General features: G+C 48.4%; 1 protein-coding gene across 7 annotated transcripts; it reads left to right on the forward strand.

Annotated features, from left to right (window-relative positions):
* Window positions 1-2,650: 2,650 nt before the first annotated feature.
* On the forward strand, window positions 2,651-64,940 carry LOC122380396 (multiple C2 and transmembrane domain-containing protein-like). 7 transcript variants are annotated; one of them, XM_043363546.1, is made up of 23 exons: window positions 2,651-3,146; window positions 6,632-6,737; window positions 10,930-11,062; window positions 11,451-11,547; window positions 13,625-13,714; window positions 20,459-20,493; window positions 46,215-46,311; window positions 50,704-50,846; window positions 51,148-51,227; window positions 52,665-52,773; window positions 55,031-55,176; window positions 55,516-55,674; window positions 56,116-56,302; window positions 57,238-57,434; window positions 57,730-57,832; window positions 58,160-58,270; window positions 59,716-59,861; window positions 60,237-60,366; window positions 60,677-60,763; window positions 61,154-61,180; window positions 62,161-62,267; window positions 62,820-63,027; window positions 64,008-64,067. In XM_043363546.1, exons 1-23 carry the CDS (start codon window positions 3,086-3,088, stop codon window positions 64,050-64,052), a joined length of 2,604 nt encoding a protein of 867 aa, XP_043219481.1. In that variant the 5' UTR covers window positions 2,651-3,085; the 3' UTR covers window positions 64,053-64,067. The 7 variants fall into 7 exon arrangements, with proteins under 7 accessions (XP_043219481.1, XP_043219479.1, XP_043219480.1 ...); XM_043363544.1 differs by lacking the exon at window positions 64,008-64,067 and adding an exon at window positions 64,121-64,940 and having other exon boundaries at window positions 2,658-3,146; XM_043363545.1 differs by lacking the exons at window positions 61,154-61,180; window positions 64,008-64,067 and adding an exon at window positions 64,121-64,940 and having other exon boundaries at window positions 2,661-3,146.
* The last annotated feature ends 55,421 nt before the right edge of the window (window positions 64,941-120,361 follow it).

Genomic DNA, 120,361 nt, shown 5'->3' on the forward strand with positions numbered 1-120,361 from the left:
GATGTTGCATCATCCTCTGGGATAATTGTTCACAAATATCTTGTAATGTGCGAGTATGCTGGTGACGGACATGGAAGTTGTCTGCGGTGCGATTTCAGTCTCATGACCGGCCCGTATCGATCGCGGCACTCGACAGGTGTGCCCTGTCGTCTCTAACTAACAGCGGCTCTCCGACCAGTTTGCACTTTCACAAGGAAGCGGCGAAACTAGAAAATAGACATTAAATGGCTAGAAGGTGTGAATTTCACACCTTCTACTGTGAATAGGGCTGCGGAAGAACTGTGGGTTTCATTAACCCTCGCCCCGTTGGGGGGGGGCATTTTGGCCCCCCCTGTGGTTTTTCCTGAATAGCAAGAAAACGGCGGCGCGCAGCGCCGCCAAATTTTCAGTACCTTCCCGGGCATCAATTTGACACCTTCACACCAAATTTCAAGTCTTAGGTCACCTTAGGTCAGGAGTTATTGAGGTCAATCTGAGGTCATGTTCGAGCAAAAATGAGCAAAAAACATGCAATCTTGAAACGCTCACCAAATCTAGAGTTATCAAGCAATTTCAAAGTTCTTTATATGGTCTAGTAGACAAAAAGCGGTGCTACAAAACTGCTATCTCGGATTTTCAAAATTTTCGGTTTTTGACCAAAAAAAAATTCATAAAATTAATTTTTTTAGAAAAACTTTGAAAAAATCCAAATTTTTTCCGAATTTAAAAAAAAAACGGAATATATGTGATAGTCCCAGCGCTCTTCTATATACATACCAAATTTTCAGATCGATATCTCGTTTTTTGGCCAAGTTATAGCGAAAAAACTGTTCAAAAATGATGACGTCAATTTTTTTAACTCAATTTTTAGCGATTCTAGACCACGTACGGCAAAACAAAGACCACCATTGAACTCCCTGTGACGAGCTGCATCGATTCAATACCCATTTTATGCAAAAATATTAACTTTGAAATTTGACCTAATTTGACCTGACCTTGACCTGACCTTGACCTGACCTTGACCAAAACGTGATCTAAGCTGGCCCCAAAGGCTGCCTGACCCATATAATCGCATTTGTCATGTAAAATGGACCATAAAACATGTATCACACGACACTTTCATATTGTGACCCCCCCGTGACCTGACCTCTGTGACCTGACCTGGTATCAGTGACCTCAAATAGCAAAATATGTGTTTGAAGAACATTTCCCCATCGATGATTTTCAATGAAATGCATTTTACTCGATTTTACAACGCATTTCTTGAAGTGCCTGTAAACGGTGAAAATTGGACCTTTGACCTGACCTGTGACGTCATCGGTTTGACCTAGGTCAATAAAATTGGGTCACAAGGTAGTTCCCCGTTGGGGCTATCCAACGCCGTTTACCGCTTGTCGCTATGTTGCGTGGTTCTCGAGATCTTAGGGGGGGGGGGCCAAAATGCCCCCCCCCCAACCGGGCGCGTTGCTCGGCAGAGCCCAACGGGGCGCGGGTTAAAGATCACCAACTGCCATTTCGCCAACCAAGTGCCATTTCGATGCCCATTTATGTTTTGACATTATCTCGTTTTGAAGCCACCATATCCACTTTTCGAACCGAAATGAAGATGTGCTCAGGTAGATCACGCGCCAAACATGTTATATTGATGCGAGAATATGATTGATTTGACTCTTATGACTCTTATGATTTTCTGTTCACGTAGCCTCTCTTGTTTTTCGCGGTTCGTGCTATACATACAAGTCACAGCCTGCCTGCATGATATATTTCCCTACCGTTTCTCATTAGCGGCATGGCTGCGCTAATGCTCACAATTATGTTTCGTTATTAATCAAACGTCGGCTTGCGGACAGCTCGCCTGCTCCACACGCAGGCAAAACACGGAACAGTGAATACGAGCTTCATATGGCCCCCATGGGCGGGGCAGACGGGGAAAGACGAACCCCGGCGTTGTTGTTAGTGATGGGGAAACAAATGTATCGGGCGATCCTGTTGTTTGCTACATTGTCACCTCTGTCGGGATGAGGAACGTATTGTCGTTGAACGCCATGACCGCGGTCGGGTCACGTCCGCGGCTCGCTGCCGCCGTGACACTGTGACACAGCGGCGTCGCGTCGGCGTCGGCGGCCCGTCGACGGGCCCCGCCCCCGCCCCCGCCCCCGCCCCCGCCCCCGCCCGACAGCGCGCCCCGGGCCCGGGCGGCAGTGCAGTGTTGGTTGGCGCCCTGCAGTGGCCGGCCGTGGGTCTCAGTAGCAGCCGGCTGCAGTTGCCACAGTGCCGAACCGCTGAGCCGCTGAGTTAGTGTCACGTGCTGTCGTCAAAAGTAACCGAGCGGACTCAGTGGCCGGTGTGTCGTGAAAACGAGGGGCGCATTTGTCAGTGTCGGGTCGCTGCGCTTCTCTCTCCGCTCACGCCTGTAGCCCACTCGCTCTCGCTCTCTCTCTCTCTCTCTCTCTCTCTCTCTCTCTCTCTCTCTCTCTCTCTCTCTCTCTCTCTCTCTCTCTCTCTCTCTCTCTCTCCTCCTCTCCCCGGCGACGGCCGTGACGAAGTGACGATGTGGCCGACTCACCTGGCGTGATAGCACGTGCCCGAGGTCCGCACGAGGCCGTCACGAGCTTTACGCCCCAGCCGGCGGCCCGGCTCGGGGCGGAACCTTTCCGTCGGAACAGGAAGGGGAGGCGTGACACGCACCTGTGCACCGGCCCGTGCAAAACTGCCGCCGTGCGCGCGGTGACCCTGGCCGGCCCCGTCAGATCTGCGCTGAGAGCTCCCGATCTGTGCTGAGAGGTCCCGTCGGTCGGTCGGGTCTTTGAAGAGGACTGGACATTACGCATTAGACGGCCACTGACTGATAGCGGTGCGGTTTCTGCGATAGTGACCTAGGACGGGAGGCGCCCGCACTGCGAGCCCCGACTCTCTGACGTGAGATTAGCACACCGCTCGTGACTTTTGAGAGTCGCCCATTGTTTTGAGATTTGGTGTGTGGGCGCATTAGTTCATGATTGTGCGTTGAGTGGAGAGGATCAAGTGCCAGTGAGAGACGGAGAAGGAGAGACATGTGATCGATCATGGTGTCAGAGCGTGCCGGGAGCGAGAGACCGAGCCGGAAATGAAGAGGAAGTGGAGAAGAACGAAAAACAGCCCGTCCCTTATACATTTAGCTGGAAAAGGTACGAATGAATGTCAGAAGCTACGCATTGTATGTTCTCTGTCTCATCGAAGCACGTATCGCGGTTTTGCTTTGTGATAATCACCTCAAGGCCAGAGCTCATATAAGCAAATATAAGCAAATCCGGAAGCTCCGTTGTGCGGGTCATATACTAGTAAATGTGAGCCATATGGTGGACAAATTTGTATTTTATTTGGTCGCACAGATGTGTTATAGGCGTCCAATATTAACCCGCGCCCCGCTGGGCTATTCAGCCATACGCGCCCTGCTGGGGGGGGGGGGGGGGGGCAGATTCTGCCCCCCCCCCTGTCTAACTTCCGAACCGATGGTCGTAGAAAGACGGGGAAAACGGCAATTGAAAGCTCTCAACAAGGCGGATCTTAAGAGCCCAAATTTTTTTGCTTAAGTAGGTCAGAGGTCAGGTCAAGGTCAGGTCAAGGGCACAAAATGCAAGTTTCTACAGTATCGGCCTTGCACCGTAGTTGCCGAAGAATGGACTGAGACTGATTGCCCAAAAAGTGTTCTTAGACTACCAAGACAATATTCGTTGCATACAATGTCATTCAAAGGCCAAGGTCAAGGTCAGGTCAGGTCACCAAAAACAAAATATAGAAAAGGGCATGTGCGACACATGTTTTATGGGTGATTTTACTCATAGAATGCAATAGGCACACTCAATAAGTGATATGGACCACCTCTGGATGAATTTCAGGTCGAGGTCAGGTCAAGGTCAGGTCAAGTGAGGTCAAATTTTGAAGTTGGTTGTTAAGGCCTAAAAAGGTGTCCATCTGATGCAGTTTTTCACGGCGAATCGAATGGTGCTATTTTTGTTTCAGTACGAGGTCTAGAACTTCCAAAAAAATCATTTTAAAATTTTTTGTGTGTCATGACGTCATAAAATTTTGAATAACTCCCACATTTTTGAACCGATTCTTCTAAAAATTGGTATTTAGGTGCTCATAGACCAGTTCTCTGACATATATTCCGGTTTTTTCGATACACTCAAAATTTTGGATTTTATAATTATTTTCCCAAAAGTCAGTTTTTTGAAAAAAAATTGGGCCAAAATCCAAAATTTTCAAAAAACCGAGATAGCCATTTGATAGACAACGTAGAATCACGTATAACCTTTTTTGTTACGTCTTGATTCCTTTAAAAATGAAGATGTTAGCGGCGTTTGAAATTTTGCCGTTTTTGAGGCGAAAATTGCGAACATGACGTCACTAAAACGTCAATTTCTCAAAAAATTTCCGACGGATTTCGCTCAAATTTTCAGGGAACGTGTCAAATTGATGTATGATAAGGTACTGAAAGTTTAACGTCGCTGGCGTAACGCGTTTAGAAGTTATTGGCGAAAAACGGGAGGGGGGTAGATTCTGCCCCCCCCCCGCAGCGGGGCGCGGGTTAATTTTCACGCATGAACATCGCATCGATGCGCTGCCATATTACATGACATTACTCGAACTTCATCGAGTTATTGGCAAACAACGTCCATGAAAACGAATTTTAATTTGGTCGTTCAGATCTTTTCCAACAATACAGACTCAACGGCTCAACGCTCAACGTAGATAAGTTTCGTCCCATCTGTTGAGTCTCGCAACATATTGAAACACAGCTCCACTGTGTTGTGCTCTGTAACAAAAAGGTCGATTATTATGCATTGGGCCCGTCCTTTCGCCTTTCAACTGCTCTCCATCAGCCGCTACATCTGTCATCGATGGCCGGTTACCGCGAACGAGCTAACCAACTATAAAATATGAAATCACGAGCAGCCAAGTATGTCTGGACGAGGAAATCAAATTAGGAGTTAGAAATGAAAAGTAAAACTGTTGTTTTGGAAAGCGAAAGGCATGTTAGACGTGATTGTTTATCCAAACAACTGCTGACGCCTGCATGGTCCGCGAGTTATTGGTGTCCATCCATTCTGGTCATGCATTTTAGTGGAGTCGAAATCGTATTCACTGCGGGCTATCTGAACTAATCGTATAGTAATGCGATCCGAGTGCACTTGGTCAGTGGTCAGCCACCACGCCGCCCCCACCACGCGGACCCAGGGGTATTGACCAACAGGTCTGTCTTCATGACCATCAGCCACCATCCACGTTATGTCACTCTTCCATCAGGCGCCGGGGGGCGGCGGCGGCTGACGCTCGCGGCAGCCGTCCATTCAGCTGGACGATTCTCACATCGTTAGCGGCTGGTGGGGCTCAGCGACGCAGCCACGCCCATTCATCGGCCTGGGTCGTTTGGGCGCGCGCTCCAGCGGCGCCGAGACAATTCTGTCTCACCCTGGAGGCAATTCTGCCTCACCAGGGAAACAACTCTGCCTCACCCCGGGAGACAACTCTATCTCTCTCTGGCCCGCCGGTTGGGGCCGGTCGATTATGAAAACGGATGTGTCAGAGCGCGAGCCCGACAGTTGGCCACTCGGAAAGGTCGCCGAGAAGCCTGCGGGCGGTGAGCCGGGGACCTGCGGGACGCTATCCGCCTGGGACGCAGGTGGCCGACGCCGAGTTTTTCGTTACCGACACTGTGTCGCCGTGTCCTAATGCTGGCGCAGCGTTACTCAGTTATGGGTGAAGGTCTTTGGTTCACTTACGTTTGATATGAGTACGTATCGGACTCGATATTGCGTCGTAACTTTATCCTTAAGCAATATTGGTCGATCTCTACGAAAACCTGGGTACTGCGTTATTGCAAGTTATTGCAACGAGGAAAGTTGTTTCATTAGTTGAGGTCTGATGAAGGCTGGGCGCCTCGCCTCACCGCTCGAGTATATATGTGCGGATAGAACATGTGGCATCGCTTGTATTGCTAACAAGTCCCATGACATTCCTGAAAATCGTGTAGGATGACAGTTAATTAGCCGTCATAGCTACAGAGTATTGTGCGCCACGCTATAGCATTACTTTTCTGTGTGGTGTTTTGAGCAGAACAAAATCCATTGACTTTTGACTGCCACAAAAAAACGTATTCACAATTGAAACGACTGATGAATATAAAGACGGGCCAAATTGACACAAATTTTTATTTATGTGACCTGACAATATTGTAAGTTACTACAGACATCGATGTTACAAACCAGTAGCGGCGGAACACCTTCAATTAAGGGGGGCCGGGGGGGGGGGGGCACTGCCGACTTTTGATCCCATTCTTTCCATGCAACGCCCATAGGGCTAATGTTAAAATGCCGAAATCAAAGGGGGGCACGGTGCCCCGGTGCCCTCCCCGTTCCTCCGCCTATGTTACAAACAACAGAAAGCATGATCAAGCACAATATTGAAATGAGCTCTATAAACGTGTGACCGTGTCTCAGAGGGTGAAGCTACATGCCCGCTCCTGGAATGTCCTACGGTACGCTATTGTCCAAAGGTAGTTGTGACATCCCAGCGGTGTCGGAGGGGATCACGCGGCTCCATTTCGCCAACGAGCGGCCGGAGTCTGCGGACAGCAATAACAACGGGACGTGCTGTGACTCTGTTCCAGATTCAGAGAAGACGCCAGAGCACCGGTCCCTGCATGGAACCCTGTTGCGACACTTCTCCAAGTCGGCCATTGACCTCACCAGGTCACGGGACAGGTCAAATGACAGGTGAGAACATCACAGGGATTTTACCAGACAAAGTCCCAGGAAAACTTGGGACTTTTGTTGTGTCACAAAATTTTGTTGATTAAGTTCAGTGGGAAAAAAAGTGTTCTTTTTACTGTATTCAGAAAAAAAAATTCGACACCAGTAAAATGTATATGAATCGGTAGCTTTCGGGGGCTGCTGACTCCTTCATCAGCCTGCCTTTTAAAATATCCCACTCTGAAAGGCAGGCTGATGAAGGAGACAGCATTCATCTAATTTTAAAAGGCAGGCTGATGAAGGACGCAGCAGCCCCCACAGCTACCGATTCATATACATTTTACTGGTGTCGAAAATTTTTTTCTGAATATTTATCATGTCCCAGTACAACAATTCCATATTTAAAAGTTGTTTTTACTGTTTCATTTATGCCATGCTCAAAAAAGCATTTGCCATTTGCTCAAAACCTGTGTAGCTATGTGGATGTTCGAGGGATTTATATTCCACAGGGTACGCCAAGTCTCATTAGGACAATTGCCATAAATTACAGTTGCTTTACTATACTGTAGTGCTGACGCTGTCCGGAATACAAATCACATCATCACATAATTTCGTGTCGGTGTGCGGTCGAGTTCATTGGTGGCTAAATGTAGTGGGCGGTCCCTGATGAGCATTAGAATATTTATGTATTCAGAATTGGACTTTGTCGGACATTTCCTGATTTTGCTGGCACACTTTGGAGAGCGTTGTTCATGGCAGTTAGACTGCCAGGCGAGAAATAAGTTTGTTGACTATTGCTGGCGTTATTGTGCCAGGAATGAACTTGACGACAGTCGTCTTTTGGTTGGTATTATCAAATGTGCTTACTTAGATACTTCGATTATTATGGTAAAGGTTCTTGCCTTTAGCAAGTTCCTCAAAAAATAAATAAATAACCATGTAAATAAATACATATGCAACGTGCTCGGCTCGTTAATTATTTAGAAATGATTAAACTTTGGCTTTTCGAAAAGCCGAAAAGCTAAGTTGTTTTGATAAATGAATAAATAAATAAGTAAATAAATACATAAATAAATGCATAAATAAATGAAAAATACAAAAATAAAGAAAAATTAATCATATACCTGTTGTTTACGCTTAATGTACGAATGTATGATCCTTTAGGTGTTTTTGCATTATGTGTAGACTTCTTAAACATCTAGGCTTCATTTCTTGTGTTTTATGTGAAGTGAAACTGTGAAATTCGCATCTTTCATCTTATTTCAAAAATGATAATCCTTATCTTGATGTTCGGCAGTCGCCGGCTCAGTTTAAAGTGGAAAGTATTGCATAGTTCTTTTGAAGTGAATCCTGTCTAAAGATGCCTCTTTTTGTTCTTGTGAATAGTGCCTTTGATGTTTAGAACAGCGTCATATAGGCCATAGGGGTGTCGACTGTCGAAAGTTGTACTTGTCACTCAGCTCCTGTTCTCCCAGCAGCGTCCCGATGTTTTTTACTTTCACTGGAGGAATTATAATTTATAATGCAGCTACTCCTTCGCTGGCTGAAGGGGATGCTACCACCTGACGGTTTTCTCCTGATTGCTCGCAACGCGTTAACGATAGAGAGGTGAAATGGAATAACTGTAAAAATACTATGTATATCTACCCACAGCCAGAGATACCTAACATAAATCTAGATTCATACTCTCTATGCTACGACAAAAGTGATTGGTGAAGTTCTGTTATTTCTGTAACTCCTTTTGAGTTATATTTATATGTCCACGACCGCAGTGCTTGCTGTATTTATTTGAGCAGCTTGTGCTGTTGCAAAGGCGGTTCAGGCCAGGGGCTGTAAACTGACAATCGTTTATCTCCATGCAACGTAGACTATAGCCCACGCCTCTTTTTGTACAGCTGAACACTGAGCAGGATGAATGATCTCCGCTGTGCTTACAGTTGCTGCCATCTATCACCGATCAACGACAAACCCATATAGCCTCGTTGCTGGTGCGCCCTAAAACACCAAATCATCACCATCGTCCAAATTCAAAAGATAATGTGCATTCACCCTATGGTGTTGGCATCAAGTTCTGTAAATACAATCTACTCTGAGCTTGTTTATCCCATTTTTGGGTTCGACTTTTTCTATCTGTTCAAATCTTTTCGTTATCGTGCCACAGCTCAGCCGCCCCAGTTGAGCAGACGGCCACATATGGTTATGCGCAATGCGGCGCAGCATGCTCGCAGGCGGGAACGCTAGAGACATCTAGTGTCAGGTTTTGAAGTCTGTGTTAGCGAGGGGCGGACGGAAAGTTAGGGATGGAGGGTGATCCCTGACTGTTCAGCCCGAAAACGAAATTAAGATTACTTATGCATGGGCAGGTGCCCCTCCTTTCACAAGTTTTGGCTTTGGGGAATCATTCGAGCCTGCCCTCAGCTTGCGATGACGGCAAGCATTACCTATCCTCACATCTGCTACGTAGTACGTTCTCAGTGCATTTGATTCAAATCACCTACTAAGATCGATAAAGAATGTTCGTAGGAGAACACTTTGTTGGATCGAATCACCGAGCGCATGGATAATATGGCATTTTATGGTCAAAACGATATTGCTCACCGGAGGCCTGCCCTGTGAAATATATCGGTGCTGCCACCTACAGTACCACGATGGAACTAGACTTACCGTACCTCGCCGCCGCACCACTGTATGTCTTCCTGAGCATAGCTCTACTCAGCTTATAAGCCTACAAAAGGCTTAGCCTAGCCTGCTTTATGTAGGCCGAACAGCTATACATACGTACCTGTATGCTAATTTTGGTGCTTTGTGAGATGCCTTCTTCTAAATAGCCACATTCGTCATCACGTAAGCCCATTCTCTGAGACTTTCGGCTTTCAGTTCGTGAAAAGCGCCATATCAATTTTCAGTTTCTTTGGCACACGGGGTCCGAGACCAAACCGGCATAAATCATCTATGATATAATTTGAACGTACAAACTAGTATGCCTGCACACACACACTACTGACTACACAGTGACTGCAAATAGGATCAGCCACATCGGACTTCTCTCTTGCCAAGAAAGTTGGGACCAGGCTGAGAAGAACGTCTTGTCAAAGCACCGCATATCCCTGATTTAAATCAAGTGTCTTCCGGCAAAAATGATTTAAACCAGCGCGTAAAACTGGCGGTAGCCGACAGCGTCTGACCTAATCACCCGACATCAGATTTTGACACTGACAGGTTGAGTGACAGACACAAAACTGCCGCAGGTAAACAGCCACACTCGCCACCACTTGGCTGGTTTTTCGGTCCGAGAACGAAGGCCAGTTCGGCATGTGCCGGGTCTGAAGCCACCTGTGAGCGCCAGCGGCCATTTCTGTGGAGCCACATGTTCGGCCGTCTGTGTTTAGAAAGGTCCGGAATCTTTTCAGTAGTCGATGCGGCTGCGGTATCGCGCCGGCTGAAAATCTGTGACCTGGTTAGAGTGTAAGCAGCCGCAAGCGACCATGGATGCGTCGGGTGGCAAAAACTGGAAACTACCATCTGTGTTTGACTCATTCTTCAGTGGTGCGACGGACAAAAGTGGTGACAAGTCGGACCAGCCAGAGGAGAGGTCGCCCGATCCGACACCCTTTCAACGAACCGACGAGCTCAGCGGGATTCAGACGTGTAAGCCAGATGATGGAACGGCGAATGAAGTGACTGGGGCTTCGTTACCTGGAAGAGGAATGGAGACCAACGCGGAGGAATTGGCGACAGCGACGGCAGAAGACGTGGATGTGTCGGAAATGAAGTTCTCGGGGATGCCTCCAGAGGCAAGTCATGTACCGCAGTCAGCTGAAGCGAACGAAAATGAAATTTCTGAGAAGGATGGCGCAAAGGAAATAGCCATCATGGGCAAAATAGAAGAAGCTGAGAGACGAAAGAGGAGCTCAGATATAAGCCTATCCGAAAGAAGAGCCCGATGTGTTTCCGCCCCATCAGGGTGGGTGTCATATGGCACGGTTCTATGCACTTTGTCGTGATTGTCCGTATTGCGTGTTTTCGAATGTAACCTTTGCATTGCGTTAGCCGCTAGCTACATGTATCTTCTGCTAGCTGTATGTTAGCTAGCTGAATTTTCTGTAAAACGTTAAAGTCTTTCAGTTGAAGTCTTCATTATTCCGTGGTCGTCTCTTGCTTCATCGCTGGAGGGTCAGCGCGGTCCTTGACACCTGTTGACCGTCTGTTTCAGCAGAGCCGGCACCGGTGAGGACGAGGCTCGAGCCGAGAGCTCCGACAGGAGCGAGGCGTCCGTGCACACCCACAGCCACCTGGCCGAGAAGGTGGCTCTCGCGCAGAAGACGCACGGCTTCCTCAATACACTGCGGGTGAGGCGAACGACGTGGTGGTTTAGTGCTGTTCGAGAACGGGTGATATGATTCCAGGATTGCTGTTATAATAACACTCGAGAAAAAAAGACGACTTGAATTTAACTTTAGGCAATGTAAACAAAACTTGTACCGGCCCTCGGCAATCTGTTATTAACGGCTTTTCACGCACCATTTAGTGCCTTTTGGTGGATTATTCGTAATCTGTTTTCTCAGACTCAGCGTTTTCTCAGCGGTTTTTAGTCATTGCGGTCAGTTTGTGTTGGGCTTATAGCAGTAAATGGTTAGTAACGTCACTCCGATCGCTCTCATAGTCTGAATCATGTTGTTTGCGACTGAAACGTATCCCACCGTTTCCGCTGACCCTCTGCCCCTCCCCGTTCCCCAGCACCGTTTTCAGAAGTCGCACAGCCGTGACCGTGAGCGTGAGCCGTCCTCTCCCCGTGACCCGGTGAACGGATCGTCGCGCACCGGCTCCGTGCCCGGTAAGGTCAAAGTCGGGGTCGGGGCTAAGCTGCGCCAGGTTCTGAAAATCGCTGTCTTTATGGCTCGTTTTATAACTAAATATAACTAGTAAATAAAAATGGAGTTTATAATACTGAAAATGTGGCGTGTTTCTGGACTTACCTTTGGATGCATTCATCTGAGGAGATAGGCTGTGTTGAGATAGGCTGTGTCGAGTAACTGTTTAAATGGTGTAAGTCAAAGCAAATATTAAAAAGTTCGCGAACATTTATGGACACGCATTGCTATGTTACAAAGTTTTGAATCACCATTACGCTTGCACAGTGTACAGTCAAGGCGGGGGAGATTGTTGTGCAATGACAACAGTTGATGCGACTTGAATTGCACCCAATTTGAAATTGAATTCCAACCTATTATTCATGCCACATGGTTCAAATCTTATAGGACTGGCAGTCGTGTTGGATGTTTCAGGTCACCCAATACACGTTGTGGTAAGATTACGGCTTATTTCAAAGTTCCCAAACAGCTATACCTCCATGTAACAACAAGCCATACCAAAAAGCCTTCCTGAAAGACATCCATTTATCAGGCTTTCTTCACCATATAGGTCATCACATCATCCATCCAAACTATCGGACTTGTTTCCACTGGGATAAGTCCCATTCCGGCACCATCTGGGTCCCTGGCATTTGCGGCCGACCGGAGGCGGAACGACGCGCGGCTCAGCGGATTTCAGGCTAGAAAGGTCGTTTGTACGACCCACGACAGAGCTAAACAAACGATCGCTTTGATCGGCCGGTCAGGTCAGCCGACGAGGGACGGGGTGTGTGGGTAACGGCAGAGGCGCTATCGCCTTTAGATGCGCCAGAGCGGAGGGCCCTCGACCCGCATCGGGTGAGGATAAATTGGCTGCTGGGGAGATCGCTGCGTAGTGCGTGACAAGTGACATATACGGGCATTGGATATCGAAACTTCAGCAATCCAACTAACATCGCAGTCTTTCGCATGATCAGTGACGATTCCACATTGCACAGGTGCAAGGTTACTGACCTGTATTGCCACGTGATATTTCTGCTTCTTTTTAAAGAATCAAATTGATATCACCTCCGAAATTACGGAAAAGTAAGGTAGATCCCATAAGTCGCCATACGTCTATTTTCTTGTTACATATGCTTGAGTTGTGCAACATTTTGCTATTTATCCAGAACTTTATCAACATCAACCATGTTTCTTTTCGGTAAGTGAATGCTAGTTCGTGTATTTTTATGTAAATCGTTTCTAACGTTAATTTTCCCAATCTAATATTTCTGGCGCATCATCGTGTTCAAATTGGCGGGTTCCAGCAGCAAATCGGATCTCACTTCGCCCGATAAATATGGCGACGCGGGCTGACCTTCTCCGTGGCCAGCCCACCATCGCTATGCGTCTATAATCAGCGCCCGGTGCACTTGTTTAGCGCGGCGCACACTTGGTTAGGTAACGAGCACCACCTGGGTGCGCCAGACGCCGGCGCCGCCGCCGCGCGTGCCCGCCGCGCCCCACTGTGTCTTTGTGCGCCGGGGCCCCGGTGGCGGTCAGGGGGTCATTCGGCGACTCGGAGTGACTGTGAACACCACCATGGCCGGCACACTGAAAGCCAGAGCCGAGAAGAGCAAGAAGAAATTGGTCAAAAAGTGGCGCAATTCGACAGGGAAAGATTCGGATTACGGTTAGCGTGCAGCTCGGTTGGGGTCCCTGAGCTGAAGATTGGTTTTCAAATGATGTTTGTGGGGAGATTTGTGAAGGAACGTTTGAAGGAGGAGAGTGTGGTGCTCATGTCACCCAAAGTGCGCTGGAAAGCGCTCAACAACATATGAGAAAGTGCACATTACGTCTCTCCCGTAGCAGTGGATGGTTCAATTCAAGCATCATTATTTTTTAGTAATGAGTATGTGTTTGACAAACAAATGTTAACAAAAGACATGATTACCAAGTAATGTATCGTCACTTTATTGGTGGTGTCTGCATAGCCATTTTCACCAGCGAAAATACCTTCTTCCAAGCGTCTCCCAGCAGGGTAACTTGCAACCACTGGTGACAGGTGCTCCCTTGTTGCAGATGTCTCTCAGAAGGACCACTCGGACCACGGAGGGGAGTCGTCGGACCCGAGCGGCTCCACCACGCCCAGCACAAAGTCGCCGCGCAAGGGTGAGTGGTGTAGCCGACCCGACCCCTAATGGTGTCACGGGGGTCTTGGTCCGTTCATTACGTGTCGGCAGTGTTTAACCCTCGCCCATGTAGGGGGGGGGGGTTGGTGCAACCCCCCCCTGAGGCTTTTCGGAAATAGTGCAAAAATTTTGGGTACCTTATGGGGCAAACCTTGCGCATCTTTTGATAAAAAAATTTGACCGGGTCATGTCAGGTCACGGAGTTATGACGTCACAAAGGGAACAGCCTCCGGCCGGATTTTCACAAACTGAGTGCCAACGCCCGAGGTTTCCTGCCGGTGGTACGGACATCGGTTGATGGATCGTGATGAAACTTCCCATGCATGTTGGGGCAAGTATTGGCTATCATATGGTATAAGAAACTTGACCGGGTCAGGTCAGGTCACGGAGCTATGACGTCACAAGAGGAACAGCGTCCGGTACTATTTTTGAAAAGCGCCCGAACCACTATTTTGCTAATTCTTGTCACCTCAATGGGAATATGCAGCAATATTAGCTTCTATAGGGAGCAAATGGACCTCCCAAATCCAAAAATACAATCAGATTTCAAAAATTTAAATTTTGATTTTTCGAATTTCTGCCGCCGACTGTGACCTTGCCGACTTCCGGCGCTCCCAACGCGCCATTTTTAGAGCTAGGGAAACGAAATACATACCAAACGATAGAGAATTGATCAAGGAACACGATAGTGAAGGTTTCAAGTCGATATCTCCCACCGTCTTGCCGCAATCGCCGCGGAAAGTTGAAAAAGTCTATTTTTCCGAAAATTTGACCTTTGACCGGTCAAAAGTAGGTCAAATGTTGACCTAGGACCAAAAAATATACCACCAATCGCGAGATCTCGGCGAGAGCAATCCGTTGGTCTTTTCCGCTAAGCTCTACGACGCTCCGTTTTCAAACGCCAAGGGGGGGGGGTCTCACCAACCCCCCCCCCTGCATGGGCGAAGGTGGCAGATCGCCGTTTACGGGCGAGGGTTAAATTGTGTTTATATCACTGGATTGCTTTTTTCCTGTAATGGATGCAATGTCCAATGGCGCCGTGAAATCACTGCATTGTAAGAAATGTGTGCATCCCCAATATTTTAGCTGGCCGTTGACCACCCAACCGAGTCCCACTGGAAAAAGTCGGCAACTACATACTAACAACATGATCATTATTTTTAGTGAATCACCCAACTTTTGAAACGATTAGAAACCTGCAATCAAGATGACTGCTAACATGCTGGTTTTAACTCTTACCGGCTTCTGCTTTTTACACTTGATTTGACTTGGCGTCAAAAGTCCTTGGTCCCTTAGACGAAGGCCTTATTGTTGATTCAAAACGTCTTTTTTTTTAGCTTCTCTATATATTTACGGAGTGATGGAGGCGTGGGGGGGGGGGGGGGTAGAACAAGGTCCACACCCCCGGGTCCCAAAATCCACTTGCCTTACCGAGGTGGAGGAACATTAAAATGCAGAGTTGCCATTCTTATTCTGATTAAGCGGCATAACAATGAAAGATAACTATTGTTTCGGTTTGGAGGTCACAGTTGCGCAAGTGCGTCCCTGTGAGCACTTGTGTAACACAGCTGTGCGTCACTCTGCGCTCCCCATTCTCAATCGTGGCGTAATTATGAAGTTTACAACTTGCCGATGTCTGAAGGATATTAAAGGGACCATCCCACCTTAACCCGCGCACCGACGGGGGGGGGGCGGATATCCGCCCCCCCCTGAGGTTTTTCGCGGATAGCGGGAAAACCGCGGCGCGTAGCGCCGCGAAATTTAGTATGACTATTCACTCATCAATTTTACACATGGTGTGCAAGTTTGAACCTCCTAACTTTAAAGGTCAGGTCACCAGGTCACTTTGAATGACCCAACCTCAAGTCACTTTTTTGCAACTTTGTCACCGTGCCAGAGCTACAGTAGATGTCGGAGGCCTTTGAAAGTCGCAGGATGTTATTAGGTCATTAGTAGCTACAATTTGTATATCTCGGAATTTTGATGTCGGTGACCTAAGGTCAGGTCAATTTCGCGACCTCCCCATTATAAGTCAATGGGGGAAAAATCAACTCCCTGTTTTTACCACTAAAACGGGTCGGAATGGCCCCATATACCATACATGACTTCACATACGATCAACCTTCACTACCTTGAGGTCTGTTTTGCTGTTGGGCAGCTGTAAGGTCATGTGACGTCATCAAAGGTCACCAAAGGTTTTTTGCCAATAACTCCTTACAGGAACAAGATACAGCCGCGCGGATGGTCTCATTGTGTTCAGCTCGTCAAGACGCATCGAATGATATACATGATGACCTCGAGGTCACGTGACCTGAGGTCAACCTTTGACCTTGACCTTTCGAGGTCAACATATATATCATTCGATGCGGATTGACGAGAGGATCACGATGATGCCCTTAGTTTGTTCCTATCTTGACTACTTCGAAAGTTATTCGAGAAAAAACCCTCTCCATATCTAGCGCCGCCATTTTGACTTTTTCGACCCCTGTGACGTCATCTTTGACCTGACCTGAAAATGACCTTTGTAAAAATTGTAGACCTTGTCCGTGCGTATCCGATGCCGTTTACCGCTTGTCGCTATCTTGCTTCGTTCTCGAGATCTCAGGGGGGGGCGGTCATCCGCCCCCCCCCCCGTCGGTACTAAGTTGGCGCAGACCCCCGTCGGTGCGCGGGTTAACATTAGTTTTGAGTTGAGATAGCCAAGTTTGCGGCCAGGCTCAGAAACCACCATTTATCCTGGTCGCAACCCCCGCAGCTTTATGGTGTTCAAGAAATTTCTTCCCTTTACTTGCAGGGTGGGACCAGCTTAGTCCCTATCTCTTAACCATTAGCGGTTTTTTGATGACGTCAGCAGTCATTTCAACGCCCGCCATTCCTTGAACCCGAGTTTTGCTGACCTTGAGCTCCCTTTTTTATCAACGTGAAATCCGTCGTCGGCGCTGAGAAAGCCTATTGCTTTTCATTTTAATTTGAATATTAGAAGATACCCACCACTGGAACTTGGACTGATATTATACCAAGGCCGAAGATGATCAAGCTGCCTGCTATATCTGGAGCTTGGTGTTCAACTTCAACATGGAATACAAAACAAAATATCAAAGCAAACTGGATATGGTACTGCAAGTTAAAGTCCAAAGAAATTTGAAGAGCTGACAATTGACATTAATTCTTTTCCTTCAAGGTTTCCATATGGAGATCACAGTCACACCATGAAGAAATATTTTTGATGTTAACAGTTGAAAGGGGATTTATCTTCCAGTTTTGACGAAAGACGCTGCTGACTGTCTTTGGAAAAGGATGTCGGCATGAGGTGCAATTGTGCTTGTGAAGTGGTTATAACTGGTCTTTTCACAGTATTAAATTAAATGTGCCATTGCAGCCAAGTGTGTTATCATGTAAGGTAAAATCAAAACTACAATGTTGGTTTTACGAGCATTGAGAAGGCTGGTAGGTAACACCTGCCTGTGCTCGTAAATCATGCTGCCAGAGTATTCTAAATTAATTTTATCATACACTATTGTTGTCCAGAATGGTTGCACTATTGTTTGGTATCATATTATTCCATGTAAATATGGTAGTGTAAAGTCCGACCAACATGTTACCAGATTTGAAGCTGTTACGTTACCTAAGTACCTGTTTTTTACTGGCGTGATGAATGTCACCTGGATTTTGTTTTGAGGTGCAGACCTAGTAACTCTGACTACATGGGTTTGAAGCTATTATCTATTCTGTTTTTACTGGCCTGGTGAATGGCGACTGATGTTGTCCGTGGATGGCACTGAAACAAATTTTGAGTGTTTTGTACAGTGTTTTAATACAATGCTGAGGGCTGAAAGTTGTCTTGTTTAGAGTGGTGAAAGTTCAGGATATGCCAGCCACCATGGTGGGTCAGAGTTAAATGTGTTGCAGTCAGTTCGGCTTCGGCAAGCACACGGATGGGCATACGCATCAAGACCTGCTCTGCCATACTTTCAGCCAATTTTACCTAGGTAAGTCTTTTCTTTTTTCTGCCAAAAGCTATGACATTGTGAATTTCAGCACTGTGGCCTGTGTGTAGCTTTCAGGAAAGCAATTCTAAATAAAGCTCTGATAAAGTGCATAATCAGCAATGCAGCCCTTTATTACATGTTCTACAACATCTTACTTGTTCCTTGCATGGAGAGAAAAATGCAATGTTATGAATTCGTTTATTCACATAATTTGACAAGCATGCAGTTACCTGCTACTATCACTGCACAAAACAGAGCAGAAAACATCAGTTGATTAAACACAAGACATAACAGAACCAGAAGTTTACAACATAGGGCTGCCGAACCTGCTTCCTCCCACCACAGTTGATGCCATTTCCTAGCCTGGCTTGATGTGAGCACTGAATAGCTGCTTTGTCTAATTACAGCTCACTACCATTCAACTTAAACTACTCTCTTTAAAGTAAGAGTGAGAGCGTTCAGTGTTCATAGCAGCTCGACAGACGACAGACAACAAACATCTTGACAAACCAACCAGTATTTGATTTGGCTAATGATTTATGTGCTTGTTGTATCATGGCCAAACTACTTTAACAGCAATAATCCCTGTTTCATCTTGATCTTGCTTTTATTTCCATTTGAACTCAGATCTTGAAACAATCATCTGAAGTGATATCAGATACTGGCTTCTGTTTCTCTTGAAAGCAAGTTAAAACAACAATGATAAACTAAGGCAGGAGATGTGAGTTGTGGCAGTAGATTTTTGATTCAACATATGTCAACCTTATATTGCTTGAGACCTCTGTGACAGACAAACAAATATTTATAGTTTTTTGATAGTTTGGATTCTTGGCTTGATTTAGCAGATCAGCTGTGAACCCTGACTTTGAAATCACATAAATGTCATGGTACCCGAACGAATCCTCGCATGACATTTCTTCGTAGCACAATTTTTCGTCCGCATTTCTTCGTCTACAAATCTTCGTCGGTGCATTTATTTGTCCATCAATGCTTACTCTTGCATATATTTGCGTTGAAGAAGAAATGCGAGCCGATTTTCATATACCCTGGTGCGAGACAAAGTAATGCGATAGGTACGAATAAATGCCCTGACGAAGATTTGCAGACGAAGAATTGCGATACGAAGAAATGCCATAAGAATTGTCCTGGAATCCTTTATTGGCCATCATATATTGACCTTGATAAGATAAACGCATCATTCGCGCAATATTTGTCGCACTTTGATACCAAACTATTGCTTCCAAATGCCGACGTAAAGAAAACCTTTATGTGACGTCATAGAAACAGCGGATTTCCCAAAAAGTAAACAAAAATAAAAGTCTTATATCTCGAAAACGGGTGAATATTTTCCGGTAAAATTTGGTAGATGTTCATTTTCGCTCTTTGTGATTCACGCTACATCACTTTTATGCCAATTCATTAACCCGCGCCCTGCTGGGGGGGGGGGGGTGTTTGAACACCCCCCCCCTTATGGTTTTTCGCGAATATCTCAAAAACGGCGGCGCGGAGCGCCGCCGTTTTTGGCATACCTTATCACACATCAATTCTACACATGTTGTGAAAATTTCAGACCAAGGTCATGCAAGGTCAGGTCACCAGGTCACTTGAAGTGAACTCACCTCATAAAAACTTTCAATGTCTGTCATAGCTACACCGAGTGACCGATCGCTTTGAAACTTTCAGCGATTGCTAAGAGCAATAGCATGTAGAAAATGTATATCTCAGAATTTTGATATCGATGACCTAAGGTCAGGTCAATTTTGCGACCTCCCCATTATAAGTCAATGGGAGAAAATTGAAATGCGCCTCTTTTGGATGAAAGACATTATAAACACTCCCAAACACCGAATTACAAGTGGTTTAGACACAATGAACTTGAAAATGGTGTCCGTGACCCTTGTTTATGCCCTGAGGTCATCTTAGGTCACGAATGGTATCTATCAGTTTTTCGCAAATAACTTTTGATAGAGGCATGCTAGAGCGATGAAAACGCCTTAGATGTGTTCAGCTCGACGATACGGATCGACTGATATGCAACATGACCCTTTCCGGTCAGGTCATGACCTTGACCTGAGGTCAAATTTTCAAGTTGACCTTTCAAGGTCAAGTTATAGTTCATTCGATGCGTCTTGACGAGAGGAACACGATGCCGGTAAAAGTAAGCTCGTACAAGGCTTGGGTCAAAAGTTATTGCAGAAAAACTGTTTTCGAAAAAATCGGCTATTTTTGCAGTTTTTGCCCCCTGCAGGCAAAACCGTTGACGTTAGGTCAAATCTGAGATAATTACTCAGAAAGGGCGTTAATAGGGCTATCGAATGCGCTTTTCCGCGGCGCTGTAGCTCTATTGGTTCCCGAGTTATGCGTTGGCTTCTTGGAAATTTTCGACATTCGACCTGGAAATCGGCGAAATTTTGCCTTCAATGACCTCTGGTGACCTGACCTTTGACCTGACCAAAAAATTGACCGAAGTGATTTCGTCATTATTTTTTACGCTCTTTCGAACGCCGCCTTCCGCGTATCGCTACGTGGCCCAGGAGCCGAGTTACAAGGGGGGGTGTTCAAACACCCCCCCCCCCCCAGCAGGGCGTGGAAATCCAGGACCCCCAGCAGGGCGCGGGTTAACTTTTTTGAAGGTGGGAGGGTCCCTTTAAGACCAAATGAACGCAGCAACTGTTCACGGGACTTATGCCTTTTTAAATGTGTACCAACAACTGAATGTATTTCCGCTCTCACAGGGTCCGAAGGAAGGCTGAATGGAGAAGCAGGACAGGTGAGGAATACATAATCACGTTACTCTGCACGCGCATGCTCTAAGACCTGGCTTGCTGGCAAATGGTTCAAAAATATGATCATGCACGATTTCCAGTGGGAGATGAAAAAAAAAACTTAAGTAACCAACGCTCCATGATAGTTGCAACAACTCAAGTCACAACCATATGCGTGCATGGATCCGGAATGAATCGATCCGGGATCTGACCCCATGGATCTCGATCTAGGATCCGCTCAGATCATAGCTCCGACTCCTCCATTTTGTCGAGAGATCCACTGAGATCACAGATTCGACCCCTACATTTTGTGGAGAGATCCACAGAAATCATAGATCCGCCTCTCGGATCCATGCACATGTCTGATCACAACCCACAGTTGCCTTCTACTCGTGTTCGAACTTGCAGTTTCAGACACTCGATTTTAGCAAATCGCCTCTTTCACCATCCCATAGATACTACACTAGTTACACTTACATGTTGCCTTCACTGTTGGTATCATATCATATCATATCTTTTATGGGATCTTTTTTTTAGTTTTTCCCCCGCCATATGCGCCCGGCTCAGCTGTTGTCACCGGCAGCAAAGGGTGGCAGAGGCGTTCACCAGATTTGTGATGAGCTGACAATACCATGCCCAAACCGTTAGTTAAACGACACTTGGTAACATCTACCACGCTACCAACAAAGTCGCTCCCAGTTTTACCCTTTTTCCCCCAAAATAAGAAGTGTCAGATTTGCATTTGTGCAATATAATGAAGCGCTTGGATGCTTACTCCTACCATCTGCGCTCACAAACCCCACTCAGTGAGTGCCGACCTGGCCGTGCCTCTGCCAACGCCGCGGTGCACAAGTGTGCAGAACGGTTCACCGAAACTAAACGATCGGCGACAGGAACCCCACCGGCAGCGACCACAGTTGGTAGACAGAGGAGGAGAGTGTGGTGTAAATTATCGGCTCATCTTGCAGTGTTTTTATTTTACCTTACAAACATGCTAGTGGCTGAAAAGCTTGGTGGCTTGGGTGTTTTTGTTTCCGTTTTGTCATTGCGTTATGACAGTTCCCGGTGAACAAGGCTCATTGCTACGGTTCACTGTCATTGCTATGCGTGTCGGTCTTTTAATTGATCTCACACAGAGGATTGGATAGGTAGAAGAACACATCTCGAATTAAATTTGCGACACGGGTAGAAGAACACATCTTGAATTTAAAGACAAAACTGTTTCCTTCCGATCTAAGCTCGGAAATGCCATGGATGATGCACTTTCTGTTGGAAAAGAAGCGCTGAAGTCGTTGTCCCAGTTTGCCAAGACGTCTCTCAAAGTAAGTATTATGTGCACTGTGCAATCACTACTCGAAAATAGAGGCTTCGACCTAATTGCATGCAGCCTGTTCGATTATTGCAGCCAAAGCGATGGCTTTTAACATTTGTTATCCAGCTATATCTGCTTTTCGTTTTCCATGAATTGCGGTATAACAGTAATTCTATGAGAACGCGTCCTAGGGGCGAGTGGTCTTTTCTATGCCGGTGGCGTTCATGAAAAAGTCATATTTTGAGCCAGCAGACAAAATGTGAGTTTCTACTTAAGCGTGGAAGTTATCTTTGGATATCGATGGATAACTTATCTCTTTATGACTTATGAGTATGAATATCGACAAGGACAGAACGTATAATACATCTGTTTGGATTATATTTTTGGCTGAATCGAAAGGAGATGCTGTCGTAACTAGGTACCCCTACAGCTCTGCCCCATCCCCCTAATTGAATTCATCTCCGCGAGTCCGCTTTCTCTTCATCCGTGTGAGTCTTGCAATTTTGTTCGTTTCAGCTCCAAATGGTAAATATTTCAGTCATTCGTTTCGCAGTCTTATCTCACCGTCACCTTCGACCTAAATCATCTTGATCTAAATCTTGATATGAGTCATAACTTCAACCAACTGAAACGTGCTTCGGCTTCCGCGTTAAATTAAAAACCGCAAGTTAAAAATATTTTTCTCGGAAATGAAAGCATGATGCAACATGTTTTACTTCAATTTAAAACACTTCTCATGTATTCTTCTCCGAATTGGTGCATACAATGTTTCAACAATGGTATCCACAATACTTTTCCGGAAATTATTTCACTTTGAGGGCATGTATCTTTCGGAGCGGCATGTGTCGTCATTTATCTTTGTTTCCAGGAGATCACGAGAAAAGTTTGTTATTGACGAGGCCGCCCGGGCTGAGGCCTGCTGAACGTTATATTTGCATTCGATTTGTTCATCCAGGCGAGCGGTATAGCTCGCAGCTTCTGACTTACCGAAAAGTTTAGCCACCAAGAGGGGTGCTGTTTCTGGCCATGTTCCAGCCGTCGATCCTATAGCAGCTAGAGCCGACTGTTCTAGCTGAATTATATTGCAGGAGAGGGTTTGATGTGATTATGCTCGCAGGTCAGGCAGTATTTCCTGACCTGATGTCTCCATCACTGGCTGATGGCTCACTACATTATCTCGTACGGGAGTTGCGGACCCCATCAGCGACCCGGCATTCCTCACTCGATATTCCACACGTGCCATTCGACTCTGCAGTAGTTTACTGGCACTTCATGCTTGGCGTCCCGTATTGCCGATCAACCTGACCCAGGTTCGCCGTGAATGGAATGTTCACAAACGAGTTACCCGAACAACCCGAAAAACACAGGTACTTTGAGCCTCGCTCGACTATCCGAGTGCTGCGTTCTGTTGGCATACGGCGAGTAGCGACGGTCGACCTGAACCGAACTGTAGGCATGTACCCGACGAGTCGGCCCATTAGCCTGATGAGTGTGGCACGTGTGTTCGCAGTGGTGCCATCTACCGTCGATCCTGGCGATGGTCGGGCCGGCCGAGGGGTCGCTGTGGGTACTGGGTGTCTGTGCCGTGAATCGGCTGCGCTCCATGGCTTTGCTCCTCGTCGCACGATAGGTCAATGGTCGTGACACCTGTGCCTCCCATGCAGCGCGTCTTTATAGTGTTGCTCAATGCATATTCACTGCTGGCCTTTTGGGTATTGATCGACCCGAGCGTGATCGATAAGTCGATGTGACGCGGTCGATACTTTGACCTTGACAATGACGCGCCTTTGCAGTCATTGCTTTTGAGCAACCGGCGTTCCGTTGCGTTCGTTTGATGCAACTGGCCGGCTCAGTCCAGGTGCCAATTAAGTGTTGTTCTCTTGCTTGCTCGTTGACTACACCGAGAGGACAGTTTTGGAACTACAGCTGTGGTGTTCTTTCCGCCAGGACTTCCTACCTATTGCTATAGGTGACGTTCAGTTTGGCACGTCACGGCCGGCCATTAGCAAACAGCGGGGTGTCGGTTGTAGTGCGTAGTGGGAGGGCAGGCACGCCACTCCGTGCCTCTACCCAGCGCCACTCCGGGCGCCACCCAAGGCCACGTCCGCTGCTGAGCCCTCGCACAATGGGCACGGGTGGCCCGGACCGTCTCGGAGGTCACGCTGTATAGAAGAGGTCATGCCATGCCATAGAGGAGGTATGACGCTATATATGGAACTGTGGTTCCGTGTCACATGGATGGCCGGGACCCGTCAATACGGTTTTATTACCTTAGGGTAAACAAACGGTTGCGTCTACCTCACTTACATAATTATTGCATTGATAAGACGATAAGACTGAGACGCATCCGTTTTCTGGATCAATTGGTGAATGGGACTGTGGAGCTGGCGAATGTCTCATACCAGACTGTCACAGAGTCGCTCAGCTCTGAGCCAGCTGTCATATCTACTATTATAAATCTTAAAAAGTCCGCCGCCGTCGGGGTTACGCAGCCGGCGTTACTCCCAAAAACGCCTATTGCGGCGCCGTCGATTGACGCAGGAGGGTGAAATTTTCACGACTCGTGGGTCACGTAATTCAACAGGTCGTATTAAATTTTGGGCACGATGTGGCCGGGGGTGCGCCCGTGGCGCGTGTTCATGTGCGCCATGGGGTAAGCATTAGAATCGCGACCGGCGCCGAGCAGAGGGCACGTGCTTTAGGCTCAGTTGTTCGCTTAAAAAACTGAGTGAAAAGCATCAGAGCCGGGAGGTCGTTGACCTTTGACAACGAAGGCCGACACAAGGCACCGCTCGCCAAGAGGATTCGCCATAAATACAATTAATTTGTTTCTGCAATATCTCAGCCGTTTCTGGGCCGATTTAGCTGAAACTTGGACTGTCGGTGGTAGTGTAGGGTAGGGTAGGGTAGGGTAGGGTAGGGTAGGGTAGGGTAGGGTAGGGGTAGGGGTAGGGGTAGGGGTAGGGTAGGGTATGGTAGGGTAGGGTAGGGTAGGGGATTGTAGGGTAGGGTAGGGTAGGGGTAGGGGTAGGGGTAGGGGTAGGGTAGGGTATGGTAGGGTAGGGTAGGGTAGGGGATTGTAGGGTAGGGTAGGGTAGGGTAGGGTAGGGTAGGGTAGGGGATTGTAGGGTAGGGTAGGCGATTGTAGGGTAGGGTAGGGTAGGGTAGGGTAGGGTAGGGTAGGGTAGGGTATGGTAGGGTAGGGTAGGGTAGGGTATGGTAGTGTAAGGGTAGGGTAGGGTAGGGTAGGGTAGGGTAGGGGATTGTAGGGTAGGGTAGGGTAGAGTAGGGTAGGGTAGGGTAGGGTAGGGGATTGTAGGGTAGGGTAGGGTAGGGTATAGGGTAGGGTAGGGGATTGTAGGGTAGGGTAGGGTAGGGTAGGGTAGGGTAGGGTAGGGTAGGGGATTGTAGGGTAGGGTAGGGTAGGGTAGGGTAGGGTAGGGTAGGGGATTGTAGGGTAGGGTAGGGTAGGGTAGGGTAGGGTAGAGTAGGGTAGGGTAGGGTAGGGGTAGGGTAGGGTAGGGTAGTGTAGGGGTAGGGTAGGGTAGGGTAGTGTAGGGGTAAGGTAGGGTAGGGTAGGGGTAGGGTAGGGTAGGGTAGGGTATGGTAGTGTAGGAGTAGGGTAGGGTAGGGTAGGGTATGGTAGGGTAGGGTAGGGTAGGGTAGGGTTGCATTGAGTAACATCCTAACTTACAAAGGGCTCGAACAACTCGCATGCATCACCATCATACTTTATAGTTCAATTAAAAGCAGTTACCCAGTTCTACACAAATAATACCAATAAAAATGCAAGTTTCTACACCCAAACTAATGCATCCGTTAATCATACATATCAAAACATACAGTTATCGCGTAAATCTGTACCTCTAGTTGTTATAAATTGCTTATTGCACCCATGGCCAACTGTCAGAGTTTGACTAATTTCAGACGGACATTGGACGTTTCGGAGCTCGGACACAATCTGTAAGGTCAACTCCGTCCCCCCCCCCCCGCCGACCAAAACCGCACCCAGAGGCATTGTTCGGCGTTTTGTTCAAATTAAATGGAGTGCCAAGTACGCACTGCGTAATGCGTATGTTGGATAGCTCAATCGTGTCCAACGTTATTGGTCTCTGGAATCAACTCTGAGCGCCGTATCTACCAGTCATATAGGTATGCATAGCCGACGTTTCATGTGCCTCTCAGCGTTTCAGCTGCGCCATGCGATCACGCTCGGAGACTAATCTGCCGTAGATCCCACCTGGGCGACCCACGGGCTGTCCCGTATTACCGCCGGCCATACGGGAATTGACCCACCGTGCCACGTCCCTATTGGTGGTCACCGGCCTCGGTATGACGTCACTGAGTGACGCAGTCGGCGGACCATCGGCAGCCTATCGGCGGCTCCGATAGAGGTCGCTGACTGCACGCTGCCCAGCTGGCAGTGTTTGGGCCTGTAGTGTGGGCCGGGCCGGCGCTGGCGGGGCTGGGCGAGGTATCCGGTGAGGTGGATACGCGCAGCGCGTGGAGTGCGACGCGTGTGCGGTGTGGTGCTCTCTGTGTGCCGGTCTTTGTGACGTCGTCTTGCAATCCGAATCCGGATCGGACGGACGTCTGAGACGAGCGAGTCGCGCCTGGCTGGTGGTGGGAATTTCCTAAACCAGCGCTCCCGTGCCGGCCGGTGACGCGTGTGTCTGCGGGGAAATTCGGCCGTTGCCCTGTGATCTGGGCTAGCGCCGGGCGGGCCGGCAGCCGCCGGCAGCCGCCGCAGCTGCGCCGGCTCCGCCATGCGGCTGGGGGAGCGGCTGCGGGCCTCGCTGTCGGGAGCCCTGGAGCGCGCGCCGCGACGGACCCGTTCGGTCCGCAGCCGGCGGCAGACACTCCCGAGGCCCGTCAGTCGCCTCAGTGACGACGTGCTCTTCCTCTGTGAGGGAGACGACGAGCTCAACTCGCTGACGGCCAGCGGCAGCAGCGACAGCTCGCTGGCAGAGGTCAGCGCGGGCGGCGGACGGATTTGTGCCCGCCACCCCAGCGCCGAACCAGATGGGGTAGGTAACTGTCACCTCATGGCACCGACCCAGACCGAGTGGGTAACCCAATGTCTCACCACCGACCCAGATGGGGTAGGTAACTGTCACCTCATGGCACCGACCCAGACCGAGTGGGTAGCCCAATACCTCACCACCGACCCAGACCGTGTAGGTAACTGTCACCTCATGACACCGACCCAAGGTCGGGTCGGAATGTAATACGAGTATAATGCGATTATGCGTGTAAGATAAGAGTACCTGCTACCTTGAGTAGGGCTATAATAGCATGTAGATTGTAAACCCGATCCCACGTGAGGGGGGTGGTGCTGGGTCAAGTTCAGAAATTTTAGAGGAGGGTACAGGCTACTCAGAGTACCTACTTAGTACTTACCGTTAGGCTTGATCGTATCTTATATCCATGAAGTAGCAAGTGGTGAGTTCTGATAAGTAACGTTAAACGTTGGCAAATCAATATCGCATTGAAGCAAAAGTGTTTTTATATTTTCATGGCTTATACGCAGCCACTGTCCCCGCTCGCATGCCACGGATTGACTTTTGGTCCCATGATTTACTATCGCCAGATAATGATACTAGCGAATGTGGTCTACACTACGATACGATAATGGCGTTACGAGCTTGTTTATCATATCATCAGCCGTCCACGATCACGGTGTATCGGGTGACCGATGCAACCGTACTCGTACGAAGAAACCATGTGCCACGATTTGTCGCGCGGTTATCTCCCCTAAGCCGATTATCGGTTGTGCTTGCATAGCCGGCCGTACGCGTCATTCCCCGTGCTAGAGTGGGATTTACACACGATTCGTGCCGGTTTCGCGTCATAAGCTGTCTTGAGTGTCTATGATAATCAACTGTCTGGCTGGTTGCATATTCCACGGCTAGCAGGGGTGTAGCCAAGATATCCTCAAGGAGGGGCCCAAGGTAACCCCCTCAAAATCCAAAAAGTCATCGGATTTCATCCACTTTTTTTGGAGGGGGCCCAAATAAAAAGAAAAATGTTTATTAAAAAAATAAAAATGTTAGTACTGAGAGGACAAACAAGGCCCACGAATAGCTTCATAGATTCGCTCAGCCGGTTCTGAGGGCGTTTTGAGGGCCTCGTAGGTCGGATGAGGGTCATCATTCAGACTGTCAAAGGCCCCTACAGCCGATGGGAGTCTCGTAAGCCGTCTGAGGGTCATGTAAGCCGTCTAAGGGCCACTCAGACCGACAAAAGGCCTCTTGCACTCGCAGAGGGCCCTGTCAGACCGATGGAGGGCCCTCTCAGACAAACTAACGGCCCGTTCAGGTCATTTGAGGTCCTCCTTAAACCGATAGGGGCCCCTCAGATCGACAGTGGATCCCATCTGAGATCCCTCAAACCGACATAGGGTCAGACCAACAGTCGGAAACCAAAAGATCAACAGAGGGCAGGTGAACAGATTCGATCGAGGTCGATCGAAGGACCCATAGACCGGCAGGGGCCCCTCAGAACAGTGGAGGGCCTCTCCCAAGTCGGGAGAGGGTCCCTGAGATTGACAGAGGCCCCTCATGTCGGTAGAGGACCTCCTCAGGTGGGAAAAAAGCTTCTCCAGTTGATAGAGGTCCCCTCGGACGAACAACGGGCCCCTCAGGCCGATCGGGAGCCCCTCAGACCGACAGAAGGCCATCACGGTCCAAAAAGGGCCCATAATGCAAATTGCGACTACTTTAGACTAACTCGAGGGCAGCGCTTTTCGAGGAGCGCTGTGGCCCGAAGGTTTGGACTTTGAATTGTGAAAAACGCCCGCCCGCCGGAAAACGCAAACACCGCAAAACGCGCAAAACGCACGCCCGAAACGCCAACGCAAACGTCGCAAAAAATAAACAAACGCCCGCCCGCCGCAAACCGCAAATAAAAAACGCAAAAACGCCGCAAAACAATAAAACCGCCCGCCAACCGCAAACAAATTTAACACCGCAAACGACGCAAAAAAAAGAAGAAAACCGCCCGCATCGCCCGCCCGCCCGCCCGCCCGCCGCCAAAGACAAACACCGCAAAAAACACAAAACGCCCGCCCGCCGCAAAACGTAAACACCGCAAAACGTGTAAAACGCACGCCCGAAAAGCCAACGCAAACGGCAAAAAATCACCCGACCGCCGCAAACCACACAGAAAAAAACGCCGAAACGCCGAAAAAAATAAAACCGCCCGCACCGCACCGACGCTAACTGCTAACCGAAAACGACTAAAAGTCGCCCGCCAGCCGCCAAACGCAAACACCGCAAATAAGCGCCCGGCCGCAGCAAGATAATAATTTATCAGCGGCTGGCATACCGCTAGGCTGGTCATTTTCACAAATCAAAAAGATATCTGCAAAAATCTCCTAGATGAAAGCGCCCGATTAAAAAACGGATGGCACGTGCGTGTTCCTCGCCCCCAACTTCCTTCAGGTCAATCGTCATTTGGGTCATCTAACGCATTGACGTATCTGCAAAAATCTCCTAGATGAAAGCGCCCGAGTAAAAAACGGATGGCACGTGCGTGTTCCTCGCCCCCAACTTCCTTCAGGTCAATCGTCATTTGGGTCATCTAACGCATTGACGACCGGCTGGGTGGAATGAACATTGCGCCAAGAAACGTAAGTATATTGTCAAAAAGAATCCCCAGAGTGGTGGATCCCAAAAGTTTGAAACTACCACTTTGGCCCACTGGACGACACCTTAAACAGTTGCCGACCGGATGACACCCATTGTTTGGTCTCCCACGCCATAGTATGCATCATGGGTGCGCCGAAATGACCAAAAGTCCCAATTTCCGGTGTGCAGGGTCATTTTCAACGGCACGTGGCACGTGGTTCTGGACTTTTCCGGCCACTTTGCGACATACCCATGGGTAGTGCACCGAATGGTGGTTGATCTGCATGTAAGAAAATGGGGGGTCGTTTGGATCGTTTTCGAGCAATCTGCCGTGGAACGCATTTTTTCATTTTCCCCATTGGCTTAACACGGAAATTTTTAAAGTCACGTGGCACGTGCACCAGATGGTCCGCGGAGGGGAGACCCATACCAGAACGTAGATCACCTGGCCCACTAGAAATCCTGAAAAAATCAGAATATTTGGACCAGCCGTTTTCAAGAGCATCAAGTTGTACTGATCTCAGGCAGCTTTTGCCAAATTGTCAGGGAACTCAGATTTGTTTTTCAATAGAAAAACACAATTCTAAAGAATAGTGTTTTAACTATTGACAACAAACCTTCGGTTACAGAGGGCCCTTTAGATGTTCCACAATACCAGCATCTGCGATGCTGGGCTCCGCATCGCGGGACCGCAGGTTGTTTGAGCAAGCACCTTTGTAAACGCAGCAAAAACGCCCGCCGCCAAACGAGAGGATGAGCCTTGCACGTGCAGACCGGAGTCGGTGTGCTATCTTGAAGCGACCCCTACACGTGCGCACGTGCAGCTGCACCCCAACCGTGGCACATGAAAATAACGTCCGTTAAACGTAAACACTGACGCATTAAGACAAATATGGCGCCTTGCGGCAAGTGTGGTGTATTCATATCTGCCGTTTAGGCAGCCATCCCTCAATCAAAGCGCATCCTAATCGTCCCATGTTCGATAAAGTTACGCACATTCTGTGATTTGCGGCAAAAATGGCGCTTTGAGACAAACGTGGCGCACTGCGACAAACGTGGCGCATTCGTTCCTGTCACTTAACAATTTTATCCACCCACCAAAGTCCAGCCCAATTGGACTTAAACTGACAAAGTTATGTTCATTTGAATATTTCACAATAAAATATCTCCGCAACGGAGGTGCCCAAATCTGCACTTGTGCCACGTGACCGCCGGTGGTGTAAGCAGGACTTGTCCCCTCACTGATTGCACCATTGCAGTGTTCCTGGCTTGTGCTGTTTTCGTGCTATAAGGCCACAAATCGGCAAATACACGATAATCTGGGAGGTACGCGACTCAAACACGTGGCCACGTGGCACGTGCCGGACCTCTGATAGCTTCACCGTTCACGCCACGTGATGACCCATCGACGTGGCCATCAGCATGTAAAAGATGACCCCGGCCGGTGTCACCGTCTCTGAACAGTGGACGGCTAAACTCAAAAAACGGGAAAATTTAGGGAAATTTCACCTTCCGAATATATAATTTCCCCAGAATTTTAAATTTTTCATTTTACAAAAATCCGAGATAGCAGTTTTGTAGCCCCCTTCATTCTGTGCCTAAACCCATTTTCAGATCGACCCTATCATAAAAACTGACGGCCTGACGGCTATTTCCCCCACTCCTTGCATTTCACAATGCTAGTATGTTTAAGCACCAAAATTGACCCCGTGCCACGGCACGTGCAATAGCACGTGCGACACGTGACCACTAGTGCGACAAGCTGGACTCATCTGCTCACCGGCTGCACTGATTTGGTGTCGCTAGTTGAAGTCGTTTTCACGCCATAGGACCCCGAGTAGGCCAATGTCGGATTTTCCCGGAGGTTACCCCATCAAACACGTTTGCACGTGGCACGTGCTTTTCAATCGCCCCATATCTGACCCATACCATGTGGTAGCCGACACCCCGGGGCACAACATATTGGAACATTTTCAAAATCTAACGTGGAAATTTTTGACAAAATCGATTTGAAAATAATATTTCGAAATCGCCATAGGCTCAACATGGGGTAACTGTTCGTGACGATTACCCGAAATTTTGTCAATTATATTTTAAATAATTACCACCGTCAGTCGGGGTGCCAGCCCGAGATCCGACCCTAAAAATATCAGCAAATATAATTGACGAAATTTTTCGCAAATCGCATTTTAAATTTTCCCATGTTAACCCTATGGGAAAATGCACGTGCCGATTACCCCAAAACAGGCCCATTATACCCATTATGTTTCATAATGAAGCATAACAACATGTTCTATGGTCGTTTCTCAACAGGTCCTGAAAGTTTAAACAAAATCGTATCATATAATTTTGTGCAATGAACGAATGAAAATGTCTCTGCAAAAACGTCCATTGACTTAACATGGGGAGCGAAAAAAGTTCAACTTTGACCTCGTGCAAAGGCACGTTACGAAATTCTGAGGGGTATACGGCGCACACTAGCGTGTACCGGAAAGTGTTTCCCATAAAATGCTGGGAAGAAAACCACCCCTTTCTTGGCTCGTTTTTCCGCCATTCCCGATGGCGCAAAAAGTGTCCAAAACCCCATTGACTTAACATGGGCGAAAATTGAAACGCACGTGCCACGTGCCACGAGGTTTTAAGCGAGTAGCGACCGGTGCCATCAGGTAGATCGCCTGCGGGAGCCCATACACTGAACTTTTTACGAAGATTGATCGATTCGTCTAGGCCCCAATCAAGTTGTACTGATTCGCGGCCAGACTTGCAAAACATAGCCCGGACAACGACCGCTCCGGTTGTTTTTCAATAGAAAAACACAATTCTAACGAATAGTGTTTGTCTTTTCAAACAACCTGCGGTTAAAATATGCAAAATTTGGGTGCAATCGGCCCGGCCGTTTTCGAGATCTTGAAGCGGCACCCTGCACGTGCGCACGTGCAAGCTGGGTCCCAACTGACTTGTGCACGGCACTCTATTCGCCGGTCTCTAGCGGTGTACCAAATTTGAGCTCAATCGGCCCAGCCAATTTCAAGATCTGGAAGCGACCCCTACACGTGCGCACGTGCAGCTGCACCCCAACCGCGGCACATGAAAATACATACTTACTGACTTCTGCACGGCACCCTACTAACCAATCTCTAGTGGTATGCCAAATTTGAGCACAGTCGGTCCAGCCGTTCTTGAGATATGGAAGCGTCAGCCTGCACGTGCGCACGTGCAAACTGGGTCCCATCTGACTTGTGCACGGCACCCTACTCGCCGAGCCCTAACGGTGTGCCAACTTTGATCACAATCGGCCCAACCGTTCTCGAGATCTGGAAGCGTCACCCTGCCCGTGCGCACGTGCAGCGGCACCCCAACCGTGACACACAGAAATGTATTACCCGGCGGGTGCCTACCCCCATGCCATGTATCAGCGCAATCGGCAAAATAACTACAGAGTTATTAGACTTGCTACCGAACTGACACCTCTTCGCTTTGCACGTGGCACGTGCATTAGGGGTCACACATACGCATCGAGAGTAGCACACTACGTGTGAGAAAGGAAGAAGCTATCTCACTCAAAAGACCGCGAGTGAAGTGGTCAAGCGGTTGTGGAGATATAACCTTTGCAAAGGCGCCCCCACAACGGCCGACTGCTAATATTCAGCAATAATCAGTGTCGCGTCCGCACATGGGAGGTGTCCCCTTCACCTGTTCGTATATTCTAATGTGGTTGGGTTCAAGTCACAGCCGAGCCCTGCTTTTTTACAACTTTTCTTGAAAACTGCACACCGTGCAGTGACGTTCTATACATCAGTGGAAAGAGCATCAAAAGTTGTATATTATATTAACTTTTCACCTATATATATTACTAACGATAAAAGTTATAGAGGAATAAAGACGCACCCATTGACTTTCCATGTTAAAAATTTTCATTTTCAAACGAACTTTATTAGAAAAAACGATTTCTGCCAGCTTAACGAAGCATACCAGCATGTACTATGCTCCTTTCTCTACAAGATATAAGAGTTTGGGCGAAATCTATCTCTAAAATTTTGTACAAAGATCGAATGAAAATGTCTCTGCAAAGTCTCGACATCGCCGTCCATTGACTTAACATGGGACACAGCAAAATTCCAACTTTGATCTCGTGCAAAGACACGTTCCGAGATTCTGAGGGGTATACAGCGCACACTGGCGTGTACCTAAACGTGTTTGCCATAAAATGCCGGGAAGAAAACCACCTCTTCCTTGGCTCGTTTTCCCGCCATTGGCGATCGCGCAAAAAGTGTCCAAAACCCCGTTCACTTAACATGGGGAAAATGGAATCGCACGTGCCACGTGCCACGAGATTCTGGCGGGTATACAGCGCACACTAGCGTGTACCCAAACGTGTTTGCCATAAAATGCTGGGAAGAAAACCACCCCCTTCTTGGCTCGTTTTCCCGCTATTGGGGATCGCGCAAAAAGTGTCCAAAACCCCATTGACTTAACATGGGGAAAATGGAATCGCACGTGCCACGCGCAAAAGACTTCTTAGCGAGTAACGACCGGTGCCATCAGGTAGATCGCCTCCGGGAGCCCATACACTGAACTTTTTACGAAGATTGAGCGATTCGTCTAGGCTGCGACCAAGTTGCCCCAATTCGCTGCCAGACTTGCAAAACATAGCCCGGAGAACGACCGCTCCGGTTGTTTTTCAATAGAAAAACACAATTCTAACGAATAGTGTTTGTCTTTTCAAACAACCTGCGGTTACGTGCAGACCGGAGTGGGTGTGCTAAAAACTGACGTGCACGGCACCCTATTCGCCCGTCTAGAGCGGTGTGCAAAATTTGGGTGCAATCGGCCCGGCCGTTTTCGAGATCTTGAAGCGGCACCCTGCACGTGCGCACGTGCAAGCTGGGTCCCAACTGACTTGTGCACGGCACTCTATTCGCCGGTCTCTAGCGGTGTACCAAATTTAATCGCATTCGGCCCAGCCGTTTCCAAGATCTGGAAACGACCCCTACACGTGCGCACGTGCAGTTGTACCCCAACCGTGGCACATGAAAATACATACTTACTGACTTGTGCACGGCACCCTACTAACCAGTCTCTAGTGGTATGCCAAATTTGAGCACAGTCGGTCCAGCCGTTCTTGAGATATGGAAGCGTCAGCCTGCACGTGCGCACGTGCAAACTGGGCCCCATCTGACTTGTGCACGGCACCCTACTCGCCGATCCCTAACGGTGTGCCAAGTTTGATCACAATCGGCCCAGCCGTTCTCGAGATCTGGAAGCGTCACCCTGCCCGTGCGCACGTGCAGCGGCACCCCAACCGTGACACATTTAAATGCATTGCACGGCGGGTGCCTACATCCATGCCAAGTATCAGTGCAATCGGCAAACTAACTACAGAGTTATTAGACTTGTTACCGAACTGACACCTCTTCGTTTTGCACGTGGCACGTGCATTAGGGGTCACCCATACGCATCGAGAATAGCACAGTACGTGTAAGAAAGGGAGGAGCTGTCCCACACAAAAGACCGCGAGTGATTTGGTCAAACAGTTGTGGAGATATAAGCTTTGCAAAGGCGCCCCCACGACGGCCGACTGCTAATATTTAGCAATAATCAGTGTCGCATCCGCACACGGGAGGTATCCCCGTCACCTGTTCGTATACTCTAATGTGGTTGGGTTCAAGTCACAGTCGAGCCTTGATTTTTTACAGCTTTTCTTAAAAACGGCACATCGTGCAGTGACGTTCTATGCACCAGTGGAAAGAGCATCAAAAATTGTATATTATATCAACTGTTCACCTATATATCTTACTAATGATAAAAGTTATAGAGGAATAAAGATGCTCCCATTGACTTTCCATGTTAACAATTTTCATTTTCAAACGAACTTTATTAGAAAAAACGATTTCTGCCAGCTTAACGAAGCATACCAGCATGTACTACGCTCTTTCCTCTACAAGATATCAGAGTTTGGGCAAATTCTATCTCTAAAATTTTGTACAATGAACGAATCAAAATGTCTCTGCAAAGGCTCGGCATCGCCGTCCATTGACTTAACATGGGACACAGCAAAAATCCAACTTTGACCTTGTGCATAGAGGTGTTGCGAGATTCTGGCGGGTATACGGCGCACACGAGCGTGTACCTGAACGTGTTTGCCATAAAATGCTGGGAAGAAAACCACCGCTTCCTTGGCTCGTTTTCCCGCCATTCGCAATCGCGCAAAAAGTGTCCGAAACCCCGTTGACTTAACATGGGGAAAATGGAATCGCACGTGCCACGTGCCACGAGATTCTGGCGGGTATACAGCGCACACTAGCGTGTACCGGAACGTGTTTGCCATAAAATGCTGGGAAGAAAACCACCTCTTCCTTGGCCCGTTTTCCCACCATTGGCGATCGCGCAAAAAGTGTCCAAAACCCCGTTCACTTAACATGGGGAAAATGGAATCGCACGTGCCACGTGCAAAAGACTTTTTAGCGAGTAGCGACCGGTGCCATCAGGTAGATCGCCTCCGGGAGCCCATACACTGAACTTTTTACGAAGATTGTACATTTCGTCTAGGCCCCACCCAAGTTGCCCCAATTCGCGGCCAGACTTGCAAAACATAGCCCGGACAACGACCGCTCCGGTTGTTTTTCAATAGAAAAACACAATTCTAACGAATAGTGTTTGTCTTTTCAAACAACCTGCGGTTACCGGCATCTGCGATGCCGGGCTCCGCATCGCGGGACCGCAGGTTGTTTGAGCAAGCACCTTTGTAAACGCAGCAAAAACGCCCGCCACCAAACGAGAGGATGAGCCTTGCACGTGCAGACCGCAGTCGGTGTGCTACGGACTGACGTGCACGGCACCCTATTCGTCGGTCTATAGCGGTGTGCCAAATTTGAGTGCAATCGACCCGGCCGTTTTCGAGATCTGGAAGCGACACCCTGCACGTGCGCACGTGCAGCCTAGGCCCCAATTGACTTGTGCACGGCACTCTATTCGCCGGTTTCTAGCGGTGTACCAAATTGGAGCTCAATCAGCCCCGTCAATTTCAAGATCTGGAAGCGACCCCTACACGTGCGCTGGTGCAACTGCACCCCAACCGTGGCACATGAAAATACATACTAACTGACTTGTGCACGGCACCCTACTAACCAGTCTCTAGCGGTATGCCAAATTTCAGCAGAGTCGGCCCAGCCGTTCTTGAGATCTGGAAGCGTCAGCCTGCACGTGCGCACGTGCATAGCGGGTCCCATCTGACTTGTGCACGGCACCCTACTTACCAGCCTCTAGCGGTGTGCCAAGTTTGATCACAATCGGCCCAGCCGTTCTCGACATCTGGAAGCGTCACCCTGCCCGTGCGCACGTGCAGTTGCACCCCTACCAAGACACGTGGAAATGCATCGCCTGGAATGTGTCTACCTCCATGCCAAGTTTTAGCGCAATCGGCCCAGTAATTACCGCGAGCTATTGCACTTATTACAAAACAGGCACCTCTTGGCTTTGCACGTGGAACGTGCGTTAGGGGTCACCCATATGCATCGAGAGTAGCACACTATGTGAAAGAAGGAAAAAAGCTACCCAACACAAAAAACCGCACGTGTATCAGCCCAGTGGTTGCCGAGATATAAGTCGTACAAAAACGTCCCCACGGCGGCCGGCCGCTATTTAGCAGTAAAATCGTGTCGCATCCTTCTATGGGAGGTATCCCCGTCACCTGTTCGTATACTGTCTGAGCAAAGACCATACGTTACGGTCCAAACTCCATAGTGAGGCGGACATACGAATTTACGAGAGTTTAGCGACGAAATGATTCACTTAATTGTTAAGTAATGGGTACCATTAGGTAGACCATAAATTTTATCTAGCATCTCACCGTAGATGCAGTAAAAAGTGCTTTACTTTTCAATGTATATAAAGACTTGCTCAGCTCAATCAGTTCACTCTGTATTGGCTCAAGCCGTATCATGCGAACGCAATGCAAACTAGAGCACCGACAGCGCAGCGCTCCCCAACTCACTGCTCGCCCAGTCCACCCGGGCCGCCGCCACGACGGCCCCCCGCAAGTAGGCATCCCGCACTGCACCGACAGCCGCGGGCGACCAGCTGACCGGCCAGCTGACCGGCCAGCAGCCGGCGGGCGGCAGGGCGCGGATGGCCGACCCGCCGGCGCGGCGAGGGAGGGGAGGAACGCAGCTGAAAGACCCGACTACATATATATCAAAGAAACATTATATGTAATCATCGATGACGCGACATAAATCTGCTTTATTGGGGTTAGCGGTGTAGTCTGTGATGCCATCACAATGAAAATAGGCGCCTAGTTTTGTACAGCATCAAATTCTGATTCCATAACGACTCTCGCTAGTCCATTTTCAATTGTAAATAAGCCTTTTATTGCGATGCAAAGTCCCGAAATGGTGCCGACGGCGGCCGGTCCCCCGATGGTACCATACCATAGATGGTAAACAGGTTAGTTCACATTCCCGCCGCTATGCGGGCGGCGGCGGCGCCACCTGTCCTCGTGTCCGCCTGACACCGTAACGATATAGGTCTGAGCTCAAATCTCGGTAATGTCGTGCTTTTTTACTATATTTCTCAAAAACGGCACCACGTGCAATAAAGTTGTATATATCATTGGAAAGAGCATCAAAAGTTGTATAAAATATCAACTTTTCACTTGAATATGTCTTCAAGGTACAAAGTTATTAAGCACCAAAGACGCTCCCATTGACTTTCCATGTTAAAATTTTTCATTTTTAAAGAAGCCTAAAGACAACAAACGAATTTGCACAGCTTAAAGAAGCATAACAACATGTTCTATGGTCTTTTCTCAACAAGTCCTGAAAGTTTAAACAAAATCGTATCATATAATTTTGTACAATGAGCGAATGAAAAAGTCTCTGCAAAAACGCCCATTGACTTAACATGGGGAGCGAAAAAAGTTCAACTTTGACCTCGTGCAAAGACACGTTACGAAGTTCTGAGGGGTATACGGAGCACACTAGCGTGTACCTGAACGTGTTTGCCATAAAATGCTGGGAAGAAAACCACCTCCTTCTTGGCTCGTTTTCCCGCTATTCGCGATCGCGCAAAAAGTGTCCCAAACCCCCATTGACTTACTATGGGAAAAATGGAATCGCACGTGCCACGTGCCACGAGGTTTTAAGCGAGTAGCGACCGGTGCCATCAGGTAGATCGCCTCCGGGAGCCCATACACTGAAATTTTTAAGAAAATCGAGCCACAAGTTTAGGCCTGACCCAAGTTGCCCCAATTCGCGGCCAGACTTGCAAAACATAGCCCGGAGAAGGACCGCTCCGGTTGTTTTTCAATAGAAAAACACAATTCTAACGAATAGTGTTTGTCTTTTCAAACAACCTGCGGTTAATCGCGGGACCGCAGGTTGTTTGAGCAAGCACCTTTGTAAACGCAGCAAAAACGCCCGCCGCCAAACGAGAGGATGAGCCTTGCACGTGCAGACCGGAGTCGGTGTGCTACGGACTGACGTGCACGGCACCCTATTCGCCGGTCTATAGCGGTGTGCCAAATTTGAGTGCAATCGACCCGGCCGTTTTCGAGATCTGGAAGCGACACCCTGCACGTGCGCACGTGCAGCCTGGGCCCCAATTGACTTGTGCACGGCACTCTATTCGCCGGTTTCTAGCGATGTACCAAATTTAATCTGAATCGGCCCAGCCGTTTCCAAGATCTGGAAGCGACCCCTACAGGTGCGCACGTGCAGCTGCACCCCAACCGCGGCACATGAAAATAGGTACTTACTGACTTGTGCACGGCACCCTACTAACCAGTCTCTAGTGGTATGCCAAATTTGAGCACAGTCGGTCCAGCCGTTCTTGAAATATGGAAGCGTCAGCCTGCACGTGCGCACGTGCAAACTGGGTCCCATCTGACTTGTGCACGGCACCCTACTCGCCGAGCCCTAACGGTGTGCCAACTTTGATCACAATCGGCCCAGCCGTTCTCGAGATCTGGAATCGTCACCCTGCCCGTGCGCACGTGCAGCGGGACCCCAACCGTGACACATGGAAATGCATCGCCTGGAAAGTGTCTACCTCCATGCCAAGTTTTAGCGCAATCGGCCCAGTAATTACCGAGCTATTGCGCTTATTACAAAACAGGCACCTCTTGGCTTTGCACGTGGAACGTGCGTTAGGGGTCACCCATATGCATCGAGAGTAGCACACTATATGAAAGAAGGGAAAAAGCTACCCCACACAAAAAACCGTAAGTGTATCAGCCCAGTGGTTGCCGAGATATAAGTCGTACAAAAACGTCCCCAGACTCCCCACGGCGGCCGGCCGCTATTTAGCAGTAAAATCGTGTCGCATCCTTCTATGGGAGGTATCCCCGTCACCTGTTCGTATACTGTCTGAGCAAAGGCCATACGTTACGGTCCAAACTCCATAGTGAGGCGGACATACGAATTTACGAGAGTTTAGCGACGAAATGATTCACTTAATTGTTAAGTAATGGGTACCATTAGGTAGGCCATAAATTTTCTCTAGCATCTCACCGTAAATGCAGTAAAAAGTGCTTTACTTTTCAATGTATATAAAGACTTGCTCAGCTCAATCAGTTCACTCTGTATTGGCTCAAGCCGTATCATGCGAGCGCAATACAAACTAGAGCACCAGACAGCGCAGCGCTCCCCAACTCACTGCTCGCCCAGTCCACCCGGGCCGCCGCCACGACGGCCCCCCGCAAGTAGGCATCCCGCACTGCACCGACAGCCGCGGGCGACCAGCTGACCGGCCAGCTGACCGGCCAGCAGCCGGCGGGCGGCAAGCCGCGGATGGCCGACCCGCCGGCGCGGCGAGGGAGGAGAGGGAGGCAGCTGAAAGACCCGACTACAAACATATATACCAAAGAAACAATACATGTAATCATCGATGACGCGACATAAATCTGCTTTATTGGGGTTAGCGGTGTAGTCTGTGATGCCATCACAATGAAAATAGCCTAGTTTTGTAGAGCATCAAATTCTGATTCCATAACGACTCTCGCTAGTCCATTTTCAATTGTAAATAAGCCTTTTATTGCGATGCAAAGTCAAAACTAAGCCCGAAATGGTGCCGACGGCGGCCGGTCCCCCGATGGTCCCCCATACCATAGATGGTTAACAGGTTAGTTCACATTCCCGCCGCTATGCTGGCGGCGGCGGCGCCACCTGTCCTCGTGTCCGCCTGGCACCGTAACGATATAGGTCTGAGCTCAAATCTCGGTAATGTCGTGCTTTTTTACGAAATTTCTCAAAAACGGCAGCACGTGCAATAACGTTGTATATATCATTGGAAAGAGCATCAAAAGTTGTATAAAATATCAACTTTTGACTTAAACATATCTTAAACGTAAAAAGTTATTAAGCAGCAAAGACGCTCCCATTGACTTTCCATGTTAAAATTTTTCATTTTTAAACGAGCTTCAAAAGAGCAAACGAATTCTGACAGCTTAACGAAGCATAACAACATATTCTATGGTCTTTTCTCAACAAGTCCTGAAAGTTTAAACAAAATCGTATCATATAATTTTGTACAATGAGCGAATGAAAATGCCTCTGCAAAAACGCCCATTGACTTAACATGGGGAGCGAAAAAAGTTCAACTTCAAACTCGTGCAACTCAAGTTAACGAATTCTGACGGGTATACGGCGCACACTGGCGTGTACCAGAACGTGTTTGCCATAAAATGCTGGGAAGAAAACCACCTCCTTCTTGGCTCGTTTTCCCGCCATTGGCGATCGCGCAAAAAGTGTCCAAAACCCCGTTGACTTAACATGGGGAAAATGCAATTGCACGTGGCACGCGCAATGATTTTTGTTGCGAGTAGCGACCGGTACCATCAGGTAGATCACCTGCAAAAGTCTATACCCTGAAATTTTTACGATCCTAAACGCAAAACTCTAGGCTGCGACCAAGTTGCCCCAATCTCAGGCCAACTTTGCAAACATAGCCCGGAGAAGGACCGCTCCGGTTGTTTTTCAATAGAAAAACACAATTCTAACGAATAGTGTTTGTCTTTTCAAACAACCTGCGGTTATGCATGATAGTTACACCTTGACTTTGCGCACACACCGCTGGACCCCCTGGTCTCAAAAGAGCCCCGAGGCTCTAAAATTGGGGCTCCCTTGGCCAAATTGTGGCTACGCAGCTGCATTAAATCTTTTCAAACAACCTGCGGTTAAAATATGCATGATAGTTACACCTTGACTTTGCGCACACACCGCTGGACCCCCTGGTCTCAAAAGAGCCCCGAGGCTCTAAAATTGGGGCTCCCTTGGCCAAATTGTGGCTACGCAGCTGCATTAAAAGATCTGTCGCAGGGGCATTTGCGTCGCCAATGGCCCACTGTGTCAGCCAGGGGTCCCTATGGAATAGGGCCCCTGGCCTGGCACGATGGGGGCCCCTTTGAGCTCCAAAGGGGGGGGGGTCATGGCCCCTTGGCTACGCCCCTGACGGCAGTGCCCTAGTTGACCAGCTTTTCTGACGTTTAAGTTATCTCTCCAATTGTCCGTTGCAGTGATGGCGATTAATGCACTTGAAAAGGTGTTTTAGTACAGCGCCGAACGATGGCGTAGAATGACGCATCACTAATATGCCAATTGAGACATACTGCACCAAGCAAAATTGTCAACTTTGGAAACGACTAGATATAGGGTTTAATCGATGTTGCCAAGCGGTGCAGGAAGGTAACTATCTCTCGTCAGGCAGGCTTCTGATTAAAAGGCGTTTTCACTTAGCGTACTTGGCGGCCGCATGTGAAAATAAGCCGATAAACCTCAGTTGAGAGCTGCCTGGTGTATGATGTGAATTGAGCTGCCGCCGATGGTCCTTATTCAGTGATGTTAGAAACGGTCATATTCTTGGCCTTGCGGACGTTTTCCAAAGCGGACATTTTCTTACAAAATAGTTACTTTTCTTACTGGACATATTTTCCCCACACACCTTGCCGACAAATCGCCATTCTTACGGCAATTTCCTATCGGAGGCAAATTCTTACACAGTTTTAAAGTTTCTTACAATGATTAAAGGTTTCAATATTTCAAACATTAGGATCAATAAAATGTAGCCTAAGACGACTAGCATCCACTGGAATGGTTGTTTGAGACGTGGCAGATCAACTTCTTCACATTTCGTCCTACTCCTTCTTTGGGAAATGATGCCTGTCTTTGACCTTGTGTTTGACCTTGAAGGTCAAGGGCTAGAGCCAAAGTCAGGGTAGCGGAGGCTAGCCAACGAGGCTTTTGGGACCGTTTTAGCCGCTCTTTCCATGCATTCGAGACGTCATCGGGTACCCCGTCGTTTGACCTCAAATATGACCTTGAAGTTCAAAGGTCAAGGTTAAGGTCATGGTCACGGAGGCTGCCCATGGTGACGAGCTATCATGTATGACCACTTACGGTCCTCTTGGGGTAATAATTCGGGACGTTTTTGGGTATCCCGTCTTTTGACCTGGAGTTTGACCTCTAAGGTCAAACATTAGGGTCAAGGTCAAGAGAATAGAATGTAGCCCAAGCGGACAAGCATCCGCTGGAATGGTTGTTTGAAACGTGGCAGATCAACTTCTTCACATTTTGCCCGACTCCTTCTTTGGAAAATGATGCCTATCTTTGACCTTGTGTTTGACCTTGAAGTTCAAGGGCTAGAGCCAAGGTCAGGGTGGCGGAGGCTAGCCAATGAGGCTGGCCGTCGTTTGTGACCGTTTTTAGCCCGCTCCTTCCATAAATTCGAGACGTTATCCGGTACCCCGTCATTTGACCTTAAATTTGACCTTGAAAATCATACTCACGGAGGCTGCCCACGGTGACGAGCTATCATGTACATCACTTTCGCTATCATGTATGATCACTTTCGGTCCTCTCCTCTTGGGGCAATAATTCGGGATGTTTTTGGGCACCTCGTCCTTTGACCTCAAATTTGACATTGAAGATGACCTTGAAAATATGTTTTATGTCAGTTTTTGGGATCAGCATGTCCTACTTGACCTGATTACAAGTTTTCAGGGACTTCTAAATCCGTCGCTGAATACGTTGCTATCTTCACACACGTCTCTTTGACGGCTGGGATCGGCAAATGGACCTCACTCGTGCCTGTTTCGTGCCCCGGCACAGAGCCGTCTCTCACCCCTGTAGTCCGTTTGTCTTTCATTCTGTCACCATCCGTCTGCCCTCAACCTCTTTTGTCACAGGGTCTGACAGTCCACCGTTTGTTAGCCAGTGGAGATGGACTGCGCCCATGGTATTTGAGTTTGGTCCGTGTGGTCTCGGAGGTGGTCTCATTTCACGGTTCGTTTTGGTTCGTTCACGGTCCCGGCATTGACCCGTTCAATGTCCATACCGTCCATTCCACGGCCGCTGTTGGCCAGGCTGTCATCAGTTCCCGGCACGTATTTGCTATGCTGGGTCCGCTCTCGACCGTCTGTTTGATCCTTCAGAACTAACCAAGGTCTGTCAGAATGGACGCCTGTTATCGTGGCGTGAGTCAGGTCACCAGCGCCGAACTGATGCCTGCAGATTCCGATGTAGCTATTGAGTCCACTGTTTGTATTATCACAGGCTCCCAACAGCTAAGACTCGCAGGTCGGAACTCAACTCGCTGCTATCCCGTTTCATTGCTTTCGTCAGACGCTTTGACGCGTATTATCTCCAATTCACCTGAAGCTCAACATGTCCATTGCCTAATCCAATTTCCTTTTCGCGCAAATGCACGCGCATAGCGATCCGATACAGGCTTCGGTCCTCTCTCGACTCTTACATCTCAACACTTGGTAGGTCAAAGCGCACCTAACAGCACAATATGTAAATTCCATGAATGTTTCTCTGCTCTCAGCATTCATGCCTCGCTGCTCGTGGCGGCGTGATTGACGTTGCGTGCTCGGCCCCAAAGAACGTCTGGTGGCGTTCTGTCATCACTGACCCCTCCCCTCCACCAGAAATAGACCGCCGCCCCTCGTACCGACTTCCTGTGATGGCTAGCCCTGGGCGAGGGGGAACTGGGAGCAGGGGTAGGCTGCCGTGCGACCCAGCTCACCTACCCGGGGTAACGCCCCACCCCTACCCCCACCCGACCATCGCGGCGGTCCGTATATCTAAACAGACCAGCCATTCTGAAACTGCACAGTCCTGCAGCAGACTGGAGAGCAGCCCAAAGGAGCAGGCGATGGCAACAGTTGATGGAAACTGACAATAGCAGCGGTCGGTGGAAACGGACAATTATAGCCGGGATTAAACGGACAAATGCAGTGACCATAAATGCGGACATTGTCTGGATAATAAATCTTGGCGTCGCTGAATTATTGTTTAGCGGGCGTGGCTACCATCGTTTAGCTTGGCCCAACCTTGCCAACCTCTCCATGACCGGACCATGTGGCTGGGCGTGGCTGTGCCATCGGCTGGGCGTGGCTGTGCCATCGGCTGGGCGTGGCTGTGCCATCGGCTGGGCGTGGCTGTGGCATCGGTTGGGCGTGGCTGTGCCATCGGCTGGGCGTGGCTGTGCCATCGGCTGGGCGTGGCTGTGCCATCGGCTGGGCGTGGCTGTGGCATCGGTTGGGCGTGGCTGTGCCATCGGCTGGGCGTGGCTGTGCCATCGGCTGGGCGTGGCTGTGCCATCGGCTGGGCGTGGCTGTGGCATCGGTTGGGCGTGGCTGTGGCATCGGTTGGGCGTGGCTGTGGCATCGGTTGGGCGTGGCTGTGGCATCGGTTGGGCGTGGTTCTGGCATTGTTTTGGTGTGGCTGAACCAGTTACCGGTTGGAAATCATCGGTGTTCGTGCCGCACCTAGCAAACAGACATAAAGCTATGTTCTCAGTTTTACCCTTCGCATGGTGGTGGCTGACCGCAGCATATCACATACAGTGACTGCATTTGCCGTGGCGGCTCGCCACTCCGCCCTTGGCCTTGGGCTGGACTGTGGCTCTCATCAACCTTGCACTCACCTCGCAACGACCCTGCACGCCAGGCTGCACATCTGACACAGTGCGAGGAGAGGTCCTAAGGGGACACACGCGAAGGAGAGCGAATGAGACACATAGCGTTAGTGGCCTTGACAGCGTGGCCCCCGAATTCGCTATGCGGCAGGGATCGATATCTACTCTAAACTGCCCGACGAAGGCCTGGCGTGTTGATTTGATTAGACATTTGTGTACGGCTTAAAAATCTTATCCTAGCCACTAGAGGAAAACTGGTTTTTGTTGTCACTGCCTGTTGGCTGGGCATTATTGATTTTGGGTGCGGAATGATACATGATTTTTACGAGAGGTCCCAGAAAGCAATGCGAGATTTGCACTGATGATCTTGATCTGTCGTCTTTTTTGTGTGTTCCTACTTCCTATAGTGTGTGACTTTTCTTGTGCAGTAAATGCTGTTGTTGAATGTGATATATCCGTGCTAGGCAAGCCACTAATTGCTGTGTTGAGCCTGTGTTGTTGACTTTGATCATCATTATTGGCAATTCGTTTGAAACATAGAAACTATAATAGCAAGTACGTATTAACACGGAATATATAGTCTACGACAGACTATATGTCGTAGACTATATATTCCGTGATATTAAGCTACCTGTGCTATCGTGTTTCCTGAACCACTTGTTGGTCTTTCTCCCTTGGATAACCGTATCGAGCTCCTCGACTTTATCTCCCAACTGATTCCTGCGCCGTACGGCTTAACGCCGCAGTCGCGTTCTCTGCCACATGCCGTGTGTTGTTTGCTTACACCACCGTTAAAATACCGTCCCGTGTCGGGTCGTAGTTGGAACGACGGAGACCGCTGACCTGACCGTTGTGTTTGCGTTCGCCGCAGGACTCTGCCCAGCATGCAGCGCTGCGGCAGCACGAGTTCTTCGTGGTGGACGTCTACCTCAAACACGGCCGAAACCTGCCCGCCATGGACAATAGCGGTGAGAGTCTGTGAGAGCGAGTTTGTGATTGTGTGTGTCGGTCTGTCGGTCGGTCGGTTGGTCTGTCGGTCGATCGGTCGGTCGGTCGGTCTACGGCCGGCCAGTTGGTCTGTCGGTCTTCGGTCGGTCTGTCTGGTTGTCCGTCGATTGGGAGGTCGGTCTATCGGTTGGTCTGTCTTTTTATACTCCGAAGGCCTGTAATCTATATCCCACTCCCGTTCTCTTGCTTGCTCTCTCCTCTCACTTTTCTAGTAGCTCTCTCACTCATTCCTTTTCGTACTCACTCATTTTAATTACACTACAAATATTTTACTTTAAAATATTTATATCACATTGCATTTTATCGCCGCCTGCATTTGCCGATAAGGCCTCCAATTAAGGTTTCAAGTTCAGATATAATCGGATTACAGCTAATGCCTTCAAACAACTGGACTGGTAAAAACGGAAAGGTCAGCCCTGGCGGCCGTGCACGGCGTGCCATTTTCCCCCACGACCCTTTGGACATTGGGCCGTGGGTCATTAGTTCCCCGTCCACCGACGTGGACCAAACGACCGACGTGAGAAAGGACCCCCCCCCCCCCCTTCCCCCTCCGGTGGACGAACAGACGCTGCCAGCGACAGCGCCCACCGACTGGCCGACCCATCGGTCAGGGGTCAACAAAGGAACCAAATCAGCCCAACAGCCCTCTGCCGAAATGGTAGCTCAATCACAGTGGCAGCGGGGACGTTGGGAGTGACGTATCACCTCGTGCCCACCCCGTCCCCTCCCTGGGGCGGGAAGGAGGTCAGGGCCGAGGTCAGGACGAGCGGTGGTCCATTGGTACACCCGTTCGTCTCTGATCCGATGTCCACCCGTTCCTCTCTGGTATGGTCTAGTGGTATGTTCGTTCCTCTCTTGTCTCCCGTTAATAGGTCCACCATTTCCTTTCCGGTCCGATAGTCCACCCGTTCCTTCCCATGGCCTGTTGCTCCGTCCGCTCGTCCCATGGTCCGTTGGTCTGTCTGTTCCTCCTCATGGTCTGTCGGTCTGTCCGTTCCTCTCTGGTTCGTTGGTCCACCAGTTTCTCTCTGGTCTTGTTCGTCCGTGCGATCCGGCGTCTGCCGTAAAGCACCCATCGTCTCCAGCAAGCCGTGAAGCTGCAACATAGGCTGATGTGTCAATGGACCCATGATTAGACCGCATTCAGCGCCCGAGGGCACGGCCGACCTTCCTTCACTGAATTCCCATGGGAGCTGCCGCTCGTCTGTGGAATTTATAGGCATGGTTAGCTGACATGTGAATGCTCACACAACAGCTGGTAACGATTTCCTGACTATGGCGAGCATTGCTTGTGAACTTATTGTTCATGATCATCCTCAGTGATCATCCAAGCTGGCCGTCTTGCAGTGACCACTGTCCAGTAGTAGCTGTTGACTTAGCCAATGAGCCATTGATCAGTGACCGCTGACTGCTGACTACTGACCAATGAGTCACTGACTACTAATCACTGACCAGTGACTGCTGACCGTTGGCTGACCAGTGATCATTGTCCTTTGACCACTGAGTCATGGTTCACTGGCCAGCATTCGCCACCGACCACCGACCGTTTTATACTGACCAATATCCATTGAACCCTGGCTGCTGTCCAGTGTCCAGTGACCACTGTCCATTGAGCCCTGACTACTGTCCAGTGACCACTGTCCATTGCCTTGCCGGCCTGCAAAGGCTGCAGCGTGGCTCGTGGCCGGTCAGTGGCGGTGCCAATCGATCCCCGTCTACTACACTGTAAAAAATGTTAACTAACTTCCGTGTTATCATGGCAAATCTCACTAACCTAATGCGTGTAAAGTTTACACGCATCTACTGGCCAAACGTGTTTTATATAACACGCTTTTAAGAAAAAACGTGTTATGAAACTAAGACATTAGTTTTCGACGTGGTGTTGACCTACACGCCTTTTGCGTGTGACCGTGTTACGTAACTAATATCTACCTGTCAATGTACTAATATTATGCGTGTAAAGTAACTAAAAAGTTAGTTATCCTGGCAAATCTCACTAGGCAAAAGCGTGTGAAGCTTACTAGCATTTTGCGTGTAAGTGTGTTTCCTTTTGTGCGTGTTATGTAACACCGAAGTTAGTTATCATGCAACTATGGCATCGCCTAGTTGCAGGATAACTAACTTCGGTGTTACATAACACACACAGAAGAAAACACGCTTACACGCAAAATGTGAGTAAGCTTCACAAGCTTCTGCCGAGACTTGCACAACGTGCACATGTTATCCAGGCAAATATCATTAGCCAAATGCGTTAATAAACTTCGGGATGCAGTGTGTAAATACAAAGTTTACACGCATTTGGTTAGTGAGATTTGCCAGGATGACTCGAAACGAGCAAATATGTTTTACAGTATATATACATGTTGTGCGTTTTTCACACACCGTGTTGCGACACGTGTCGAAATTTTTATCTTAAAAAAGTATCATACAGACGAGTATTTAAACACAAAGATGTTTATTCAAACCAACGAATAAAGCAACGCAACCAACCTCATGCCAACCAACGTCATAAATCAATCGGTAATCTGCACCGGTCGTGGTGACAAATCTGCACTGATTCACACCTGCAACATAGCCTGCAGGAATCCGCACCAGCCATGACACCATAGAGGCTCCAAATACCTATTACGAAAACATTGAGAATGCTTCATTTCTGTCGCTATGGGTAAACTAAATTGAACAAAAGGGCAAAAATTCCCTGACCGAACAATGGTGGCTCATGTGTCTACAAAAATTTTATTTGACAACATGGGTGCAGTGACAGGAATTACATAAAACATCACCTCACCGCGTTCACTGGTTGAGTGCCCAACCAAAAATTAGGTACATTTAGGTAATTTCTTGTTCAAAGCATAATGCGGTTTTAGTGTGCAAATGCTCATTGTTCAGTCCGTCTATATGTACATACTTATAGACGTCAATTGACAGTCAACAAATGAACAGTGTCTCCAACCTGAGACCCTCTAAAGCCTGGTTGGAGGTTCAATTGAAAAGAAAATGAGTGACATAGGTACATAAACCACACTAAAACGCCAGCAATATCTGCACTGATCTTTCCCATAATCACTCACCATACCAGTAAGGATGAAAGCCATGTCCAACAATCCATATCATTTCACTGTTTGACTTCTTATTATTCGTATTTAACACCACAGCAGCTCATTATATACTGCACACGCAACACTTATACGCCACAGCTCAGCTCCTTCACAACGCACACGTCCTCTCCCTTCTCTGACTTGGCACAGACTGAACATGGCGGACGCAGAGGGGCGCACAAAATGGCGAATTTTTTCAATTAACTAAGGTCTTTGTAATGCTACAACAAAAAGGGCAGTAAGAAAACTAAGATTGTGAGTTACAACATGCGTTTGATGTGTTAGTTAACACGTTATCCCAGAAAAAAGGCAAAGGAAGCATAAACAAAGAGGTTTGTCAAATAACACGGCATGGTTTGCACGGATAATATTTGTCGGCTTACAATGATGTTAGCTTTTCTGCTTCGATGAAATGGATGTGGTGTTAGGTTGCAAACATATGTGTTATCTGACCCGTTTTTTGCAACAACGTGTGTTTTAATACTAGATTTTGCTTGAAGAATTAACTAACTGGTTTGTTAGCATTTTTTACAGTGTAGTGTCGAGTTGCTGTCCGACCGGGCGGACCAGTCCGGGGTGGGTTGGCAAGGCCGTCTGAACTAGTGCAGTGGTCAGACTCGCCGGCCCACGCGCCCAGTCCGCCTTCACCAGAATACAGCGCAAAGCTCACCACGTGCGTTGACCGGGTTGGGTTGGCCTGTAATACTCGTACAACACAATATAGCTCGGTCAGACCGCCTGCAACACAACAACACAAGACAACACACAACACAACAACTCAGCAAGTCCGCGCATAGCAACGCAACATAACACAGTTCTGCCAGTCAGCCCGCGGCAAAACGCACTCACGACGGCTTTAACGGTTTCACAGAAGTCCCGTGCCCCTCTTTGATTTACATCACTGAATGGACTGGTGTGTTATTTGGGGTTTTAGACACGTTTTCTATTTTTCGCGACAATGGCCAGACTCAAAACATGGGAGCAACACCGCCACGAGCCTGGTGAGGTGATCGAGTCCATTGGCACACAGCATCGTTAGCTGTTCACTGACGTCAACATCTCTTCTCACTGGTGGCAGCTCTCCCGGTCACTGACGCCGGTCACCCATACGACAAAAATCATATTCAGAAGCATAATAGTCTTATTGTACTACAGCTTTGAAGTTTTTTTAATGAGCTATTTTTGCTGCACTAATTGCATGACTTTTTATGATCCGTGACAAAGCATTTTATTGTTTTGGACGTTTTTTTTCAGGGACCAGCGACCCGTATGTCAAATTTAAGCTCGGTGGCAAGGTGGTCTGCAAGTCGAAGATCGTCTACAAGACGCTGAACCCTCTCTGGGACGAGTGGTTTCAGATTCCGATCGACGACCCCTACGTGCCGCTGCAGATCAAGGTCGGTGCCCGGAGGTGACAAGGATAGGTCGCAGTTCGTGACTCGTTTTTAACGTTTGATTGTTGATGTTGAAACTTGTACAGATGTTTGGAGCACAGTTTGGAGCAAGGTGACGGCCAGGATTGTGCCGTCACCTTGGCTGAGTTGTGTCTCGGTAAAATTGAAAATGTACCGTAGTTTTATTAGTATTTTCAAAACTTTTTGACACCAAGATGCACTAGGATTGTACAGCCTAATTTCTTACGAAGTCAGCCGTTATCGTTTGACTATACATGACCTGATGTTCCCAATAATTCGCCAGGTGTACGACCATGACTGGGGCATGAACGACGACTTTATGGGCGAGGCGGAGCTAGACCTCAGTACCCTGGAACCCAACAGGTGAGCAGCCTCCATCGATAACGTCGATTCGATGAGGCGGAGCGGGACCTCAGTACCTTTGAACCTAGCAGTAGCGTTCGCCGATAATTATCCCTAAGTTAGCCGATTAGTGTTTACATTTGCATGTTCCGATTACGTTTACATGGGATCTAGATGTTTTATAACAGCTATCCCTAAACCTCGATTTCGTAATAATATTTTAGGAAATATTCCTATAACATGAGACGATTTTTCTGCAGAGAAAAGTATTATGATTTATAGATTGTTATTATTTGAAATCTACATATTACTACCTGCGCTGCCTGATGGACCAATCCAATATGTTTGCTGCAAACAATTAAACTACTATAATCGCTCTTAACCCTCGCCGGCCGGGGGGGGGGGCGGGTGCCGCCCCCCCATAGGGTTTTTTCGCGATAGCTCCGAACACGCTGGCGATAGAGAGCTGAAACTTGGCATACCTGACCTTTGATCCAAGCCGGATCTTTTGACACCAACCGCATTTTTGGGTCAGGTCAGGTCACTGACCTATGACGTCATAAGTGAACCTCTGCACGGTCTTCAGATGTCGCAACTTCGCAACGCCCTCACTGCCAGAGGAGATGTCACAGGGAAATGAAACTTGCAGGATCTAATATCCATTATGCGTCCCACAACTTGTATATCTCGGATTTTTCCTAAAGGTCATATGAGGTCAGGTCATTTTCGTGACCTCACCATTATAAGTCAATGGGGAAAAATTCAAACTGCTATTCTGGCGCCGGGAACGATCTCCAACTATCTCAAGCACACAGAATCGTGATTTGATGCACTCCTTGCAAGGTTAGATGCGTCACTTTTGCAATGTTGACCTTGCGTGACGTCATTTATGACGTCATCAAGGTCAAATTAGTTTTTCGTCAAAAACTCTTGTTCAAATTGAGCTAGCGAGTCGGGAAAGGCACCAATGGACTCAGGAAGGCCTGCCGAATCGAATGATATGCGACATGACCTCTTTCGACCAACTTCGTGACCTGGGGGTGCTGACCTGACCTTGACCTGAGGTCAACACCCCAAGTTGACCTGACCCGGACAAAAAGTATATCATTCGACGCGCCTGAGCGAGGCGAACACGATGCTGCCAAAATCGGCGCTCTGCGGCCGTTTTTTGGCGAAGTTATTCACCAAAAACTGAACCGTACCCTGGGGCACTTGACCTGACCTCAGAGGTCACCGGTTGACCTAGGACCTTAAAATCGGGTACCAATCTCTGCGTCTCGTAACGGCGCACACGCTCGTTTTTTCCGCGACGCGCTAGCTCCACCAGGGGCGAAACGGCGAGGGGGGGTCGTACCCGCCCCCCCCCCCCTCGGCCGGCGCGTATGTAGAAAACCAATAGGTCCGGCGAGGGTTAAGAAGTATATTATTTTACCAGCGCTGTTCTCCTCCTGTTTTCAGAGAGCAGGAGATGACATTGAACCTGTCCGACTCTGCCAAGTCGGGCGAGCAGGGAAGCATCACACTGGCTGCCAACCTGGTGCCAAAATCCAAAGAGGAACGGGAGCAGGTCAGTTATGCTTTGACGTAAAACCGGGACAGGGAGGCTCACACAAGGCGTGGTCGTGTAACGGTTCGCAGTTGATTGTATTCGGAGGATAAGCCTGATTTGGACTAATTATGACATTTGGACATTCTAACTATGCCGTGACATGAGCTATGACATGCCTCTGTTCTTCAGTTACTGTCTGTTTTCTGTCAACTCTGGTTTTGCTAATGTTACTGAATGATTGTGGACCTCTGCATACCGCGGTATGCAGATGTCTATGGTGTTATGTAAATGCATTGAAATATGCGTAGGAAGAAGGTACAATACCGAACTATCAATGCCAGGAAGGAAGGGTGGACAGATAATGGTGCCAACCTTACTTTTAATACTCCTGTGGGCAGGAAGAGGTCGTTGCCTTGTTCCGGGAAGGGCATGGATAGATAGCCAGTTCATGGTCAGTTCTCACAAAAAAAGGATGTGGACGTTACTGTGGTAAAAGGATGTGGACGCTATATTCACTGTAGTGTTTTTTATATGGAACGTTCAGAGCTATTATATGAATTTATTATCACGCATCTAATTGTACCAGCTACGCAATAGTTGATGCTCAGCAACCATCCAGATGTGTGTGGAAATCGCAGTTGATAATATTTTTATATAAGCAAAAGCTACAAAGTTATTCACACCAAGCAATCCGACTACAGCTAAATGCCTTCTTGGAGGATGTGTGCAGTGGAACACCCTTAAGTGACCACCTCTGACTCTGGCGTGTATTCAGACAATTAGTATCTTGAACATCGAAATTACACTCATTAGACATCGTTGGGGATAATACCGCAGGTGTCACAGACAAATGATTGATCCGGTTTGCTAGACTTGAATTATCTCCAAAGGTGTCATTAGGAATGCACCTCCGAAAGTTTGCACTGTTTTAGATTATTAGGTATACTTATTGTTAATTTTTACCCAAGGCGTTTTATATCGTATCCTTCATCATCTTTTATCAACGCTCTGAGCCTATGTCTTTTTTCCTTTAATTGCATGACGTCTTGGTCTGAAATAGATATGTGATTTTCCAAGCACTTTGATTCCATAACCATGATCGATCATTGTTTTTTTGTCATAACTGATTACTGAATGTACGCTGAAGCTTTTGAAATAATTAAGATAATGTTTCTGACGGCGTCATCGCTGCGCCAGACGCCGGATCCTGCTGGTATCAGGGACTGGCTACGCAGGCATAGCTTCACGCCGACAGATTGTGTCACTAAGGCAAGCCAGCATTCATTTATATAACCACGAGCATGTCTTCTGGACCCTGATAGCGCTTCTGGGCTATGAAATAATAACGAACGGGCTTCAACCAAACTAATCAGCTGCTTTAAAATGTACTCTGCCTGAAACACGCATGTCAGATTGCGAATAAAATCACAATGCAGTAAATAACACGCAATTAATTTCGGGGACGGGATTTCTTTGCACGCTCGCAATGCTCACTGGGCTTGAGTGTTCTATAGATGCGATCGTATCTTATTGTGAAGAGCAATGCTTATCTTTGTGCGCGTTGGCAGATGGCTAGTATGAAATTTATTGCACTGATTGGCACCAGAAAACCCTCGCACTGCAGTGAAACACGATGTAAATACAGTTTTCACGGCACTGAACTTAAATGGAATAGCTTTGGGTAGCTGCCGCAGCAGCATACGATGCCGATGGCCACGGGAAAATAAGCTATTGCGCAGGGCGATGGGGCATGCTGTTTCGTTCAGCCTCCCCGCGAGCTCACCGTCATTGTGCAGCATTGAAGCTTGAGTTTTGGGGCCTGTTCACAGCTGCATTGGGCCCCAGCATATGACTATCACTTGAGCCCCTTTGCCGGTCCCGTGTCAATTCACAGTGCCACTATGATACAGGGCACAGGGCTCTAGGCCAACCCAACCAAGTCAAACAAACAGCTACTTATGGATAACGCAGGAGATGAATTTAGAGTAACCCGCCCCAGATGTATCATACCCGACCTTTGGTCACTCATGTACTTTTGTTGCCTGCTGCCTGGGCGATATGTCACGCGGCTGGGACTGTGGGTGGCTGTTTTTAGCGTACCCTCTTCTCGAAAGGTGGACCACGCCGCCGTAACCTGACCTGCCATTCAAATATCGACCACCCGTCTTTGATTGCTGAGTCTCAGTATAGGAACATATGTTTTGTTTGTTGTTTGGTTGGTGAACCATCCTTGTGGCGCGGTGTCCGTAACTATGTGGTCCCCCCCCCCCCCCAGCTGGCCGGGGCGGGCTCCAGGAGCACAGACTCGAAGAAGCTGAAGAACCAGCAGTGGAGCAGCGTCGTCACCATAGTGCTGGTGGAGGCCAAGGATCTCATGGCGATGGACTCGGAGGGGACCAGTGACCCTTACGTCAAACTCAGGTACGAATTGTAATGAGCGTGCAATTTCGCAACGAAGCTATGCTTTTTTGTTTATATAACCTATCATAAAACAGAGACATTCTGGGCCTAAAGAAAATCTTACATAAACATAGCGGCATACAGCAACTGTACAGGGCACAGCCCTTCCACGACGAAGCTACATAATTAACAGAAGGAGCCTCGGGTGGTATCATTACATTAGCCTGCATGTAGCCCTTCCCATTACAGGTCCATCTAATTAGCAAATTAATCCTCGGCCTTAGCGTACTAGTCTGATGACCTCCGGTATGCGTGCTGACCCCCCCCCGTCCCCTACCCCTACCCCTCCCCATCGGACAGGCTGGGTGCCGAGAAGTACAAGAGCAAGGTGCAGGACCGCACGCTGACACCGCGCTGGCTGGAGCAGTTCGACATGCACCTGTTCGACAGCGGCTCGCAGATCCTTGAGATCGAGGTGTTCGACCACGACGCGCGCAGCAAGGATGATTTCATGGGAAAGTGAGTAGTCTGGTCTGGTTTGTCTGGCTGGGGATTGTATAGGGGGGGGGGAGGGAAGGAGGGAGGGAGGGAGGTCTGAACGGGCTGGGGTGTCATGCGGCAGGGAGGGAAGGGTCGGGAGTCAGGGAGACGGTGAGAAGTCTGGGTGGGATGCTGGAAACTGGGGAGACTCCGTTTTCAAAAGGATTGATTTGGTTAGTAGAGTTTGTATGCATATATTTGGATGCTAATGGAGTTCAGGACAGCACATTTATAATTTTAATGAAATCTGAGTCCAGCGAGTATAAAAATGAACTATGCAATCTTAGCACTGGCTCGTACTGAGACAATATGTAATTCACGAGTTTCCTTTCTTTTAATGCGTCTTGATTGTAAGAAAAGAAAAACGTTCGCCCTTGCCTTGTAAACTATGTGTGATCTTCCCTTTGATATCACCCGCAGGACGACGGTGGACATATCGAAGCTGGAGCGTGAGAAGACGCACCGTCTGTGGTGTGAGCTGGAGGACGGCGCCGGCTCCGTGTTCATCCTGCTGACCGTGTCCGGCATGACCAACGTGGAGACCATCTCGGACCTGCTCACCTACCAGGAGGACCCCGAGCAAGTGGACACCATCCGAAAACAGTTTGTGAGCGAACACAGAGCGAGAGGAAGGAGGGGGATAGGGAGAGGGATAGGGAGAGGGAGAGATGGTGTAAGGGATCTAGCATCGCGAGGGGTGGAAATGATTTATGCAGGAGGAACTTATGTGGATTACTACTAAGTTTAATTTGGGACATATTTTTGCAGGCGTTACTTGAGAGCGGAGAGACTAAATTTCCGGCGGTCGCTTACCATTTCACTTTGGGTAGTGGTTGAAATTTATCCAGGCTGTGACATTTCATACAGCCGTGAAAGTACCCCGCAATTTCCTGGAAGTGTACCACCGGAGCGATATTTGCCGCCCCGCTAGCGCCGCGGGGTAAGCCAGCTGGCGAATATGTCACACCACCGTCGCCGAGCCGCGGCACGGCCCCAGGGACCGGCACCGGTGGCCGGTGTCACACGGCGGGACGTGGTCGGTCGGTGCGGCCCCCGGGGGCGCCAGAGGTCATATTGGACTGACCTGACCGGCACCCGCGCCCCCGAGAGTCGGTCGTGGCGACAGACAGACTCCCGGTGACATTTCCCGGTGTCGGCCGTTTCGGGTTTTTATGGGATGCTGGGGGTGTCGTATAGAGACGACCTGACTCGGCAGAGACGATCTGCTGTAATTTAATGACGCTCACGGCTGGGCTGGGGAGATTAAGTGGGTTTTAATTGAAACACTGGGTTATTTAGAATGCAACGAGACTCCCTGAGACATGCATTTTGTATTCGGACGGTTCATGACATTTGACAGTTCGTCCTTCGTTTGTTTGATCTGGCTTATCAATATGCGAGTCACATTCACACTTACATGGAACTTGAAAATGCTCCCATTCTTGTCAGTCGGGTAAGCGCAGCGGCTCGCAGTAAAATGAAGCTCTCTACTCTCCCGTTTGGAAGTTCCCACCTGACGTTGCACTGTTTCCGCTGTTACAGAACCTGCGGAACACGCTGAAGCAGGTGAAGGAAGTTGGCCACCTCACGGTGAAGGTGTTCAAGGCCATGGGTCTGGCGTCGGCCGACATTGGCGGCAAGTCGGACCCGTTCTGCGTGTTGGAGCTGGTCAACTCGCGTCTACAGACGCAGACAGAGTACAAGACCCTGTCGCCGCAGTGGAATAAGATATTCTTCTTGTGAGTCGTGTTCTGTCAGTTATGGGGTGTGTGTGGACATTTGATGTTCGCAAACAGCCGCTGGCTCTTTATCGTAATCCTAGAAAGTCCGCGGTGCTAGTGTGTGGGCTATGAGCTAACTGGCCCAATATAAGACATTTGTAGCATGATTTTACCTGGAAAGACTGCGATAAAACTTCTTTAGGATTTGTCCGAGAAAACAATTGATCGTGCTAAGACTGAATCAACGGTGAGACCGAGAGTAACAATGTTAGACGACGATCATAAATCGGTGACGTGTGCTGATCTTTTGCAGCAACGTGAAGGACATCCACAGCGTGCTGGAAGTGACTGTGTATGACGAGGACAAGGACCACAAGGTCGAGTTCCTCGGAAAAGTGTCCATCCCTCTGCTAAAGGTAAAGACCAATCGAGCTTCTTAAATTATATAGGTAGTGTATGTCTCGACATAAGGTAAAGACGTGTCGAATTCCTCGTAAAAGTATTAGTCCCTCTGCTAAAGATTAGGCTGTGCTAGATTGCTGTGACTCCCGCATGTAACATTTTTCTGTTGATTTACGGAGCTGCCAAAGTGTCAAACCGAACCGCTAGTTTACAGTATATCTGCAGAGCTCGCGCTGCCTGTTGCCGGTCCATTTGTCCGATAGGGGGCCATCGCTCTGTCTGTATCGGACCGGTCGGAGCAGCTCAAATCCCACCACGGGCGATATGTGTCTCCTCCTCAGATCCGACCCGGAGAGAGACGATGGTACGCGCTCAAGGACAAAAAGCTGCTGGGCAGAGCTAAGGGCAACAACCCTCAAGTGATGCTGGAAATGGACTTAGTCTGGAACCCGGTAAGCACTGAGGAAATGGACTTAGTCTGGAACCCGGTAAGCACGGAGCAGTACATATTGGCATAATCGTGACTGTGTCTGTTGCGCACACCGTCCTTTTTCGTATGCTATTGGCTATTGCTTAGCTCATAACTATTTATGCCTGTTACCATCTGTAAGGCAATCCTTGAATGTCTTTTGTGAAAGAAGAACTGCAATAACTAAATGTCGCTTACTACTTTTGTAGGAATGCATAATTTTGAATAGACTTATCTTAACTGTTGATTCACTAGTTCTTGCATTAGGCGGGTATGCCTTTATTTCCACAAAGGAAAATAACACCTCCATTTGACATATTCTCCATTTGGCACTCATAATTATTTCAGACAGACCGCAGCTCGAGTCGTTGGATATAATCGGTTTAAGCTGCCTGCCTGCTGAACTTTGATAGAGCTTCCCGGTCCACCATTCGCTGCGCTTTATCCCGGCTTGAGCCGCATGGTGTGATGTGATGGCTGGCACAGCCGCGCTATCTTAGAAAGCGTATACGGAAATAGGTTCGCTGACAGCGGGAACGTCTCAGTTCATAATGTCATATCGTAGTTCATCGCAGCTATTACCGTTCATCGTTCGTACTGAGCATGTCTGCATAAATTATGCATCCTGGAAATCAATATCACTTTTCCTAAGTGGGTGGAGATGATAGGGAGGAAGCCAAGTAGCGAGAGCCTTATTTTCATCGCAGAGAAAGGAGCGGTCGACCGCCGCGGTCCGATAATCTATACCGAGGGTTAGCGTGGCTCGCCGTAGCCGTTTATCCTGCCCTCCAAAAGTGGATTCCACAAACAAAACACCCGATCCTGGAGTATTGACAGGTCGTGATGGAGTGCCCCTCCAAAGAGCAGATAACAGACTCGGTGCGGCCCGGCTGAGGGTGTTTGTACGCCAGCAGCGCGCGATCGAACCTCCTCATGTGGTGATTTGTTTTTCTCCGGAGAGAATCTGTGGTTATAAGTATATTGCGTTGTTCGTTATTTCAGGAAGATAACTCAGATAAGTCTCAGAATACTTCTGATAATTGTCAATGTGACTGTTGCTATATAACACTAGAAAGTGGTTGGTCAAACTGTGTGTCTCACTGATTACAGGAATTCAGGAAACCTGTTATCCTGTACAGTATACCTATATGGTCGCTGTCTTCCGCAGTTTCTTTACGTGTATATTTTTGTGGAATGTCTCGAAACTGCGATATACACTGAACACTCCTTGCTTTTTTGGTTGGCTTTCACTGGACCACGACTTGCACAACGCTCGTACGTCAACGTTGTTACCTCATGGTCTTGGTGTTCCTAATTTCCTGCCATTTTTCATCAATGATGTGGCTGTTTTGTTTCATTGTGTCGTCGTCACTGGTTAGTTGCTTCTGTTGATGTTATATTTTGTTGACATCATCTATTTACCTTCAGGCACGGGCAGCGATTCGCACGTTCAATCCGCGCGAAGAGAAGTATACCAGGCCAGAACTCAAGTTCAAGAGGGCAGTCTTCATCAGAAATGTCAACCGGCTCAAAGAGATGGGCGCCGGCTTCGCCGAAGGGGCAAAGTTCATCAAGTCAGTTCACTGATCACACAGCAAAAGTTCACTGACGCTGAACTCTGTGTGAATATGCATAACAACTAAGTCGTACAGATGTCATGTCCACTCACATAGACCATGCGTTGATGCTCAAATGCTTCTCATTTTTACGTACTTACATTACTTTTGACTTGTGTTTGTTTATATTGTCTGTTGACGGAAACGTCACTTTCCCGCCTCAATGGATGATGAGATACTGGCGCCACCCTGGACCTAACTATGGCTCCAGTGCTACTTCCTCAAAAGCCACTAGCCAACTGACCAAACTCCTCTGGGCATCTGCTGTGTCTGAATATCAAACGAATGCACCATGCTTACCCACTCACACCAGCCCCATTCGCTTGTACACAGGAGTATTTTCGACTGGGAATCGAAGCCGCGTACGATAGCGGCCTTCTTCGCCTTCATGCTGGGCGCATACTCGTTCGAGCTGTATATGGCTCCGGTGGCACTCCTGGTCGTCTTCTTCAAGGGCTGGGTGGTGAGTGGTCTAGGGCTCAGGAGCATGGCAGTGGGTCGTTGGTCACTTCTGCTGTTGTCTGCTCGGCTTTTACTGTGTGGTGGTTGTCAGATGTATTTATCCGAGCCGTACTAGCTTATGAAGCAATAAGCAATGCGAAAGTAATTCGGTCACCGAGTTTCAGTAACCTTTCAACCGACATTCAAAAGCTGCGCCCTATTCTGAGAACAGCTATTTAGCAGCACTACCGATCCCAGCCTATCATTGAGGGCGCCCTTGTACCCGTGCTGGCTCGCTGCCGACTGTAACCACATGCTGACGTGCTCCTCAGGTGAATCTGGTCACCGCCGGGTTCCGCAGCGCCGACGACGACGACTACGTGGCCGACGACGACGATGAAGATGACGACAAGGATAAGGTGTGTGGCACCGCCTCGACAGGCCATCCTCCCTCGCGTTGTATGTAGTTGTCTCAATGTATCGGCTGAGCCTTGTATTCCTTTTGCGCGCCACTGAGTGACTAACGCACTTCACCTGTCAGCTGAATGTGCACTAATCTCCGCCCACCCCTCTATCCTGCCACAGAGCACCGGATTTCACCACTAATCGATGTCTGTTTTCTGTGCTATTTGACTAAATGTCTGAGCGTTTTTGGTAGACGGTACGGCATGTCTGTGTGACCCTCACCTCACCTCTCGTATCACGGTTGTTGGTGAGCAAGGTTGCAAGGTGAGCTTGTATCATGGTTGCAAGGTGAGCTCTCACTGCGGCTATCCAGGCAGTCCTTTCATGTGCCGCTGTGTCCACAGGCCAAAGACAAGAAGAGTTCGGGAGATGTGAGTAGCGTTTGGTCTGACAGTTTCCCAGCGGACTGGCTGCCGCTCGGCGCCGGGACTGGCCGGTTTGGTGGACGGTGGTGGGGCGTTTTCTGCAGCCCGCGCCCCGCGCAGCGGCTGTTCAGTAGCTGGCTGCCCACAGTTTCCATTTGATGCATGCTGATTGTTTTGCCTTGGGTTGCCGCTTATTATTGTAACGATTGGAACTTCAGTCCTGGCTTTTGAAGATGCAAAGAACGGGCCAGTGCTGTGGTTGACCCGTTAGCAAACACACTGTCCGTGATTTTCATTTTGTTTTACTCCGCATATGCCAGTAAAAGCATTGAAAGGGGCCTACATGCATTTACTGAACGATAAATAGGCTAGCAGTATTCCCTTATATCGGGTGCGGTAAGACCTACTAGAAGTAAACAAATTAGATAGATAGTATATGGTAATAGCATATATTTCATGTTATATATTTCATGTCTACATGCCAGAATATAACTAGAATCTAGTCAACATAATCCTGGGAATACAAGTAGGGTATAGTGACTTCCCTATCAATTTTCATGATATAATTTACTGTTATTTATGTTACCAATGACTTTGTTTTACGAGTATGAAGCATTTTGAAGGCTGTGCATGCATTCAAGAAATCTATACGAGTTTTATCCTTCAACGTTTTCGATGCATGTTTTTCTGGGTCTTAGTACAGGGAAAATATGATCTTTCAGTTGCGTAGGGAAGTACAGCCACAGAAGGTCAAAAGTGCGGATCTATTTTATCTTGATGACCCATAGACATTCCCAGTCATCTTTACTTCCCGCGCTGACGAATTACTACCATGATGTCGCGCTGGCGATTTGTTGAGCCCCGTCCAAGCAACGTTCATTACAACTGCTCGTTTCATTTCCAAAGATATCTGCTGACATGATACTCGGTCCCCATGTTTAACAACCTTCCCTGGCTGACTGCCACGACCCCTGATGTCGCTGCAGGACGAGAAGAAGTCGTTGAAGGAGAAGCTGATGGCGGTTCAGGAGGTGACGGCCATGGTACAGAACATCCTCGGCTACATCGCCTCGCTCGGCGAGTGTGTCCAAAAGTGGGTGCCGCTCAGAACCGACCGCACTGCCCCCTGTGGTTGGGCGGCCCAGTGTGGTGCTCATCGGTGGCTGTGGCTGGCCTGATGCATGGAATAACACTAAAATGAGATAGTATTCAAATGTGACGGAAGCTTTTGTGGATAGGCAGGCTGATGAATTATGTTAGAACAATAAGAGTTTGACGGATCGGGCTGGAATATCCATTTGTATGATCGATGTTTGCTCCTGTAATGTCTGGTAGCCATTGATGGATTACCATACATATATTATCGTTCTCCTTCATCCCTCCTTCCTCTCCTTTTTCGCCTCATATCGCCCCGACCACCCACATCCCGCCGCCTCTAATATCCCAGCATCCTGTCATTACAATTAACCTCCGTGTCGTTCACTGCCCTCACCCACCTCACCTCCCCTGCCTCACGTCTTCGTCGCGACCGCTATATGCTTCAGCACCTTGCACCACCTCATGCGTCACGGCTCCGCGACGACCGCTGATTGCTTCAGCATCTCCCCTCGCCTCACGGCTGCGTCACGCCCGCGGTGTGTTTCAGCACGTTCAACTTCACGGTGCCGTTCCTCTCGTGGCTGGCCGTGCTGGTGCTCTCCGTGGTGGCCGTCGTGCTCTACAACGTACCCATCCGCTACCTGGTCATGCTGTTCGGCGTGCACAAGTTCTCCAAGAAGCTGCTGCGTCCCAACGCCATCCCCAACAACGAACTGCTCGACTTCCTCTCGCGTGTGCCCGATAACGATCAGCTGGTGAGGAGACGGGTTCGGAGGGAGCCGGCAGGGGTGTAGGCAAGGAGCGCAGACAAGGGTGTCGGCTGGGAGGCAGTGGTGTCGGTAGGAGTTTCGGCAGAAAGTGTAGGCAGGGATGGGCCCAGATGAGGGCCGTTAGCGATGGTCAGCCTGGGGAGACGGAAGAAAAATCTGTTTAGGTGTTGACTACTGATGCGACCACTAAGTTTGTTAAACATCAGTTGATAATGTCGTTGCAATACGCCATCAGCTAATATTGCCATCCCTTCAATGCACCTCAAAACGCCACAGCGTGAATCGTAACTTGCGAGTATAGTCGGTAGGTGGCGCTAGATTGTTGGACCCGTCTACTATGACCTCCGTTTCCATTTCGTTTCCGTTTCGCGCTGATTCCTGAGCTACCCGAGCGAGCGCATCAGCCACGCTCGGCTGCCGCCCCAACACCGAACAATAGCCGCAGGGTGCCACTCCGAGCCGTGCTAGTGATCGATATCACTGTCTGAGTGACAGAAATGGCTCCTCGGAGACACACAGCCCGGCAAACGCCGAGCGGAGTGAGAGTAGGACAATGCTATTGTTTCACTTCTACTTCCATCGGCGAAGTGAAATGCATGACATTGTTAATGCCTGTATACGATTTGTTGTTTTTTACTGGTTAAATCGACCAACTTCTAGCAACCATCAAGTTTTGTAAAGCCTTTAACTCCTGGACAATAAATTTCCCTTGCCTTTAAAGACAAGTAAGATAATAAAAACATGCAAAGAAGAGGTGCAATTTTAGTTGTGGTTAGAATTGCACCCGTCTTTAACTGTAACTGACCTGTAACTGACCTGTGTGCGAGCTATGTCTCATCTACGTCAGACCTGTGACTGACGTGCTACTAACCTGTGACCGACTTGTGACTGACCTGTGTCCGGCTGTGACTGAGACCTGTAACTGACATGTGACTGACGCTCCCCACCCTCCCGCCCACCCCCAGCGCCAGTTCCGCGAGCTGCGGCCGGCGCAGGTGACCGACTTGTGACTGACCTGTGTCCGGCTGTGTCTGAGACCTGTGGCTGACCTGTGACTGACGCTCTCGCCCGCCCCCAGCGCCAGTTCCGCGAGCTGCGGCCGGCGCAGGTGACCGACGCCGAGCGGCGCCGCGAACAGCGCATGAAACAGTCGCAGAAAAAGACGTCCTAGGACGCCGCCGACGTCACCGCATCTCGCCGTTCGTCATTGTCATCATCATGCTGTCGCCAATTGTTGTGGCTTCCAGTCCGGGGCTCGCGGATCCTGGCACCTTTGTTAGGCTGAAGTTTTATCCACTCATTGCTCTCTTGCCAGTGGTCTGTAGGTATTGCGTTTGTGTGGAGCGAGTAGTGCGTCTCTGATCAAAGGATGAGTGGACGTAATTGCTCGCAGAGTGCATTTTAAGTGTTTCATTCGAGTGCATTTTTGTTAAGTCCATGTACTTGCATATGCCATATCCGTTCATTTTATCTATTAGCCAGTTTTGGTTAGTCTTCTGGGTCTGAGAGCGGCAGTAAGAATTCGGCGAGGAGTCGCTATGTCGCCATAGTGTGGTCTGTAGTTGTGTGCTGGTTTGTCAATTCAGACCAGGTTACTTGTTATTGGTCAGGACCTGTCTAGGTATGCCGTTGATAAAATGCAACAACTGTGTTTTTATCAGGGATTCGTGGGATCGAAGTGTATTATTTTTGTGGGTCTAAGCTGCGGTGGATTTTTCATGTAGGCCAGTTTCAGTTTTTCTCTCGTAAGTAAGATAGATCTAGTCAATTTGCTTTGCATTTTATTTTTACTGAGTGGTTACCTGTTCCCGAATCGTTCCATTGAGTTTATGGGGTGAATGCCGAAACTCCGTAATTTTCTTCTTCTGGTACAAAATAGGCATCATCAGCCCATCGTTTCACTAAATCAGAGGATGATCCGTGTCAAGGCTTAAGACAGTCCATTCGGTAGTTGTTCAGTCATTCTGCTTAGCTTGATGTGTACGCCATTGTCTTTGGCTGTGCTTCTCTTACCAAAGTTCTAGTCAGCCGCGGCCCTCCACGCCACTGTGTGGCGCAGACCCACTGGTGGCCATCAGTCGATAATCCAACGCCGGGCGGCGCAGTGACCAGTTCGCCGCTGCGGTGCCTGTTGCCATGGATACGACGCTACTCGGTCGCCATGGTTACAACGACTGGGGTGTTTGTCTCGTCTGTCCTCTGTCCGGTCCTCCCTTCCTCTGTCCCTCAGAAGGACGGTTAGGAGCTTGGTCACAGTGACAGTGCAGAATCCCTCTATGAGCGCACAGTGTGTACAATTATTGGGATAAGGGAATTGGAGTCTGGGCATTAGCGGATTTACCAAATGGAGCAGTACCTTTCCAGAACTACCGGGGGTTAAATTGAATGTTGGTCCTCTATCAAATTGCTAGCTTTACCTGAGGCTTGTGACAGTGGCAGGGCTGCCAATATAACTATGCGCTGGTAAAAAGTTAAACCATGCATTTGTAGAAACATGCTGATTGCGGTGGGTCTGCTATCCTCATGTTCAGTTGCATCATGCTTGTTGCTTCATTAGCCAACCAACGATATCGAATGCTTCCTGATATGCATTATGCAACTTATGAGTCTGGATCATATTTCTGGAACAGGAACAAGCCGTCTCGCATTTTCGCCCACCCCGCCTTAGCAGTCGGAGCCCTGTGCAGTTAAGTCGCCGTTATTCTTCATTTGCGCATTCTGTCCGCCATTATCCGTCCTTACGATACGGCGAGTGTTCTTGGTTCTGCTGAGTGAGTGTGCGGGCTGCTGCCGCCGCGACTTTTTCCTGTCTGGTGAGAGCTTACGGGCCATGATAAACCGAGCTGACAGACATTGCTCCAGCTGACAGGCGTGGTTCGATCGAGACGACAGACCCGGAACGGTACTGATGGACCCTGACTGAACCTATAGATCGTACCTCTATAGAAATATCATTCCAAAGAAGTGTGCTATTGTGATGTCTTTGCGCCCTTGGTTCCGGGATGGCACTGCCTGGTGTGTGATTTGCGTGCCTTTGATTGTTATCGCTGTAGGGCGCGGTGCTTCTGTCAATATTATTTGTGGACGACCTCTGTTGTCTGATTGTTCGATTGAAGGGACTGGTCCTACGGGAATTTAGTCCAAAGCCAAGTGCTTGTTAGTCTCTGAGCCCTAAACGATGGCAGCAGAATGAGAATAACAACGAATGTCGAATTTTCCTAACAACCTCAAGGTGTTTGTAAATGTTTGGAATACCAATCCTCCTCCAGCCCACTGGGACAGGGCTGGAATTGCCTCATTTATAGCCCGCAGAATACATGCAGTCGCGTATATGAATCACCGGTCGGTCGGTATGGTTTCGGCTACCGTCCCGTGTAGGTGCGCGGGTGGCGCGTGCTGCTTCTGTCGACCCCCGGCGAGGGTCGGGGTCTGACCTGTGCGCCAGATGGACTGAAGCTGTGATCGGTGGGTGGTGGGATCCGAGGCCGGTGGGGTGAGGTGTGATGGTTTAGCCGTCGGTCGGGACAGGGACAGAACGACAGCCGCGTCGTGTGGTGATGTGCCGTTTGGTGTCTGTGCTGCCATAACCGCAGGTTGTTTGAAAAGACAAACACTATTCGTTAGAATTGTGTTTTTCTATTGAAAAACAACCGGAGCGGTCGTTGTCCGGGCTATGTTTTGCAAGTCTGGCCGCGAATTGGGGCAACTTGAGCGGGGCCTAGACGAATCGCTCAATCTTCGTAAAAAGTTCAGGGTATGGGCTCCCGGAGGCGATCTACCTGATGGCACCGGTCGCTACTCGCTAAGAAGTCTTTTGCGCGTGGCACGTGCGATTCCATTTTCCCCATGTTAAGTGAACGGGGTTTTGGACACTTTTTGCGCGATCGCTAATAGCGGGGAAACGAGCCAAGAAGGAGGTGGTTTTCTTCCCAGCATTTTATGGCAAACACGTTTGGGTACACGCCCGTGTGCGCTGTATACCCGCCAGAATCTCGTGGCACGTGGCACGTGCGATTCCATTTTCCCCATGTTAAGTGAACGGGGTTTTGGACACTTTTTGCGCGATCGCCAATGGCGGGAAAACGAGCCAAGGAAGAGGTGGTTTTCTTCCCAGCATTTTATGGCAAACACGTTTGGGTACACGCCAGTGTGCGCTGTATACCCCTCAGAATCTCGGAACGTGTCTTTGCACGAGATCAAAGTTGGAATTTTGCTATGTCCCATGTTAAGTCAATGGACGGCGATGCCGAGACTTTGCAGAGACATTTTCATTCGTTCATTGTACAAAATTTTAGAGATAGAATTTGCCCAAACTCTTATAGCTTGTACAGGAAAGAGCGTAGTACATGCTGGTATGCTTCGTTAAGCTGGCAGAAATCGTTTTTTCTAATAAAGTTCGTTGGAAAATGAAAATTTTTAGCATGGAAAGTCAATGGGAGCGTCTTTATTCCTCTATAACTTTTATCTTTAGTAAGACATATAGGTGAAAAGTTAATATAATATACAACTTCTGATGCTCTTTCCACTGGTGCATAGAACGTCACTGCACGATGTGCCGTTTTTAAGAAAAGCTGTAAAAAATCAGGGCTCGACTGTGACTTGAACCCAACCACATTAGAGTATACGAACAGGTGAAGGGGACACCTCCCATGTGCGGACGCGACGCTGATTATTGCTAATTATTGGCAGTCGGCCGCCCTGGGGGCGCCTTTGCAAAGCTTATATCTCCACAACCGCTTGACCGATTCACTTGCGGTCTTTTGCGTGGGATAGCTTCTTCCTTTCTCACACGTAGTGTGCTACCCTCGATACGTATGGGTGACCCCTAATGCACGTGCCACGTGCAAAACGAAGAGGTGTCAGTTCGGTAACAAGTCTAATAACTCTGTAGTTAGTTTGCCGATTGCACTGATACTTGGCATGGATGTAGGCACCCGCCGTGCAATGCATTTCCATGTGTCACGGTTGGGGTGCCGCTGCACGTGCGCACGGGCAGGGTGACGCTTCCAGATCTCGAGAACGGCTGGGCCGATTGTGATCAAACTTGGCACACCGTTAGGGATCGGCGAGTAGGGTGCCGTGCACAAGTCAGATGGGGCCCAGTTTGCACGTGCGCACGTGCAGGCTGACGCTTCCATATCTCAAGAACGGCTGGACCGACTGTGCTCAAATTTGGCATACCACTATGTAGAGACTGGTTAGTAGGGTGCCGTGCACAAGTCAGTAAGTATGTATTTTCATGTGCCACGGTTGGGGTACAACTGCACGTGCGCACGTGTAGGGGTCGTTTCCAGATCTTGGAAACAGCTGGGCCGAATGCGATTAAATTTGGTACACCGCTAGAGACCGGCGAATAGAGTGCCGTGCACAAGTCAGTTGGGACCCAGCTTGCACGTGCGCACGTGCAGGGTGCCGCTTCAAGATCTCGAAAACGGCCGGGCCGATTGCACCCAAATTTTGCACACCGCTCTAGACGGGCGAATAGTGTGCCGTGCACGTCAGTTTTTAGCACGCCCACTCCGGTCTGCACGTGCAAGGCTCATCCTCTCGTTTGGCGGGTGGCGTTTTTGCGGCGTTACAGAGGTGCTTGCTCAAACAACCTGCGGTCCCGCGATGCGGAGCCCAGCATCGCAGATGCTGGTAACCGCAGGTTGTTTGAAAAGACAAACACTATTCGTTAGAATTGTGTTTTTCTATTGAAAAACAACCGGAGCGGTCCTTCTCCGGGCTATGTTTTGCAAGTCTGGCCGCGAATCAGTACAACTTGACCGGGGCCTAAACGAATCGCTCAATCTTCGTAAAAATTTCAGGGTATGGGCTCCAGCAGGCGATCTACCTGATGGCACCGGTCGCTACTCGCTTAAAACCTCGTGGCACGTGGCACGTGCATTTCAATTTTCGTCCATGTTAAGTCAACGGGGTTTTGGACACTTTTTGCGCGATCGCGAATGGCGGAAAAACGAGCCAAGAAGGCGGTGGTTTTCTTCCTAGAATTTTATGGCAAACATGTTTGGGTACACGCTAGTGTGCGCCGTATACCCCTCAGAATTTCGTAACGTGCCTTTGCACGAGGTCAAAGTTGAACTTTTTTCGCTCCCCATGTTAAGTCAATGGGCGTTTTTGCAGAGACATTTTCATTCGTTCATTGCACAAAATTATATGATACGATTTTGTTTAAACTTTCAGGACCTGTTGAGAAACGACCATAGAACATGTTGTTATGCTTCGTTTTGACATATAATGGCCCGTTTTGGGGTAATCGGCACGTGCATTTTCCCATAGGGTTAACATGGGAAAAAATTAAAATGCGATTTGCGAAAAATTTCGTCAATTATATTTGCTGATATTTTTAGGGTCGGATCTCGGGCTGGCACCCCAACTGACGGTGGTAATTACTTAAAATATAATTGACAAAATTTCGGGTAATCGTCACAAACAGTTACCCCATGTTGAGCCTATGGCGATTTCGAAATATTATTTTCAAATCGATTTTGTCAAAAATTTCCACGTTAGATTTTGAAAATGTTCCAATATGTTGTGCCCCGGGGTATCGGCTACCACAAGGTATGGGTCAGATATGGGGCGATTGAAAAGCACGTGCCACGTGCAAACGTGTTTGATGGGGTAACATCCGGGAAAATCCGACATTGGCCTACTTGGGGTCCTATGGCGTGGAAACGACTTCAACTAGCGACACCAAATCAGTGCAGCCGGTGAGCAGATGAGTCCAGCTTGTCGCACTAGTGGTCACGTGTCGCACGTGCTATTGCACGTGCCGTGGCACGGGGTCAATTTTGGTGCTTAAGTATACTAGCATTGTGAAATGCAAGGAGTGGGGGAAATAGCCGTCAGGCCGTCAGTTTTTGTGATAGGGTCGATCTGAAAACGGGTTTAGGCACAGAATGAAGGGGGCTAAGAAACTGCTATCTCGGATTTTTTGTAAAATGAAAAATTTAAAATTCTGGGGAAATTATATGTTCGAAAGGTGAAATTTCCTAAAATTTTCCCGTTTTTCGAGTTTAGCCGTCCACTGTTCAGAGACGGTGACACCGGCCGGGGTCATCTTTTACATGCTGATGGCCACGTCGATGGGTCATCACGTGGCGTGAACGGTAAAGCTATCAGAGGTCCGGCACGTGCCACGTGGCCACGTGTTTGAGTCGCGTACCTCCCAGATTATCGTGTGTTTGCCGATTTGTGGCCTTATAGCACGAAAACAGCACAAGCCAGGAACACTGAAATAGTGCAATCAGTGAGGGGACAAGTCCTGCTTACACTAACGGCGGTCACGTGGCACACGTGCAAATTTGGGCACCTCCGTTGCGGAGATATTTTATAGTGAAATATTCAAATGAACATAACTTTGTCAGTTTAAGTCCAATTGGGCTAGACTTTGGTGGGTGGATAAAATTGTTAAGCGACAGGAACAAATGCGCCACGTTTGTCGCAGTGCGCCACGTTTGTCTCAAAGCGCCATTTTTGCCACAAATCACAGAATGTGCGTAACTTTATCGAACATGGGACGATTAGGATGCGCTTTGATTGAGGGATGGCTGCTTAAACGGCAGATATGAATACACTACACTTGCCGCAAGGCGCCATATTTGTCTTAACCGCAGGTTGTTGTTTCATTAGATTCAAGATAGCACACCGACTCCGGTTAGCACACCGACTCCGGTCTGCACGTGCAAGGCTCATCCTCTCGTTTGGCGGCGGGCGTTTTTGCTGCGTTTACAAAGGTGCTTGCTCAAACAACCTGCGGTCCCGCGATGCGGAGCCCAGCATCGCAGATGCTGGGTAACCGCAGGTTGTTTGAAAAGACAAACACTATTCGTTAGAATTGTGTTTTTCTATTGAAAAACAACCGGAGCGGTCCGTCTCCGGGCTATGTTTTGCAAGTCTGGCCGCGAATTGGGGCAAGTTGAGCCTCTCCTAAACGAATCCCTCAATCTTCGTAAAAATTTCAGGGTATGGGCTCCCGCAGGCGATCTACCTGATGGCACCGGTCGCTACTCGCTTAAAACCTCGTGGCACGTGGCACGTGCGATTCCATTTTGCCCATGTTAAGTCAACGGGGTTTTGGACACTTTTTGCGCGATCGCCAATGGCGGGAAAACGAGCCAAGGAAGAGGTGGTTTTCTTCCCAGCATTTTATGGAAAACACGTTTGGGTACACGCTAGTGTGCGTCGTATACCCCTCAAAACTTCGTAACGTGTCTTTGCACGAGGTCAAAGTTGAACTTTTTTCGCTCCCCATGTTAAGTCAATGGGCGTTTTTGCAGAGACATTTTCATTCGCTCATTGTACAAAATTATATGATACGATTTTGCTTTAACTTTCAGGACTTGTTGAGAAAAGACCATAGAACATGTTGTTATGCTTCTTTAAGCTGTGCAAATTCGTTTGTTGTCTTTAGGCTTCTTTAAAAATGAAAAATTTTAACATGGAAAGTCAATGGGAGCGTCTTTGGTGCTTAATAACTTTGTACCTTGAAGACATATTCAAGTCAAAAGTTTATAGGTTATACAACTTTTGATGCTCTTTCCAATGATATACAGAGCGTTATTGCACGTTGTGCCGTTTTTGAGAAATTTAGTAAAAAAGCACGACATTACCGAGATTTGAGCTCAGACCTATATCGTTACGGTGTCAGGCGGACACGAGGACAGGTGGCGCCGCCGCCGCCCGCATAGCGGCGGGAATGTGAACTAACCTGTTTACCGTCTATGATATGGTACCATCGGGGGACCGGCCGCCGTCGGCACGATTTCGGGACTTTGCATCGCAATAAAAGGCTTATTTACAATTGAAAATGGACTAGCGAGAGTCGTTATGGAAGCAGAATTTGATGCTCTACAAAACTAGGCTATTTTCATTGTGATGGCATCACAGACTACACCGCTAACCCCAATAAAGCAGATTTATGTCGCGTCATCGATGATTACATATAATGTTTCTTTGATATATACGTAGTCGGGTCTTTCAGCTGCGTCCCTCCCCTCCCTCGCCGCGCCGGCGGGTCGGCCATCCGCGGCTTGCCGCCCGCCGGCTGCTGGCCGGTCAGCTGGCCGGTCAGCTGGTCGCCCGCGGCTGTCGGTGCAGTGCGGGATGCCTACTTGCGGGGGGCCGTCGTGGCGGCGGCCCGGGTGGACTGGGCGAGCAGTGAGTTGGGGAGCGCTGCGCTGTCGGGTCGGTGCTCTAGTTTGTATTGCGTTCGCATGATACGGCTTGAGCCAATACAGAGTGAACTGATTGAGCTGAGCAAGTCTTTATATGCATTGAAAAGTAAAGCACTTTTTACTGCATCTACGGTGAGATGCTAGATAACCGCAGGTTGTTTGAAAAGACAAACACTATTCGTTAGAATTGTGTTTTTCTATTGAAAAACAACCGGAGCGGTCCGTCTCCGGGCTATGTTTTGCATGTCTGGCAGCGAATTGGGGCAACTTGGGTCAGGCCTAAACGTGCATTGCGATTTTCGTAAAAAGTTCAGAGTATGGGCTCCCGGGGGCGATCTACCTGATGGCATCGGTCGCTACTCGCTTAAAACCTCGTGGCACGTGGCACGTGCGATTCCATTTTTCCCATAGTAAGTCAATGGGGGTTTGGGACACTTTTTGCGCGATCGCGAATAGCGGAAAAAATCGCCGATGAAGGTATGGTTTGCTGCATACCATTTTATGGCCGACACATTCAGGTACACGCCCATGTGCGCCGTCTACCCGTAAGAAGTCGATATTTTTTGTAGTACGACTTTGAAGTTGAACTTTTTTCGCTCCCCATGTTAAGTCAATGGGCGTTTTTGCACAGACATTTTCATTCGCTCATTGTACAAAATTATATGATACGATTTTGCTTAAACTTTCAGGACTTGTTGAGAAAAGACCATAGAACATGTTGTTATGCTTCTTAAAGCTGTGCAAATTCGTTTGTTCTTTTTCAGCTCGTTTAAAAATGAAAAATTTTAACATGGAAAGTCAATGGGAGCGTCTTTGTTGCTTAATAACTTTTTACAGTTGAGATATATTTAAGTGAAAAGTTGATAGGTTATACAACTTTTGATGCTCTTTCCAATGATATATAGAACGTTATTGCACGTCGTGCCGTTTTCGAGGAATTTGGTAAAAAAGCACGACTTTACCGAGATTTGAGCTCAGACCTATATATGGCCTTGACTCAGACAGTATACGAACAGGTGACAGGGATACCTCCCATTGAAGGATGCGATTTAATTCTAAACATTAGCAGCCGGCCGCCGTGGGGACGTTTTTGTACGACTTATATCTCCGCAACCAGGGGACCGATACACTTGCGGTTTTTTGTGTGGGGTAGCGTATACCCTTCTTAGAAGTATTTTACTATGGACGATGCATGCGCGTGACCCCTACTGCACGTGACACGTGTAATACGGAGAGGTGTCAGTTTTGTAATAAGTGCAATAACTCGGCAATTACTGGGCCGATTGCGCTGAAACTTGGCATGGAGGTAGTCACCTACCAGGCGATCCATTTTCATGTGCCACGGTAGGGGTGCAACTGTACGTGCGCACGTGCAGGGTGACGCTTCGAGATCTCGAGAACGGCCCGGCCGATTGAGTTCAAATTTGGTACACCGCTAGAGACCGAAAACAGCACAAGCCAGGAATACTGAAATGGTGCAATCAGTGAGGAGACAAGTCCTGCTTACACCACCGGCGATCACGTGGCACACGTGCAAATTTGGGCACCTCCGTTGCGGATATATTTTATAGTGAAATATTCAAATGTACATAACTTTGTCAGTTTAAGTCCGATTGGACTAGAATTTGGTGGGTTGATGAATTGTTAAGCGACATGAACGAATGCGGCACGTTTGTTGCAGTGCGCCACGTTTGTCTCAAAGCGCCATTTTTGCCACAAAGTGCAGAATGTGCGTTATTTTGTCGAAAATTGGACGATTAGGATGCGCTGTAATTAAGCGATGGCTGCTTAAACGGTAGATATGAATGCACCACATTTGCCGCAGGGCGCCATATTTGTCTTAATGCGTCAGTGTTTGCGTTTTGCCTACGGCGGGCGTTTTTGCGGCGGTGTTTGCGTTTGGCGGCGGGCGGCCGTTTTTTGCGTTTTTTGCGGTGTTTTTGTTTGACGGCGGGCGGCCGTTTTTTGCGGCGTTTTGCGGTTGGCGGCGGGCGGGCGTGCGTTGCGGGCGTTTTTTGCGGCGGTGTTTGCGTTTTTTTGCGTTTTTTTGTGTTTGGCGGCGGGCGGGCGGGCGATGCGGGTGTTTTGCGGTGTTTGCGTTTGGCGGCGGGCGGCCGTTTTAGCGGCGGTTTGCGGCGGGCGGCCGTTTTTTGCGGCGTTTTGTAGTTTGCGGCGGGCGGCCGTTTTTGCGGGGTTTTGCGGTCGCCGGCGGCCGGGCGTTATTGGCGGTGTTGCGGTTTTAGGCGGGCGGCCGCGTTTCGCGGCGTTTTGCCTTTGGCGGCGGGCGATGCGGGCGATTTTTTGTGGCGGCGGTATTTGCGTTTTTTGCGGTGTTTGCGTTTTGCGGCGGATGGGCGTTTTTGCGGCTTTTTTTTGCGTTTTTTTCTGCGGTTTTGTGCCTGCGGGCGATTGTTTTTTTGCGGCTTTTGCGTTGCGTTTTGAGCGTGCGTTTTGCGAGTTTTGCAGTTTTGCGTTTTGCGGCGGGCGGTATTTACAAAGGTGCTTGCTCAAACAACCTGCGGTCCCGCGATGCGGAGCCCGGCATCGCAGATGCCGCGTAACCGCAGGTTGTTTGAAAAGACAAACACTATTCGTTAGAATTGTGTTTTTCTATTGAAAAACAACCGGAGCGGTCGTTCTCCGGGCTATGTTTTGCAAGTCTGGCCGCGAATTGGGGCAACTTGACCGGGGCCTAGACGAATCGCTCAATCTTCGTAAAAATTTCAGGGTATGGGCTCCCGCAGGCGATCTACCTGATGGCACCGGTCGCTACTCGCTTAAAACCTCGTGGCACGTGGCACGTGCGATTTCATTTTCTCCATGTTAATTCAACGGGGTTTTGGACACTTTTTGCGCGATCGCCAATGGTGGGAAAACGGGCCAAGGAAGAGGTGGTTTTCTTCCCAGCATTTTATGGCAAACACGTTCCGGTACACGCCAGTGTGCGCGGTATACACGTCAGAACTTCGTAACGTGTCTTTGCACGAGGTCAAAGTTGAACTTTTTTCGCTCCCCATGTTAAGTCAATGGACGTTTTTGCAGCCGTATTTTCATTCGTTCATTGTACAAAATTATATGATACGATTTTGTTTAAACTTTCAGGACTTGTTAAGAAAAGACCATAGAACATGTTGTTATGCTTCTTTAAGCTGTGCAAATTCGTTTCTTCTTTTTAAGCTCGTTTAAAATTGAAAATTTTTAACATGGAAAGTCAGTGGGAGCGTCTTTGGTGCTTAATAACTTTGTACGTTGAAGATATATTTAAGTGAAAAGTTGATAGGATATACAACTTTTGATGCTCCTTCCAATGATATATAGAGCGTTATTGCACGTTGTGCCGTTTTTGAGAAATTTAGTAAAAAAGCACGACATTACCGAGATTTGAGCTCACACCTATAAATGGTCTTGCTCAGACAGTATACGAACAGGTGACGGGGATACCTCCCATTGAAGGATGCGATTTAATGCTAAATATTAGCGGCCGGCCTCCGTGGGGACGTTTTTGTACGACTTATATCTCCGCAAGCAGGGGACCGATACTCTTGCGGTTTTTTGTGTGGGGTAGCGTATACCCTTCTTAGAAGTATTTACTATGGATGATGCATGCCGGTGACCCCTACTGCACGTGACACGTGTAAAACGGAGAGGTACCACTTTTGTTGTAATGACAATAACACGGTAATTACTTGGCTGATTGCACTGAAACTACACAAGGATGTAGGCACCCGCCGGACCAGGCCTTTTCATGTGCTATGGTTGGGGTGCAACTGCACGTGCGCACGTGCAGGGTGACGCTTCGAGATCTCGAGAACGGCCGGGCCGATTGAGTTCAAATTTGGTACAGCGCTAGAGACCGGTTAGTAGGGTGCCGTGCGCAAGTCAGTTAGGACCCATCTTGCACGTGCGCACGTGCAGGGTGACGCTTCCAGATCTCAGGAACGGCTGGGCCGATTGCATTCAAGTTCGGCACACCATTAGAGACCAGTTAGTAGGGTGCTGTGCACAAGTCAGTTAGTATGTATATTCATGTGTCACGGTTGGGGTGCAACTGCACGTACGCACGTGATAGGGGTCGCTTCCAGATCTTGAAAACGGCTGGGCCGATTGAGCTCAAATTCCGTACACCACTAGAGACCGGCAACTAGGGTGCCGTGCACAAGTCAGTTGGGACCCAGGTTGCACGTGCGCACGTGAAGGTTGCCGCTTCAAGATCTCGAAAACGACCGGGCCGATTGCACTCAATTTTACACACCTCTAGAGTGGTTAGTAGATTGTCCTGTTCGTCAGTTCGTAGCGCACCCACTCCGGTCTGCACGTGCCAGGCCCATCCTCTCGTTTGGCGGCGGGTAACCGCAGGTTGTTTCTTCATTAGACAAACACTATTCGTTAGAATTGTTTTCTATTGAAAAAAAAAACCGGAGCAGTCCATCACCGGGCTATGTTTTGCATGGTTGGCCGCAATCGAAATGTGTCTGTGATTGCTGTAGAAGACTAGACCAGGAAACAATCGGTGAGTGCTACCAAAACACAATAACCTCCGCCCGATTGGGGCGGGGGCGCTTGTAGCCACACCTATTAGTTTTTTTTGCGTTTGTTAAGAAAATTACTACGCGCATTGTTATAAAGCTTTGTGTGATAGATCAATTTCAGCGGCATGGTTGGACCTCTATGTAGGCACACACCTGACACCGGCGACAACGGCTGCGCCGATTGCGCTTAAATCTTCATTCATGCGGCTACATACGGAAGAGGGGGCACTGCGGCGCAACATGCTTTCAGGCGTTTGACACTTCTGCGTCATCTAGCGAGTAAAACGGAATGTTTGGATTGAAAATGCCACACGCATTTACCACACTCGATAATCGTCCTCAAAAGCTTCAGTTTCGTGCGAGTCATCAGTTCTAAAGAGATAGTGGTTATCCCGGATCCCTTATTACTCCGCCATTCATTTAGGCGGTTATATACAATAGAGCAAGCATTGCGGCACAGCATACATTCAGGCGTTTGACGCTTCTGCCATCTAGCGAGTAAAAATGAATATGAGGTGTTTTCGGCTGATATAGATCCGTTGAAGCATCAATATTAAACTTGATATTCGGCACAAGTCACTGACTCTGATTCGAATGGTGACGTCGACGGCGACCGTGACGTCACCATTGCGTCAATATTGATTAACCCTCGCCCGCACATGCCATTTTCCCATCCTGGAACGCACATGGGGGGGGGGGGTTGCCACCCCCCCCCGCGCCATTTCGTTCCTGTTGGAGATAGAGCTTAGCGGTAAAGACCAAAAAGATTCTTTGGGAAGAGACGAATCCAATGGTACCCAGTTTTACCTCTTCAGGTCAGTCATTGACCTTCCAGGTCAGGTCAAACTAAAAAATGTTGCTGTTTTGGGTCTCCGTTGGATACCAAGTGCTTTGCTTATTATATACCGATGACGTTGCCGTTTTCTGGTGCCAAGCCAGCTAAAACCTCTTTCCCACACTACCCGACCAGGTTTTTGCTGCTGAGGTCATTTCAGGTCAAGTTAGGTCAAGGTCAGTTATATGTGTTTGTATGTCTGTGTGTGTCTGTGTGTACTGATGTGTGCACCGAATGTTTATGTGTCCATATTACATGAAATCATGATCTGAGAAGCTTTTACCAAAAATGCAGTCAAAAAACTTCACAAAAAGTAAATTCCGCTTGCCTAAAACGCAATTATCTTAGATGACCTAGGTTGACCTTGCCCCTGACCTTGACATATGTACATCGTCGAACAACATGTTCCATGATAGGTGGGAGGTAAGACTGGCAAAAGAGGCCGAAATCAAGGTGTCAAAAGCTCACAAGGCCCATAGCCAAAGCAAGATGTTGAGAATTGGCCATTTGGGTCATGACATGACCTGAAAAACAAGGTCATATCTCCGAAACCAAAAACCACAGATTCAAGCCGGATCTTATGACACCGACCGCATTTTCTGGTTAAGTAAGGTCACTGACCTAATGTGCCACGATTGGGGTGCAACTGTACGTGTCCACGTGCAGGGTGACGCTTCCAGATCTCGAGAACGGCCGGGCCGATTGTGCTCAGATTTGGCACACCGCTAGAGACCGCGCAGTAGGGTGCCTTGCACAGGTCAGCTGGGCCCCAGGTTGCACGTGCGCACGTGCAGGGTGACGCTTCCAGATCTCAGGAACGGCTGGGCCGATTGCATTCAAATTCGGCACACCTTTAGAGACCGTTTAGTAGGGTGCTGTGCACAAGTTAGTTAGTATGTATATTCATGTGTCACGGTTGGGGTGCAACTGCACGTGCGCACGTGTAGGGGTCGCTTTCAGATCTTGAAATTGGCTGGGCCGATTGAGCTCAAATTTGGTACACCGCTTGAGACCGGCGAATAGAGTGCCGTGAACAAGTCAATTGGAACCCAGGTTGCACGTGCGCACGTGCAGGGAGTCGCTTCCAGATCTCGAAAACGGCCGGGTCGATTGCACTCAAATTTGGCACACCGCTATAGACCGGCGAATAGGGTGCCGTGCACGTCAGTCCGTAGAACACCGACTCCGGTCTGCACGTGCAAGGCTCATCCTCTCGTTTGGCGGCGGGCGTTTTTGCTGCGTTTACAAAGGTGCTTGCTCAAACAACCTGCGGTCCCGCGATGCGGAGCCCAGCATCGCAGATGCTGGTAACCGCAGGTTGTTTGAAAAGACAAACACTATTCGTTAGAATTGTGTTTTTCTATTGAAAAACAACCGGAGCGGTCCTTCTCCGGGCTATGTTTTGCATGTCTGGCCGCGAATCGAGACATCTTGATTGGGGCCTAAACTTGTGGCTCGATTTTCGTAAAAATTTCAGGGTATGGGCTCCCGCAGGCGATCTACCTGATGGCACCGGTCGCTACTCGCTTAAAACCTCGTGGCACGTGGCACGTGCGATTCCATTTTCCCCATGTTAAGTCAATGGGGTTTTGGACACTTTTTGCGCGATCGGGAATAGCGGAAAAAATCGCGGAACAAGGTATGGTTTGCTGCCCACCACTTTATGGCCCACACATTCAGGTACACGCCCGTGTGCGCCGTATACCCGTCAGAATTCGTTAACGTGAGTTGCACGAGTTTGAAGTTGAACTTTTTTCGCTCCCCATGTTAAGTCAATGGGCGTTTTTGCACAGACATTTTCATTCGCTCATTGTACAAAATAATATGATACGATTTTGTTTAAACTTGCAGGACTTGTTGAGAAAAGACAATAGAACATGTTGTTGTCCTTCTTTAAGCTGTGCAAATTCGTTTCTTCTTTTTAACCTCGTTTAAAAATGAAAAATTTTAACATGGAAAGTCAATGGGAGCGTCTTTGCTGCTTAATAACTTTTTACGTTAAAGATATATTTAAGTGAAAAGTTGATAGGTTATACAACTTTTGATGCTCTTTCCAATGACATATAGAACGTTATTGCACGTTGTGCCGTTTTTGAGAAATTTAGTAAAAAAGCACGACATTACCGAGATTTGAGCTCAGACCTATATATGGTCTTGGCTCAGACAGTATACGAACAGGTGACAGGGATACCTCCCATTGAAGGATGCGATTTAATACTAAACATTAGCAGCCGGCCGCCGTGGGGACGTTTTTGTACGACTTATATCTCCGCAGCCACTGGACCAATACACTTGCGGTTTTTTGTGTGGGGTAGCGTATACCCTTCTTAGAAGTATTTACTATGGATGATGCATGCCGGTGACCCCTACTGCACGTGACACGTGTAAAACGGAGAGGTGTCAGTTTTGTAATAAGTGCAATACCTCGGTAATTACTGGGCCGATTGCGCTGAAACTTGGCATGGAGGTAGTCACCTACTAGGCGATCCATTTTCATGTGCCACGGTAGGGGTGCCGCTGCACGTGCGCACGTGCAGGGTGACGCTTCCAGATCTCGTGACCGGCCGGGCCGATTTAGTTCAAATTTGGTACACCGCTAGAGACCGAAAACAGCACAAGCCAGGAATACTGAAATGGTGCAATCAGTGAGGGGACAAGTCCTGCTTACACCAACGGCGATCACTTGGCACACGTGCAAATTTGGGCACCTCCGTTGCGGATATATTTTATAGTGAAATATTCAAATGTACATAACTTTGTCAGTTTAAGTCCGATTGGACTAGAATTTGGTGGGTTGATGAATTGTTAAGCGACATGAACGAATGCGGCACGTTTGTTGCAGTGCGCCACGTTTGTCTCAAAGCGCCATTTTTGCCACAAAGTGCAGAATGTGCGTTATTTTGTCGAAAATTGGACGATTAGGATGCGCTGTAATTAAGCGATGGCTGCTTAAACGGTAGATATGAATGCACCACATTTGCCGCAGGGCGCCATATTTGTCTCAACCCGCGCCGGGCCGGGGGGGGGTGTTTGAACACCCCCCCTTGCGGTTTTTCGCAGATATCTCAAAAACGGCGGCGCGGAGCGCCGCCGTTTTTGGCACACCTGTTCGTGCATCTTTTCCACACATGTTGTGAAAATTTCAGACCCAGCTCACCTTAGGCCAGGTCACCAGGTCACGCCAAGTGACCTCACCTCAGAAAAAATAAGAATGCTCGTCATAGCTACACCGACTGAACGATCGCCTTGAAACTTTCAGCGATTGATTAGAGCAACACTAACTATAAAATGTATATCTCGGAATTTTGATATCGGTGACCTAAGGTCAGGTCAATTTTGCGGCCTCTCCATTATAAGTCAATGGGAGAAAATTGAAAAGCGTCTGTTTTGCACGAACGCTATTCTAGACACTCTCAAACATCGATATGTAGGTAAAATAGACACACTGAACCAGAAAATGGCAACTGTGACCCCTCGTTATGTCCCCGAGGTCATCTCAGGTCACGAACAGAATCTAACAGTTTTTCGATGATAACTTCTGATAGAGGAGTGCTAGAGCGCTGAAAACGCCTTAGATGTGTTCGGCTCGACGTTGCGGATCGACTGATATGCAACATGACCTTTTCCGGTCAGGTCATGACCTTGACCTGAGGTCAAATTTTCAAGTTGACCTTTCAAGGTCAAATTATAGTTCATTCGACGCGTCTCGACGAGAGGAACACGATGCTGGCAAAAGTAATGTCATAGCTCTTTTGAGTCAAAAGTTATTGCCGAAAAAACGTTTTTCATAAAAACGGCTATTTTTGGAGTTTTTGCCCTCTGGAGGCTAAACTGTTGACCTGAGGTCAAATCTGAGAACATTACTCAGAAAGGTCTGTAAAAGAGCTATCGAATGCGCTTTTTTTTGCGACGCTGTAGCTCTGTCGGTTCCCGAGATAGCCGTTGGCAGTTTCCAAAATGTTGAAATAGTCAACATTTTACCTTTGGTGACCTCTGGTGACCTGACCTTTGACCTGACCCAAAAAATGACCGAAGTGTTTTCGTCCTTATTTTTGACGTTCTTTCGATTGCCGCTTACCGCGTGTCGCTACGTGGCCCAGGAGCCGAGTTAGAAGGGGGGGTGTTCAAACACCCCCCCCCCCGCGGCCCGGCGCGGAATCTCAGAGCACCGGCCCGGCGCGGGTTAATGCGTCAGTGTTTGCGTTTTGCCTACGGCGGGCGTTTTTGCGGCGGTGTTTGTGTTTTTTCGGTGTTTGCGTTTGGCGGCGGGCGGCCGTTTTTGCGTTTTTTGCGGTGTTTTTGTTTGGCGGCGGGCGGCCGTTTTTTGCGGCGTTTTGCGGTTGGCGGCGGGCGGGCGTGCGTTGCGGGCGTTTTTTGCGGCGGTGTTTGCGTTTTTTGCGTTTTTTGTGTTTGGCGGCGGGCGGGCGGGCGATGCGGGTGTTTTGCGGTGTTTGCGTTTGGCGGCGGGCGGCCGTTTTAGCGGCGGTTTGCGGCGGGCGGCCGTTTTTTGCGGCGTTATGTAGTTTGCGGCGGGCGGCCGTTTTTTGCGGGGTTTTGCGGTCGCCGGCGGCCGGGCGTTATTGGCGGTGTTGCGGTTTTAGGCGGGCGGCCGCGTTTCGCGGCGTTTTGCCTTTGGCGGCGGGCGATGCGGGCGATTTTTTGTGGCGGTGGTAACCGCAGGTTGTTTGAAAAGACAAACACTATTCGTTAGAATTGTGTTTTTCTATTGAAAAACAACCGGAGCGGTCGTTGTCCGGGCTATGTTTTGCAAGTCTGGCCGCGAATTGGGGCAACTTGGGTCAGGCCTAGACGAAATGTACAATCTTCGTAAAAAGTTCAGTCTATGGGCTCCCGGAGGCGATCTACCTTATGGCACCGGTCGCTACTCGCTTAAAACCTCGTGGCACGTGGCACGTGCGATTCCATTTTCCCCATGTTAAGTCAACGGGGTTTTGGACACTTTTTGCGCCATCGGGAATGGCGGAAAAACGAGCCAAGAAAGGGGTGGTTTTCATCCCAGCATTTTATGGCAAACACGTTTGGGTACACGCTAGCGTGCGCTGTATACCCCTCAGAATCTCGGAACGTGTCTTTGCACGAGGTCAAAGTTGGAATTTTGCTGTGTCCCATGTTAAGTCAATGGACGGCGATGTCGAGAATTTGCAGAGACATATTCATTCGATCTTTCTACAAAATTTTAGAGATAGATTTCGCCCAAACTCTTATATCTTGTAGAGGAAAGAACATAGTACTTGCTGGTATGCTTCGTTAAGGTGGCAAAACTCATTTTTTTCTTTTAAAGTTAATTTGAAATTTAAAATTTTTAACATGGAAAGTCAATGGGAGCGTCTTTATTCCTCTATAACTTTTATCTTTATTAAGATATATAGGTGAAAAGTTAATATAATATACAACTTTTGATGCTCTTTCCACTGATGCATAGGACGTCGCTGCACGATGCGCCGTTTTTAAGAAAAGCTGTAAAAAATCAGGGCTCGACTGTGACTTGAACCCAACCCCATTAGAGTATACGAACAGGTGACGGGGATACCTCCCGTGTGCGGATGCGACACTGATTATTGCTAAATATTAGCATTCGGCCGCCTTGGGGGCGCCTTGCAAAGCTTCTATCTCCACAACTACTTGACCAATTCACTCGCGGTCTTTTGTGTGGGATAGCTTCTTCCTTTCTTACACGTAGTGTGCTATTCTCGATGCGTATGGGTGACCCCTAATGCACGTGCCACGTGCAAAACGATGAGAAGTCAGTTCAGTAACAAGTCTAATAACTCTGTAGTTAGTTTGCCGATTGCGCTGGTACTTTGCATGGATGTTGGCACGCACCCGGCAATGCATTTCCATGTGTCACGGTTGGGGTGCCGCTGCACGTGCGCACGGGCAGGGTGACGCTTCCAGATCTCGAGAACGGCTGGGCCGATTGTGATCAAAGTTGGCACACCGTTAGGGCTCGGCGAGTAGGGTGCCGTGCACAAGTCAGATGGGACCCAGTTTGCACGTGCGCACGTGCAGGCTGTCGCTTCCATATCTCAAGAACGGCTGGACCGACTGTGCTCAAATTTGACATACCACTAGAGACTGGTTAGTAGGGTGCCGTGCACAAGTCAGTAAGTATGTATTTTCATGTGCCGCGGTTGGGGTGCAGCTGCACGTGCGCACGTGTAGGGGTCGCTTCCAGATCTTGGAAACGGCTGGGCCGATTCAGATTAAATTCGGTACACCGCTAGAGACCGGCGAAAAGGGTGCCGTGCAAAAGTCAATTGGGACCCAGCTTGCACGTGCGCACGTGCAGGGTGCCGCTTCGAGATCTCGAAAACGGCCGGGCCGATTGCACTCAAGTTTGGCACACCGCTATAGACCGGCGAAAAGGGTGCCGTGCACGTCAGTCCGTAGCACACCGACTCCGGTCTGCACGTGCAAGGCTCATCCTCTCGTTTGGCGGCGGGCGTTTTTGCTGCGATTACAAAGGTGCTTGCTCAAACAACCTGCGGTCCCGCGATGCGGAGCCCAGCATCGCAGATGCTGGTATTTGCGTTTTTTGCGGTGTTTGCGTTTTGCGGCGTAACCGCAGGTTGTTTGAAAAGACAAACACTATTCGTTAGAATTGTGTTTTTCTATTGAAAAACAACCGGAGCGGTCGTTCTCCGGGCTATGTTTTGCAAGTCTGGCCGCGAATTGGGGCAACTTGGGTCAGGCCTAGACGAAATGTACAATCGTCGTAAAAAGTTCAGTGTATGGGCTCCCGGAGGCGATCTACCTGATGGCAACGGTCGCTACTCGCTTAAAACCTCGTGGCACGTGGCACGTGCGATTCCATTTTCCCCATGTTAAGTCAACGGGGTTTTGGACACTTTTTGCGCGATCGCCAATAGCGGGAAAACTAGCCAAGAAGGAGGTGATTTTCTTCCCAGCATTTTATGGCAAACACGTTCAGGTACACGCTAGTGTGCGCCGTATACCCCTCAGAACTTCGGAACGTGTCTTTGCACGAGGTCAAAGTTGAACTTTTTTCGCTCCCCATGTTAAGTCAATGGGCGTTTTTGCAGAGACTTTTTCATTCGCTCATTGTACAAAATTATATGATACGATTTTGTTTAAACTTTCAGGACTTGTTGAAAACAGACCATAGAACATGTTGTTATGCTTCTTTAAGCTGTGCAAATTCGTTTGTTCTTTTTAGGCTCGTTTAAAAATGAAAAATTTTAACATGGAAAGTGAATGGGAGCGTCTTTGCTGCTTAATAACTTTTTACAGTTGAGATATATTTAAGTGAAAAGTTGATAGGTTATACAACTTTTGATGCTCTTTCCAATGATATATACAACTTTATTGCACGTGGTGCCGTTTTTGAGAAATATAGTAAAAAAGCACGACATTACCGAGATTTGAGCTCAGACCTATATCGTTACGGTGTCAGGCGGACACGAGGACAGGTGGCGCCGCCGCCGCCCGCATAGTGGCGGGAATGTGAACTAACCTGTTTACCATCTATGGTATGGTACCATTGCATCGGGGGACCGGCCGCCGTCGGCACCATTTCGGGACTTTGCATCGCAATAAAAGGCTTATTTACAATTGAAAATGGACTAGCGAGAGTCGTTATGGAATCAGAATTTGATGCTCTACAAAACTAGGCTATTTTCATTGTGATGGCATCACAGACTACACCACTAACCCCAATAAAGCAGATTTATGTCGCGTCATCGATGATTACATATAATGTTTCTTTGATATATATGTATTATGTAGTCGGGTCTTTCAGCTGCGTCCCTCCCCTCCCTCGCCGCGCCGGCGGGTCGGCCATCCGCGGCTTGCCGCCCGCCGGCTGCTGGCCGGTCAGCTGGCCGTTCAGCTGGTCGCCCGCGGCTGTCGGTGCAGTGCGGGATGCCTACTTGCGGGGGGCCGTCGTGGCGGCGGCCCGGGTGGACTGGGCGAGCAGTGAGTTGGGGAGCGCTGCGCTGTCGGTGCTCTAGTTTGTATTGCGTTCGCATGATACGGCTTGAGCCAATACAGAGTGAACTGATTGAGCTGAGCAAGTCTTTATATACATTGAAAAGTAAAGCACTTTTTACTGCATCTACGGTGAGATGCTAGATAAAATTTATGGTCTACCTAATGGTACACTCGGGGGCAGATTGATGTTCCACAACTCTTTATCCACCGGGTTCCTATGGCTCAGCATTGGCAGCAGCCGCCTGGTACCGGTAGACTGTGCCGCTTCACTTACTTGTCAAGCGGCACAGCCTACCCACCTGTATGACACCGGTCTGGGTCGGTGGCTGGAAGGCGATGTGGGCCGCCTGTGACGTCAGCGCAGCGGTGAGGGCCGAGCCCGGAGGCATGGCTCGGGTCGGCGCGGCGCGGCGTCTGGCGAGGGCTGGGGAGTGAGGTGGGGTAGGAGCACGGACCATCGCGCGGCTGAGCGAGTGTAGTTAACTTTCGCGTCTCAAGGCGCCAATTATTCTACCTAACAATTGTGCTAAAGCAGTTGTTAAAATGTCCTATCCCGAAGACAGCGCCTATCATCATACTTGCCATGCACATTACGACACACTTAAACGTGACATTGGGACAGCCGATAGAATTTATATCACACGTGCATCGAGTTGCGGAGCTACATTGTTTTTAACAGATATGTATTAAGGCCTTGATTGAGCTCATTGGTGTCTATTATTTCGCACATCAATCGTCCAGAGACGTGGGAACTGGGGTTTTTGGATAGCGCGGCGTCCCAACTCTTATGTTCCTCTAATGTGTGGTCGCAGCCACCAATAGCAAACCGTTCCATCTAGGAACAAATAAGTCGCGCACCTGGGACGGTTCGAACCGGGTTTCTCCAACCGGTCACCCCACGACGCTAGCGTGTATCCACTGAGCTGCCGAAACCAGCGACCACCCGCCGCGGTCAAACGCGATCAAATGTCACAATACTGTCATTGGCGGTCAGCGGGTGAATGTCATTTTGTTTTGTGCGGACGAGGATCATTCTCAGTAGCTCAGTGGATGAACGCTCGTGTCGTGAATTGGCCGGTGGGAGAAGCCCGGTTCGAACCCCCCTGGGTGGCCGACTTTTTGGCTCCTAGTTGGAATGGTTTGCTATTGGAGGTTGCGAACACATATTAGAGCAACAGTAATAATCGCTTTAAATTGGAGCGTTGGCTGCGGCACTACTCATAACCCCCAGTTCCCACGTCTCTGGACGATTGCCGTGCGAAACAATAGACACCAATCTGCTCAATCAAGGCCTTAATACTAATATAGCTCCGCACCTCGATGCACGAGTGACAATTGACATAAGTTCTATCGGCTGTCCCATTGCCACGCTTAAGTGTGTCGTAATGTGCATTGCAAGTATGATGATAGGCGCTGTCTTGGGGATAGGACATTTTAACAACTGCTTTAGCACAATTGTTAGGTAGAATAATTGGCGCCTTGAGATGCGAAAGTTAACTACACTCGCTCAGCCACGCGATGTCCGTGCTCCCACCCCACCTCACTCCCCAGTCCTCGCCAGACGCCGCGCCGCGCCGACCCGAGCCATGCCTCCGGGCTCGGCCCTCACCGCTGCGCTGACGTCACAGGCGGCCCACATCGCCTTCCAGCCACCGACCCAGACCGGTGTCATACAGGTGGGTAGGCTGTGCCGCTTGACAAGTAAGTGAAGCGGCACAGTCTACCGGTACCAGGCGGCTGCTGCCAATGCTGAGCCATAGGAACCCGGTGGATAAAGAGTTGTGGAACATCAATCTGCCCCCGAGTGTACCAATTACTTAACAATTAAGTGAATCATTTCGTCGCTAAACTCTCGTAAATTCGTATGTCCGCCTCACTATGGAGTTTGGACCGTAACGTATGGCCTTTGCTCAGACAGTATACGAACAGGTGACGGGGATACCTCCCATAGAAGGATGCGACACGATTTTACTGCTAAATAGCGGCCGGCCGCCGTGGGGACGTTTTTGTACGACTTATATCTCGGCAACCACTGGGCTGATACACGTGCGGTTTTTTGTGTGGGGTAGCTTTTTCCCTTCTTTCACATAGTGTGCTACTCTCGATGCATATGGGTGACCCCTAACGCACGTTCCACGTGCAAAGCCAAGAGGTGCCTGTTTTGTAATAAGCGCAATAGCTCGCGGTAATTACTGGGCCGATTGCGCTAAAACTTGGCATGGAGGTAGACACTTTCCAGGCGATGCATTTCCATGTGTCTTGGTAGGGGTGCAACTGCACGTGCGCACGTGCAGGGTGACTCTTCCAGATCTCGAGAACGGCTGGACCGATTGTGTTCAAATTTGGCATAACGCTTGATACCGATCAGTAGGTTGCAGTCATTTAGTATGTATTTCCATGTGCCACGATTGGGGTGCAACTGCACGTGCGCACGTGCAGGGTGACGCTTCCAGATCTCAGGAACGGCTGGGCCGATTGCATTCAAATTCGGCACACCTTTAGAGACCGGTTAGTAGGGTGCTGTGCACAAGTCAGTTAGTATGTATACTCATGTGTCTCGGTTGGGGTGCAACTGCACGTGCGCACGTGTAGGGGTCGCTTCCAGATCTTGAAAACGGCTGGGCCGATTGAGCTTAAATTCGGTACACCGCTAGAGACCGACAACTAGGGTGCCGTCCACAAGTCATTTGGAACCCAGCTTGCACGTGCGCACGTGCAGGGTGAGGCTTTCAGATCTCAGAAACGGCTGGGCTGATTGCATTCAAATTCGGCACACCTTTAGCGGCGTTACAGAGGTGCTTGCTCAAACAACCTGCGGTCCCGCGTAACCGCAGGTTGTTTGAAAAGACAAACACTATTCGTTAGAATTGTGTTTTTCTATTGAAAAACAACCGGAGCGGTCCTTCTCCGGGCTATGTTTTGCAAGTCTGGCCGCGAATCGAGACATCTTGAGTCTGGCCTAAACGAATCGCTCAATCTTCGTAAAAAGTTCAGGGTATGGGCTCCCGCAGGCGATCTACCTGATGGCACCGGTCGCTACTCGCTCAGAATTCTTTTGCGCGTGGCACGTGCGTTTCCATTTTCCCTATGTTAAGTCAACGGGGTTTTTGACACTTTTTGCGCGATCGCGAATAGCGGGAAAAATCGCAGGTCAAGGTATGGTTTGCTGCACACCATTTTATGGCCGACACGTTCAGGTACACGCCCCTGTGTACCGTATACCCGTAAGAAGTCGATATTTTTTGTAGTACGTCTTTGAAGTTGAATTTTTTTCGCTCCCTATGTTAAGTCAATGGGCGTTTTTGCAGAGACATTTTCATTCGTTCATTGCACAAAATTATATGATACGATTTTGTTTAAACTTTCAGGACCTGTTGAGAAACGACCATAGAACATGTTGTTATGCTTCGTTAAGATGTCAGAATTCGTTTGTTCTTTTTAAGCTCGTTTAAAATTGAAAATTGTTAACATGGAATGTCAATGGGAGCGTCTTTGGTGCTTAATAACTTTGTACGTTGAAGATATATTTAAGTGAAAAGTTGATAGGATATACAACTTTTGATGCTCTTTCCAATGATATATAGAGCGTTATGACACGTTGTGCCGTTTTTGAGAAATTTAGTAAAAAAGCACGACATTACCGAGATTTGAGCTCACACCTATATATGGTCTTGGCTCAGACAGTATACGAACAGGTGACGGGGATACATCCCATTGAAGGATGCGATTTAATGCTAAATATTAGCGGCCGGCCTCCGTGGGGACGTTTTTGTACGACTTATATCTCCGCAGGCAGGGGACCGATACATTTGCGGTTTTTTGTGTGGGGTAGCGTATACCCTTCTTAGAAGTATTTACTATGGATGATGCATGCCGGTGACCCCTACTGCACGTGACACGTGTAAAACGGAGAGGTGTCACTTTTGTTGTAATGACAATAACACGGTAATTACTTGGCTGATTGCACTGAAACTACACAAGGATGTACAACTTGGTCGCAGCCTAGACGAATCGCTCAATCTCCGTAAAAATTTCAGTGTATGGGCTCTCGGGGGCGATCTACCTGATGGCATTAGTCGCTACTCGCTTAAAATCTCGTGGCACGTGGCACGTGCGATTCCATTTTTTCCATAGTAAGTCAATGGGGTTTTGGGGCACTTTTTGTGCGATCGCGAATAGCGGGAAAACGAGCCAAGGGAGAGGTGGTTTTCTTCCCAGCATTTTATGGGAAACACGTTCCGGTACACGCCAGTGTGCGCCGTACACCCCTTAGAAGTTCGTAACGTGTCTTTGCTCGAGGTCAAAGTTGAACTTTTTTCGCTCCCCATGTTAAGTCAATGGGCGCTTTTGCAGAGACATTTTCATTTGTTCATTGTACAAAACTATATGATACGATTTTGTTTAAACTGTCAGGACCTGTTGAGAAACGACCATAGAACATGTTGTTATGCTTCGTTAAGCTCTCAGAATTCGTTTGGTCTTTTTAAGCTCGTTTAGAAATGAAAAATTTTAACATGGAAAGTCAATGGGGGCGTCTTTGGTGCTTAATAACTTTGTACGTTGAAGATATATTTAAGTGAAAAGTTGATAGGATATACAACTTTTGATGCTCTTTCCAATGATATATAGAGCATTATTGCACGTTGTGCCGTTTTTGATGAATTTAGTAAAAAAGCACGACATTACCGAGATTTGAGCTCACACCTATATATGGTCTTGCTCAGACAGTATACGAACAGGTGACGGGAATACCTCCCAATGAAGGATGCGATTTAATGCTAAATATTAGCGGCCGGCCTCCGTGGGGACGTTTTTGCACGACTTATATCTCCGCAAGCAGGGGACCGATACACTTGCAGTTTTTTGTAAGGGGTAGCGTATACCCTTCTTACAAGTACTTCACTATGGACGATGCATGCGGGTGACCCCTATTGCACGTGACACGTGTAAAACGGAGAGGTGTCAGTTTTGTAATAAGTGCAATAACTCGGTAATTACTGGGCCGATTGCGCTGAAACTTGGTATGGAGGTAGTCACCTACTAGGCGATTCATTTTTATGTGCCACGGTAGGGGTGCCGCTGCACGTGCGCACGTGCAGGGTGACGCTTCCAGATCTCGTGACCGGCCGGGCCGATTGAGTTCAAATTTGGTACACCGCTAGAGACCGGTTAGTAGGGTGCCGTGCGGAGGTCAGTAAGGACCAATCTTGCACGTGCGCACGTGCAGGGTGAGGCTTTCAGATCTCAGGAACGGCCGGGACGATTGAACTCAAATTCGGCACACTTCTAGGGACCGATCAGTAGGGTGCCGTGCACAAGTCAGTTAGTATGTATTTCCATGTGCCCAGACTGGGGTGCAGCTGCACGTGCGCACGTGCAGGGTGACGTTTTCAGATCTCGAGAACGGCCAGGCCGGATGAGCTCAAATTTGGTACACCGCTAGAGACCGGCGAATAGGGTGCCGTGCAAAAGTCAGATGGGACCATTTTGCACGTGCGCACGTGCAGGGTGTCGTTTCCAGATCTCGAAAACGGCCGGGTCGATTGCACTCAAATTTGGCACACCGCTAGAGACCGGTTAGTTGAGTGCAGTGCACGTCAGTTCGTAGCACACCCACTCTGATCTGCACGTGCAAGGCTCATCCTCTCGTTTGGCGGCGGGCGTTTTTGCGGCGTTACAGAGGTGCTTGCTCAAACAACCTGCGGTCCCGCGATGCGGAGCCCAGCATCGCAGATGCTTAACCGCAGGTTGTTTGAAAAGACAAACACTATTCGTTAGAATTGTGTTTTTCTATTGAAAAACAACCGGAGCGGTCCGTCTCCGGGCTATGTTTTGCAAGTCTGGCCGCGAATTGGGGCAACTTGACCGGGGCCTAAACGTGCATTGCGATTTTCGTAAAAATTTCAGGGTATGGGCTCCCGGGGGCGATCTACCTGATGGCTTCGGTCGCTACTCGCTTAAAACCTCGTGGCACGTGGCACGTGCGATTCCATTTTCCCCATGTTAAGTCAATGGGGTTTTGGACACTTTTTGCGCGATCGCGAATAGCGGGAAAACGAGCCAAGGAAGAGGTGGTTTTCTTCCCAGCATTTTATGGCAAACACGTTTGGGTACACGCTAGTGTGCGCCGTATACCCCTCAGAACTTCGTAACGTGACTTTGCACGAGGTCAAAGTTGAACTTTTTTCGCTCCCCATGTTAAGTCAATGGGCATTTTTGCAGAGACTTTTTCATTCGCTCATTGTACAAAATTATATGATACGATTTTGTTTAAACTTCCAGGACTTGTTGAGAAAAGACCATAGAACATGTTGTTATGCTTCTTTAAGCTGTGCAAATTCGTTTGTTCTTTTTAGGCTCGTTTAAAAATGAAAAATTTTAACATGGAAAGTCAATGGGAGCGTCTTTGCTGCTTAATAACTTTTTACAGTTGAGATATATTTATGTGAAAAGTTGATAGGTTATACAACTTTTGATGCTCTTTCCAATGATATATACAACTTTATTGCACGTGGTGCCGTTTTTGAGAAATATAGTAAAAAAGCACGACATTACCGAGATTTGAGCTCAGACCTATATCGTTACGGTGTCAGGCGGACACGAGGACAGGTGGCGCCGCCGCCGCCCGCATAGCGGCGGGAATGTGAACTAACCTGTTTACCATCTATGGTATGGTACCATCGGGGGACCGGCCGCCGTCGGCACCATTTCGGGACTTTGCATCGCAATAAAAGGCTTATTTACAATTGAAAATGGACTAGCGAGAGTCGTTATGGAATCAGAATTTGATGCTCTACAAAACTAGGCTATTTTCATTGTGATGGCATCACAGACTACACCGCTAAACCCAATAAAGCAGATTTATGTCGCGTCATCGATGATTACATATAATGTATCATTCTTTGATATATATGTAGTCGGGTCTTTCAGCTGCGTCCCTCCCCTCCCTCGCCGCGCCGGCGGGTCGGCCATCCGTGGCTTGCCGCCCGCCGGCTGCTGGCCGGTCAGCTGGCCGGTCAGCTGGTCGCCCGCGGCTGTCGGTGCAGTGCGGGATGCCTACTTGCGGGGGGGGGGGGCCGTCGTGGCGGCGGCCCGGGTGGACTGGGCGAGCAGTGAGTTGGGGAGCGCTGCGCTGTCGGTGCTCTAGTTTGTATTGCGTTCGCATGATACGGCTTGAGCCAATACAGAGTGAACTGATTGAGCTGAGCAAGTCTTTACATACATTGAAAAGTAAAGCACTTTTTACTGCATCTACGGTGAGATGCTAGATAAAATTTATGGTCTACCTAATGGTACCCATTACTTAACAATTAAGTGAATCATTTCGTCGCTAAACTCTCGTAAATTCGTATGTCCGCCTCACTATGGAGTTTGGACCGTAACGTATGGCCTTTGCTCAGACAGTATACGAACAGGTGACGGGGATACCTCTAATAGAAGGATGCGACACGATTTTACTGCTAAATAGCGGCCGGCCGCCGTGGGGACGTTTTTGTACGACTTATATCTCGGCAACCACTGGGCTGATACACGTGCGGTTTTTTTGTGTGGGGTAGCTTTTTCCCTTCTTTCACATAGTGTGCTACTCTCGATGCATATGGGTGACCCCTAACGCACGTTCCACGTGCAAAGCCAAGAGGTGCCTGTTTTGTAATAAGCGCAATAGCTCGCGGTAATTACTGGGCCGATTGCGCTAAAACTTGGCATGGAGGTAGACACTTTCCAGGCGATGCATTTCCATGTGTCTTGGTAGGGGTGCAACTGCACGTGCGCACGTGCAGGGTGACGCTTCCAGATCTCGAGAACGGCTAGACCGATTGTGTTCAAATTTGGCATAACGCTTGATACCGATCAGTAGGTTGCAGTCATTTAGTATGTATTTCCATGTGCCACGATTGGGGTGCAACTGCACGTGCGCACGTGCAGGGTGACGCTTCCAGATCTCGAGAACGGCCGGGCCGATTGAGTTCAAATTTGGTACACCGCTAGAGACCGATTAGTAGGGTGCCGTGCGCAAGTCAGTTTGGACCCATCTTGCACGTGCGCACGTGCAGGGTGACGCTTCCAGATTTCAAGAACGGCTGGACCGATTGCACTCAAATTCGGCAAACATCTAGAGATCGATCAGTAGGGTGCCGTGCACAAGTCAGTTAGTATGTATTTCCATGTGTCACGGTTGAGATGCAACTGCACGTGCGCACGTGGAGGGGTCGTTTCAAGATCTTGAAAACGGCTGGGCCGATTGAGCTCGAATTTGGTACACCGCTAGGGACCGGCGAATAGGGTCCCATGCACAATGCAATTGGACACAGCTTGCACGTGCGCACGTGCAGGGTGACGCTTCCAGATCTCGAAAATGGCCGAGCCGATTACACTCAAATTTGGCACACCGCTATAGATCAGCGAGTAGGGTGCCGTGCACGTCAGTTTGTAACACACCGACTCCGGTCTGCACGTGCAAGGCTCATCCTCTCGTTTGGCGGCGGGCGTTTTTGCTGCGTTTACAAAGGTGCTTGCTCAAACAACCTGCGGTCCCGCGATGCGGAGCCCAGCATCGCAGATGCTGGTAACCGCAGGTTGTTTGAAAAGACAAACACTATTCGTTAGAATTGTGTTTTTCTATTGAAAAACAACCGGAGCGGTCCTTCTCCGGGCTATGTTTTGCATGTCTGGCCGCGAATTGGGGCAACTTGGGTCAGGCCTAAACTTGTGGCTCGATTTTCTTAAAAATTTCAGTGTATGGGCTCCCGGAGGCGATCTACCTGATGGCATCGGTCGCTACTCGCTTAAAACCTCGTGGCACGTGGCACGTGCGATTCCATTTTCCCCATGTTAAGTCAACGGGGTTTTGGACACTTTTTGCGCGATCGGGAATAGCGGAAAAACGAGCCAAGGAAGAGGTGGTTTTCTTCCCAGCATTTTATGGCAAACACGTTTGGGTACACGCTGGTGTGCGCCGTATACCCCTCAGAACTTCGTAACGTGTCTTTGCACGAGGTCAAAGTTGAACTTTTTTCGCTCCCCATGTTAAGTCAATGGGCGTTTTTGCAGAGACTTTTTCATTCGCTCATTGTACAAAATTATATGATACGATTTTGTTTAAACTTCCAGGACTTGTTGAGAAAAGACCATAGAACATGTTGTTATGCTTCTTTAAGCTGTGCAAATTCGTTTGTTCTTTTAAAGCTCGTTTAAAAATGAAAAATTTTAACATGGAAAGTCAATGGGAGCGTCTTTGGTGCTTAATAACTTTTTACCGTTGAGATATATTTAAGTGAAAAGTTGATAGGTTATACAACTTTTGATGCTCTTTCCAATGATATATAGAACGTTATTGCACGTTGTGCCGTTTTTGAGGAATTTGGTAAAAAAGCACGACTTTACCGAGATTTGAGCTCAGACCTATACATGGTCTTGGCTCAGACAGTATACGAACAGGTGACAGGGATACCTCCCATTGAAGGATGCGATTTAATACTAAACATTAGCAGCCGGCCGCCGTGGGGACGTTTTTGTACGACTAATATCTCCGCAGCCACTGGACCAATACACTTGCGGTTTTTTGAGTGGGGTAGCGTATACCCTTCTTAGAAGTATTTTACTATGGACGATGCATGCGGGTGACCCCTACTGCACGTGACACGTGTAATACGGAGAGGTGTCAGTTTTGTAATAAGTGCAATAACTCGGCAATTACTGGGCCGATTGCGCTGAAACTTGGCATGGAGGTAGTCACCTACCAGGCGATCCATTTTCATGTGCCACGGTAGGGGTGCCGGTGCACGTGCGCACGTGCAGGGTGACGCTTCCAGATCTCGTGACCGGCCGGGCCGATTGAGTTCAAATTTGGCACACCGCCAGAGACTGCGTAGTAGGGTGCCTTGCACAGATCAGTTGGGTCCCAGGTTGCACGTGCGCACGTGCAGGGTGACGCTTCCAGATCTCAGGAACGGCCGGGCCGATTGCATTCAAATTTGGCACACCTTTAGAGACCGATCAGTAGGGTGCCGTGCGCATGTCAGTTAGTATGTATTTTCATGTGTCACGGATGGGGTGCAGCTGCACGTGCGCACGTGCAGGGTGACACTTTCAGATCTCGAGAACGGCCGGGCCGATTGAGCTCAAATTTGGTACACCTCTAGAGACCGGCCAATAGGGTGCCGTATTACGAATACCCGTCACGACCCCTAGCGGTTGACCTGACTTGACCTGACTCAAATTTGGCACACCGCTATAGACCGGCGAATAGGGTGCCGTGCACGTCAGTTTGTAGCACACCCACCCCGGTCTGCATGTGCAATGCTCGTAGCACACCGACTGCGGTCTGCACGTGCAAGGCTCATTCTCTCGTTTGGTGGCGGGCGTTTTTGCTGCGTTTACAGAGGTGCTTGCTCAAACAACCTGCGGTCCCGCGATGCGGAGCCCGGCATCGCAGATGCCGGTAACCGCAGGTTGTTTGAAAAGACAAACACTATTCGTTAGAATTGTGTTTTTCTATTGAAAAACAACCGGAGCGGTCGTTCTCCGGGCTATGTTTTGCAAGTCTGGCCGCGAATCAGTACAAGTTGAGCCTCTCCTAAACGAATCGCTCAATCTTCGTAAAAATTTCAGGGTATGGGCTCCCGCAGGCGATCTACCTGATGGCTCCGGTCGCTACTCGCTTAAAACCTCGTGGCACGTGGCACGTGCGATTCCATTTTCCCCATGTTAAGTCAATGGGGTTTTGGACACTTTTTGCGCGATCGCGAATGGCGGGAAAACGAGCCAAGGAAGAGGTGGTTTTCTTCCCAGCATTTTATGGCAAACACCTTTGGGTACACGCTATTGTGCGCCGTATACCCCTCAGAACTTCGTAACGTGTCTTTGCACGAGGTCAAAGTTGAACTTTTTTCGCTCCCCATGTTAAGTCTATGGGCGTTTTTGCAGAGACTTTTTCATTCGCTCATTGTACAAAATTATATGATACGATTTTGTTTAAACTTTCAGGACCTGTTGAGAAGAGACCATAGAACATGTTGTTTTGCTTCGTTAAGCTGTCAGAATTCGTTTGTTCTTTTTAAGCTCGTTTAAAAATGAAAAATTTTAACATGGAAAGTCAATGAGGGCGTCTTTGGTGCTTAATAACTTTGTACGTTGATGATATATTTAAGTGAAAAGTTGATAGGATATACAACTTTTGATGCTCTTTCCAATGATATATAGAGCGTTTTTGCACGTTGTGCCGTTTTTGAGAAATTTAGTAAAAAAGCACGACATTACCGAGATTTGAGCTCACACCTATATATGGTCTTGCTCAGACAGTATACGAACAGGTGACGGGGATACCTCCCATTGAAGGATGCGATTTAATGCTAAATATTAGCGGCCGGCCTCCGTGGGGACGTTTTTGTACGACTTATATCTCCGCAAGCAGGGGACCGATACACTTGCGGCTTTTTGTGTGGGGTAGCGTATACCCTTCTTGGAAGTATTTACTATGGATGATGCATGCGGGTGACCCCTACTGCACGTGACACGTGTAAAACGGAGAGGTGTCACTTTTGTTGTAATGACAATAACACGGTAATTACTTGGCTGATTGCACTGAAACCACACAAGGATGTAGGCACCCGCCGGACCATGCCCTTCCATGTGCTACGGTTGGGGTGCAACTGCACGTGCGCACGTGCAGGGTGACGCTTCGAGATCTCGAGAACGGCCGGGCCGATTGAGTTCAAATTTGGTACACCGCTAGAGACCGCGCAGTAGGGTGCCTTACACAGGTCATCTGGGCCCCAGGTTGCACGAGCGCACGTGCAGGGTGACGCTTCCAGATCTCAGGAACGGCTGGGCCGATTGCATTCAGATTCGGCACACCTTTAGAGACCGATCAGTAGCAACATGTTACGAAGCTGTCAGAGGCGGATGACAGGTACTATGAATACCCGTCACGACCCCTACCGGTTGACCTGACCTGACTCAAATTTGGCACACCGCTATAGACCGGCGAATAGGGTGCCGTGCACGTCAGTTTGTAGCACACCCACCCCGGTCTGCACGTGCAATGCTCGTCCTCTCGTTTGGCGGCGGGCGTTTTTGCTGCGTTTACAAAGGTGCTTGCTCAAACAACCTGCGGTCCCGCGATGCGGAGCCCAGCATCGCAGATGCTGGTAACCGCAGGTTGTTTGAAAAGACAAACACTATTCGTTAGAATTGTGTTTTTCTATTGAAAAACAACCGGAGCGGTCCTTCTCCGGGCTATGTTTTGCAAGTCTGGCCGCGAATCAGTACAAGTTGAGCCTCTCCTAAACGAATCCCTCAATCTTCGTAAAAAGTTCAGGGTATGGGCTCCCGCAGGCGATCTACCTGATGGCACCGGTCGCTACTCGCTTAAAACCTCGTGGCACGTGGCACGTGCGATTCCATTTTCCCCATGTTAAGTCAATGGGGGTTTGGGGCACTTTTTGCGCCATCGGGAATGGCGGAAAAACGAGCCAAGAAAGGGGTGGTTTTCATCCCAGCATTTTATGGCAAACACGTTTGGGTACACGCTAGTGTGCGCCGTATACCCCTCAGAATTTCGTAACGTGCCTTTGCACGAGGTCAAAGTTGAACTTTTTTCGCTCCCCATGTTAAGTCAATGGGCGTTTTTGCAGAGACATTTTCATTCGTTCATTGTACAAAATTATATGATACGATTTTGTTTAAACTTTCAGGATTTGTTGAGAAAAGACCATAGAACATGTTGTTATGCTTCGTTAAGCTGTCAGAATTCGTTTGTTCTTTTTAAGCTCGTTTAAAAATGAAAAATTATAACATGGAAAGTCAATGGGAGCGTATTTGCTGCTTAATAACTTTTTACGATACAGATATATTTAAGTGAAAAGTTGATAGGTTATACAACTTTTGATGCTCTTTCCAATGATATATAGAACGTTATTGCACGTTGTGCCGTTTTTGAGGAATTTGGTAAAAAAGCACGACTTTACCGAGATTTGAGCTCAGACCTATACATGGTCTTGGCTCAGACAGTATACGAACAGGTGACAGGGATACCTCCCATTGAAGGATGCGATTTAATACTAAACATTAGCAGCCGGCCGCCGTGGGGACGTTTTTGTACGACTAATATCTCCGCAGCCACTGGACCAATACACTTGCGGTTTTTTGAGTGGGGTAGCGTATACCCTTCTTAGAAGTATTTTACTATGGACGATGCATGCGGGTGACCCCTACTGCACGTGACACGTGTAATACGGAGAGGTGTCAGTTTTGTAATAAGTGCAATAACTCGGCAATTACTGGGCCGATTGCGCTGAAACTTGGCATGGAGGTAGTCACCTACCAGGCGATCCATTTTCATGTGCCACGGTAGGGGTGCCGCTGCACGTGCGCACGTGCAGGGTGACGCTTCCAGATCTCGTGACCGGCCGGGCCGATTGAGTTCAAATTTGGCACACCGCCAGAGACCGCGTAGTAGGGTGCCTTGCACAGATCAGTTGGGTCCCAGGTTGCACGTGCGCACGTGCAGGGTGACGCTTCCAGATCTCAGGAACGGCCGGGCCGATTGCATTCAAATTTGGCACACCTTTAGAGACCGATCAGTAGGGTGCCGTGCGCATGTCAGTTAGTATGTATTTTCATGTGTCACGGATGGGGTGCAGCTGCACGTGCGCACGTGCAGGGTGACACTTTCAGATATCGAGAACGGCCGGGCCGATTGAGCTCAAATTTGGTACACCTCTAGAGACCGGCCAATAGGGTGCCGTATTACGAATACCCGTCACGACCCCTAGCGGTTGACCTGACTTGACCTGACTCAAATTTGGCACACCGCTATAGACCGGCGAATAGGGTGCCGTGCACGTCAGTTTGTAGCACACCCACCCCGGTCTGCACGTGCAATGCTCGTAGCACACCGACTGCGGTCTGCACGTGCAAGGCTCATCCTCTCGTTTGGTGGCGGGCGTTTTTGCTGCGTTTACAAAGGTGCTTGCTCAAACAACCTGCGGTCCCGCGATGCGGAGCCCGGCATCGCAGATGCCGGTAACCGCAGGTTGTTTGAAAAGACAAACACTATTCGTTAGAATTGTGTTTTTCTATTGAAAAACAACCGGAGCGGTCCTTCTCCGGGCTATGTTTTGCATGTCTGGCCGCGAATTGGGGCAACTTGGGTCAGGCCTAAACTTGTGGCTCGATTTTCTTAAAAATTTCAGTGTATGGGCTCCCGCAGGCGATCTACCTGTTGGCACCGGTCGCTACTCGCTTAAAACCTCGTGGCACGTGGCACGTGCGATTCCATTTTTCCCATAGTAAGTCAATGGGGGTTTGGGACACTTTTTGCGCGATCGCGAATAGCGGGAAAACGAGCCAAGAAGGAGGTGGTTTTCTTCCCAGCATTTTATGGCAAACACGTTCAGGTACACGCTAGTGTGCTCCGTATACCCCTCAGAACTTCGTAACGTGTCTTTGCACGAGGTCAAAGTTGAACTTTTTTCGCTCCCCATGTTAAGTCAATGGGCGTTTTTGCAGAGACTTTTTCATTCGCTCATTGTACAAAATTATATGATACGATTTTGTTTAAACTTTCAGGACTTGTTGAGAAAAGACCATAGAACATGTTGTTATGCTTCTTTAAGCTGTGCAAATTCGTTTGTTGTCTTTAGGCTTCTTTAAAAATGAAAAATTTTAACATGGAAAGTCAATGGGAGCGTCTTTGGTGCTTAATAACTTTGTACCTTGAAGACATATTCAAGTGAAAAGTTGATATTTTATACAACTTTTGATGCTCTTTCCAATGATATATACAACTTTATTGCACGTGGTGCCGTTTTTGAGAAATATAGTAAAAAAGCACGACATTACCGAGATTTGAGCTCAGACCTATATCGTTACGGTGTCAGGCGGACACGAGGACAGGTGGCGCCGCCGCCGCCCGCATAGCGGCGGGAATGTGAACTAACCTGTTTACCATCTATGGTATGGTACCATCGGGGGACCGGCCGCCGTCGGCACCATTTCGGGACTTTGCATCGCAATAAAAGGCTTATTTACAATTGAAAATGGACTAGCGAGAGTCGTCATGGAATCAGAATTTGATGCTGTACAAAACTAGGCGCCTATTTTCATTGTGATGGCATCACAGACTACACCGCTAACCCCAATAAAGCAGATTTATGTCGCGTCATCGATGATTACATATAATGTTTCTTTGATATATATGTAGTCGGGTCTTTCAGCTGCGTTCCTCCCCTCCCTCGCCGCGCCGGCGGGTCGGCCATCCGCGCCCTGCCGCCCGCCGGCTGCTGGCCGGTCAGCTGGCCGGTCAGCTGGTCGCCCGCGGCTGTCGGTGCAGTGCGGGATGCCTACTTGCGGGGGGCCGTCGTGGCGGCGGCCCGGGTGGACTGGGCGAGCAGTGAGTTGGGGAGCGCTGCGCTGTCGGTGCTCTAGTTTGCATTGCGTTCGCATGATACGGCTTGAGCCAATACAGAGTGAACTGATTGAGCTGAGCAAGTCTTTATATACATTGAAAAGTAAAGCACTTTTTACTGCATCTACGGTGAGATGCTAGATAAAATTTATGGTCTACCTAATGGTACCCATTACTTAACAATTAAGTGAATCATTTCGTCGCTAAACTCTCGTAAATTCGTATGTCCGCCTCACTATGGAGTTTGGACCGTAACGTATGGTCTTTGCTCAGACAGTATACGAACAGGTGACGGGGATACCTCCCATAGAAGGATGCGACACGATTTTACTGCTAAATAGCGGCCGGCCGCCGTGGGGACGTTTTTGTACGACTTATATCTCGGCAACCACTGGGCTGATACACGTGCGGTTTTTTGTGTTGGGTAGCTTTTTTCCTTCTTTCACATAGTGTGCTACTCTCGATGCATATGGGTGACCCCTAACGCACGTTCCACGTGCAAAGCCAAGAGGTGCCTGTTTTGTAATAAGTGCAATAGCTCGCGGTAATTACTGGGCCGATTGCGCTAAAACTTGGCATGGAGGTAGACACATTCCAGGCGATGCATTTCCACGTGTCTTGGTAGGTAACCGCAGGTTGTTTGAAAAGACAAACACTATTCGTTAGAATTGTGTTTTTCTATTGAAAAACAACCGGAGCGGTCCTTCTCCGGGCTATGTTTTGCATGTCTGGCAGCGAATCGAGACAAGTTGAGCCTCTCCTAAACGAATCGCTCAATCTTCGTAAAAATTTCAGGGTATGGGCTCCCGCAGGCGAGCTACCTGATGGCACCGGTCGCTACTCGCTTTAAACCTCGTGGCACGTGGCACGTGCGATTTCATTTTCCCCATGTTAAGTCAATGGGGTTTTGGACACTTTTTTGCGCGATCGCCAATAGCGGGAAAACGAGCCAAGAAGCAGGTGGTTTTCTTCCTAGAATTTTATGGCAAACACGTTTGGGTACACGCTAGTGTGCGCCGTACTATACCCCTCAGAATTTCGTAACGTGTCTTTGCACGAGGTCAAAGTTGAACTTTTTTCGCTCCCCATGTTAATTAAGTCAATGGGCGTTTTTGCAGAGACATTTTCATTCGTTCATTGTACAAAATTATATGATACGATTTTGTTTAAACTTTCAGAACTTGTTGAGAAAAGACCATAGAACATGTTGTTATGTTTCGTTAAGCTGTCAGAATTCGTTTGTTGTCTTTAGGCTTCTTTACAAATGAAAAAATTTAACATGGAAAGTCAATGGGAGCGTCTTTGTTGCTTAATAACTTTTTACATTTGAGATATATTTAAGTGAAAAGTTGATAGGTTATACAACTTTTGATGCTCTTTCCAATGATATATAGAACGTTATTGCACGTCGTGCCGTTTTTGAGGAATTAAGTAAAAAAGCACGACATTACCGAGATTTGAGCTCAAACCTATATATGGTCTTGACTCAGACAGTATACGAACAGGTGACGGGGATACCTCCCATAGAAGGATGCGACACGAATTTAATGCTGAATATTAGCGGCCGGCAGCCGTGAGGACGTTTTTGTACGACCTATCTCCGCAACCGCTGGACCGATACACTTGCGGTTTTTTGTATGGGGTTGCGTATACCCTTCCGGAGAAGTATTTTACTATGGACGAAGCATGCGGGTGACCCCTACTGCACGTGACACGTGTAAAACGGAGAGGGGTCACTTTTGTTGTGATGACAATAACACGGTAATTACTGGTGAGATTCTGCTGAAACTACATACACAAGGATGTAGGCACCCGCCGGACCATGCCTTTCCATGTGCTACGGCTGGGGTGCAACTGCACGTGCGCACGTGCAGGGTGACGCTTCCAGATCTCGAGAACGGCCGGGCCGATTGTGCTTAGATTTGGCACACCGCTAGAGACCGCGCAGTATGGTGCCTTCCACAGGTCAGCTGGGCCCCAAGTTGCACGTGCGCACGTGCAGGGTGACGTTTCCAGATCTCAGGAACGGCTTGGCCGATTGCATTCAAGTTCGGCACACCTTTAGAGACTGGTTAGTAGGGTGCTGTGCACAAGTCAGTTAGTATGTATATTCATGTGTCACGGTTGGGGTGCAACTGCACGTGCGCACTTGTAGGGGTCGCTTCCGGATCTTGAAAACGGCTGGGCCGATTGAGCTTAAATTCGGTACACCGCTAGAGACCGGCAACTAGAGTGCCGTGCACAAGTCAGTTGGGACCCAGCTTGCACGTGCGCACGTGAAGGGTGCCGCTTCAATATCTCGAAAATGGCCGGGCCGATTGCACTCAAATTTTGCACACCGCTAGAGTGGTTAGTAGAGTGTCCTGTTCGTCAGTTCGTAGCACACCCACTCCGGTCTGCACGTGCCAATCTCATCCTCTCGTTTGGCGGCGGGTAACCGCAGGTTGTTTCTTCATTAGACAAACACCATTCGTTAGAATTGTGCTTTTCTATTGAAAAAAACAACCGGAGCAGTCCTTCACCGGGCTATGTTTTGCATGGTTGGCCGCGAATCGAAATGTGTTTGTGATTGCAGTAGAAGACTCGAACAGGGAACAATCGGCGAGTTTGCTACCAAAACACATTAACCTCCGCCCGAGTGGGGCGAAGGTGTTTTTAGCCACACCTATTAGCTTTTTTGCGTTTGTTAAGAAAATCACTACGCGCATTGTTATAAAGCTTTGTATGATAGATCAATTTCAGCGGCATGGTTGGACCTCTATGTAGGCACACACCGGCGAGAACGGCTGCGCCAATTGCGCTTAAATCTTCATCCATGCGGCTGCATACAGAAGAGGTGGCACTCCGGCGCAACATGCTTTCAGGCGTTTGACACTTCTGCGTCATCTAGCGAGTAAAACGGAATGTTTGGCTAAAATGCCAGACGCATTTACCATACTCGATAATCGTCCTCAAAAGCTCCAGTCTCGTGCGAGTCATCAGTTCTAAAGAGATAGTGGTTTTCCCGGATCCCTCATTACTCCGCCATTTATTTAGGCGGTTATATACAATAGAGCCGGCATTGCGGCACAGCATACATTCAGGCGTTTGACGCTTCTGCCATCTAGCGAGTAAAAAGGAATGTAAGGTGTTTTCGACTGATATACAGATCCGTTGAAGCATCAATCTTAAACTTGATATTCGGCACAATTCAATGACTCTGATTCGAATGGTGACGTCGACGGCGACCGTGACGTCACCATTGCGTCAATATTGATTAACCCTCGCCGGCAGAGGGGCAGCACCCGCCTCTTCCCATAGGGTTTTTCGTGATAGCTCGGGACACGCCGGAGACAAAAGTGCTGAAACTTGGAATACCTAACCTATGATTTAAGCCGGATCTTATGACTTCGACCACATTTTCTGGTTACGTAAGGTCACTGACCTATGACGTCATAAGTGAACTTCTGCACTGTCCTCAGAGGTCGCAACTTCGCACCGCCCTCAGTACCAGAGGAACTTTCACAGAAAGATGAAACTTACAGGACGTAGTAGCCTCCCAGGATGTCCAACTTGTATAACTCGTATTTTTCAAAGGTCACATGAGGTCAGGTCGGTCATGTGACCTCACTATTATAAGTCAATGGGGAAATATGAAAACTGGTATTTTGGCGCTGGAAATGATCTAAAACTATCTCAAGCGCATGAAATCGTGATTTCATGCATTCCTTGCAAGGTCCAATGTTCTATTTTTAATTGTTGACATTGCGTAACGTCATTTATGACGTCACTATAGTCAAAGGAGTTTTCTGTCAATAACTCCTGCTAAAATTGAGCTAGGGAGTCGAAAAAGCTACAAATGGACTCTGAAAGACCTGCCGAATCAAATGGTATGCGATATGACCTCCTTCGACCAGCCTCATGACCTGAGGGGCTCTGACCTGCCCTTGACCCGAGGTCAATACCTTAGGTTGACCTAAACCAAACAAAAAAAATATCATTCGACGCGCCTTAGCAAGGTAAGCACGATGATAGCGGTTAGTAGTGTCGTGCACGTCGGTTCGTAGCACACCCACTCGGGTCTGCACGTGCAAGGCTCGTCCTCCGTTTGGCGGCGGGCGTTTTTGCTGCGTGCACGGGTGAGTGGGTTACAGAGGTTAGAGTGCAGTGCACGTCAGTTCGTAGCACACCCACTCTGGTCTGCACGTGCAAGGCTCATCCTCTCGTTTGGCGGCGGGTGTTTTGGCGGCGTTACAGAGGTGCTTGCTCAAACAACCTGCGGTCCCGCGATGCGGAGCCCAGCATCGCAGATGCTGGTTTACAAAGGTGCTTGCTCAAACAACCTGCGGTCCCGCGATGCGGAGCCCAGCATCGCAGATGCTGGGTTAGAATTGTGTTTTTCTATTGAAAAACAACCGGAGCGGTCCTTCTCCGGGCTATGTTTTGCAAGTCTGGCCGCGAATTGGGGCAACTTGACCGGGGCCTAAACGTGCATTGCGATTTTCGTAAAAATTTCAGGGTATGGGCTCCCGGGGGCGATCTACCTGATGGCTTCGGTCGCTACTCGCTTAAAACCTCGTGGCACGTGGCACGTGCGATTCCATTTTCCCCATGTTAAGTCAATGGGGTTTTGGACACTTTTTGCGCGATCGCGAATAGCGGGAAAACGAGCCAAGGAAGAGGTGGTTTTCTTCCCAGCATTTTATGGCAAACACGTTTGGGTACACGCTAGTGTGCGCCGTATACCCCTCAGAACTTCGTAACGTGACTTTGCACGAGGTCAAAGTTGAACTTTTTTCGCTCCCCATGTTAAGTCAATGGGCATTTTTGCAGAGACTTTTTCATTCGCTCATTGTACAAAATTATATGATACGATTTTGTTTAAACTTCCAGGACTTGTTGAGAAAAGACCATAGAACATGTTGTTATGCTTCTTTAAGCTGTGCAAATTCGTTTGTTCTTTTTAGGCTCGTTTAAAAATGAAAAATTTTAACATGGAAAGTCAATGGGAGCGTCTTTGCTGCTTAATAACTTTTTACAGTTGAGATATATTTATGTGAAAAGTTGATAGGTTATACAACTTTTGATGCTCTTTCCAATGATATATACAACTTTATTGCACGTGGTGCCGTTTTTGAGAAATATAGTAAAAAAGCACGACATTACCGAGATTTGAGCTCAGACCTATATCGTTACGGTGTCAGGCGGACACGAGGACAGGTGGCGCCGCCGCCGCCCGCATAGCGGCGGGAATGTGAACTAACCTGTTTACCATCTATGGTATGGTACAGGGACCCGCAGTTGCTACTGTACACATATATTACCAATTTAGAATTGTGCTATTATTTGCTAAGTGCTGGCCATTGGAGAAAAGAAATGTAGCGCAAAGTATGGAGGAATAACACATGTTTGCTTCTAGGACGAATGTTTTGCATAATTCCTCTTACCGCAACAGATATTCTTCCAAAACTACAATCGTGCTATTTTTCTGTGCCGGTTGCCTCCCCAGAGCCCGTCCTTGGTATCGCCACTAGCTCCCGCTCCCGCTACGTGAATGAAAGTCACGTGACTACTACACGTTTGCGCTCAGTACTAACACACCTAGCCCGAGGGCCGGTCCGTAGCGGGGAGGGGTAGAACGCCAGAGCTCCAGCGCAGTGGAGGTGGTGGTGGCCCGTATCATAAAAAGGCAGCCGTAAGCAGAACTACAATTGCCGCAGTATGAGATTGTGATAAAGTTTTCTTTAAATGTATTGATTAACAAGAAAGTGCAACGCTTTTACGATATAAGAAAACGGTGTCCAAGGTCTTGGAAGAACTGTAAAACATATGCAGGAACGTATAAATTTCTGATACAGGCCATGACCTTTCACCTTGCCTCCGGGGAGGACCGCTCAGGAAGCCACATACTGAACGAATCGAGGCCTCGCAGCGCGGCGGCAGACGAGGTGGATAAACCATTGCCGCCTGATCTTTCGAATACTTATGTTTCCAGAAGAAGGATAGGGGGAGGGCTGTTTTCAACACACTCACAATCCTTTCCTTATTAAGTTATAGCTTACCGAAAAGATGCAACACAATGGTGGCCGTCACGAGATGTAGCGAATAGTGCCTCAGCCACACCGGTTTTAAGTAAACCTTTGGAATTCAGGCCAGTGATCCTGAAGCAGTATTTTATTTTTGTCGTGCATAAGCTGGGATCACGTGGGCAAAGTTAATTGGAAAGAAACGGTTTTAGTTTCAGAACATTTCTGAGGCTAATCGCGCCAAATAGTATACGTTTATTGCAAAATGTCAAATAGAATGTTGACGTGCTATCCAGATGATGGAATTTATACCGACACAAGAAGTCAAAAAGTGGCATCGTGAGTCATGTTGCATACCTATAAATCGATTCGCCAGCTCGGTTCGAGCTCAATAGTTCATTCGCTGATGATCGTTTCGTTTTTTTTTTACAGTTTATGAGCCAGCAACCACCCTCCCCAGTCTCCCCCCCCCCCTCCCCCAACAACAACAATTGTTGACAAATACTCAAATACTTTGATGTGATGGCCTAAAATGCCCTCAATTGTGTTACGTTTTTGGGCTCTCAACTTTGATTAAGTTCTTTTATGAATGGATGGTCGCATGAATGAACGAATGAAAAGCTCTACATCATTTGAGCGTCAGATGAAATCAATCCTAAAATTTAATCTACCAGTCTGCAACGGGAAGGTTTAAAAACGGCAGTGCAAGTTAAGCGTTGTTTCTAATCTATGCCGTTTTTTATTAAGTGTCTCATAGCTCCTCAATCTTGAGCCGCTTCTCTCACGATGATTCATTATATATGATGCTTACATTATTCAAGAAGTTGTTGTTTTCGAGCTCGTTGGTCTTAAAAACTGCTATCGAAGTAACTTAAAGTGTTTCGGCACTTAAAAACAATCGACATTTAAACCTCACCAATCTAGGCATTTTTCAGCGTCTAACATGTAGCGGAGGGGCGTAGAAACATTCAGTTGTTCGGCCCTTGATAATAGGGCCAGAGCTTCGCTGAAAAAAGAAAAAAGAGCGTGCTGCTCGTGACAAGAGAAATCCAATGATTTTAGGGTCCTGGTCATCGCTGACGAGAGAAAGCCAATTATCTTTATGTCCTGGTCAATGTTGAGATCCTAGGTCGACCTCCCAGATCAGGTTAATAGGTAACCCAAAAGCACGGAAAATTGGGTCCTGCTAGAATTTCTCCAAGTGAAGTTTGCTGAGACTTGGCTTGCTCCTGACTTCGACTTTGCACTTGCTTTGTTCAAAGATGATGTATCAAAGCATTTCGGGTAGGACGGGTCACGCCAGATCATCCATTAGGCCGTAGGCGTTCTGCCGGCTATCCATAGAATGTTAACCGGCACTAACAGCCTTGCAACATGTTGCATAGGCACTATAACTGATACCAAACTATACCTAGTTTTCAAATGCTAAAATGGATGCTAAAATTCAAACCAACGTCCAACATTACCTAAAAACCACAGTAAAAAGATGTAAGTTTAAGAAAGTTAACCGAGATCATTTCAAGTAAACGACCTTAATCTGAGTTTCACTTGACCTTGGCACCCACAACAATCTTGAGACAAACATTAAATATTATATTTCACATGTTGTCACGTCCCTAATCACGAAAAGACTGGAAACACACAGAAGATGTGCGCTGACTGACTTTCAATCGCTCTTCTGGCCTGACATGATCTTGAGAAAAACTAATCACAGGTCAATGGTAATTTGGTTCAGGGATTTCAAATTCTCGGGGAAGGTGCAAAAATAATAAGGGCTATTTACTTTTCCGGGAAGCTGTAAAATTAATTATCTCCAGGGCACCAAAGAATCGTCGCAATCCTTAGCTTTTACGCGATTTAGGTATTCGTGAAAAACAGAGGGCGGGGTCTACTTGACTCTATTTGTAGGTATGTGTGGTGAGTAGAGATGTCAATCAGATACCAACTTTTTGGTATACCGATACCAAACCGATACCAACTTGGTATTTGGTATTTCAAGGCTAATGCATTTGGTATTTTGTTGGTATTGTGAATCGTCCCTAATGCAAAAGAGGTTGTGAATTTGGTAAAAAGTTGGTATTTTGCTAAGTTTACCAAGTTGGTTCGGTTTCGGTATTCTTCCATGGTTATTGTTGGTATTTGGTTTGGTATCGGTATCAATATTTTTCGTAACTGACATCACTAGTGGTGAGGGTTAATATTCATTTTATCTGTGTTGATGAATGAGCGACAATTTCTACATGAACTGAGACCAGTCCACTTGAGTATGTTTTTCTCACGGACAATGTCAATACAATAACAATGCGAAAAATCAGACGTTTCGGACAACAACGTGCCTTCGTCAGTGGAGAAAAATAAGTGTAGGTTTAACATCGATTATTAATGTATGCGGCACCGTCTCGGTCTGGCCAGCCGGGTTGCCGATAAAATACACAAATATTTATATGCTTCCATGATGTGCTATAGTGACTTATTTCTTGCCACTGACGAAGGCACTTTGTTGTGCGAAACGTCTGGTTTTATTCGTATTGTTATTGTATTGTTATTCCCTGTAAGAAAAAGCATAACGCTTCAGTTCTAACCATAAGAGTGAAGCGGCTTAAAGGGACCCTTCCACCTTAACATTAGATTTGAGTTGAGATAGCCAAAATGGGGTCCCTGGCTCACAATTACCGGTTTCGGCACTCACAACATCGAGAAATGCCTTAATAGGAAATATTGAATTTCAAAATTGCAGCATTTTGATTCAGAGGGGCTAGTGCATAGGAATACCCCTCTGAATGTGTGACGTCATCGCAGATATCTAACGATTTTTAAATGTTTGACTAAAACGTTTTGTAGCACGCGGTGGTATATGCTGCTTTGCGCGCAACAAATGCCGCACTTTTAAATAAAGTCGCTAGGAACAGCGGAGATCCCAAAAAGTAAACAAAAGTAAAGGTCTAATATCTTGAAAACCGGTGAATGTTTTTCGATGAAATTTGGTAGATATTGGTTTTCGCTCTTTCTGAACCGAGCGACATCACTTTCATGCCAATTCATTAACTTTTTTGAAGGTGGGAGGGTCCCTTTAATGTAACACTTCACTGTGTAGGTATACGAAACCCGTAAGTCCCTAAAAATAATCCTATTTACCTACAGCTTTTAAAAAGATACAGCTTATACAGCTTACTGCTTAGGCATACAATTTTTCTGCAACAAGACAATATTCATTTACATAGTGCTGCTGAAGTTCACTTTCGAAGCGTCTCCTCCACGAATTCCACAGCTCTCGAGTGCCATTTTGGATCACGGAACATGGCTGGGCGCGGGACAGGTCGTCTGCGAGCTTGGACGGACCACGTGACCACCTCCTGCCCTCCCCTTCATTCCCGTCCCTTGATCTAACCGCGCCCCAGGCAGTCGGCTCGGTCCGACCTTCACTGGTCGAGCCCAGGTGCCGCCTCCGTTTGTGCCGGGTGCAAAACTGGAGCAGTTTCTAGCGCCGGAACTAGTAATCAGCACGACCATCGTCAGATGGCAGGAGTGAATGGAATAAGCGGTTCCAGGTTTTAGAAGGAATGGGGCAGGAAGAAGCGCTGAAAACAAGGTTTTGCTGATACAGCCATAAAACGTTCATTGAATTAGGAGAGCAGCACATCAGTTTAAAGCCCTTCAGATGGTGGATTCAATAAGCACACAATCATTTCCCAATTCGCCTTCAACGGTGTCACAGGCCAAGAATACGCTGAAATACTAGTGTGTACAGAAGCAACTGCGGGTCCCTGTACCATCGGGGGACCGGCCGCCGTCGGCACCATTTCGGGACTTTGCATCGCAATAAAAGGCTTATTTACAATTGAAAATGGACTAGCGAGAGTCGTTATGGAATCAGAATTTGATGCTCTACAAAACTAGGCTATTTTCATTGTGATGGCATCACAGACTACACCGCTAAACCCAATAAAGCAGATTTATGTCGCGTCATCGATGATTACATATAATGTATCATTCTTTGATATATATGTAGTCGGGTCTTTCAGCTGCGTCCCTCCCCTCCCTCGCCGCGCCGGCGGGTCGGCCATCCGTGGCTTGCCGCCCGCCGGCTGCTGGCCGGTCAGCTGGCCGGTCAGCTGGTCGCCCGCGGCTGTCGGTGCAGTGCGGGATGCCTACTTGCGGGGGGGGGGGCCGTCGTGGCGGCGGCCCGGGTGGACTGGGCGAGCAGTGAGTTGGGGAGCGCTGCGCTGTCGGTGCTCTAGTTTGTATTGCGTTCGCATGATACGGCTTGAGCCAATACAGAGTGAACTGATTGAGCTGAGCAAGTCTTTACATACATTGAAAAGTAAAGCACTTTTTACTGCATCTACGGTGAGATGCTAGATAAAATTTATGGTCTACCTAATGGTACCCATTACTTAACAATTAAGTGAATCATTTCGTCGCTAAACTCTCGTAAATTCGTATGTCCGCCTCACTATGGAGTTTGGACCGTAACGTATGGCCTTTGCTCAGACAGTATACGAACAGGTGACGGGGATACCTCTAATAGAAGGATGCGACACGATTTTACTGCTAAATAGCGGCCGGCCGCCGTGGGGACGTTTTTGTACGACTTATATCTCGGCAACCACTGGGCTGATACACGTGCGGTTTTTTTGTGTGGGGTAGCTTTTTCCCTTCTTTCACATAGTGTGCTACTCTCGATGCATATGGGTGACCCCTAACGCACGTTCCACGTGCAAAGCCAAGAGGTGCCTGTTTTGTAATAAGCGCAATAGCTCGCGGTAATTACTGGGCCGATTGCGCTAAAACTTGGCATGGAGGTAGACACTTTCCAGGCGATGCATTTCCATGTGTCTTGGTAGGGGTGCAACTGCACGTGCGCACGTGCAGGGTGACGCTTCCAGATCTCGAGAACGGCTGGACCGATTGTGTTCAAATTTGGCATAACGCTTGATACCGATCAGTAGGTTGCAGTCATTTAGTATGTATTTCCATGTGCCACGATTGGGGTGCAACTGCACGTGCGCACGTGCAGGGTGACGCTTCCAGATCTCGAGAACGGCCGGGCCGATTGAGTTCATAACCGCAGGTTGTTTGAAAAGACAAACACTATTCGTTAGAATTGTGTTTTTCTATTGAAAAACAACCGGAGCGGTCCTTCTCCGGGCTATGTTTTGCAAGTCTGGCAGCGAATCGAGACATCTTGACGGGGGCCTAGACGAAATGTACAATCTTCGTAAAAAGTTCAGTGTATGGGCTCCCGGAGGCGATCTACCTGATGGCACCGGTCGCTACTCGCTTAAAACCTCGTGGCACGTGGCACGTGCGATTCCATTTTCCCCATGTTAAGTCAATGGGGGTTTGGGGCACTTTTTGCGCCATCGGGAATGGCGGAAAAACGAGCCAAGAAAGGGGTAGTTTTCATCCCAGCATTTTATGGCAAACACGTTTGGGTACACGCTAGTGTGCGCCGTATACCCCTCAGAATTCCGTAACGTGCCTTTGCACGAGGTCAAAGTTGAGCTTTTTCCGCTCCCCATGTTAAGTCAATGGGCGTTTTTGCAGAGACATTTTCATTCGTTCATTGTACAAAATTATATGATACGATTTTGTCCAAACTTTCAACACTTATTCAGAATAGGCCGTAGTACATGCCGTTATGCTTCGTTAAGCTGTCAGAATTCGTTTGTTCTTTTTAAGCTCGTTTAAAAATGAAAAATTTTAACATGGAAAGTCAATGGGAGCGTCTTTGCTGCTTAATAACTTTTTACGTTAAAGATATATTTAAGTGAAAAGTTGATAGGTAATACAACTTTTAATGCTCTTTCCAATGATATATAGAACGTTATTGCACGTGGTGCCGTTTTTGAGAAATTTAGTAAAAAAGCACGACATTACCGAGATTTGAGCTCAGACCTATGGCCTTTGCTCAGACAGTATACGAACAGGTGACGGGGATACCTCCCATAGAAGGATGCGACATGAATTTACTGCTAAATAGCGGCCGGCCGCCGTGGGGACGTTTTTGTACGACTTATATCTCCGCAACCACTGGGCCGATACACTTGCGGTTTTTTGTATGGGGTAGCGTATACCCTTCTTACAAGTATTTTACTATGGACGGTGCATGCGGGTGACCCCTACTGCACGTGACACGTGTAAAACAGAGAGGTGTCACTTTTGTTGTAATGACAATACCACGGTAATTCCTGAGGAGTTTCTGCTGAAACTACACAAGGATGTAGGCACACACCGGGCCATGCGTTTCCATGTGCTACGGCTGGGGTGCAACTGCACGTGCGCGCGTGCAGGGTGACGCTTCCAGATCTCGAGAACGGCCGGGCCGATTGTGCTCAAATTTGGTACACCGCTAGAGACCGGTTAGTAGGGTGCCGTGCACAAGTCAGATGGGATCCATTTTGCACGTGCGCACGTGCAGGGTGACGCTTCCAGATCTCAGGAACGGCTGGGCCGATTGCATTCAAGTTCGGCACACCTTTAGAGACCAGTTAGTAGGGTGCTGTGCACAAGTCAGTTAGTATGTATATTCATGTGTCACGGTTGGGCTGCAACTGCACGTGCGCACGTGTAGGGGTCGCTTCCAGATCTTGAAAACGGCAGGGCCGATTTAGCTCAAATTCGGTACACCGCTAGAAACCGGCAACTAGGGTGCCGTGCACAACACAATTGGGACCCAACTTGCACGTGCGCACGTGAAGGGTTCCGCTTCAATATCTCGAAAACGGCCGGGCCGATTGCACTCAAATTTTGCACACCGCTAGAGTGGTTAGTAGAGTGTCATGTTCGTCAGTTCGCAGCACACCCACTCCGGTCTGCACGTGCCAGGCTCATCCTCTCGTTTGGCGGCGGGTAACCGCAGGTTGTTTCTTCATTAGACAAACACTTTTGGTTAGAATTGTGTTTTTCTATTGAAAAACAACGGGAGCAGTCCTTCACCGGGCTATGTTTTGCATGGTTGGCCGCGAATCGAAATGTGTTTGTGATTGCAGTAGAAGACTAGACCAGGAAGCAATCGGTGAGTTTGCTACCAAAACACTTTAACCTCCGCCTGAGTGGGGGGGGGGGGGCGTTTTTAGCCACACCTATCAGTTTTCTTGCGTTTGTTAAGAAAATTACTACGCGCATTGTTATAAAGCTTTGTATGATAGATCAATTTCAGCGGCATGGTTGGACCTCTATGTAGATTGTAGGCACACACCGCCCACCGGCGACAACGGCTGCGCCAATTGCGCTTAAATCTTCATTCATGCGGCTACATACGGAAGAGGTGGCACTGCGGCGCAACATGCTTTCAGGCGTTTGACACTTCTGCGTCATCTAGCGAGTAAAAGGGAATGTTTGGCTAAAATGCCAGACGCATTTACCACAATCGGTAATCGTCCTCTAAAGCTTCAGTTTCGTGCGAGTCATCAGTACTAAAGAGATAGTGGTTTTCCCGGATCCCTCATTACTCCGCCATTCATTTAGGCGGTTATATACAATAGAGTCGGCATTGCGGCACAGCATACATTCAGGCGTTTGACGCTTCTGCCATCTAGCGAGTAAAAAGGAATGTATGGTGTTTTCGGCTGATATACAGATCCGTTGAAGCATCAATATTAACCTTGATATTCGGCACAAGTCAATGACTCTGATTCGAATGGTGACGTCGACGGCGACCGTGACGTCACCATTGCGTCAATATTGATTAACCCTCGCCGGCAGAGGGGCAGCACCCGCCTCTTCCCATGGGGTTTTTCGTGATAGCGCGGGACACGCCAGCTACAAAGTGCTGAAACTTGGCATACCTAACCTATGATTCAAGCCGGATCTTATGACACCGACCACATTTCCTGGTTAGGTAAGGTCACTGACCTATGACGTCATAAGTGAACCTCTGCACTGTCCTCAGAGGTCGCAACTTCGCACCGCCCTCAGTACCAGAGGAACTTTCACAGAAAGATGAAACTTACAGGACGTAGTAACCTGAGCCTCCCAGGATGTCCAACTTGTATAACTCGTATTTTAAAAGTCACATGAGGTCAGGTCGGTCATGTGACCTCACTATTATAAGTTAATGGGAAATATGGAAAATAGTATTTTGGCGCTGGAAATGATCTAAAATTATCTCAAGCGCATGAAATCGTGATTTCATGCATTCTTTGCTAGGTCCAATGTTCTATTTTTTAATTGTTGACAATGCGTAACGTCATTTATGACGTCACTCTAGTCATATGCGTTTTCTGTCAATAACTCCTGCTAAAATTGAGCTAGAGAGTCGAAAAAGCTACAAATGGACTCTGAAAGACCTGCCGAATCAAATGATATGCGATATGACCTCCTTCGACCAACCTCATGACCTGAGGGGCTCTGACCTGCCCTTGACCCGAGGTCAATACCTTAGGTTGACCTAACCCAAACAAAAAGTATATCATTCGACACGCCTTAGCAAGGTAAGCACGATGATAGCGGTTAGTAGAGTGTCGTGCACGTCGGTTCGTGGCACACCCACTCCGGTCTGCACGTGCAAGGCTCGTCTCCTCGTTTGGCGGCGGGCGTTTTTGCTGCGTTCACGGGTTATGCGATATGACCTCCTTCGACCAACCTCATGACCTGAGGGGCTCTGACCTGCCCTTGACCCGAGGTCAATACCTTAGGTTGACCTAACCCAAACAAAAAGTATATCATTCGACGCGCCTTAGCAAGGTAAGCACGATGATAGCGGTTAGTTGAGTGTCGTGCACGTCGGTTCGTGGCACACCCACTCCGGTCTGCACGTGCAAGGCTCGTCTCCTCGTTTGGCGGCGGGCGTTTTTGCTGCGTTCACGGGTGAGTGGGTTACAGAGGTTAGAGTGCAGTGCACGTCAGTTCGTAGCACACCCACTCCGGTCTGCACGTGCAAGGCTCATCCTCTCGTTTGGCGGCGGGCGTTTTTGCGGCGTTACAGAGGTGCTTGCTCAAACAACCTGCGGTCCCGCGATGCGGAGCCCAGCATCGCAGATGCTGTAACCGCAGGTTGTTTGAAAAGACAAACACTATTCGTTAGAATTGTGTTTTTCTATTGAAAAACAACCGGAGCGGTCCGTCTCCGGGCTATGTTTTGCAAGTCTGGCAGCGAATCGAGACATTTTGGGTGGGTCCTAAACGTGCATTGCGATTTTCGTAAAAAGTTCAGTGTATGGGCTCTCGGGGGCGATCTACCTGATGGCACCGGTCGCTACTCGCTTAAAACCTCGTGGCACGTGGCACGTGCGATTCCATTTTCCCCATGTTAAGTCAACGGGGTTTTGGACACTTTTTGCGCGATCGCGAATAGCGGGAAAAATCGCAGGTCAAGGTATGGTTTGCTGCACACCATTTTATGACCGACACGTTCAGGTACACGCCCTAGTGCGCCGTCTACCCGTAAGAAGTCGATATTTTTTGTAGTACGACTTTGAAGTTGAACTTTTTTCGCTCCTCATGTTAAGTCTATGGACGTTTTTGCAGAGACATTTTCATTCGCTCATTGTACAAAATTATATGATACGATTTTGTTTAAACTTCCAGGACTTGTTGAGAAAAGACCATAGAACATGTTGTTATGCTTCTTTAAGCTGTGCAAATTCGTTTCTTCTTTTTAAGCTCGTTTAAAAATGAAAAATTTTAACATGGAAAGTCAATGGGAGCGTCTTTCTTGCTTAATAACTTTTTACAGTTGAGATATATTTAAGTGCAAAGTTGATAGGTTATACAACTTTTGATGCTCTTTCCAATGATATATACAACTTTATTGCACGTCGTGCCGTTTTCGAGGAATTTGGTAAAAAAGCACGACATTACCGAGATTTGAGCTCAGACCTATATCGTTACGGTGTCAGGCGGACACGAGGACAGGTGGCGCCGCCGCCGCCCGCATAGCGGCGGGAATGTGAACTAACCTGTTAACCATCTATGGTATGGTACCATCGGGGGACCGGCCGCCGTCGGCACCATTTCGGGACTTTGCATCGCAATAAAAGGCTTATTTACAATTGAAAATGGACTAGCGAGAGTCGTTATGGAATCAGAATTTGATGCTCTACAAAACTAGGCTATTTTCATTGTGATGGCATCACAGACTACACCGCTAACCCCAATAAAGCAGATTTATGTCGCGTCATCGATGATTACATATAATGTTTCTTTGATATATATGTAGTCGGGTCTTTCAGCTGCGTCCCTCCCCTCCCTCGCCGCGCCGGCGGGTCGGCCATCCGCGGCTTGCCGCCCGCCGGCTGCTGGCCGGTCAGCTGGCCGGTCAGCTGGTCGCCCGCGGCTGTCGGTGCAGTGCGGGATGCCTACTTGCGGGGGGCCGTCGTGGCGGCGGCCCGGGTGGACTGGGCGAGCAGTGAGTTGGGGAGCGCTGCGCTGTCGGTGCTCTAGCTTTTTTGCTTCTATCGCTTCACCCCTGGGGAATCAGTTCCTACACCCCTTGAGTATAATGGTCACCAAGGGGTGCTGTCCTGACACGTTCACTTTCTGTTGAGAAGGTTAGAACAAACACCATGTGTGTCATTTAGTTGCATATATAATACCTCAATGTTAAGTCTGCATAAAGTCTGAAGTCTGTAGCAACTCTTACCACTTATCATGGCTCACTCTCCCGCTCTTTCCTTTGTCGCCCTAAAAGGCGCGTTATTTGCCTTCAATGACCTCTGGTGACATGATCTTTGACCTGACGAAAAACGTGACTTGTGGATTTCGTCGTTGTTTTTTTACTCTCTTCCGAACACCGCTTTCCCGTATTGTTAATTGGCCGAGGAGCCGAGTTACACGCCCCCTCCCCCCAGCAGGGTAGCACACCGACTGCGGTCTGCACGTGCAAGGCTCATCCTCTCGTTTGGTGGAGGGCGTTTTTGCTGCGTTTACAAAGGTGCTTGCTCAAACAACCTGCGGTCCCGCGATGCGGAGCCCGGCATCGCAGATGCCGCGTAACCGCAGGTTGTTTGAAAAGACAAACACTATTCGTTACGTTAGAATTGTGTTTTTCTATTGAAAAACAACCGGAGCGGTCGTTCTCCGGGCTATGTTTTGCAAGTCTGGCCGCGAATCAGTACAACTTGGTCGCAGCCTAGACGAATCGCTCAATCTCCGTAAAAATTTCAGTGTATGGGCTCTCGGGGGCGATCTACCTGATGGCATTAGTCGCTACTCGCTTAAAATCTCGTGGCACGTGGCACGTGCGATTCCATTTTTTCCATAGTAAGTCAATGGGGTTTTGGGGCACTTTTTGTGCGATCGCGAATAGCGGGAAAACGAGCCAAGGGAGAGGTGGTTTTCTTCCCAGCATTTTATGGGAAACACGTTCCGGTACACGCCAGTGTGCGCCGTACACCCCTTAGAAGTTCGTAACGTGTCTTTGCTCGAGGTCAAAGTTGAACTTTTTTCGCTCCCCATGTTAAGTCAATGGGCGCTTTTGCAGAGACATTTTCATTTGTTCATTGTACAAAACTATATGATACGATTTTGTTTAAACTGTCAGGACCTGTTGAGAAACGACCATAGAACATGTTGTTATGCTTCGTTAAGCTCTCAGAATTCGTTTGGTCTTTTTAAGCTCGTTTAGAAATGAAAAATTTTAACATGGAAAGTCAATGGGGGCGTCTTTGGTGCTTAATAACTTTGTACGTTGAAGATATATTTAAGTGAAAAGTTGATAGGATATACAACTTTTGATGCTCTTTCCAATGATATATAGAGCATTATTGCACGTTGTGCCGTTTTTGATGAATTTAGTAAAAAAGCACGACATTACCGAGATTTGAGCTCACACCTATATATGGTCTTGCTCAGACAGTATACGAACAGGTGACGGGGATACCTCCCAATGAAGGATGCGATTTAATGCTAAATATTAGCGGCCGGCCTCCGTGGGGACGTTTTTGCACGACTTATATCTCCGCAAGCAGGGGACCGATACACTTGCAGTTTTTTGTAAGGGGTAGCGTATACCCTTCTTACAAGTACTTCACTATGGACGATGCATGCGGGTGACCCCTATTGCACGTGACACGTGTAAAACGGAGAGGTGTCAGTTTTGTAATAAGTGCAATAACTCGGTAATTACTGGGCCGATTGCGCTGAAACTTGGTATGGAGGTAGTCACCTACTAGGCGATTCATTTTTATGTGCCACGGTAGGGGTGCCGCTGCACGTGCGCACGTGCAGGGTGACGCTTCCAGATCTCGTGACCGGCCGGGCCGATTGAGTTCAAATTTGGTACACCGCTAGAGACCGGTTAGTAGGGTGCCGTGCGGAGGTCAGTAAGGACCAATCTTGCACGTGCGCACGTGCAGGGTGAGGCTTTCAGATCTCAGGAACGGCCGGGACGATTGAACTCAAATTCGGCACACTTCTAGGGACCGATCAGTAGGGTGCCGTGCACAAGTCAGTTAGTATGTATTTCCATGTGCCCAGACTGGGGTGCAGCTGCACGTGCGCACGTGCAGGGTGACGTTTTCAGATCTCGAGAACGGCCAGGCCGGATGAGCTCAAATTTGGTACACCGCTAGAGACCGGCGAATAGGGTGCCGTGCAAAAGTCAGATGGGACCATTTTGCACGTGCGCACGTGCAGGGTGTCGTTTCCAGATCTCGAAAACGGCCGGGTCGATTGCACTCAAATTTGGCACACCGCTAGAGACCGGTTAGTTGAGTGCAGTGCACGTCAGTTCGTAGCACACCCACTCTGATCTGCACGTGCAAGGCTCATCCTCTCGTTTGGCGGCGGGCGTTTTTGCGGCGTTACAGAGGTGCTTGCTCAAACAACCTGCGGTCCCGCGATGCGGAGCCCAGCATCGCAGATGCTGGTAACCGCAGGTTGTTTGAAAAGACAAACACTATTCGTTAGAATTGTGTTTTTCTATTGAAAAACAACCGGAGCGGTCCTTCTCCGGGCTATGTTTTGCATGTCTGGCCGCGAATCGAGACATCTTGATTGGGGCCTAAACTTGTGGCTCGATTTTCGTAAAAATTTCAGGGTATGGGCTCCCGCAGGCGATCTACCTGATGGCACCGGTCGCTACTCGCTTAAAACCTCGTGGCACGTGGCACGTGCCATTCCATTTTCCCCATGTTAAGTCAATGGGGTTTTGGACACTTTTTGCGCGATCGGGAATAGCGGAAAAAATCGCGGAACAAGGTATGGTTTGCTGCACACCATTTTATGACCGACACGTTCAGGTACACGCCCGTGTGCGCCGTATACCCGTCAGAATTCGTTAACGTGAGTTGCACGAGTTTGAAGTTGAGCTTTTTTCGCTCCCCATGTTAAGTCAATGGGCGTTTTTGCAGAGACATTTTCATTCGCTCATTGTACAAAATTATATGATACGATTTTGTTTAAACTTCCAGGACTTGTTGAGAAAAGACCATAGAACATGTTGTTAT

Source organism: Amphibalanus amphitrite, unplaced genomic scaffold (assembly GCF_019059575.1).
Source record: "Amphibalanus amphitrite isolate SeventyFive unplaced genomic scaffold, NRLGWU_Aamphi_draft 000097F_arrow, whole genome shotgun sequence".
NCBI classification, from domain to species: domain Eukaryota; kingdom Metazoa; phylum Arthropoda; class Thecostraca; order Balanomorpha; family Balanidae; genus Amphibalanus; species Amphibalanus amphitrite.

Coding starts and splice junctions, on each gene's coding strand:
- LOC122380396 (XM_043363544.1), top strand. CDS start 3,086: ATGAAGAGGAAGTGGAGAAGAACGAAAAACAGCCCGTCCCTTATACAT. Junction 6,738..10,929: donor CGGGACAGGTCAAATGACAG/GTGAGAACATCA, acceptor CTGTTTCAGCAG/AGCCGGCACCGGTGAGGACG. Junction 55,177..55,515: donor GACCCTTACGTCAAACTCAG/GTACGAATTGTA, acceptor CCCATCGGACAG/GCTGGGTGCCGAGAAGTACA.